Source organism: Dendrobates tinctorius, unplaced genomic scaffold, assembly GCF_039654945.1.
Source record: "Dendrobates tinctorius isolate UK_male_01 unplaced genomic scaffold, ASM3965494v1 ptg000297l, whole genome shotgun sequence".
In the NCBI taxonomy this organism is placed as follows: Eukaryota; Metazoa; Chordata; class Amphibia; order Anura; family Dendrobatidae; genus Dendrobates; species Dendrobates tinctorius.
Genome location: NW_027361964.1, coordinates 966,702 through 1,088,579, shown reverse-complemented (window position 1 = coordinate 1,088,579; position 121,878 = coordinate 966,702). Strand labels below are relative to the sequence as shown.

The 121,878-nt window shown below is 44.0% G+C and overlaps 1 protein-coding gene across 1 annotated transcript; it reads right to left on the bottom strand.

The window, feature by feature from the left end:
* Positions 1-12,284: 12,284 nt before the first annotated feature.
* On the bottom strand, positions 12,285-99,532 carry LOC141073164 (uncharacterized). Its single transcript, XM_073560550.1, has 4 exons — positions 99,199-99,532; positions 79,341-79,461; positions 67,310-67,383; positions 12,285-12,964 (listed from the first exon to the last, which is right to left on the bottom strand). Exons 1-4 carry the CDS (start codon positions 99,512-99,514, stop codon positions 12,411-12,413), a joined length of 1,065 nt encoding a protein of 354 aa, XP_073416651.1. The 5' UTR covers positions 99,515-99,532; the 3' UTR covers positions 12,285-12,410.
* Between the last annotated feature and the right edge of the window lie 22,346 nt (positions 99,533-121,878).

Below are 121,878 nucleotides of genomic sequence, written 5' to 3'. Positions count from 1 at the left end.
GGACGGTGCCGAGATGACCGTCCGAGACCTGCTGCCCCGCTCCAGCCCGCGGCCGTTGCTGCCTCGCCTCAGCCCGCGGCCACTGCCGCCTTTCCCCAGCCCGTGGCTGCGGCCTGCCCGCGGTCGCTTGCTGCCATTGCTGCCTCGCCCCAGCCCGCGGCTGCGGCCCATTCCCCACCACCCGCAGCCACCCTGCTCTCACCAGTGGCCCCGGCAAGTCCCGTGCCGTCGGCGGCCACCACTGTCCCGCTCCGGTCCGCGGCAAGGGCAGAGCCATTGCCCACCGCGGAGTCCCCGTCGCAGCTGCTGGCTGCACAGGTGGCCTGTCAACTGCCACCCCGCATCGCTGCCGCCTGCCCCAGTCCAGGGGCTGCGGCCCACTCTCATCCAAGGACTCCTCCGGGGCCGGAGGTGCCCCAGCGCCACAGGAGCGGCAGAACCCTCGAAGACTACACCAACTCTTCAGTAGCTGGGCTCAGCGGCTGCCCCGCCGAATGACCACCGTCGAGAACGCCGAGGGACGTCAGGATGGTTAAGTTGACTATATAGTAAAGGACCTGTAGTCGGCCATACCGCGGCCCTATAGTGACCGACTCCCGCTGGACTTAGTCGTGTTCTCTTCTGTGTGTGTTTACTTGTATTGAGCCCCTGCGAGGGCAACCCTTGTTACCCCTTTTGGTTGAACAGGCTGAGACTGAGGAAAGTTACCTCTAGGCCATAAACGTTATTATAAAAAGCACCAAACTGACTCGCGACTCGTCACTGCGTACCTGCTAGCACTACATTTGGCTTAGTCGGCAGGATGCAGTCTCCGAGCACAGACGGCGGTGCTCCCAACCAGAGTGGGGCTGCGGGTGCTGCTGATAATGGGGGTCCCCTCTCCAGCATCTCTTTGGGGGCTATGCTAAGTAACTTGCCCCGGTTTTCTGGCTGCGATACGCTGTTGTGGAGCTGGACAGAGCATATGCGGGGCCTTTTCCGCATGCACCCCATGACCCCCGATTTAGAGGCTGAGGTGGCCCTTATGGAGTTAGATGGGGAAGCTTGGAAGTCAGTGATGTTGAGACCCCCAGGGCGCCGCAACACCTTCACCAGGGTCTTGCAGATCGTGGAAGAAACCCACGGGGATCCAACAAACGTGGGGGAGTTGAGAACCCGGTTGTTTAGTCGGATGCAGAGGGAGGGGGAGACCATCACCCAGTATATGAACGCCCTGCAGGAGCTACACACAGCCATAGAGAGGAAGGACGGAATAGGGGTAGGACCCATCGACATTACCCTGCGTGATCTGCTAGTGACTGGACTCCTGGACCCGTTAATCAAGCAGGCATTGCGGGAACATATCCGAGTGAACCCACGTAGAGCCTTCTCCAAAGTGGGGAGTCAGGCCCGGGTACGAGAGCAGGAGCAGGGGATGATGGCTCCCGTGGGGAAGGCCCGGAGCATGGAGGCTTCCGTAAGCGTTGTCGAAGAGCCTCAATGGATTGAGGAAATGAGACAAGAATTGAAGAGTATCCGGGGCGAGCTGGCTGAAGAAAAGAAGAGGACGGAGCCCACACCCGGCTGGCCTGGCTACAATCCCAGGCCTTGGGGGCCTCGTAATACCCAGGGTGGCCGAGCCTCACCGCCTCGGTGTTATGAGAGTGGAGAACTGGGCCACTTCGCAAGGGAGTGTCCACGGCGTGGGAGATACCCACCCCGGCGGACATTAAAATAGAGGGCTCCGGGCATGGGGGACGCCGCTCAGAGCCAGAAGCCACGACTAGGCGTGGTGGAAGTCCCGAAGAACTGGTCGCTAAGTGCCCAATAGTGTGGGCCAAAGTCTAGGGTCATGCCGTACGGTGCCTAGTGGATACTGGGTCGCAGTTGACGGCCATGCCGGCAGCTTGCTTCCGGCGGCATTTCCCGGAAGCAGCTAGGCCCCAGTGGGGGCCCATGATATGACTAGTGTCCACAAACCAACTGCCGGTACCTGTTGCCAGAGTGGTGTGGCTCCAGCTGACACTATGTGGTAAATCCCTCGGCTGCCGGGGAGTGGTCCTGACCCAGGGAGAGACTAACAATCATCATCCAATTATCTTGGGCATGAACATACTGCGGGAGTTCGGCAACCTGCTCCTCAACGATCCCACGCAGGAGACGCAGTGGGGTTCTCGCACGGCCCAAGGGCAGGTCTTCCAGCGGTTGGTGCGGGAGGAGCGAGTGCTTCAGGAGTGCCAAGAGGGTGAGGCGCTGGGCAAGGTCATCGCGCTGGCGGTCCCCCCGCTCGTGCTTCATCCAGGGCAGATGGTGGTGGCTCTGCCGATCCGCGCCCCGATGCCACTGGAGGGCGTGGAGGTGCAGGTGGAACCGTGTTACTCGGAGCGCCTACACCCTGGCATACTGGTAGCCCGCTCTCTGGCCACGGTGCGGGAAGGGACCGTGCTGGTGCTTTGTGTCAACCTGGAAGACCAAGATATCGCCCTGAAGCCCCTGGCCGAAATGGCCAAACTAGTAAGACCTTTGGAGGAGATGCTGCCGGACCCCGTGGTCCAGTTGAAGGTGCAGCCCGAAGATGCCTGGGCAGTAACGGTATGAACCCAACAGACTGCTGTATCCTCGACCCAGGAGAAAGGTCGAGCGATCCCAGAGAGAATGTGGGCCGAACTTTCCGGCCTAGCGCCAGCCCAACTCCTCCAGGAAGAGACACTTCTTGAACAATATTACAGTGTCTTCGCCAGTCATGAGGAGGACTTTGGATGTACCACGGCCATCAGGCATGGGTTCCCCACAGCAGGAGCGGCCCCAATCTGGGAGCGATATCGGCAAATACCACCGCAGCTATACCAGGAAGTGAAAACCCTCTTAGCCCAAATGCTTCCGAAGGGGGTCATACGAGAAAGCCAGAGCCCTTGGGCGGCCCCCATTGTCCTGGTTCGTAAAAAAGATGGCACTCTGCGTTTTTGCGTCGACTATCAAAAGTTGGATGCCTGCACCATCAAGGATTCGTATCCGCTGCCCCGCATAGAAGAATCTCTGTCCGCCTTGGGGAACACGACTTACTTTTCAACTCTAGACCTGGCCAGTGGGTACTGGCAGGTGCCGATGTCAGAGGAAGACAGAGCCAAGACGGCATTTATCCTTCCCATGAGACTGTTCGAGTTTAATCAGATGCCGTTCGGGCTGGCCAGCTCCCCAGGAACCTTCCAGCGGTTGATGGAGCGGTGTCTAGGAGACCTCAACTTTGAAGCCACATTGTTATACCTGGACGATATTATCATCTATTCCGCCACGTTCGAGGACCACCTGCGGCGGTTGGGGCAGAAGTACGGATTAAAGGTGAAGCCCCAGAAAAGCCACCTGTTCCGCACCCAGATTGAATATCTGGGGCATACCGTCTCAGCGGAGGGTGTCAGACCATCCCTGGAAAAGGTTGCTGCCATCCAGGGGCGGCCTACCCCCGAGACGGTGAAAGACATGCGGGCCTTCCTGGGGTTGGCCGGCTACTATCGTCGTTTCGTGAAGAATTTTGCACGCCGAGCCCGAGCCCTGCAGGACCTGCTGAAGGGGGCTCCATCCGGGGCGAATGGACGGAAGATCCAGTGGCAGCAATCGCAAGAGGATGCGTTTCAAGATCTCAAAGCTGCACTCTCGGACGCCCCGGTATTGGCATATGAGGATTTCTCGCAACCATTCATCCTGCATACTGACAGGAGCCTCCAGGGACTAGGAGCTGTGTTGTCACAGGTGCAGGACGGCCGGGAGAAAGTGATCGCCTATGGTAGCCAGTCGCTGCATGACTCCAAACGCAACCCGGACAATTACAGCTCCTTTAAGCTCGAGCTCCTCTTGGTGGTGTAGGCAATGACGGAACGGTTCGCAGAGTACCTGGCGGGCTCCGAAGTCGTGGTGCGGACGGATAACAACCCATTAGCCCATTTGGAGAATGCCAAACTGGGCGCCCTAGAGCAGCGGTGGGTGGCTCGGATGGCCAAGTTCAACTACAAGGTCATCTACAAACGGGGAGCTGAATATGTGCACGCTGATGCACTCTCCAGAATCTGACACACCACCCCAGGGAGGAATCGAGACGACGAATTAGAGGGGGAGGAGACGCCGTTTGCCCTCACCACCACCGCGCTTACAGTCAACGCGCAAGAAGCGCCTCATCCGGAGCTCTCAGGAGGAATACTGGAACAGCCACGCGACAAATGGATTCAGCATCAACAGGAAGATAGAGAAATTGGACTCCTGCGCCGATGGGTGGCCACAGGCAAGTTGCTCACTGGCTCACAGAGACAGACTTTGACCCAGGATATGTTGCTGATGCTGCACCAGTGGGAAAAGCTAGTCATCAAAAAGGGACTTTTATATCGAAAAGCTGTGTCACGAACAACGTCGGCTACAATATGGCAGGTAATCGTGCCCGGAACCCATATCGGCCAACTGGCTCTGGAAGCCCATGAGAAGGGGGCTTACTTTGGTGCTCAAAAGACTTTGCAATGGCTGCAGCAGATAGTGTACCATTCACGCTTGCACGCTGCTGTGGAAGAAGTTTGCTGAACCTGCCGCCCGTGCAAACTCGCTAAACCTCCCGCACAACGAGCCCTGGTGCAGACAATTGTAACATCAGCTCCCCTGGAGCTCCTCACGGTGGACTATCTGACCATAGGTCCAGCCTATCAGGGGTATGAACATTGTCTCGTTATGGTGGACCATTTCACCAAGTTCGCCGTGGTCACCCCCACCCGAGACCAGACAGCGGAGTCGGCCGCCTATGCGATTTGTAAAAACTTTATCCAAGTGTATGGCTGTCCGCAACGAATACATTCGGACCAAGGAGCGTGCTTCCTAAGAAGAGTCATGGAAGAGCTACATCATCTCTACGGTATCAATAAGTCTCGGACTACACCGTACCACCCGCAGGGAAACGGGGCCTGCGAGCGATTCAATCGGACACTAATCCAAATGCTGCGCACCCTGGAGAGCGACCGAACGGCCCGCTGGCCTGAATATGTCCCTGAACTGGTGTGGGTATATAATAACCGGGTGCACCGAGTGACTGGTTACACCCCCTACTCATTGCTGTTCGGACAGGAGGGCAAAGGAATTACAAAAGTGGTGTTAAACACGGAGGAACCCCAACCTCGGATCGGAGTGTCCTCGTGGGTCCAAAACCACCAGCACCGACTGCAAACCCTCCACCGGATCGTCCACACGAAGCACTAGGATCTAGAACACCCGGGGAGAGCGCTGCCCCCACCCATTGACTTCCAGGCTGGGGATCGAGTACTCGTACTAGATCAACGTCCCTAAAACAAGTTGGAACCGCGATGGGAGGAGAACCTGTACCGAGTGTTGCGCCGGAGTAGCCCCGACGGGCCTGTGTATGAAATACAATCCGAAGAAAACTACGCGCCTCTCACTCGTGTTGTGCACCGTAACATGTTACGGCCTTGTGCGTCCACTGATCCCATGTGACCCGAACCGACCCCTCAGGTCCCCGATCCCCGCCCGCAGTCTAGGACCTGGACGACGAAGAGGACTTCCCAACTGCTTCTGCAGGTCACCCAAGTAGTGGAACTACAGTGGACCCGGGCCTCCCACCAGAATCGACTACTCGACCACCCTCCACCACCCCAGAAGACTCCACTACACCCGTGCTTCGACGCTCCGAGCGGTCAACAGCTGGAAAACCCCCTGAACGTTATGAACAGGACCAGTTCGTATTGCGACAAGGACTGTCGTCTCGAAAGACTAACCAGAGTCTACCGAAACCCTCGCCCCAGGACTGTCAAGCATACAGGGCAGGGGAGAGCGATGTTGGAAAAGCAAATGTTTTAAATACTTTTTTCTCAACAGTGTTCACACAGGAAAAGGATTTGCCAGGGGAAATGCAAAGTGATAATGTAAACTCCCCATTAAGTATTACCTGCCTAACCCAGGAAGAAGTGCAGAACCGCCTTAGTAAGATTAAAATTGACAAATCACCAGGCCCTGATGGCATTCACCCTCAGATATTAAGGGAGTTAAGTCATGTGATAGACAGGCCTCTATTCCTTATATTTAAAGGCTCTATAGAAACAGGGTCTGTTCCTTTTGATTGGCGGCAAGCAAATGTGGTACCAATATTCAAAAAGGGGTGTAAAAGGGAACCTGGAAACTATAGGCCGGTAAGCTTAACATCTGTTGTGGGTAACATTTTTGAAGGGTTTCTAAGGGATACCATTATGGAATATCTCAATGTTAATAAATGTTTAACTCCATATCAACATGGATTTATGAAGGATCGCTCCTGTCAAACTAACCTGATCAGCTTCTATGAGGATGTAAGCTCTCAAATGGACCAAGGAGAATCATTGGATGTCATTTATCTCCACTTCTCTAAAGCATTTGACACTTTCCCACATAAAAGATTGGTGAGTAAGATGAGAAAGCTTGGGCTAGGGGAAAATGTGTGTAGATGGGTAGGTAGCTGGCTTAGTGATAGAAAACAAAGAGTGGTTATTAATGGGGCACCCTCAGATTGGGCCAGGGTTACTAGTGGGGGACCACAGGGGTCTGTATTGGGCCCTCTACTATTTAATATATTTATTAATGATCTAGTGGATGGCTTACACAGTAAAATATCAGTATTTGCAGATGATACAAAACTATGTAAGGTGGTTAACACAAAGGAGGACAGTTTGCAACTACAGACAGATTTGAGTAAATTGGAGAATTGGGCTGAAAAATGGCAAATGAGGTTTAACACAGATAAGTGTAAGGTTATGCACATGGGAAGGAGAAACAGATGCTACAATTACTTACTAAATGGGAAACTGCTGGGGAAATCAGACATGCAAAAAGACTTAGGCATCTTAGTCAATAAGAAGCTAAATTGGAGTGCCCAGTGTCAGGCAGCTGCCACCAAAGCAAATAGGGTGATGGGATGCATTAGAAGAGGTCTGGGGACATGAGATGAAAACATAATTCTCCCTCTGTACAAATCACTCGTCAGACCACACTTGGAGAATTGTGTGCAATTTTGGACACCGGTGCTCAAGAAAGACATTACTGAACTTGAAAGGGTTCAAAGGCGGGCTACTAAAATGATAAATGGAGTTGGTTCACTACAATACCCAGAAAGGTTATCAAAATTAGGTCTATTTACTCTAGAAAAGAGAAGACTTAGGGGAGACCTAATATATATGTACAAGTATATCAGAGGGCAATACAGAGATCTCTCCAATGAACTGTTTGTACCAAGGACTGTGACAAGAACAAGGGGGCATTCTCTTCGCTTGGAGGAAAGACAATTTCTGCACCAGCATAGAAGAGGGTTCTTCACGGTAAGAGCAGTGAGGCTCTGGAATTCTCTTCCTGAGGAAGTGGTGATGGCCAATTCACTGAATGAATGTAAGAAAGGAATGGAGGCTTTTCTTGTGAGCAACAGTATAGAAGGTTACGAATAACATAATATTATAGGTAGATGGTTGACCCAGCTTACGGGAAGGAATTTTTTTCCCTATGGAGAAAATTGGCCTCTACTCTGTGGGTTTTTTGCCTTCCCCAGGATCAACAATGCAGAACAGCTGCACTAAAAATAGGCTGAACTAGATGGACATAAGGTCTCCCTTCAGCCTTCAAAACTATGTTGCTATGTTACTATGAGTGTGGGAAGAACGGCCCCCGTCCGGGCCGGAACCAAGGGGGCCGTCCTCTAGGTTCTGGGGGAAACCATTCCCGGGGGACAGAGTTTGGGGACGGACCGTTGAGATGGACAGCTGGGCTAGGGGAGGAGCCAATATAAAAGGGGCGGGGAGCGCTAGTCATGATGAGTCAGCAGACCGGGACAGAAGCAGCAGAAGACCGTGGGAGCGACTGAGAACCAAAGCGACTTACCAGTGCCAGGGGAGACCCTCACTGAGGACATCAGAGGGACGGAGCTGAGACGACTGTCCAAGACCTGCTGCCCTACTCCAGCCCACGGCCACTGCCACCTCACCTCAGCCCGCGGCCGCTGCCGCCTCGCCCCAGCCCGCGGCTGCGGCCCATTCCCCGCCACCCGCAGCCGTCCTGCTCTCACCAGTGGCCGCGGAAAGTCCCGTGCCGTCGGCGGCCACCACTGTCCCGCTCCGGTCCGTGGCAAGGGCCGAGCCTTTGCCCTCCACGGAGTCCCCGTTGCAGCTGCTGGCTGCACAGGTGGCCTGTCACCCACCACCCCGCATTGCTGCCACCTGCCCCAGTCCAGGGGCTGCAGCCCACTCGTCCAAGGACTCCTCCGGGGCCGGAGGTGCCCCAGCGCCACAGGAGCAGCAGAACGCTCGAAGACTACGCCAATTCTTCAGTAGCTGGGCCCAATGGCTGCCCCGCCGAAGGATCACCGTCTAGAACGCCGAGGGACGTCAGGACGGCTAAGTTGACTATATAGATAAGGACCTGTAGTCGGCCATACCGCGGCCCTGTAGTGACCGGCTCCTGCCGGACGTAGTTGTGTTCTCTTCTGTGTGTTTACTTGTATTGAGCCCCTGCGAGGGCCACCCTTGTTACCCCTTTGGGTTGAGAAGGCTGAGACTGAGGAAAGTTACCTCTAGGCCATAAACATTATTATAAAAAGCACCAAACCGACTCTCGACACGTCACTGCATCCAGCGTACCTGCTATCACTACATTTGCACTGCCTCCACCATATACCAGTCACTGCTCTACCACTTCTCTCTGCAAGACACTGCACTGACTCCACCACATACCAGTCACTGCTCTACCTCTACTCTCTGCAAGACACTGCACTGCCTCCACCATACGGTCACTGCTCTACCTCTACAAGTCACTGAACTGCCTCCACCCGATACCAGTCACTGCACTACCTCTACTCTCTACAAGTCACTGCACTGCCTTCACCCCGTATAATGTCTTCATCCTGTGCCCGTCACTGCCCTGCCTTCACCCTGTATAATGTCTCCATCTTTTTCCTGTCACTGCACTGCTGTCACCCTACATAAGCCTGCAGCTGTTATATGCTCCAACACTGTCTCCATGTAGAAATATGTGGTTGGGATCATCTATAGATTGGCTTTGGTTAGGCCACTGACGGCCTTCTTACAGCTTGCGGGAAGAGTCAGCACTCAGCAGCCATACAACTCGGATGAGAATTGTAGCTCAATGCTAGGATTGGCCATAGGCTCCCCCGCCCCGAGCAGGACAGCTGCATAGAAGTACATGCTGTCATGTCGGGAGAGTCAATGGCCATTGTGAGCATTGCATTGCGCTCCTCATCCGAGTTACGCGGCCGTCTGACTCTTCCCTAATAGTGAGAGTTCATCTTCCTTTTAGCTCCTGTTTCCTTCCTGTAGGGGGTGTACTTTCTATCTCCATTCCTATTGGCTGAGACTGCATTTTCTACTTATTCTTGCTGTGGGTCGCGGGCCGGGCTGGGTGGTGGTCCCTCTGTATACCGCGCAGTGACGTAAAGACAAAAGATGGAGGCAGATTTCAGGTGCAACAGGTCCAAGTTTATTTTCCGCCGTCCGACTGACGGCCCTCACGATACACCGCACTTCTCTTCATGGCCCTCCATGTCCAGGCCCCGTTACACACACACACCGTACTTTTCCACCAGGGTCGTAAACACACGTACTGTCCCTTTTTCACTTAGTGACGATCCTGTCAGTGCAGTCACTGTGGCCGCCTTAGGCCCGTTCACCATCAGCACTTTTACTGGTCAGTTATCGCCTTCAATACGGTACACTTTTCCCCGGGGCCTCGTCTGTGCTGCGGTACTTCATGTCAGGACCACCCCCCTGACTTCCTCTCTCCTCAGTCCCCTGGTTTGGCTATCCTCACAGCACACAAACTGTCACAGACTCCTTGTCTCTTGAGCACCTCCCGGGGACTGGAACTTTCTGGAACCCTCCTGTCAAATTTATAACTTTCCCGATTCCCTGTAACTCCACCCCCCATGACCAACGGTTTCTAAAGCCCTAAGCTGCTGTTAAGTCCTGAACTTACACTCCTCCCTGCCATCTAGTGGTCAACCCAAGGTACTGCACGTCATCTACACTTTCCTAGCTGTTCCCCCACTGTCATAACTGCTATCTGCCTAAACTGTGCAAACCTTCCTTCCTTCTTACTAATAATTTCGTCCGTCAGATCACCTTCCCTACACTGTTTCCACTTCATCTTTGTTTTGCCTTTATACTGAGGCTACACAGCGACATTGGCCACCACTCAGGTTTTGTAGCCAAACTTTTCTGTGCTGCTGCTACACTGCAGTACAATAGAAGTGAACAGGGTCATATTGCGGCTCTAGGGTATCACAACTGCGACATGTCGAAAATAATCCAACATGGTAGCATGAAATATACACTGTGACCCCGATCACTTGTATTGTGCCACAATGTAGCAGTGAGATATAGCCAATATCGGCCTCATGACCTGTGTCACAGCCAAGGTCGCCGTGTTGCCCCCAGCCTTACCCTTTCCTTGCCTTTCTTCTAACTTTGGGCTGTCACTGCTCTGACTTTGTCTCTGCTGCCTTTTTTCGCCTGTATTCAGTGGCTGCCCTGCTTCCTTCTCTCTTCCTCTGCTCCATTGAGCTCCTGGGTTTTACCGATCAGACGCCAACTTGCTGAACTAAGTTTTGTAAAATTCACTTTGCATTGAGCACGTTCTCATCTTCAGTTTTCACGCTTTTCTGCTTCTTCATTTCTCTATTATTTCTCATTCTGATCTCAGGTTTATGGCTTCCGCGGCCCATTCTCCTTCTTCCCATCGCTTCCCCGGCCCATCCTCCTTCTTCCCATCGCTTCCCCGGCCCATTCTCCTTCTTCCCATCGCTTCCCCGGCCCATTCTCCTTCCCATCGCTTCCCCGGCCCATTCTCCTTCCCATCGCTTCCCCGGCCCATTCTCCTTCCCATCGCTTCCCCGGCCCATTCTCCTTCATCCCATCGCTTCCCCGGCCCATTCTCCTTCTTCCCATCGCTTCCCCGGCCCATTCTCCTTCTTCCCATCGCTTCCCCGGCCCATTCTCCTTCCCATTGCTTCCTCGGCCGATTCTCCTTCTTCCCATCGCTTCCCCGGCCCATTCTCCTTCTTCCCATCACATCCGCGGCCCATTCTCCTTCTTCCCATCACTTCCACGGCCCATTCTCCTTCTTCCCATCGCATCCGCGGCCCATTCTCCTTCTTCCCATCGCTTCCCCGGCCCATTCTCCTTCTTCCCATTGCTTCCCCACCCCATTCTCCTTCCCATCGCTTCCTCGGCCGATTCTCCTTCTTCCCATCGCTTCCCCAGCCCATTCTCCTTCTTCCCATCGCATCCGCGGCCCATTCTCCTTCTTCCCATCGCTTCCACGGCCCATTCTCCTTCTTCCCGTCGCATCCGTGGCCCATTCTCCTTCTTCCCATCGCTTCCACGGCCCATTCTCCTTCCCATCGCTTCCCCGGCCCATTCTCCTTCTTCCCATCGCTTCCCCGGCCCATTCTCCTTCTTCCCATCGCTTCCCCGGCCCATTCTCCTTCTTCCCATCGCTTCCGCGGCCCATTCTCCTTCTTCCCATCGCTTCCCCGGCCCATTCTCCTTCTTCCCATCACATCCGCGGCCCATTCTCCTTCTTCCCATCGCTTCCCCGGCCCATTCTCCTTCTTCCCATCGCTTCCGCGGCCCATTCTCCTTCTTCCCATCGCTTCCCCGGCCCATTCTCCTTCTTCCCATCACATCCGCGGCCCATTCTCCTTCTTCCCATCACTTCCACGGCCCATTCTCCTTCTTCCCATCGCATCCGCGGCCCATTCTCCTTCTTCCCATCGCTTCCCCGGCCCATTCTCCTTCTTCCCATTGCTTCCCCACCCCATTCTCCTTCCCATCGCTTCCTCGGCCGATTCTCCTTCTTCCCATCGCTTCCCCAGCCCATTCTCCTTCTTCCCATCGCATCCGCGGCCCATTCTCCTTCTTCCCATCGCTTCCACGGCCCATTCTCCTTCTTCCCGTCGCATCCGCGGCCCATTCTCCTTCTTCCCATCGCTTCCACGGCCCATTCTCCTTCCCATCGCTTCCCCGGCCCATTCTCCTTCTTCCCATCGCTTCCCCGGCCCATTCTCCTTCTTCCCATCGCTTCCCCGGCCCATTCTCCTTCTTCCCATCGCTTCCGTGGCCCATTCTCCTTCTTCCCATCGCTTCCCCGGCCCATTCTCCTTCTTCCCATCGCATCCCGAGCAATCACTCATCATAAGAAAACATTTATAAAAGCAAACTTTCTGTCCACAGACACAAATAACTTTCTACTGTCTTCTAAGGCATGAGACGGTTGACTGGAGGAAAGATTTTTATTCTTACAATGTATCTTAGAAGTAAAGCACTGAACAGCAGCAGATGGGGAGACATGTCAGCTCGGAACCCAGAATACTGGTAACTGGGACGAGGGTCCATCGTCTGCTCTTGAGTCTTCTGTTAGGAATCTTTTTTTTTTATTTTAAGAATTTTTTTAATTAAACTTGGTTTCTTAACTGGGTTTTCTGTCTGGGCCGTGATTATGTCTTCTCGTATAGCTTCTTCACGTTCTCTCTCCCATCGGAGCTCTTGCTGGCGTCTGATCAATTCCTCCTCTTGCTTCCTCTCTTCTTCCTCCCTCCGTTTCTTCATCTCCTCTTCTTGTTGCTTTAGGCCTTTCTGTTTCTGTGCCTGTTCTAAGGCCTTCATATTTTCCACTTTTCTCTGCTGTTCCTTCATTTCACACTCATGGATGTAGTTAAGCACAAATTTCCTCCTCATCTTCATCTCCTCCGATGGATTTCGAGGTTGTTCCACCTGAAACTGAACGTCTCTAATGACTTCACACAAGAATTTCAGGACTTCTTCATGTTTTCCTCTGGTTTTCATGTGATCTTCTCTGGTGTAATTCTCAAATGAAAAGATTCTGTCGATTCCGATGTCCCTGAATATTCCTTCTGTTTTAGTTAGAGACCCCGCTGTCTTATGAGTGAGAACGACTATTGGGACGACTCCTGGAAGACAAGAGACACAAGGTAAGAAGAGATCCATAGATTCCATCATTTGTCACAGAAGATACAACGAAGATCCTGGTGTGAGATGAACTAATTCTAATTTCCCACAACTTGTTCCCAATCTCCCCAAAAACAATTTTAGTTCTGGTACCAAAACAGTACCCGAAACTGAACTCGTACCTGAACCCCATTCATCTGAATGGAGGGAGCAAACATCCATTGTTTGTTATGCTGTCATCTGCATGACAACACGGCAAACACAGGCTCTGCTCAGCGGTAAGATCATTACCACCGGTCAGAGAGCTGCAGTTCCTACGCTGTCAGCAGCATGTGAGCCAGCATTGTACTACTGTCATCAGCATACGCTTGCTGTCCCTGATCGCAGCGAGAGCAGGCGCCACTGATGAGAGTATTCATTAGCAGGCACCTGCGCTATAAATAAATACATTTTTTTAAAAAATGACATGGGTTCCCCTGTATTTTTGATAACCAGCGCAGGCAAAATCAGACAGCTGTGAGCTGCGGCCCTCAGCTGTCAGTTTTATCATGGCTGGTTATCAAGAAAAGAGGGGTCCCATATCATTTTTTTAAATTATTTAAACAATTAACCCCTTCATGTCCAGCCTATTTTGACCTTAATGACCAGGCCATTTTTTTGCAATTCTGACCAGTGTCCCTTTATGAGGTAATAACTCTGGAACGCTTCAACGCATCCTAGCGATTCTGAGATTTTTTTTTCGTGACATATTGGGCTTCATGTTAGTTGTAAATTTAGGTCGATAATTTTTGCATTTATTTGTGGAAAAATCAGAAATTTGGCAAAAATTTAGAAAATTTCGCAATTTTCAAATTTTGAATTTTTACTCTGTTAAACCAGAGAGTTATGTGACACAAAATAGTTACTAAATAACATTTCCCACATGTCTACTTCACATCAGCACAATTCTGGAAAAAAATTTTTTTTTGTTAGGACGTTATAAGGGTTAAAAGTTGACCAGCGATTTCTCATTTTTACAACAAAATTTACAAAACCATTTTTTTAGGGACCACCTCACATTTGAAGTCACTTTGAGGGGTCTATATGGCAGAAAATACCCAAAAGTGACACCATTCTAAAAACTGCACCCCTCAAGGTGCTCAAAACCACATTCAAGAAGATTATTAACCCTTCAGGTGCTTCACAGGACCTAAAGCAACATGGAAAGAAAAAATGGACATTTTAATTTTTCCAACAAAAATTTTCTTTTGGCATCAATTTTTTCATTTTCACATGGGCAACATGATAAAATGGATCCTAAAATTTGTTTGGCAATTTCTCCTGAGTGCACTGAGACCTCATATGAGGTTATAAACCACTGTTTGGGTGCACGGCAGGGCTCAGAAGGGAAGGAGTGCCATTTGACTTTTTGAATGGAAAATATGCTGGAATATTTAGCGCTTGCCATGTCGCGTTTGGAGAGCCCCTGTGTGCATAAACATTGGAGCTCCCACACAAGAGACCCTATTTTGGAAACTAGACCCCCCAAGGAACTTATCTAGATGCATAATGATCACTTTGAACCCCCAGGTGCTTCACAAATTGATCCGTAAAAAAAAGTATTTTTTTCACAAAAATTTTCTTTTAGCCTCAGTTTTTTCATTTTCACATGGGCAACAGGATAAAATGGATCCTAAAATTTGTTGAGCAATTTCTCCTGAGTGCACCGATACCTCATATATGGTCATAAACCACTGTTTGGGCGCACGGCAGGGTCCGGAAGGGAAGGAGCACCATTTGACTTTTTGAATGGAAAATAAGCTCCAATCGTTATCGGACACCATGTCGTGTTTGGAGAGCCCCTGTGTGCCTAAACATTGGAGCTCCCCCACAAGTGACCCCATTTTGGAAACTAGACCCCCTAAGGAACTTATCTAGATGCATAGTGAGTACTTTGAACCCCCAAGTGCTTCACAAACGTTTATAATGCAGAGCCGTGAAAATAACAAATATTTTTTTTCCTCAAAAAATTATATTTTAGTGCTCAATTTTTTATTTTCACAATGGTACCAGGAGAAATTGGACCCCAAAAGTTGTTGTCCAGTTTGTCCTGAGTACGCTGGTACCCAATATGTGGGGTGAACCACTGTTTGGGCACACGTCGGGGCTATGAAATGCTGATGATGGAATCTTCTGCGGGTATCATCTTACATTTGCAGAGCCCCTGATGTACCGAAACCGTGGAACCCCCCACAAGTGACCCCATTTTGGAAACTAGACCTCCCAAGGAACTTATCTAGATGTCTGGTGAGCACTTTGAACCCCCAAGTGCTTCACAGAAGTTTATAACGCAGAGACATGAAAATAAAAAAATATATTTTTTTCCACAAAAATAATTTTTTAGCCCCCAATTTTTTCAATTTTTTATTTTCCCAAGAGTAACAGGAGAAATTAGACACCCAAAGTTGTTGTGCAATTTTTCCTGAGTACGCTGATACCCCATATGTTGGGGTAAACCACTGTTTGGGCACATGTCAGGGCTTGGAAGGGAGGGAGCACCGTTTGACTTTTTGAGCGCAAAATTGGCTGGAATCAATGGTTGCACCATGTCGCGTTTGGAGACCCCCTGAAGTGCCTAAACAGTGGAAACCCCTCAATTCCAACTCCAACTCTAACCCCAACACACCCCTAACCCTAATCCCAACCATAACCCTAACCACAAGCCTAACCCTAATCCCAACCCTAACCCCAACACATCCCTAATCTTAACCCTAATTCCAACCCTAACCCTAATTCCAACCCTAACCCTAATTCCAACCCTAACCTTAACCCTATTTCCAACCCTAACCCTAACCCTATTTCCAACCCTAACCCTAACGGAAAAAAAAATAAAAATAATTCCTTTATTTTATTTTTTGTTCCTGCCTATGGGGGTGATAAAGGGGGGGTTTATTTACTTTTCATTCTATTTTGATCAGTGTGAGAGTTTATCACAGTGATCAAAATTAATGAATGGAATCTGCAGCCGGCGGGCGCACTGTGCATGCGCCCGCCATTTTCCAATATAGTTGCTCGGGTGACCTCCGAGTATTTTGGCGTGCTTAGAGATTTAGTGTTTGTCAACGCAGCTGCGTGATATGCGGCTACTTGACAGCCTGAATACATGCGTGGAATTCCTAACAAACAGGCAATCCCCACATGTATTGTTTATTATACTTGTCTATATTTCCCCTTTTCACATGTAAAGCGCCATTGAATAAATGGCGCTATATAAATGCATAATAATAATAATAATAATGTATTCAGGCTGTCTAGCAGTCGCAAATCATGCAGCTGCGTCGACAAACACTAAATCTCCGAGCACACCAAAATATTCGGAGACCACCTGAGCAACGAGTATACTCGCTCATCACTATTGACCAGGTGAGGAATATGGTTGTTTATTATTTTTCATCTTTTACAGGTGACACAGGGCTACAATGAAAAAGGCTTAAGGTGAGTAGAACTTTGTTTTTTTATTTTTATTTCATTATTCATTTTTTATTTCATTTTTCAAGGAGAAGATTGATAACATCAGAGACAGTTTTAATCAACAACCCCCAGTGCCCTTCCTCCTAGCGGCCCTGCCCTCCTCCCCCAAAACCAACTTATCCACCATTACAGATCGACTCTCCACTCTACTCTCAAGATCACATCTCACTACCTGTGCACTTGACCCGATCCCATCCCACTTCATCCCAAACCTCACCACAGTCTTCATCCCAACCCTAACCCATCTATTCAACCTATCACTAACAACTGGTGTTTTCCCCTCAAGCTTTAAACATGCCTCAATCACACCTATCCTCAAAAAGCCCTCTCTTGACCCATCCTCTGTATCTAGCTATCGCCCTATATCACTTCTCCCCTATGCCTCAAAACTACTGGAACCACACATCCATCTTGAACTATCCTCCCACCTCTCTTCTTGCTCCCTCCTTGACCACTTGCAATCCGGCTTCCGGCCACACCACTCCACTGAAACTGCCCTAACTAAGGTCACCAATGACCTACTAGACGCCAAGGCCAAGCGACACTACTCTGTCCTCCTCCTCCTGGACCTGTCCTCTGCCTTTGACACAGTGGACCATTCCCTATTACTACAGACCCTCTCATCTCTTGGTATCACAGACTTGGCCCTATCTTCGATTGCGTCATACCTAGCAGACCGCACATTCAGCGTCTCCCATTCGCACACCACCTCCTCACCTCGCCCCCTATCCGTCGGAGTACCGCAAAGTTCAGTCCTAGGGCCCCTGCTCTTCTCCATTTACACCTTCGGCCTCGGACAGCTCATAGAATCTCATGGCTTTCAGTTTCACCTCTATGCTGATGACACACAGATCTACATCTCTGGACCAGATATCACCTCCCTACTGAACAGAATCCCTCAATGTCTGTCCGCTATTTCATCCTTCTCCGCTAGATTTCTAAAACTTAATATGGAAAAAACAGAATTCATCATCTTTCGCTCATCTCACGTGACCCCCCCAACAGACCTATCCATTAAAGTAAACTGCTGCCCACTCTCTCCAGTCCCACAAGCTCGCTGCCTCGGGGTTATCCTTGACACTGATCTCTCTTTCAAACTGGGTCGCCCCCGCTCGCCCATGGCAGTGGGGTACTCGGTACCGGGCCGGTGTCAAGGCGGGAATGTGTCACAGCAGCGGTGACCCGGTCCGTGTCCCCAATGTGTGTGTGTGTGCCCAATATCAATGGCGGTGATGTTAAAGGTGTTAAAGTTTACATGAATAGTACGTGACGCCACCCGTGGTGTTTGGCAAGTAAGATGTTGAGCCAACGCTGCATGCAGATCCACTGGGACTGATGGTGTGGTGCAGCAAAGATGGTGTAGCTCCCCACAGGTGGAGCTATAGTCCCAGGGCAGTGTAGGTGCAATGGATGAGGAGAAGCGCAGAATGGTGTTGATGCTGGTACACAGGTGTAGAGGTGCGAGAATAACTGGAGGACACCCGAGTATGCGGTTCCAAAGCTTTTCTCACTGTTTGCAGTTCACACCACTGCCTGCCTCCGTACTGTGTTCTCCGGGTCAGGGCTCCAGCCAACCTCCAGGCAGGATAGCATTCTCCCTTCCACACTCCGCCAATATGTTCCTTCACTGAACGACTCCTCCAATGCGCCTTTAGGTGTGAAGCACTCCAGTACTTAGTTACCCTGGAATGCCTCTCTCTAGGTGTTCCTAGTCTTTACTTGTATGACAGACAGCTGTAGCCTGCTTCGGGGACTCCTCACTGCGTCCCGGCTCTCTATTCAGTTGCTGTTGTGTCCCAAGTCTATGATGTGAGTAAGGCGTTAGCGGCTCACTACTCCTCCGGTGTCTGTTGCCGGACATAAAGATCCAATCAACCTCGGGGGCCTTTGCGTTTTCTGGACTGGAAGGGTTCTCTCTCTTTCTCAACCTGCTTCTCACCGTCCTTCTATTCTCCTTAGTTCCGATCTGTTCTATCTCTCTTATGGAAGGTTAGGTTATCAATCTTATCAGTCTCTTTCTCTGGTCTTTATCGTGCCAGCAGCCCAGATCACTGGGACCTGCTGCAGCACGTCCCTCAGACACCCATCTTCTCTCTTCTCTAACCAACTCTTTCTCCGGAAATCCTACACTTTCCCTCTCTTTTATAGCTAACTCCACCCACCTCCCCAGCACCTCTTGTGTTACGAAGCCAGGGACCACAAAAGGCATCCTTTGACCTTTCCAGCATAAAGCATGGATGGGTCCCTGCTGAACTATCCTGTGTGTGGGGTGCAGGTGTGGAGTGCAGTCGGGAGTTCCCACCTTACCTGGATGGTGGGGCACTACACCTTAGGAGAAGGTGCAGTACCTCTGTGGCGACTGAAGCCTCAGGGGCACCACAAAACCACATATCCAAGCCCTTTCCGCTTCCTGCCGACTTCAACTCAAAAATATTTCACAGATCCGTACATTCCTCAACCAAGAATTTGCAAAAACCCTAGTCCATGCCCTCATCATCTCCCGCCTTGACTACTGCAACCTCCTGCTCTGTGGCCTCCCCTCTAACACTCTCGCACCCCTCCAATCTATTCTTAACTCTGCTACCTGACTAATCCACCTGTCCCCCCTGCTATTCCCCGGCCTCTCCCCTCTGTCAATCCCTGCACTGGCTCCCCATTACCCAAAGACTCCAGTTCAAAACCCTAACCATGACATACAAAGCCATCCACAACCTGAGTCCTCCGTACATCTGTGACCCAGTCTCCCGGTACTTACCTGCACGAAACCTCCGATCCTCACAAGATCTCCTTCTGTACTCCCCTCTTATCTCCTCTTCCCACAATTGCATACAAGATTTCTCCCGCGCATCCCCTCTACTCTGGAACTCTCTACCACAACATATCAGACTCTCGCCTACCATGGAAACCTTCAAAAAGAACTTGAAGACCGACCTCTTCCGACAAGCCTACAACTTGCAGTAACCACTGATCCACCAAACCGCTGCACGACCATCTCTACCCTCGCCTACTGTATCCTCACCCATCCCGTTGTAGATTGTGAGCCCTCGCGGGCAGGGTCCTCTCTCATCCTGAACCAGTCGTGACTTGTATTGTTTAAGATTACTGTACTTGTATGTATTATGTACACCCCTCCTCACATGTAAAGCGCTATGGAATAAATGGCGCTATAATAATAAATAATAATAATAATAAAGGTGTCAGTGTCTTTATTTCTAGCTGTGCATTTTTTTTTTACAATCTAACTATAGGATTAGTAATGGGGGCATCTTATAGATGCCTCTCCATTACTAACCTGTGAGCTTCATGTCGGGGCCATAAAACAGCTTACATCAACCACATAACCATTACTCAACTTTCTGCCGCCACAGGGCAAGTGGCAAGAGCCAGGCAATGCACGAGAATTGGCGCATCTAATAGATGCGCCTTTTCTGGGGTGGCTGTGGGCTGCTATTTTTAGGCTGGAGTGGCCAATATCCATGACCCCTTACCAGTCTGAGAATATCAGCCCCCATATGTCTGCTTTAGCTTGGCTGGCTGTCAAAAATGGGGGACCCCACACCACTTTTTAATTATCTATATAAATAATTGAAAAGTGCTGCGTGGGACCTCTCTATTCATGATAATCAGCCATGATAAATCTCACAGCTTGGGGTTGCAGCCGGCATCTTTCGGTTTTACCTGCACTGGTTATCAAAAATAGAAGAGACCCCACGTCATTTTTTAATTCATTTATTTATCAATTGCACAGACGCCAGCTGACAAATACGCTCATCAGCCTTGCCTGCTCTCTTTGCTGTCAGATGAGAATAGTAATGTGACTGGCAGTAACCTTTTTACCGAAGTTTACAGCTGCTGGCTCACACGCTTTCATCTGACAGCGTGGGAACCGCAGCGCTCTGACCAGCAGTAATGATCTTACCAACCAATCAGAGCCTTTGGTGTTTCTTGCACAGTCACAGAGATGACAGTGTGGGAAACAGCTGGTGTCTGGGGTGCTGAAACTGAACAGTAACATGAACTTCATTGAGAAATGTGTCCGGGGTCCGTGCATGGACACTAGGTGCTCAGTACAGACCCCGTACTGTTTGAGTTTGACCATCACTAGTTTTGAGTAGATTTTTAGGTTTTCCAACAATAAAGTTGGCAGCAGAGATGAGAGAATCTGTTCAAATTCAATTCACCTTCAATTTTTTGTAAAAAAAGAGAGAAATTAATCCAGCTCACCGCACTGCCTTGCTGGTAGGATCCAGATCCTGCGCACGGATTTGACTAGGCAGTCAATCAATAATAGGAAAGAAAAAAGAAGTTCCAGTGCCAGGAATAGAAAATTAAAAATCCATTTTATTGTGCCATTGCATATTAAAATTCCAGCAGGTACAGCATATCTGTCGGATGACTACAGAACAACGCGTTTCGACGCCTCAGGTCTTAATCATGTTCTGACCTGAGGCGTCGAAACGCGTTGTTCTGTAGTCATCCGACAGATATGGCGCTGGAACTTCTTTTTTCTTTCCTTCAACTTTTTGTGGTTCACTTTGTATGAATTTAGCAAAATGTCAGCCGGGTGGCTGCAAAATTACTGGATTGTAGTCACAAAATGGTGACTCCCTTCACCACTTACACATGTCCCCGGCAATGAACACATAGGCACACCAGTCCTCTGTGACTCCTCTCATATGTTCTCCTGCAGTCTGCACTCGGGGCTGCTCTTCTGGCACCGAGTAGTCATCAGCGCCCAATGTGCTGACTAGGCCTCCAGCATTGTGACAAATTCCCGCCACGCTCGGGCGATCTCAGGAATCCTGGCAGATTCTCTCATCTCTAATGATCAGTAATGTGGATAAGAAATTGCTGAGTGTACAAGAAAAATATCAAGATTTGATTCCTCGGTGGTTAATAGAAAAATATTAAGATTAAGGACTCGCAGATCTGGACATTTTTCTATCTACTGGCTAACACGGTATGAAGATTTATATCTTTCCCGAGTGCACCAGAGACATGTAAGTAATGGCCAGGTGACGTGGCAATCCAGCAGTGGGTGCTACAAGGTGGAAAGCCTTATTTCTGGATTTAAAAAATCAATTTGGCTCCTGATCCAAATAAGAAGAAATTATAACCCTCAGCCTGACTGACTTCACAAATGTGTAAAAACAATTACTATAATGAGTATGATAAGCGACTCCTGAGAAAGTGAGCATGCTCAGTGACTTCTGCTAATTATGCAAACTGTCTCTTCAGAGAGGAAGAGGACTAGAACTCTAGCGCCACCTATTGGAGGTAGCAATCCTAAAAGTCAGTGTCGACCCTTTAACGAGCCTTGCTACATCACTTAGGATAAAACCCAAACCAGAAGCTCAATTTGCAGAAACGGTGTTTCTTTTGTTTTTAAAAAAAAAAGAAGAAAATTCAGGTTAGTTGTAAGCAACTCAATATAAGCTCATCAACTTCAACTCTCATCATCATGGTTCATATTTATTTTAGTGTAACAAGCCAAGGGTATACACAAAAGACATCCTGAACATCAATCAACATCACTAAAAGTCACTGGTATTTGATCAGGTGCTGCCATGTTTTACATTTCCAGACACCCTCTGCATCAGAACCACCACATGCAGGACACACTTCCGGGGCATAGACTGCGCTGGAAAATACCGGCGCTTGCGCAGTAGCGATGATATGCTTTGCCCACAGTTGGGCAAAGCATACTGGGCAGGCGCCGGGGGCCTTTACATTGCAAGCACGGAAACCAACGGCATCTGTGGTATTCACAGATGAAGATTACATGAAGCAAGCCGAGGAGGTGGGGGGGAGAAGACTAGTAAGCCACGCCCATCGGACCGCGGCAATTTGCATGCATCCCCACCAAGCTGAAAAAGGTATTTATGCCTCAAAGGTGCGGGGTCGGGGGGGAGTCAAAAGGCCTCATAGAATCCTTATGGGATGCACTGTTTAGGGTTATCTTTACATGATATCACTAAATATGGGTGACAGATTCCCTTTAAGTTTCTCTAATTTACTGCTCCAGAGAAAAGTAAAATCTAACTTTTCCACTCTTTTTATTTTCCTACACGACGGTGGAAAAACTGTTGCAATAAAAAGCAAAATGGGAAGAATCACCGCTTTTATGACCAAAATCTTACCACTCAAGGTCAAGTCTCTCAGTCGCCAAAAATTTACATTACGCTCTATGCGCAATCCACACTCCTCCCAGCTCTCCTTACCTTCCAAGTCCTTATTAAATAATACTCCCAGCACTTTGATAGCACCCTCCTCACACTTTACCCCCTCCATTTTAACCCTGTCATCCCCTAAACACTTAAAACTGCATTTATTCCAATTCACTCTAAAGCCAGATGCACCACAGAAAAACTCCAGAAGCAACGTAACCCTACTCATAGACGCAACACTTTCACTCACAGCCACAACATCATCCATATATCCAAGAACTTTCACCTGCTTCCCACCACTCCCAGGTACCAACAAACCTCGCATCATTTTATCACGTCTCACCAAGCACAACAGAGGTTCAATCACACATACAAACAAGACAGGGGACATGGGACACCCCTGCCTCACACCAGACTTAATATTCACTTTCTCACTCAACCAGCCATTAACAAGAAACTCACTTGACACACAATCATACAAAGACATTATCCCATTCACACATTTTTGAGGAAATCCCATTCTCTCCAGAACTTTAAACACATGCGAGACCCTATCAAACGCTTTCTCAAAATCAATTGACAGAACCCTACACTTCCGTTTCCTTCCCATGCAGTCTCCAATCAAATCCCTTAATAACAATAAGTTATCACTCATACTTCTCCTGGGCACAGCACACACGTGATCCTCATCCACAACGCTACCAATCACCTCACGCATACGATTCGCCAACAATTTGCTGTAGATTTTGTAATCTGCGTTCAGCAATGTTATAGGTCTCCAATTCTCTAAACACTTTCTCTCACCTTTCTTATGCACAAGCACAACCACCCCCTCTTTCATTGATTCACACAACTTACCACTCTCCCACATATACTTACATATCTCAGTCACATCAGCACCCAGACAATCCCACACCTTCACATGGAATTCTACCGGCAATCCGTCTTTACCTGGAGTCTTATTCTTTTTAGCACTCTTCATCACATTTTCTACTTCTTCCATAATTACGTCCTCATTCAAAATATCACATTCTCCACTATCCAACTTGTTCTCTAACCCATTCAGCACTTCTGAAACAAGACCAGAATCAATCCATTTTTTATCATATAACTTACTATAGAACCTATTCACCTCCTTTATCACATTGTCACCTGACACACACAAACCGTTCCTATCCAGGATTTTATCCATATCAGCCTTTCTCCCATTCATTTTCTTAAAAAAGAACCGCATGCACTTTTCATCTTTCTCAAGATGTTCTATTTTGGTGCGATAGATGATTTCTTTCCCTTTTTCATCCATAACACTCTTTAATTCACTCTTTGTCTCAGCCAGCAGATCAGACACATCCATGCCACTTTCTACACACTTCCTTTACCAGTCTAAGCACCTGTTTAAATCATTAAATCTACTCCGATAAATAGCAGCTTTTTATAGCCCCATTTTTTGAAGAATTTTTTGCAACACACCTTAACCCAGTCCCACCATTCCAGCACACAAGCAAAATCCCTCTTACATACTCTCCACTCTTTATACTTTATTTTTAATTCATTCATCACATCCTCATCTTCTAACAATCTTACATTCAGCTTCCAAACCCCACCCCCATACACACGGTCATCAATCGCACTAAACACACCTCTCAAACACTCATGATTAGAAAAAGGTACAGCATTTTGTTCAAAATTCATACACAACATATTTTTGGAAAACATCATTTTATCTATCCTGGATGCAATACCACCCCTATCAGCATGGTACTGTCATGATCCAGGTTGGACCTGAGAGAGTAAATGCACAAAGTAACCTTTTTTTCCCTTGGCTGTGTGCCAAAGGTGGTTTTGCCCCTGGTGGCCATTAGGGTCATTGCACTGTGGTGATTTCAGTTGTTGTTTTCCCCCGGTGGCCATTAGGATCATTGCACTTTGGTTACCTTAGTTTGTGCACGTAATCATGTAACAGGTGCGATAGCTCTATAAGAGAGTATCAGGTGTGGTAATCACTGTTGGTGATAAAGTATTCTTTTGCAAGCAAGCCTGGGTGAAGGATGGAGCTAAAGGAGAGTCACGGGCAACTCAGTGAAATCCCTGGAGTGTCAGCTATGGTGTCTGCAAGGAGTGCTGGCATGGCGTGGTGGAGTCGTAGCTATGGTGTCAGCAAGGAGCTCGTGCATGGATTGGTGGAGTGGCAGCTATGGTCTAGAGCTGCACTCAAAATGCTGGACATTGTTGCTGAAAGCTGGACTCAAGCATGCTGGACTTTTTGGCAGAAAAGCTGGACTCATTTGCGGGACTCTGTTTCTGGACAGCTGCACGCAGGTGTGGATTCTGTTTGCTCCAAGGCTGCACTATGATGCTGAGGAGGTCCGTTTCTGGACAGTGCACCCAGATGTTGAACATGGTGGAGGAAAAGATGCACGCAGGTGGTGGGCTCTGTTGCTGGGAGCGTAGGCAACAGAGCAAAGCTAAGTGGTGTTCCCCAGTTTTGTCATTTTTCCTTATGTGTGTTTAGTGCAGTGGTGGGATTAGTTTACACACCGACCAATTCCCTAGTGAGGGTTTAGGTGCAGGGCGAGTCAGGGGTTTGAGGTTCCTGATCGGCTCCTGGTGCGGAACCGGCCTAGGGAACATTAGGAGTGTAGAGACACTGACTCAGGGGAGTGCAGGAGGTCTCCACTTCCCCATTTCCCAATCGCAGGGCCACCATTGTTATTGTTAACCAGGTTTTCCCTTTCCCTTTGTCTTATTGCTTTAGTTACTGGCCTGTGGGCCGCGTCACATAGGACAATTACACGTGCCGCGTCCTGCTGTATCAGTTACTGGCCTGCTGGCCGTGTCACTCAGGATGGGGCACATGACAGGTACATTGGCAGTGGTGGAAGGCCAAATTTCAGAGCAGCAGCATCTTGAAGGGAAAAATCAGAAATAAGATTGGATAACTTTTTACCAGTTATGTCACAATTCCCTTCTGTGATGCAATTAAAGTCTCCAACTAAAACTGTAGGCATTTTGCCCAGAAGAAACAAACTTAATTTTTCCAGAAGAGCCAGACGCTCCTTTTTCCTGTCATGTCCTGATGGACAGCACACATTAAAAATTCTAGCCCGCCACCCCTATAGCTAACATGTGCAATTATACATCTACCCACCTCTACCACCGGGTAGCTATCTAAACTAATCTACCTGTTAGTGTTGAACATTCCGATACTGCAAATATCGGGTGTCGGCCGATATTCGCTGTATCGGAATTCCGATACCGAGTACCGATATTTTTACAATATCGGCTAATGGAATCGGAGGTTCCCATAATGCAATGAGCCACTGTTGTGGCTGTGATTGGCTGCTGAAATGATGTCATCATGATGTGCGGTCTGTGCGCATCATGATGCGCGGTCTGACCGGGCCTGCCGGGAGTCTGTGCGGCCTGCCGGGGATCTGTACGGGCCTGCCGGGGTCTGTGCCGGCTGCCGGGTGTCTGTGCGGACTGCTGGGGGTCTGTACGGGCCTGCCGGGGGTCTGTGCTGGCTGCCGGTGGTCTCTGCGGATTGCCGGGGGTCTGTACGGGCCTGCCGGGGGTCTGTGCCGGCTGCCGGGGGTCTGTGCGGGCCTGCCAGGGATCTGTGCGGGCTGCCGGGGGTCTTTGTCTCTGTGCGCCGGCATCGTCAGATGGGACTCCAAGTCCCATCGGGCTATGCCTGCTACAATGACAGTGATTGACACATTAGCCAATGATGGGACAGTAGTAGTCCCATCATCCGGCTAATGTGTTGAATGTAAAAAAATATATATATATATATATATATATATATATATATACATACTACATACATACTTCATATATGCTACATTCATACAACATACATATATACTACATTCATACAACATACGTGCATACTACATACATACTACATACATACTACATTCATACAACATACATACATACTACATATATACTACATTCATACAACATACATACATACTACATACAACATACATACAACATGCTACAGACATACAAAATACATACTACATACATACTACATATATACTACATACAATACATTCATACAATACATACATATAGACATACAGTACATATAACAGAGTACATACTCACCATAACTTGTCACTTTGTTCCCCGAAGCCAGTGTCATCTATAAAAAATATGAAAAAAACAAACAAGCAATATACTCCCTGATCCGCAGAAATCCATGAGTGTCCCACGACGATCTCCTGCAGTGCATCACTGAGAGGTTACTATAGTTCACTGGTCTCACTTTATGGTAAAAGCTGCGTGTGAACTTTCTCACACTGCAATGCCAAAAGTTAGACTAGGGACTATTTTTTTACAGTGGCGGAGGAATACAGTGCGGAAGGATACCTACCTTCCATCATTGTATTCCTGGAGCCCCTAGAGAGCGGTGGCATCAGCTGATGCTGCTGTTCTCCACGGAAGATCGTCATGGGACACTCGTGGATTTCTGCTGATCAGGGAGTATATCGGTTGTTTGTTATTTTCATATTTTTTTATAGATGACACTGGCTTTGGGGAACAAAGTGACAAGTGATGGTAAGTATGTACTCTATGTTGTATGTACTGTATGTCTATATGTATGTATTGTATGAATGTATTGTATGTAATATGTATGTAGTATGTATTTTGTATGTCTGTAGCATGTTGTATGTATGTAGTATATATGTATGTATGTTGTATCAATGTAGAATGTATGTAGTATGCATGTATGTATGTTGTATGAATGTAGTATATATGCAGTATGTATGTATGTAGTATGTGTGTATGTTGTATGAATGCTGTATGAATGTAGTATATATGCAGCATGTATGTAGCATGTATGTATGTTGTATGAATGTAGTATATATAAAGTATGTATGTTGTTTATATGTAGTATGTATGTAGTATGAATGTATATATGTAATATACTGTATATGAAGTATGTATGTAGTATGTATGTTTTATGAATGTTGTATATATGTAGTATGTATGTAGTATGTATGTATGTTGTATGAATGTAGTATATATTGTGATAAAACACTCCGGGATCGCCTTTGCTGGGGTCAAAGGTCACATGCGTTCAGCATGAAACTCAGGCGCAGAGCTGGAATTCGGGTATAAATGACACTGGGTCAGGTTTATTAACGGTGAAAGCAATGCATAAAGAAAATAAAACGAATCCTCGCCTGTCCGGCACTAACTAAACAAGGTACAACCTAACTACCAACTGGCGGGCTTCTCCCGTCCAGCCAAACCACAGTTGCAGTGGGCACTGCTTTCACTCACGTGTGTCTCTCACACAGACAGACTCTCTGTGTTCCCAGGCTGAGACCCTCACACAACCACCTGACATCCTTTTATATCCACCTCCCATTATTCATTAGTAAGCAGGTGCGATACTGACCAGACTAGGTCACATAGGAAAGGAATCTGGGCGAGATATACCTGCCCTCATCCACTATTCCCACATGAGTCTCACATATCCCCCCCCTCTGCTCAGACCACTCTGGTCAAGCAATGACACCTGCCAAACAGTGCACTCGGGACAGGGCATCTGCATTCCCCATCTGTTCCCCTGGGAGGTGCTCCACCGTAAAAGTGTAGGCCTGCAGGGCAAGGAACCACCGGGTCATCTGGCTATTCCGTTCCTTGTGCAAGTGCATCCACTTGAGAGGGGCATGGTCAGTGATCAGCCTGAACTTTCTGCCCACCAGGTAATATTTGAGGGCCTCTAGAGCCCACTTAATGGCTAGGCACTCTTTTTCCACTACCGCATACTTTTGCTCATGTTTATTCAGCTTCCTGCTGAGATAGAGGACTGGATGTTCCACTCCGTCCCTCACTTGTGAGAGTACGGCCCCGATACCGGTATCAGAGGCATCCGTTTGTACCACAAACTCGCTGCGGAAGTCCGGAGTCACCAGTACTGGTTGAGAGCAAAGTGCCCGTTTTAGGCTATGGAAGGCTTCTTCAGCCGCTAAATTCCATTTAATCATGACGGAGTCTTTCCATTTGGTAAGATCCGTCAGGGGGGTAGCGATGGCTGCAAAATTGGGTATGAACCGGCGATAATAGCCGGCGATCCCCAGAAAGGCTTGCACCTGCTTCTTGTTGACAGGTTGCGGCCAGTCCTGAACCGCTTGAATCTTATCAACCTGGGGTTTAACAACACCCCTCCCAATTACATACCCCAAATACCGGGCTTCTTCTAGCCCGATGTGACATTTCTTGGGGTTCGCAGTTAGACCTGCCTCCCACAGGTCGTCAATCACAGCTTGTACTTTCTGGAGATGAGTCTCCCAGTCCAAGCTGTAAATGACAATGTCATCCAAATAGGCCGAAGCGTACTGCCTATGTGGCCTCAGGACTCGATCCATCAGTCTCTGAGCAGACGGGACCGGCCAGTTCCGCTGACAAGGCAGACCGACCTTTCCAGGGTTTTATCAGATTCACATGATAAACCTGTTCAGGTTTCCGTTTACCTGCCTGGTATACTTTGTAGTTTACTTCACCAACTCTTTCCTTAATCTCAAAGGGGCCCTGCCACTTTGCCAGGAACTTACTGTCCACCGTGGGGACCAGGATCAACACCCTATCTCCAGGTGCAAACGTACGGATCTTGGCGCCCCTATCATAGATTCTTTTTTGGGCTCCCTGAGCCTGCATCATGTGTTCTTTGACGATAGGCATAACAGCCGCAATACAGTCCTGCATTTGGGATACGTGATCTATCACCGTTTTAAACGGAGTGACCTGACCCTCCAAGGATTCTTTGGCGACGTCTAACAGTCCGCGAGGACGTCGGGTGTATAATAACTCGAAAGGCGAGAACCTCGTGGAAGACTGGGGCACTTCCCTGATGGCAAAAAGCAAATACGGAAGTAAATAGTCCCAGTTCTTCCCATCCTTGTCTATCGCCTTTCTCAGCATCTGCTTCAGAGTTTTATTGAACCGTTCGACCAACCCGTCTGTTTGAGGGTGATACACGGATGTGCGTAACGGTTCGATTTGTAACAACCGGCAGAGCTCCTTCATTACCCAGGACATAAAGGGGGTCCCCTGGTCGGTGAGTATCTGTTTTGGTATACCGACCCGACTAAACACATGCACCAGTTCCTTGGCAATCGTCTTGGTGGCCGTGTTACGCCAAGGGATGGCCTCCAGGTAACGAGTGGCATAATCCAAGATGACCAGGATATGTTGGTGTCCACGTCCAGACCGTGGAAGGGGCCCAACTAAATCCATCCCAATTCTCTCAAACGGGACCTCAATAATAGGTAGGGGTACCAAAGGGCTACAGAACAGGGGCTTAGGCGCAGAGGCTTGGCAGTCAGGACAAGACTCACAATATACACGAATATTGTGATGCATGCCTGGCCAAACAAAACAGTGTAATGTCCTTTCGGTGGTTTTCTGGACTCCCAGGTGACCTCCCATCACATGTCCGTGGGCCAGGTCCAGCATCTGCCGCCGGTAGGATTTTGGCACGACTAATAGTTGCACCGTGTCTTCCCCCTTTTTCTCTATCTGATATAGTAAATCATTCTCCAGGACCATGTAAGGATATGCCAGCCTAGAGCCAGGTTCTACGGGTACCCCATTTATCACTTTTACATTTGTCCTAGCCTGAGAAAGGGTAGGATCCTTTATTTGCTCACTTTGGAAGTCATCTTTCTGAACTTCCAAATCCGGCAAACGGGGAGGTGGACGGCTGTCGGCCTCCTCCTCTTCCCTGGTCTCCTCCGTATCACCCGCCATGACTGAAAACGGGAACTGCAGGTCATTTCCAACAAACTCTTCCCCCGAGTCTTCCGGGAGACCTCTTCCAGGGGTTCGGGACCCACACGCGCCCTGGGAGAAGAATCATGTACACTATTACCCGAGGGCATCAACTGATTCTCCCACAATTGCCAGAAGTGGGGAAAATCCCGGCCCAAGATGGCATCATGCAATAACGCAGGGACGAGTCCCACTTTATGTTGCACAGACCCATAGGAAGTAGTAATGCATATGACCGTGGTGAGGTACGAACAGGTGTCTCCATGCACATACGTTACAGAAAATTTGTCTGATGGTCCACTCGGGGCTGACACCAGACTGGCCTTCACCAGAGTCACCACACTTCCCGAGTCTAACAATGCCACCACATTTTTGCCATCAACAGTTAAATCACACAAGTGTTTTTCCACATCCTTTTGACCGGCATTCACACTCACTACCCATGCAACCATAGCCATGCGGTTTTTAGAGTCTGTGACGTCGCACTGCATGGGTTCAGTAGTGACCGGACAGTTCGCAGAAATGTGTCCCATCTCTTGGCAGCGGAAACACCTAACGGGCCCCTTGCTTAGACCATAGTTAGTTACTCTCGGCCTCGCAGTGCGGGCAGTCCCGTTTTCCTCCCCCACTTTTTTAGGGATTTTTCCTTCTCCCCTACTCCCTGGAACAGTCTTACCGGTTCCACGTGGAGATGATGAAGAACGAGGTGGGGTAGCGTCATCTCGGAGTCCTTCCGCCACGGAGTAATGTTCAACCAGATCCACCAGTTGATCTGCCGTCGTAGGATTTCCATGGCTTACCCACTTCCTCAGGGCAGCCGGTAGAGCTCTCAGGTATTAGTCCATGATGACTCTCTGGATTATCTCTGGCGCTGTCAACACCTCGGGTTGTAGCCACTTCTTCGTCACGTGGATCAGGTCGAACATCTGTGACCGTGGAGGTTTATCCGGCTGATAAGTCCATTGATGCACTCTCTGTGCACGGAGAGCGGTCGTCACTCCCAGCCGGGCCAAGATCTCGGCTTTCAGTTTGTCAAAGTCCTGTGCGGCTTCAGGTTCTAAGTCATAATAAGCCTTTTGGGCCTCACCGGAAAGAAACGGGGCAATCAGGCCGGCCCATCGTGCCTTCGGCCATTTTTCTCGCACCGCCGTCCGTTCAAACGTGGTCAGGTATGCCTCGACGTCATCTTCGGTCGTCATCTTCTGCCAGTACCGACTCACGTGAATCACTCTCGACTTGGCATCCAGGTTAACCTCATGTAAGCTTGCCAGGCGCTGCGCCACCTGCTGGAGAAGCGAACGATCGGTAGCTGTCATGTCCACCAACTCCTTCAGCTGGACCATCATCACCCGATTAGCTTCTTGCTGGACGGTGGTGGACTGTACCAGCGCTTTCACCACGTCCTCCATGCTCATGCTTCTCACGTGATGCCTGCATTCTCCACCACAATGTGATAAAACACTCCGGGATCGGCTTTGCTGGGGTCAAAGGTCACGTGCGTTCAGCATGAAACTCAGGCGCAGAGCTGGGATTCGGGTATAACTGACCCTGGGTCAGGTTTATTAATGGTGAAAGCAATGCATAAAGAAATAAAACATAAAACAAATCCTTGCCTGTCCGGCACTAACTAAACAAGATACAACCTGACTACCAACTGGCGGGCTTCTCCCGTCCAGCCAAACCACAGGTGCAGTGGGCACTGCTTTCACTCACGTGTGTCTCTCACACAGACAGGCTCTCTGCGTTCCCAGGCTGAGACACTCACACAACCACCTGGCATCCTTTTATATCCACCTCCCATTATCCATTAGTCACCAGGTGAGACACTGACCAGACTAGGCCACATAGGAAAGGAATCTGGGCGAGATATACCTGCCCTCATCCACTATTCCCACATGATTCTCACAATATGTAATATGTATGCATGTATGTTGTATGAATGTAGTATGTATGTAGTATGTATGTATGTTGTATGAATGTTGTATATATGTAGTATGTATGAAGTATGTATGTAGTATGTATGTAGTATGTATGTATGTTGTATGAATGTAGTATATGTGTAGTATGTACGTAGTATGCATGTATGTATGTTGTATGAATGTAGTATGTATGTAGTATACATGAAGAGAGAAGGAAGATCCGGCACTGGAGACTTAATAAAATCCACGATAAGTTTTATTCACATAATTTCATGATAAAACCATAAAGGGGAAAACAGACCCCCCACGCCTGACGCGTTTCGAACCTTACACCAGGTTCTTCCTCAGAGACATGTATGTAGTATGTATGTTGTATGAATGTAGTATGTATGTAGTATGTACGTAGTATGTAGTATGTATGTATGTTGCATGAATGTTGTATATATGTAGTATGTATGTAGTATGTATGTATATTGTATGAATGTTGTATATGTGTAGTATGTAGTATGCATGTATGTATGTTGTATGAATGTAGTATATATGTAGTATATATGTAGTATGTATGTATGTTGTATGAATGTAGTATATATGAAGTATGTATGGAGTATGTAGTATGTTGTATGAATGTAGTATGTTTGCAGTATGTATGTAGTATGTAGGTAGTATGTATGTAGTATGTATGTTGTATGAATGTAGTATATATGTAGTATGTATGTATGTTGTATGAATGTAGTATATATGAAGTATGTATGTTGTATGAATGTAGTATGTATGTAGTATGTATGTATGTTGTATGAATGTAGTATATATGAAGTATGTATGTTGTATGAATGTAGTATGTATGTAGTATGTATGTATGTTGTATGAATGTAGTATATATGAAGTATGTATGTTGTATGAATGTAGTATATATGTAGCATGTATGTAGTATGTATGTTGTATATATGTAGTATGTATGTACTATGTATGTATGTTGTATGAATGTAGTATGTATGTAGTATGTATGTATGTTGTATGAATGTAGTATATATGAAGTATGTATGTTGTATGAATGTAGTATATATGAAGTATGTATGTTGTATGAATGTAGTATATATGTAGCATGTATGTAGTATGTATGTTGTATATATGTAGTATGTATGTACTATGTATGTATGTTGTATGAATGTTGTATATATGTAGCATGTATGTAGTATGTATGTTGTATATATGTAGTATGTATGTACTATGTATGTATGTTGTATGAATGTTGTATATATGTAGCATGTATGTAGTATGTATGTTGTATATATGTAGTATGTATGTTCTATGTATGTACAGTGGGGAAAAAAAGTATTTAGTCAGTCAGCAATAGTGCAAGTTCCACCACTTAAAAAGATGAGAGGCGTCTGTAATTTACATCATAGGTAGACCTCAACTATGGGAGACAAACTGAGAAAAAAAAATCCAGAAAATCACATTGTCTGTTTTTTTTTTCATTTTATTTGCATATTATGGTGGAAAATAAGTATTTGGTCAGAAACAAGCAATCAAGATTTCTGGCTCTCACAGACCTGTAACTTCTTCTTTAAGAGTCTCCTCTTTCCTCCACTCATTACCTGTAGTAATGGCACCTGTTTAAACTTGTTATCAGTATAAAAAGACACCTGTGCACACCCTCAAACAGTCTGACTCCAAACTCCACTATGGTGAAGACCAAAGAGCTGTCAAAGGACACCAGAAACAAAATTGTAGCCCTGCACCAGGCTGGGAAGACTGAATCTGCAATAGCCAACCAGCTTGGAGTGAAGAAATCAACTGTGGGAGCAATAATTAGAAAATGGAAGACATACAAGACCACTGATAATCTCCCTCGATCTGGTGCTCCACGCAAAATCCCACCCCGTGGGGTCAGAATGATCACAAGAACGGTGAGCAAAAATCCCAGAACCACACGGGGGGACCTAGTGAATGAACTGCAGAGAGCTGGGACCAATGTAACAAGGCCTACCATAAGTAACACACTACGCCACCATGGACTCAGATCCTGCAGTGCCAGACGTGTCCCACTGCTTAAGCCTGTACATGTCCGGGCCCGTCTGAAGTTTGCTAGAGAGCATTTGGATGATCCAGAGGAGTTTTGGGAGAATGTCCTATGGTCTGATGAAACCAAACTGGAACTGTTTGGTAGAAACACAACTTGTCGTGTTTGGAGGAAAAAGAATACTGAGTTGCATCCATCAAACACCATACCTACTGTAAAGCATGGTGGTGGAAACATCATGCTTTGGGGCTGTTTCTCTGCAAAGGGGCCAGGACGACTGATCCGGGTACATGAAAGAATGAATGGGGCCATGTATCGTGAGATTTTGAGTGCAAACCTCCTTCCATCAGCAAGGGCATTGAAGATGAAACGTGGCTGGGTCTTTCAACATGACAATGATCCAAAGCACACCGCCAGGGCAACAAAGGAGTGGCTTCGTAAGAAGCATTTCAAGGTCCTGGAGTGGCCTAGCCAGTCTCCAGATCTCAACCCTATAGAAAACCTTTGGAGGGAGTTGAAAGTCCGTGTTGCCAAGCGAAAAGCCAAAAACATCACTGCTCTAGAGGAGATCTGCATGGAGGAATGGGCCAACATACCAACAACAGTGTGTGGCAACCTTGTGAAGACTTACAGAAAGCGTTTGACCTCTGTCATTGCCAACAAAGGATATATCACAAAGTATTGAGATGAAATTTTGTATTTGACCAAATACTTATTTTCCACCATAATATGCAAATAAAATGAAAAAAAAACAGACAATGTGATTTTCTGGATTTTTTTTTCTCAGTTTGTCTCCCATAGTTGAGGTCTACCTATGATGTAAATTACAGACGCCTCTCATCTTTTTAAGTGGTGGAACTTGCACTATTGCTGACTGACTAAATACTTTTTTGCCCCACTGTATGTTGTATGTATGTTGTATGAATGTAGTATGTTTGCAGTATGTATGTAGTATGTAGTATGCATGTATTTATGTTGTATGAATGTAGTATATATGAAGTATGTATGTATGTTGTATGAATGTAGTATATATGAAGTATGTATGGAGTATGTATGTATGTTGTATGAATGTAGTATATATGGAGTATGTATGTTGTATGAATGTAGTATGTATGTATGTTGTATGAATGTAGTATATATGTAGTATGTATGTTGTATGAATGTAGTATGTATGTATGTTGTATGAATGTAGTATGTTTGCAGTATGTATGTAGTATGTAGTATGCATGTATTTATGTTGTATGAATGTAGTATGTAGTATGTATGTATGTTGTATGAATGTAGTATATATGAAGTATGTATGGAGTATGTATGTATGTTGTATAAATGTAGTATATATGAAGTATGTATGTATGTTGTATGAATGTAGTATATATGAAGTATGTATGGAGTATGTATGTATGTTGTATGAATGTAGTATATATGTAGTATGTATGTATGTTGTATGAATGTAGTATGTTTGCAGTATGTATGTAGTATGTATGTATGTTGTATGAATGTAGTATATATGAAGTATGTATGGAGTATGTATGTATGTTGTATGAATGTTGTATATATGAAGTATGTATGGAGTATGTAGTAGATATGTATGTTGTATGAATGTAGTATATATGTAGTATGTACGTAGTATGTATGTATGTTGTATGAATGTAGTATGTTTGCAGTATGTATGTAGTATGTAGTATGTAGTATGTATGTTGTATGAATGTAGTATATATGAAGTATGTATGGAGTATGTATGTAGTATATATGAAGTATGTATGTAGTATATATGTATGTTGTATGAATGTTGTATATATGTAGTATGTATGGAGTATGTATGTATGTTGTATGAATGTAGTATATATGTAGTATGTATGTTGTATGAATGTAGTATGTATGTATGTATGTTGTATGAATGTAGTATGTTTGCAGTATGTATGTAGTATGTAGTATGCATGTATTTATGTTGTATGAATGTAGTATGTAGTATGTATGTTGTATGAATGTAGTATATATGAAGTATGTATGGAGTATGTATGTATGTTGTATGAATGTAGTATATATGAAGTATGTATGTATGTTGTATGAATGTAGTATATATGTAGTATGTATGTTGTATGAATGTAGTATGTATGTATGTTGTATGAATGTAGTATGTTTGCAGTATGTATGTAGTATGTATGTAGTATATATGAAGTATGTATGTATGTTGTATGAATGTAGTATATATGAAGTATGTATGGAGTATGTATGTATGTTGTATGAATGTTGTATATATGAAGTATGTATGGAGTATGTAGTATATATGTATGTTGTATGAATGTAGTATATATGTAGTATGTACGTAGTATGTATGTATGTTGTATGAATGTAGTATGTTTGCAGTATGTATGTAGTATGTAGTATGCATGTATTTATGTTGTATGAATGTAGTATGTAGTATGTATGTTGTATGAATGTAGTATATATGAAGTATGTATGGAGTATGTATGTATGTTGTATGAATGTAGTATATATGAAGTATGTATGTAGTATGTATGTATGTTGTATGAATGTAGTATATATGAAGTATGTATGGAGTATGTATGTATGTTGTATGAATGTAGTATGTATGTATGTATGTTGTATGAATGTAGTATATATGTAGTATGTACGTAGTATGTATGTATGTTGTATGAATGTAGTATATATGTAGTATGTACGTAGTATGTATGTATGTTGTATGTATGTAGTATGTAGTATGCATGTATTTATGTTGTATGAATGTAGTATATATGAAGTATGTATGTATGTTGTATGAATGTAGTATATATGAAGTATGTATGGAGTATGTATGTATGTTGTATGAATGTAGTATATATGTAGTATGTATGTTGTATGAATGTAGTATGTATGTATGTTGTATGAATGTAGTATGTTTGCAGTACGTATGTAGTATGTATGTATGTTGTATGAATGTAGTATATATGAAGTATGTATGGAGTATGTATGTATGTTGTATGAATGTTGTATATATGAAGTATGTATGGAGTATGTATGTTGTATGAATGTAGTATATATGTAGTATGTACGTAGTATGTATGTATGTTGTATGAATGTAGTATGTTTGCAGTATGTATGTAGTATGTAGTATGCATGTATTTATGTTGTATGAATGTAGTATGTAGTATGTATGTTGTATGAATGTAGTATATATGAAGTATGTATGTAGTATGTATGTATGTTGTATGAATGTAGTATATATGAAGTATGTATGGAGTATGTATGTATGTTGTATGAATGTAGTATATATGAAGTATGTATGGAGTATGTATGTATGTTGTATGAATGTAGTATATATGAAGTATGTATGGAGTATGTATGTATGTTGTATGAATGTAGTATATATGAAGTATGTATGGAGTATGTATGTATGTTGTATGAATGTAGTATATATGAAGTATGTATGGAGTATGTATGTATGTTGTATGAATGTAGTATATATGTAGCATGTATGTAGTATGTATGTATGTTGTATGAATGTTGTATATATGAAGTATGTATGGAGTATGTAGTATATATGTATGTTGTATGAATGTATTATATATGTAGTATGTACGTAGTATGTATGTATGTTGTATGAATGTAGTATGTTTGCAGTATGTATGTAGTATGTAGTATGCATGTATTTATGTTGTATGAATGTAGTATATATGAAGTATGTATGGAGTATGTATGTATGTTGTATGAATGTAGTATGTAGTATGTATGTTGTATGAATGTAGTATATATGAAGTATGTATGGAGTATGTATGTATGTTGTATGAATGTAGTATATATGAAGTATGTATGTAGTATGTATGTATGTTGTATGAATGTAGTATATATGAAGTATGTATGGAGTATGTATGTATGTTGTATGAATGTAGTATATATGAAGTATGTATGTAGTATGTATGTATGTTGTATGAATGTAGTATGTATGTATGTATGTTGTATGAATGTAGTATATATGTAGTATGTACGTAGTATGTATGTATGTTGTATGAATGTAGTATATATGTAGTATGTACGTAGTATGTATGTATGTTGTATGTATGTAGTATGTAGTATGCATGTATTTATGTTGTATGAATGTAGTATATATGAAGTATGTATGTATGTTGTATGAATGTAGTATATATGAAGTATGTATGGAGTATGTATGTATGTTGTATGAATGTAGTATGTTTGCAGTATGTATGTAGTATGTATGTATGTTGTATGAATGTAGTATATATGAAGTATGTATGGAGTATGTATGTATGTTGTATGAATGTTGTATATATGAAGTATGTATGGAGTATGTAGTATATATGTATGTTGTATGAATGTAGTATATATGAAGTATGTATGGAGTATGTAGTATGTATGTATGTTGTATGAATGTTGTATATATGAAGTATGTATGGAGTATGTAGTATGTATGTATGTTGTATGAATGTAGTATGTTTGCAGTATGTATGTAGTATGTAGTATGCATGTATTTATGTTGTATGAATGTAGTATGTAGTATGTATGTTGTATGAATGTAGTATATATGAAGTATGTATGTAGTATGTATGTATGTTGTATGAATGTAGTATATATGAAGTATGTATGTAGTATGTATGTATGTTGTATGAATGTAGTATATATGAAGTATGTATGTAGTATGTATGTATGTTGTATGAATGTAGTATATATGAAGTATGTATGGAGTATGTATGTATGTTGTATGAATGTAGTATATATGAAGTATGTATGTAGTATGTATGTATGTTGTATGAATGTAGTATGTTTGCAGTATGTATGTAGTATGTAGTATGCATGTATTTATGTTGTATGAATGTAGTATGTAGTATGTATGTTGTATGAATGTAGTATATATGAAGTATGTATGGAGTATGTATGTATGTTGTATGAATGTAGTATATATGAAGTATGTATGTAGTATGTATGTATGTTGTATGAATGTAGTATATATGAAGTATGTATGTAGTATGTATGTATGTTGTATGAATGTAGTATATATGAAGTATGTATGGAGTATGTATGTATGTTGTATGAATGTAGTATATATGAAGTATGTATGTAGTATGTATGTATGTTGTATGAATGTAGTATATATGTAGTATGTACGTAGTATGTATGTATGTTGTATGAATGTAGTATATATGTAGTATGTACGTAGTATGTATGTATGTTGTATGTATGTAGTATGTAGTATGCATGTATTTATGTTGTATGAATGTAGTATATATGAAGTATGTATGTATGTTGTATGAATGTAGTATATATGAAGTATGTATGTAGTATGAATGTAGTATGTATGTATGTTGTATGAATGTAGTATGTTTGCAGTATGTATGTAGTATGTATGTATGTTGTATGAATGTAGTATATATGTAGTATGTATGTTGTATGAATGTAGTATGTATGTATGTTGTATGAATGTAGTATGTTTGCAGTATGTATGTAGTATGTATGTATGTTGTATGAATGTAGTATATATGTAGTATGTATGTTGTATGAATGTAGTATGTATGTATGTTGTATGAATGTAGTATGTTTGCAGTATGTATGTAGTATGTATGTATGTTGTATGAATGTAGTATATATGAAGTATGTATGGAGTATGTATGTATGTTGTATGAATGTAGTATATATGTAGTATGTATGTTGTATGAATGTAGTATGTATGTATGTTGTATGAATGTAGTATGTTTGCAGTATGTACGTAGTATGTATGTATGTTGTATGAATGTAGTATATATGAAGTATGTATGGAGTATGTATGTATGTTGTATGAATGTAGTATATATGTAGTATGTATGTTGTATGAATGTAGTATGTATGTATGTTGTATGAATGTAGTATGTTTGCAGTATGTATGTAGTATGTATGTATGTTGTATGAATGTAGTATATATGAAGTATGTATGGAGTATGTATGTATGTTGTATGAATGTTGTATATATGAAGTATGTATGGAGTATGTAGTATATATGTATGTTGTATGAATGTAGTATATATGTAGTATGTACGTAGTATGTATGTATGTTGTATGAATGTAGTATGTTTGCAGTATGTATGTAGTATGTAGTATGCATGTATTTATGTTGTATGAATGTAGTATGTAGTATGTATGCTGTATGAATGTTGTATATATGAAGTATGTATGGAGTATGTATGTATGTTGTATGAATGTAGTATATATGAAGTATGTATGTAGTATGTATGTATGTTGTATGAATGTAGTATATATGAAGTATGTATGGAGTATGTATGTATGTTGTATGAATGTAGTATATATGAAGTATGTATGTAGTATGTATGTATGTTGTATGAATGTAGTATATATGAAGTATGTATGGAGTATGTATGTATGTTGTATGAATGTAGTATATATGAAGTATGTATGTAGTATGTATGTATGTTGTATGAATGTAGTATGTATGTATGTATGTTGTATGAATGTAGTATGTTTGCAGTATGTATGTAGTATGTATGTATGTTGTATGAATGTAGTATATATGAAGTATGTATGGAGTATGCATGTATGTTGTATGAATGTTGTATATATGAAGTATGTATGGAGTATGTAGTATATATGTATGTTGTATGAATGTAGTATATATGTAGTATGTATGTAGTATGTATGTATGTTGTATGAATGTAGTATATATGAAGTATGTATGGAGTATGTATGTATGTTGTATGAATGTTGTATATATGTAGTATGTATGTTGTATGAATGTAGTATATATGAAGTATGTATGTTGTATGAATGTAGTATATATGTAGTATGTATGTAGTATGTATGTATGTTGTATGAATGTAGTATATATGAAGTATGTATGGAGTATGTAGTATGTATGTATGTTGTATGAATGTAGTATATATGAAGTATGTATGGAGTATGTAGTATGTATGTATGTTGTATGAATGTAGTATATATGAAGTATGTATGGAGTATGTATGTATGTTGTATGAATGTAGTATATATGAAGTATGTATGGAGTATGTAGTATGTATGTATGTTGTATGAATGTAGTATGTATGTAGTATGTATGTATGTTGTATGAATGTAGTATATATGAAGTATGTATGGAGTATGTAGTATGTATGTATGTTGTATGAATGTAGTATATATGAAGTATGTATGGAGTATGTAGTATGTATGTATGTTGTATGAATGTAGTATATATGAAGTATGTATGGAGTATGTATGTATGTTGTATGAATGTTGTATATATGAAGTATGTATGGAGTATGTAGTATATATGTATGTTGTATGAATGTAGTATATATGTAGTATGTATGTAGTATGTATGTATGTTGTATGAATGTAGTATATATGAAGTATGTATGGAGTATGTATGTATGTTGTATGAATGTTGTATATATGTAGTATGTATGGAGTATGGAGTATGTATGTATGTTGTATGAATGTAGTATATATGTAGTATGTATGGAGTATGTAGTATGTATGTATGTTGTATGAATGTAGTATATATGAAGTATGTATGGAGTATGTAGTATGTATGTATGTTGTATGAATGTAGTATATATGAAGTATGTATGGAGTATGTAGTATGTATGTATGTTGTATGAATGTAGTATATATGAAGTATGTATGGAGTATGTATGTATGTTGTATGAATGTTGTATATATGAAGTATGTATGGAGTATGTAGTATATATGTATGTTGTATGAATGTAGTATATATGTAGTATGTATGTAGTATGTATGTATGTTGTATGAATGTAGTATATATGAAGTATGTATGGAGTATGTATGTATGTTGTATGAATGTTGTATATATGTAGTATGTATGGAGTATGGAGTATGTATGTATGTTGTATGAATGTAGTATATATGAAGTATGTATGGAGTATGTAGTATGTATGTATGTTGTATGAATGTAGTATATATGAAGTATGTATGGAGTATGTAGTATGTATGTATGTTGTATGAATGTAGTATATATGAAGTATGTATGGAGTATGTAGTATGTATGTATGTTGTATGAATGTAGTATATATGAAGTATGTATGGAGTATGTAGCATGTATGTATGTTGTATGAATGTAGTATATATGAAGTATGTATGGAGTATGTAGTATATATGTATGTTGTATGAATGTAGTATATATGAAGTATGTATGGAGTATGTAGTATGTATGTATGTTGTATGAATGTAGTATATATGAAGTATGTATGTATGTATGTTGTATGAATGTAGTATATATGAAGTATGTATGGAGTATGTAGTATGTATGTATGTTGTATGAATGTAGTATATATGAAGTATGTATGGAGTATGTAGTATGTATGTATGTTGTATGAATGTAGTATATATGAAGTATGTATGTATGTATGTTGTATGAATGTAGTATATATGAAGTATGTATGGAGTATGTAGTATGTATGTATGTTGTATGAATGTAGTATATATGAAGTATGTATGGAGTATGTAGCATGTATGTATGTTGTATGAATGTAGTATATATGAAGTATGTATGGAGTATGTAGTATGTATGTATGTTGTATGAATGTAGTATATATGAAGTATGTATGGAGTATGTAGTATGTATGTATGTTGTATGAATGTAGTATATATGAAGTATGTATGTATGTATGTTGTATGAATGTAGTATATATGAAGTATGTATGGAGTATGTAGTATGTATGTATGTTGTATGAATGTAGTATATATGAAGTATGTATGGAGTATGTAGCATGTATGTATGTTGTATGAATGTAGTATATATGAAGTATGTATGGAGTATGTAGTATATATGTATGTTGTATGAATGTAGTATATATGTAGTATGTATGTAGTATGTATGTATGTTGTATGAATGTAGTATATATGAAGTATGTATGGAGTATGTAGTATGTATGTATGTTGTATGAATGTAGTATATATGAAGTATGTATGGAGTATGTAGTATGTATGTATGTTGTATGAATGTAGTATATATGTAGTATGTATGTATGTATGTTGTATGAATGTAGTATATATGTAGCATGTATGTAGTATGTATGTATGTTGTATGAATGTTGTATGAATGTAGTATATATGTAGCATGTATGTAGTATGTATGTAGTATGTATGTATGTTGTATGAATGTAGTATGTATGTATGTATGTTGTATGAATGTTGTATATATGTAGTATGTATGGAGTATGGAGTATGTATGTATGTTGTATGAATGTAGTATATATGAAGTATGTATGGAGTATGTAGTATGTATGTATGTTGTATGAATGTAGTATATATGAAGTATGTATGGAGTATGTAGCATGTATGTATGTTGTATGAATGTAGTATATATGAAGTATGTATGGAGTATGTATGTATGTTGTATGAATGTAGTATATATGTAGTATGTATGTAGTATGTATGTATGTTGTATGAATGTAGTATATATGAAGTATGTATGGAGTATGTAGTATGTATGTATGTTGTATGAATGTAGTATATATGTAGCATGTATGTAGTATGTATGTATGTTGTATGAATGTAGTATATATGAAGTATGTATGGAGTATGTAGTATGTATGTATGTTGTATGAATGTAGTATATATGTAGCATGTATGTAGTATGTATGTATGTTGTATGAATGTAGTATATATGAAGTATGTATGGAGTATGTAGTATGTATGTATGTTGTATGAATGTAGTATATATGTAGCATGTATGTAGTATGTATGTATGTTGTATGAATGTAGTATATATGAAGTATGTATGGAGTATGTAGTATGTATGTAGTATGTATGTTGTATGAATGTAGTATATATGAAGTATGTATGGAGTATGTAGTATGTATGTAGTATGTATGTTGTATGAATGTAGTATGTATGTATGTATGTTGTATGAATGTAGTATATATGTAGCATGTATGTAGTATGTATGTATGTTGTATGAATGTTGTATATATGTAGTATGTATGTAGTATGTATGTATGTTGTATGAATGTAGTATATATGAAGTATGTATGTAGTATGTATGTATGTTGTATGAATGTTGTATATATGTAGTATGTATGTAGTATGTAGTATGTATGTTGTATGAATGTAGTATATATGAAGTATGTATGTAGTATGTATGTATGTTGTATGAATGTTGTATATATGTAGTATGTATGTAGTATGTAGTATGTATGTTGTATGAATGTTGTATATATGTAGTATGTATGTAGTATGTATGTATGTTGTATGAATGTAGTATATATGAAGTATGTATGTAGTATGTATGTTGTATGAATGTTGTATATATGAAGTATGTATGTAGTATGTATGTTGTATGAATGTAGTATGTATGTATGTTGTATGAATGTAGTATATATGTAGTATGTATGTAGTATGTATGTATGTTGTATGAATGTAGTATATATGAAGTATGTATGTTGTATGAATGTAGTATATATGTAGTATGTATGTATGTTGTATGAATGTAGTATATATGAAGTATGTATGGAGTATGTATGTATGTTGTATGAATGTAGTATATATGAAGTATGTATGTAGTATGTATGTATGTTGTATGAATGTAGTATATATGAAGTATGTATGTTGTATGAATGTAGTATATATGAAGTATGTATGTAGTATGTATGTTGTGTGAATGTAGTATATATGAAGTATGTATGTAGTATGTATGTTGTATGAATGTAGTATATATGAAGTATGTATGTAGTATGTATGTATGTTGTATGAATGTAGTATATATGAAGTATGTATGTTGTGTGAATGTAGTATATATGAAGTATGTATGTAGTATGTATGTTGTGTGAATGTAGTATATATGAAGTATGTATGTAGTATGTATGTTGTATGAATGTAGTATATATGAAGTATGTATGGAGTATGTATGTATGTTGTATGAATGTAGTATATATGAAGTATATATGTAGTATGTATGTATGTTGTATGAATGTAGTATATATGAAGTATGTATGTTGTATGAATGTAGTATATATGAAGTATGTATGTAGTATGTATGTTGTGTGAATGTAGTATATATGAAGTATGTATGTAGTATGTATGTTGTATGAATGTAGTATATATGAAGTGTGTATGTAGTATGTATGTATGTTGTATGAATGTAGTATATATGAAGTATGTATGTTGTGTGAATGTAGTATATATGAAGTATGTATGTAGTATGTATGTTGTGTGAATGTAGTATATATGAAGTATGTATGTAGTATGTATGTTGTATGAATGTAGTATATATGAAGTATGTATGTAGTATGAATGTTATATATATGTAGTATGTATGAATGTTGTATGAATGTAGTATATATGAAGTATGTATGTTGTATGAATGTAGTATATATGAAGTATGTATGTAGTATGTATGTTGTATGAATGTAGTATATATGAAGTATGTATGTAGTATGTATGTTGTGTGAATGTAGTATATATGAAGTATGTATGTAGTATGTATGTTGTATGAATGTAGTATATATGAAGTATGTATGTAGTATGTATGTATGTTGTATGAATGTAGTATATATGAAGTATGTATGTAGTATGAATGTTATATATATGTAGTATGTATGAATGTTGTATGAATGTAGTATATATGAAGTATGTGTGTAGTATATATGTATGTTGTATGAATGTAGTATATATGAAGTATGTATGTAGTATGTATGTATGTTGTATGAATGTAGTATATATGAAGTATGTATGTAGTATGAATGTTATATATATGTAGTATGTATGTATGTTGTATGAATGTAGTATATATGAAGTATGTATGTAGTATATATGTATGTTGTATGAATGTAGTATATATGAAGTATGTATGTAGTATGTATGTATGTTGTATGAATGTAGTATATATGAAGTATGTATGTAGTATGAATGTTATATATATGTAGTATGTATGAATGTTGTATGAATGTAGTATATATGAAGTATGTATGTTGTATGAATGTAGTATATATGAATTATGTATGTAGTATGTATGTATGTTGTATGAATGTAGTATATATGAAGTATGTATGTAGTATGTATGTATGTTGTATGAATGTAGTATATATGAAGTATGTATGTAGTATGAATGTTATATATATGTAGTATGTATGAATGTTGTATGAATGTAGTATATATGAAGTATGTATGTTGTATGAATGTAGTATATATGTAGTATGTATGTAGTATGTATGTATGTTGTATGAATGTAGTATATATGAAGTATGTATGTTGTATGAATGTAGTATATATGAAGTATGTATGTAGTATGAATGTATGTTGTATGAATGTAGTATATATGAAGTATGTATGTTGTATGAATGTAGTATATATGTAGTATGTATGTAGTATGAATGTATGTTGTATGAATGTAGTATATATGAAGTATGTATGTTGTATGAATGTAGTATATATGAAGTATGTATGTAGTATGAATGTATGTTGTATGAATGTAGTATATATGAAGTATGTATGTAGCATGTATGTATGTTGTATGAATGTAGTATATATGTAGTATGTATGTAGTATGAATGTATGTTGTATGAATGTAGTATATATGAAGTATGTATGTTGTATGAATGTATGTTGTATGAATGTAGTATATATGTAGTATGTATGTAGTATGTATGTATGTTGTATGAATGTAGTATATATGAAGTATGTATGTTGTATGAATGTATGTTGTATGAATGTAGTATATATGTAGTATGTATGTAGTATGTATGTATTTTGTATGAATGTAGTATATATGAAGTATGTATGTTGTATGAATGTATGTTGTATGAATGTAGTATATATGTAGTATGTATGTAGTATGTATGTATGTTGTATGAATGTAGTATATATGAAGTATGTATGTAGTATGAATGTAGTATATATGTAGTATGTATGTAGTATGTATGTATGTTGTATGAATGTAGTATATATGAAGTATGTATGGAGTATGAATGTATGTTGTATGAATGTAGTATATATGAAGTATGTATGGAGTATGAATGTATGTTGTATGAATGTAGTATATATGTAGTATGTATGTAGTATGTATGTATGTTGTATGAATGTAGTATATATGAAGTATGTATGTAGTATGAATGTAGTATATATGTAGTATGTATGTAGTATGTATGTATGTTGTATGAATGTAGTATATATGAAGTATGTATGTAGTATGAATGTATGTTGTATGAATGTAGTATATATGAAGTATGTATGTTGTATGAATGTAGTATGTATGTAGTATGTATGTAGTATGTATGTATGTTGTATGAATGTAGTATATATGAAGTATGTATGTAGTATGTATGTATGTTGTATGAATGTAGTATATATGAAGTATGTATGTTGTATGAATGTAGTATATATGTAGTATGTATGTAGTATGTATGTATGTTGTATGAATGTAGTATATATGAAGTATGTATGTAGTATGAATGTATGTTGTATGAATGTAGTATATATGAAGTATGTATGTTGTATGAATGTAGTATATATGTAGTATGTATGTAGTATGAATGTATGTTGTATGAATGTAGTATATATGAAGTATGTATTTTGTATGAATGTAGTATATATGTAGCATGTATGTATGTATGTTGTATGAATGTAGTATATATGTAGTATGTATGTAGTATGTATGTATGTTGTATGAATGTAGTATATATGAAGTATGTATGTAGTATGAATGTAGTATATATGTAGTATGTATGTAGTATGAATGTATGTTGTATGAATGTAGTATATATGAAGTATGTATGTTGTATGAATGTAGTATATATGAAGTATGTATGTTGTATGAATGTAGTATATATGTAGTATGTATGTAGTATGAATGTATGTTGTATGAATGTAGTATATATGAAGTATGTATGTTGTATGAATGTAGTATATATGTAGTATGTATGTTGTATGAATGTATTATATATGTAGTATGTATGTAGTATGAATGTATGTTGTATGAATGTAGTATATATGAAGTATGTATGTAGTATGTATGTTGTATGAATGTAGTATATATGAAGTATGTATGTAGTATGTATGTTGTATGAATGTAGTATATATGAAGTATGTATGTTGTATGAATGTAGTATATATGAAGTATGTATGTTGTATGAATGTAGTATATATGTAGCATGTATGTATGTATGTTGTATGAATGTAGTATATATGTAGTATGTATGTAGTATGTATGTATGTTGTATGAATGTAGTATATATGAAGTATGTATGTAGTATGTATGTTGTATGAATGTAGTATATATGAAGTATGTATGTAGTATGTATGTATGTTGTATGAATGTAGTATATATGAAGTATGTATGTAGTATGAATGTATGTTGTATGAATGTAGTATATATGAAGTATGTATGTAGTATGAATGTATGTTGTATGAATGTAGTATATATGAAGTATGTATGTTGTATGAATGTAGTATATATGTAGTATGTATGTAGTATGAATGTATGTTGTATGAATGTAGTATATATGAAGTATGTATGTTGTATGAATGTAGTATATATGTAGTATGTATGTAGTATGAATGTATGTTGTATGAATGTAGTATATATGAAGTATGTATGTAGTATGAATGTATGTTGTATGAATGTAGTATATATGAAGTATGTATGTTGTATGAATGTAGTATATATGTAGTATGTATGTAGTATGAATGTATGTTGTATGAATGTAGTATATATGAAGTATGTATGTTGTATGAATGTAGTATATATGTAGCATGTATGTATGTATGTTGTATGAATGTAGTATATATGTAGTATGTATGTAGTATGTATGTATGTTGTATGAATGTAGTATATATGAAGTATGTATGTAGTATGTATGTTGTATGAATGTAGTATGTATGAAGTATGTATGTAGTATGTATGTATGTTGTATGAATGTAGTATATATGAAGTATGTATGTAGTATGTATGTATGTTGTATGAATGTAGTATATATGAAGTACAGTATGTATTTTGTATGAATGTAGTATATATGTAGCATGTATGTAGTATGTATGTATGTTGTATGAATGTAGTATATATGAAGTATGAATGTTGTATGAATGTAGTATATATGAAGTATGTATGTAGTATGTATGTATGTTGTATGAATGTAGTATATATGAAGTATGTATGTAGTATGTATGTTGTATGAATGTAGTATGTATGAAGTATGTATGTAGTATGTATGTATGTTGTATGAATGTAGTATATATGAAGTATGTATGTAGTATGTATGTATGTTGTATGAATGTAGTATATATGAAGTACAGTATGTATTTTGTATGAATGTAGTATATATGTAGCATGTATGTAGTATGTATGTATGTTGTATGAATGTAGTATATATGAAGTATGTATGTTGTATGAATGTAGTATATATGAAGTATGTATGTAGTATGTATGTATGTTGTATGAATGTAGTATATATGAAGTATGTATGTTGTATGAATGTAGTATATATGTAGTATGTATGGAGTATGTAGTATGTATGTATGTTGTATGAATGTAGTATATATGAAGTATGTATGGAGTATGTAGCATGTATGTATGTTGTATGAATGTAGTATATATGAAGTATGTATGGAGTATGTAGTATGTATGTATGTTGTATGAATGTAGTATATATGTAGCATGTATGTATGTATGTTGTATGAATGTAGTATATATGTAGTATGTATGGAGTATGTAGTATGTATGTATGTTGTATGAATGTAGTATATATGAAGTATGTATGGAGTATGTAGTATGTATGTATGTTGTATGAATGTAGTATATATGTAGTATGTATGTAGTATGAATGTATGTTGTATGAATGTAGTATATATGTAGTATGTATGTAGTATGAATGTATGTTGTATGAATGTAGTATATATGAAGTATGTATGGAGTATGTAGTATGTATGTATGTTGTATGAATGTAGTATATATGTAGTATGTATGTAGTATGAATGTATGTTGTATGAATGTAGTATATATGAAGTATGTATGGAGTATGTAGTATGTATGTATGTTGTATGAATGTAGTATATATGAAGTATGTATGGAGTATGTAGTATGTATGTATGTTGTATGAATGTAGTATATATGTAGTATGTATGTAGTATGAATGTATGTTGTATGAATGTAGTATATATGAAGTATGTATGGAGTATGTAGTATGTATGTATGTTGTATGAATGTAGTATATATGTAGTATGTATGTAGTATGAATGTATGTTGTATGAATGTAGTATATATGAAGTATGTATGGAGTATGTAGCATGTATGTATGTTGTATGAATGTAGTATATATGAAGTATGTATGGAGTATGTAGCATGTATGTATTTTGTATGAATGTAGTATATATGTAGCATGTATGTATGTATGTTGTATGAATGTAGTATATATGTAGTATGTATGTAGTATGAATGTATGTTGTATGAATGTAGTATATATGAAGTATGTATGTAGTATGAATGTATGTTGTATGAATGTAGTATATATGAAGTATGTATGTTGTATGAATGTAGTATATATGTAGTATGTATGTAGTATGAATGTATGTTGTATGAATGTAGTATATATGAAGTATGTATGTTGTATGAATGTAGTATATATGAAGTATGTATGGAGTATGTAGTATGTATGTATGTTGTATGAATGTAGTATATATGTAGTATGTATGTAGTATGAATGTATGTTGTATGAATGTAGTATATATGAAGTATGTATGGAGTATGTAGCATGTATGTATGTTGTATGAATGTAGTATATATGAAGTATGTATGGAGTATGTAGCATGTATGTATTTTGTATGAATGTAGTATATATGTAGCATGTATGTATGTATGTTGTATGAATGTAGTATATATGTAGTATGTATGTAGTATGAATGTATGTTGTATGAATGTAGTATATATGAAGTATGTATGTAGTATGAATGTATGTTGTATGAATGTAGTATATATGAAGTATGTATGTTGTATGAATGTAGTATATATGTAGTATGTATGTAGTATGAATGTATGTTGTATGAATGTAGTATATATGAAGTATGTATGTTGTATGAATGTAGTATATATGTAGCATGTATGTATGTATGTTGTATGAATGTAGTATATATGTAGTATGTATGTAGTATGTATGTATGTTGTATGAATGTAGTATATATGAAGTATGTATGTAGTATGTATGTTGTATGAATGTAGTATATATGAAGTATGTATGTAGTATGTATGTATGTTGTATGAATGTAGTATATATGAAGTATGTATGTAGTATGTATGTATGTTGTATGAATGTAGTATATATGAAGTATGTATGTAGTATGAATGTTATATATATGTAGTATGTATGAATGTTGTATGAATGTAGTATATATGAAGTATGTATGTTGTATGAATGTAGTATATATGAAGTATGTATGTAGTATGTATGTATGTTGTATGAATGTAGTATATATGAAGTATGTATGTTGTATGAATGTAGTATATATGTAGTATGTATGGAGTATGTAGTATGTATGTATGTTGTATGAATGTAGTATATATGAAGTATGTATGGAGTATGTAGCATGTATGTATGTTGTATGAATGTAGTATATATGAAGTATGTATGGAGTATGTATGTATGTTGTATGAATGTAGTATATATGAAGTATGTATGTTGTATGAATGTAGTATATATGTAGTATGTATGGAGTATGTAGTATGTATGTATGTTGTATGAATGTAGTATATATGAAGTATGTATGGAGTATGTAGCATGTATGTATGTTGTATGAATGTAGTATATATGTAGTATATATGAAGTATGTATGTATGTTGTATGAATGTAGTATATATGAAGTATGTATGGAGTATGTAGCATGTATGTATGTTGTATGAATGTAGTATATATGAAGTATGTATGTAGTATGTATGTATGTTGTATGAATGTAGTATATATGAAGTATGTATGTTGTATGAATGTAGTATATATGAAGTATGTATGTAGTATGTATGTTGTATGAATGTAGTATATATGAAGTATGTATGTTGTATGAATGTAGTATATATGAAGTATGTATGTAGTATGTATGTATGTTGTATGAATGTAGTATATATGTAGTATGTATGTATGTTGTATGAATGTAGTATATATGTAGTATGTATGTATGTTGTATGAATGTAGTATATATGAAGTATGTATGTTGTATGAATGTAGTATATATGAAGTATGTATGTAGTATGTATGTATGTTGTATGAATGTAGTATATATGAAGTATGTATGTAGTATGTATGTATGTTGTATGAATGTAATATATATGTAGTATGTATGTATGTTGTATGAATGTAGTATATATGTAGTATGTATATATGTTGTATGAATGTAGTATATATGAAGTATGTATGTAGTATGTATGTATGTTGTATGAATGTAGTATATATGTAGTATGTATGTATGTTGTATGAATGTAGTATATATGAAGTATGTATGTTGTATGAATGTAGTATATATGAAGTATGTATGTAGTATGAATGTAGTATATATGAAGTATGTATGTAGTATGTATGTATGTTGTATGAATGTAGTATATATGTAGTATGTATGTATGTTGTATGAATGTAGTATATATGAAGTATGTATGTTGTATGAATGTAGTATATATGAAGTATGTATGTTGTATGAATGTAGTATATATGAAGTATGTATGTAGTATGAATGTAGTATATATGAAGTATGTATGTAGTATGTATGTATGTTGTATGAATGTAGTATATATGAAGTATGTATTTTGTATGAATGTAGTATATATGTAGTATGTATGTATGTTGTATGAATGTAGTATATATGAAGTATGTATGTTGTATGAATGTAGTATATATGAAGTATGTATGTAGTATGTATGTATGTTGTATGAATGTAGTATATATGAAGTATGTATGTTGTATGAATGTAGTATATATGAAGTATGTATGTAGTATGTATGTATGTTGTATGAATGTAGTATATATGAAGTATGTATTTTGTATGAATGTAGTATATATGTAGTATGTATGTATGTTGTATGAATGTAGTATATATGAAGTATGTATGTTGTATGAATGTAGTATATATGAAGTATGTATGTAGTATGTATGAATGTTGTATGAATGCAGTATATATGTAGTATGTATATATGTTGTATGTATGTAGTATATATGAAGTATGTATGTAGTATGTATGTATGTTGTATGAATGTAGTATATATGTAGTATGTATGTAGTATGTATGTAGTATGTATGTATGTAGTATGAATGTTGTATATATGTAGCATGTATGTAGTATGTATGTATGCTGTATGAATGTAGTATATATGTAGTATGTATGTAGTATGTATGTAGTATGTATGTATGTAGTATGAATGTTGTATATATGTAGCATGTATGTAGTATGTATGTATGCTGTATGAATGTAGTATATATGAAGTATGTATGTTGTATGAATGTAGTATATATGAAGTATGTATGTTGTATGAATGTAGTATATATGAAGTATGTATGTAGTATGTATGTATGTTGTATGAATGTAGTATATATGAAGTATGTATTTTGTATGAATGTAGTATATATGAAGTATGTATGTAGTATGTATGTTGTATGAATGTTGTATATATGTAGTATGTATGTTCTATGTATGTATGTTGTATGAATGTAGTATATATGAAGTATGTATGGAGTATGTATGTATGTTGTATGAATGTAGTATATATGTAGTATGTATGTAGTATGTAGTATGTATGTATGTTGTATGAATGTAGTATATATGAAGTATGTGTGTTGTATGAATGTTGTATATATGTTGTATGTATGTTGTATGAATGTAGTATGTTTGCAGTATGTATGTAGTATGTAGTATGCATGTATGTATGTTGTATGAATGTAGTATATATGAAGTATGTATGTAGTATGTATGTATGTTGTATGAATGTAGTATATATGAAGTATGTATTTTGTATGAATGTAGTATATATGAAGTATGTATGTAGTATGTATGTTGTATGAATGTTGTATATATGTAGTATGTATGTTCTATGTATGTATGTTGTATGAATGTAGTATATATGAAGTATGTAGTATATATGTATGTTGTATGAATGTAGTATATATGTAGCATGTATGGAGTATGTATGTATGTTGTATGAATGTAGTATATATGTAGTATGTATGTAGTATGTAGTATGTATGTATGTTGTATGAATGTAGTATATATGAAGTATGTGTGTTGTATGAATGTTGTATATATGTTGTATGTATGTTGTATGAATGTAGTATGTTTGCAGTATGTATGTAGTATGTATGTAGTATGTATGTATGTTGTATGAATGTAGTATATATGTAGCATGTATGTAGTATGTATGTATGTAGTATGAATGTAGTATATATGTAGCATGTATGTTCTATGTATGTATGTTGTATGAATGTAGTATATATGTAGAATGTATTATGTAGTACGCATGTATGTATGTTGTATGAATGTAGTATATATGTAGTATGTATGTAGTAAGTATGTAGTATATATGTATGTATGTAGTATGTATATATGTTGTATGAATGTAGTATGTATGTAGTATTTTTTTTTTACATTCAACACATTAGCCGGATGATGGGACTACTACTGTCCCATCGTTGGCTAATGTGTCAATCACTGTCATTGTAGCAGGCATAGCCTGATGGGACTTGTAGTCCCATCGGACGATGCCTGCACACGCACACACAACCCCCGGGTGTCCCGCGCAGACCCTCGGCAGTCCACACAGACCCCCGGCAGCCGGCACAGACCCCCGGCAGCCGGCACAGACCCCCGGCAGGCCCGCACAGACCCCCGGCAGTCCGCACAGACCCCCGGCAGGCCCGCACAGACCCCCGGCAGGCCCGTACAGACTCCCGGCAGGCCCACACAGACCCCTGGCAGCCGGCACAGACTCCCGGCAGTCCGATCACACCTCCGGCATGCCCGTACAGACCCCCGGCATGCCCGCACAGACCCCGCACACACAGACACGCACAGTGTCCGCCCACACTCTTCCCCTCTCCCAAACAGGATGTGCAAGTAAAGAAAGGAGTTTTTCAAATTCCGATATTTCTGTCCCATTGACTTGAATTGGACTTCCGGTATCGGAATCGGCGATACCCGATACTTTTTGGGTATCGGCCGATCCAATCCGATCCGATATTTCTCAATATCAGATGGTATCGCTCAACACTACTCCCTGTTACCCATTAATATCCCTACACCATCATTCCTATTAACACATGAGCCAGACCATACATGCTGTCCGTAAGGCCAGTCCTTATCGCTTGGCGCGTCCACAATCCCACATTCCTGAAGACAAAAGATGTGAGCATTCATCTGTTTAATATAATCTAGATCGATTGCCCTCCTGAATTTGGATCTAATTTGCCTGACATTCAGGGACGCAATGACCCAACCAGCTTGGGGAGCCATAACATGACTGTGTTATTTACATGACGACAAACACGTCACTTCTTCTTCAGCCGTTTTTGTCTTCCATCTGGAACTGCAACTCCTTGAATCTGCTTATGCCTGCGGGAATGCCTAAAAAAGCATTGGTGTCAGGAGAGAAGACATTCTGAGGGTAACTACGTTCACTCACCGGACTTAAACCAACTTCACCGGGGTCTGCCCAATCCGTTCTGGGCTTCTTACAGGAATTTCCAGGCTCCTCATCCTCAGAGGGCCTCGCAAGAGTGAAGTCACCTTGTTCTCCACAACTGGCCAACTCCTCAGTAGCTAACCAAGATACACTGGGGGTATTGCCAAGAGTACTCTCCAACTCCCCCTCCCCACAGACATCAGACTGATGAGAGAGCTCACATTCAACATCAGTAGCTTCCAAAACTGCCACCTCTGGGCTGGGAGACTCCGTTTGGGGCAGGGCCTCCTCATGTGCATCCATGATTTCAGGTTCCTCAATAAGATCCGGGTCTGAAACCTGTGGAATGTCAACCACAGCAGCAGGGGGTGCAGCTGCCCCACCTGAGACCTCAGCGTAAGACCTAGGACTGATCCTGGCCTTACAGTGCCGATACTTATGGCCCTCCTCACCACAAGCATTACATATAACAGGATTTGTGCAGTCTTTTGCCATATGGCCAGAAGCATTGCAATTCCTGCAAGTTGGCATCTCCTTGCAACTATTCTGGGTATGCCCGAAATGTTTACACCTCCTGCAATACATCGGGGCATCTGGAAAGAACAAACAACCACTATTTTTCCCATTTGAAAAATTAAGAGGGGGGTAATGGGCTTTGGGGATCCATCCCAAATCTCACAAAAAATTTGTACTTCCCAGTCCAGAGCCCTTCTCCATTCAGGACCCTGTGGGAGTACTGAACATAAATGCAATGTCTTTTCAAAAATAAAGCAATGTCCTCCAGGAAACAAAAGGGTTGTGCATGAAAACTACAATTAGAGTACAGCACAGGAAAGGTAAGACCTTCCAGCAAAGGATTTGCCACTCCATTTTTCAGGGCAGTAAACAAATTCTGGCAAGCCACCATAGAAGATAGCACCAGTACATACCTGCCTTCTCTCCTAAACTCCTGCAGGCATATTATATCGGACTTCCGAATCTTCAGGATGTCATAAAACACCATGTTGACCAAATATCCCAGAGAAAAATGCAACTTCTTATCTTCAGCGATGTCAATCCTGAATCCATTTTTGACGCGGCTATCACCGGTCCCAGAGAATTGAAGTCGGACTCCCATCGTCGACAACTCCAAGGGTCTCCTCACCGAATCCTCCTGGCTATCTCCCAAAAGCAGCGACCAGTTTAAGCCACCGAAGTCATCTAAGAAACAGCACTCAAGGTATCCAGGAAACTTTGCCCCTCATCAGTGCACAGTGTGAGAGGTGTCTGACCGATATCCTTGAAGTATTATTTCTCCTTGCGGAGAATAACATGCTAAGCATGTCGAGATGAGAAGACTTAAAGCCGCAATGCTCCTCTGGGAAATATGCTAATTATCTCTTCAGAGAGGGTGCGGACTAGAACTCTAGTGCCACCTATTGGAAGTAGCATTCCTAAAAGTCAATGTCGACCCTTTAAACGAGCTTTGTTGCATGACTTAAGATAAAAGCCAAAGGGTCGACATTGACTTGTAGGATTGCTACTTCCAATAGGTGGCACTAGAGTTCTAGTCCTTTTCCTCTCTGAAGAGACAATTTGCATAATTAGCATATTTCCCAGAGGAGCATTGCGGCTTTAAGTCTCCTCATCTCGACATGCTTAGCATGTCATTCTCCGCTCGGAGAAATGATACTTCTTGGATATCGGTCAGATGCCTCTCTCACAACCAAACCAGATCTCACACTGATGAGGGGCAGTACCCCGAAACAGTGTCTGCAAATTGAGATTCTGGCTTGGCTTTTATCCTAAGTCATGTAACTAGGCTCGTTAAAGGGTCGACATTGACTTTTAGGATCGCTACTTCCAATAGGTGGCACTAGAGTTCTTGTCCTCTTCCTCTCTGAAGAGACAATTTGCATAATTAGCATATTTCCCAGAGGAGCATTGCAGCTTTAAGTCTCCTCACCTCGACATGCTTAGCATGTCATTCTCCGCACGGAGAAATGATACTTCTTGGATATCAGTGACTTGTGCAGACATCTCTGTCCAGAGGTGGAGCTGTCTGTATCTCACTCCTCCAGGAGAGTATAGGGGACATGCTCAGTGACCCGTGCGATGATTGCTCTGCAGAGTTGCAGCTGAGTTGTCCCCAACACCTACTAATGTCTATAAACAGGGAAATGATCTCTGTAGAACAGGAGGTATCAATCTGTTCTGAGACTCAGTGGTTCAAGGAAAAAGATCTCTGCCTCAGATTCCCTTATCTGGATCAGCTTAGATAGAACTGTGAGGAATCGGCCTCATGACGGGTGATCACCTGCCGCCACTTGGTCACTAACCTTATGACATTAGATGCAGGTGACCACAATATGGAATGTGAGAACAATCAATGTTTTGCTGAGATATTGGTGGGAGGGAGAAACGCAGACCACCCTGTAGCAATATGTTATATGTTGATGTGGCCTCTAGGGGTCTCACTACTTTGATGTGTGTACTATAGAGTGTAAGAACTTGTTGGTTAGTTGTTGAGCAGTATCCTGACACCCAAGACAACGAGACATCAAGTACAAGTCAAGTACCAACAGGGACAGCTGACCATCAGGGTGAGGATTCTGGCCAGAGACAGACAATATCAGAAGGCATATTACCAGAATCAGAAGAACTTGTGGCGCCCCTGAGGATTCAGTTGCCACAGAGGTACTGCACCTCCTCCTGAGGTGTGGTGCCCCACCATCCAGGTAGGTTGGAGGTTCCTGACCACGCTCCAATACCTGCATCCCACACAACACAGTAGTTCAGCAAAGCCACATTGCGGCTCCCTGCTTGGAACACGAAACGTGCTGGGAGGCGGGTGGAGTTAGAATACATAAAAGAGCGGGAAGGTTTAGGATTTCAAGTCAGTCGGTGGGAGACAGTGAGGAGAGAAGATCCCTGGGAGAGGGATGGAGGAAGGAGGTGCTGCAGCAGACCTCAGTGACCTGGGTCTGCTGGTGGGTCGCCCTCACACCCAGGGCTGTGGGCTACTCGGTACCGGGCCGGTGTCAGGGGAATGTGTCACAGCAGCAGTGACCCAGTCCGTGGCCCTGGGCGCCCAATGTCAATGGTGGTTTGTAGTTAATGGAATGGAATAGTTCGTGACGCCACCTGGGGTGTTTGGCAAGCAAGATGTTAAGCCAATGCTGCGTGCAGATCCTCTGGGGCTGATGGTGTGTTGCAGCATAGATGGTGTAGCTCCCCACAGGTGAAGCTGTAGCCCTAGGGCAGTGTGTAGGCACAGGTAGTGTAAAGGATGATACCCAGATGTAGCGGTGCTGACGGTGTTGGCGCACAATGACTGGAAGACACCAGGGCTTGCAGTTTCAACGCTTTACTTACAGTTCTTGGTAACCACTGGTGCCCGCTTCCATGCCGTGTCCTCCGGGGCAGAGACTCAATCGACCTCCCGGGCAAGTTAAGCTTCTCCTCTCCAACACTCCGCCAACATGTACCTTTCCTGAACAACTCCTCTATTGCTCCTTTTAGTGTGAAGAGCTCCAGTACCGTGGTTACTCTGAAGTTCCTCCTGTCAGATGTTCCTAACAACTCTACTTGTATGACAGACAGCTGTAGCCTGATCAGGGACCTCCTGGATCCCGGCTCTCTATCCGTGTTGCTGTTGTGTCCCAAGTCTTAGATGGGAGTAGTGCATTTACAGCCAACTACTCCACCGGTGTCTGCTGCAGAACCATAAGTGTCCCTACAACCTCGGGGACTGGGCCCCGGCCTTGCGCTGAGAACCTATAGGCAGGGTTCCTCTTCCAACCCACAACTCCTCTCTGTTCTCCTACTCCTTTGTTCCGCGCTGTTCCTTCTCTTATGGAAGCTTAGGTTGCAGTTCTACGTCTTTCTCCTTCTGTTCTCTTTCCTGTGCCAGCTGGCTCAGGTCACTGAGGCAGCTGCAGCACTCTTTCCTCCATCCCTCTTCCAGGGATCCTCACTCCTGTCTGAGTGACTTCCTTCCTCTCTGACCCTCTGTCAGACTGACCTCCTTCTCTGGGACTCACCCCTGACTGACCTGTAATTCTAAACTTTCCCACTCTTTTATATCTAACTCCACCCACCTCCCAGCACATCTCGTGTTACGAAGCAAGGAATCACCAGAGGTGCTCTGCTACCCTCTAAGCATGAGCCGCAATGTGATCAGTGCTGAACTATCCTGTGTGTGGGATGCAGGTGTTGGAGTGAGGAAAGGAGTTCCCAACCTACCTAGGCGGTGGGGCACTACACCTTAGGAGAAGGTGCAGTACCTTTGTGGCGACTGAGCCTCAGGGGCGCCACACTGGCACGGGAAAGGAATGAAGGAGAAAGACATTGAACAGAAACCTGATCTTCCATAAGAAGGATGAGACTAGTACGGAATGAAGGAGTAAAAGGGAACAGAGGACATGGGTTAGGAGAGAACCCTGCCTAGAAGTTCTAAGCGCAAGGCCGGGTCCCGGTCCCCGAGGTTGTATGGATACTAATGGTCCTACAGCAGACACCGGTGGAGTAGTGAGCTGTAAATGCACTACTGCCATCTAAGACTTGGGGGCACAACAGCAACTTGGATAGTGAGCCGGGACTCAGGAGTAAGGAGTCCCCGAAGCAGGCTACAGCTGTCTGCCGTACAAGTATAGTTCTTGGGAAAATCTGTCAGGTGGAACTCCAGTGTAACTCAGTACTGGGAGTACTTCACACTTAAAGGCGCTATAAGAGGAGGCGTACAGAAAGGCACATGTTGGCGGAGTGTTGGAAGGGAGCATTCCATCTGACCTGGAGGTTGACTGAGTCCCTGACCCAGAGGACACAGCACGGAGGCAGGCACCTGTGTGTACTACAGACTGTGAGTAAAGCTTTGGAACTACATGCCCTGGTGTCCTCCAATTATTCCTGCGCTAACACACCCTGTACCACTACATCAGGGTACCAGCTTCTACACCGCCTGTGCCTCTCCTCTAACCCTACATCTACACTGCCCTGGGACTACAGCTTCACCTGTGGGGAGCTTTTACATCTTTGCTGCACCATACCATCAGTCCCAGTGGATCTGCATGTGGAGCGCCCAGCCAGGGCTATCTGGGTACTCGGCACCGGGCCCACCGATCTCAATGGGAGTTGTCACGTTAGCTGTGACCTGATCCGTGGCCCTGGGGCTCCATTGCAAAAGGGGGTGAAAGAACAATGAAATAAAATTGATGAATAGTTTGTGACGCCACCTGTGGTATTCGGCAAGGGAGATGTTAAGCCGATGCTGCATGCAGATCCTCTGGGACTGGTGGTGTGTTGCAGCCAAGATGGTGAAGCTCCCCACAGGTGGAGCTGTAGTCCCAGGGCAGTGTAGATGTAGGGGGTAGCTGAGAGGCGCAGGCAGTGTAGTAGCTGGTACTCGGATGCAGCAGTGCTGGGTGTGTGGGCGCAAGAATCAATGGAGGACACCAGGCCTTGTAGTTCCAAAGCTTTACTCACAGTCTGTAGTACACACAGGTGCCTGCCTCCATACTGTGTTCTCTGGGTCAGAGGCTCAATCAACCTCCAGGTCAGATGGAATGCTCCCTTCCAACGCTCCGCCAACATGTACCTTTCTGAACGTCTCCTCTTATAGCGCCTTTAAGTGTGAAGTACTCCCAGTACTGAGTTACACTGGAGTGCCTCCTGACAGATGTTCCCAAGAACTGTACTTGTACGGCAGACAGCTGTAGCCTGCTTCGGGGACTCCTTACTCCTGAGTCCCGGCTCACTATCCAAGTTGCTGTTGTGCCCCAAGTCTTAGATGGGAGTAGTGCATTTACAGCCCACTACTCCACCAGTGTCTGCTGCAGGACTATTAGCATCCATACAACCTCGGGGACCGGGCCCCGGCCTTGTGCTTAGAACTTCTAGGCAGGGTTCTCTCCTAACTCACATCCTCTGTTCCCTTTTACTCCTTCGTTCCGTACTAATCTCTCCTTCTTATGGAAGATCAGGTTTCAGTTCAATGTCTTTCTCCTTCTTTCCTTTCCCGTGCCAGCACACCCAGGTCACTGAGATCTGCTGCAGCACCTCCTTCCTCCATCCCTCTCCCAGGGATCTTCTTCCCTCACTCCTCTCTGAGTGACTTCCTCTCCAGACTGACCTGAAATCCTAACCCTTCCCGCTCTCTTATGTATTCTAAACTCCACCCGCCTCCCAGCACATTTTGTGATCCAAGCAGGGAGCCGCAATGTGGCTTTGCTGAACTACTGTGTTGTGTGGGATGCGAGTGTTGGAGTGTGGTCAGGAGCCCCCAACTTACCTGGATGGTGGGGCACCGCACCTCAGGAGTAGATGCAGTACCTCTGTGGCGACCGAGCCTCAGGGGCGCCACACATGCAGCGTTGGCTTAACATCTCACTTGCCAAACACCACAGGTGGCGTCACAAACTATTCCATTAACTACATTCCACCATTCAAACTTCCCCTATTAATTGGGCGCCCAGGACCACGGACCGGGTCACCGCTGCTGTGACACATCCCGCTGACACCAGCCCGGTACCGAGTACCCCACAGCCCTGGGAGGGCGACCCAAACTACCAGATGTAGGCAGTAACACATCTTATGTTGCTAGAGCTGGCAGAATTATCAGAGAGCCGGCGCACCTCAAGGATTATATCTAACTGGACTTATTATGTTATAGCTCTAAACCAGGGGAAGAGTCTTGAGGAGATCATTTGCATATTCCCAGTGCCTTCTGGGATAAGTGAAGAGTCTCCGCGAGCTCAACGATCACTGGGTTTTGGCCGTTGCAGCTGAAAAGAGGAAATCGGAGAAACCAGGGGAAGAGTCTTGAGGAGATCATTTGCATATTCCCAGTGCCTTCTGGGATAAGTGAAGAGTCTCCGCGAGCTCAACGATCACTGGGTTTTGGCCGTTGCAGCTGAAAAGAGGAAATCGGAGAAACCAGGGGAAGAGTCTTGAGGAGATCATTTGCATATTCCCAGTGCCTTCTGGGATAAGTGAAGAGTCTCCGCGAGCTCAACGATCACTGGGTTTTGGCCGTTGCAGCTGAAAAGAGGAAATCGGCGCGCGAATTTTGGCTCATCGTTTTTAAGAAATCTCAAGATGGAAGAGGCCAGGAGCCATTTGGTGAGCTGCATTTCTTGCTACATGTTCACAGATTTACCAGTGGAAAAGCCAAACTTCACCTGCCACAAATGCAGCTTGTGTCCCTGTTGGAGGAAAAGTTGCAAAATCTCGAAGAGAGGTTAGCTACGTTGAAGATCATTAAGGAAGGTGAAGAGTTCTTGGACAGAGCAGAATTATCTCTTCATGTTACAGAAAGAGAAGAAATTCGAAGTGCACCTGAAGAAACAGAGGAATGGAGACATGTGACCCAGAGAAGCAGGAGGATCAGGAGGCAGTCAGCACCCATACTGCTCAGGAACCAGTACCAGGCTCTCACGCAGGAAAACGATGAAGAAATACATCAGGATAAGACTTTGCCAACAAGCAGCAACCTTGTACGCCCTCAGAGTCCTCCTGGATGGAGAAAGAAAAATGTTGTGAAGAAGAAACGGAGAGTGGTGGTCATGGGGGATTCCCTGTTGAGAGGAACAGAGGCCGCTATCTGCAGACCGGATATAACTTCAAGAGAAATGTGTTGTCTTCCAGGTGCAAAAATTAAAGATGTGTCTGACAGGATATCAGGACTCTTCAGACCTACAGATGACTACCCATTCCTGCTACTACATGTGGGGACAAATGACACTGCAAGAAACGACCTGGAAACCATCTGCAGAGACTTTGAAGACTTAGGCAAGAAAGTGAAAGACCTGGGAGCGCAGGTGGTCTTCTCTTCCATCCTCCCAGTGGATGGCCATGGAACAAGGAGGTGGAATAAGATTCTGCAGGTGAACAACTGGCTACGTCGATGGTGCCGTCAGCAACGATTTGGATTTCTGGATCACGGAGTGAACTACTTATACGATGGACTACTTGCTAGAGATGGGGTGCACCTTACGAAGACTGGTAAGCATGTATTTGGAAGTCGCCTTGCTACACTTGTAAGGAGAGCTTTAAACTAGAAAAACATGGGAAGGGAAGCAAAAGACCAGAAAAAGCCATACACCTGACAAATGCTATTGAGAACTCTGCTATTAGAAGTGGAAAGGAAGAACAAAGACGAAAGAATCTAATTAATAAAAATATTGGAGAAAGAGAAACCAATCACAAACTAAAATGTTTCTATACTAATGCACAAAGCATGGGCAACAAACAAGGAGAATTGGAACTACTAACACAGGAAAAGAAATATGATGTCATTGGAATCACTGAAACTTGGTGGGACAATACACATGATTGGAATACAAGACTAGAAGGATACAACTTATTTGCAAGAAACAGACTTGATAAACGAGGAGGGGGTGTCGCATTGTATGTTAGAAACGCGTATATCTGCACAGAGATTGAAGCTTCAGAGACTGGGAGTTCTGTGGAAACTGTTTGGGTAAGAATACAAGGACAGAACAATGGAAAGGACACCATTGTAGGCATTTACTACAGGCCGCCTGTGCAAGCTGAAGATATGGATGAACTCTTTATGCATCAAATGGCCAAGTTCTCCAAAAAATATGACATAGTTGTCATGGGAGATTTCAACTATCCAGACATTTGTTGGGAATCTCTCTCAGGCAAAACTAACAGGTCAAGGAAATTCTTATCCTCTCTTGCTGACAACTTTATCTTCCAAAAGGTAAGGGAGAAAACAAGGGGAACTGCTACCTTGGATCTAATCCTTATAAACAGGGAGGAAATGGTTGAGGAGGTAAAAGTGGCTGGGACCCTAGGAGGTAGCGACCATGCTATTTTAGAATTTTGGATAACTAGAGGCGGAAGACCTGAGAAGACTCAGACGTCAAGGTTAGATTTCAGAAAGGCAGATTTTAAGGGATTCAGAAAGAGAATTGGAGGGATCCAATGGCTGGATATCCTTAAAGACAAAAATGTCCAGGAAGGATGGGAAATCTTGAAAAATGAAATTCTCAAAGCACAGTTGTTAACAATTCCGAAAAGAGGGAAGAATAGGAAGCATTTAAGGAAACCAGGATGGATGAACACAGAACTTAAGCACATGCTAAAAAGGAAGCAAAAAATGTTTATAAAATGGAAAGAAGGAGGCATATCTAAAGAAGAATATAATGCTGTCTGCAGAACCTGCAAGGCACAAATCAGATTATCTAAAGCTGAAAATGAATTGAGGCTTGCAAGAGATGTCAAAAGCAATAATAAAGGATTTTGGGGATATGTCAAAAGTAAAAGAAAAGTCAAAGATGCTATAGGATTTTTACAGGATGAAAATGATGAAATGGTAAGACAGGATGTTGAGAAGGCTGAACTTTTAAATTCCTATTTTGCATCTGTTTTCTCTCAGAAAGGAAATGTAACATCAACTGTTATTCACTGTCCTATTAAGGGAATAGAAGAATCCAGGATATCTATAAACAGAAAGATAGTGAGGAAACACTTAGCTAACCTAAATGTATTCAAGTCTCCAGGTCCAGATGAATTACACCCCAGAGTACTGAAGGAGATAGCAGAAGACATTTTTGAACCCCTCTCTATAATCTTTGAAAATTCTTGGAGAACAGGAGAAGTGCCAGAAGACTGGAGAAGAGCAAATGTTGTTCCTATCTTCAAAAAGGGGAAGAAGGTGGACCCAGGCAACTATAGGCCGGTGAGTCTGACTTCTATACCAGGAAAGATCTTTGAACAAATTATTAAACAACATGTATGTCAATACCTGGATAAGAATGAAGTGATTAAACAGAGTCAGCATGGGTTTGTAACTAATAAGTCATGTCAGACTAATTTAATTTCCTTCTATGATGGTATCACTGATTGGGTGGATCAAGGAAATGCTGTAGATATAGTATATCTTGACTTCAGCAAAGCATTTGACAAAGTCTCTCATACAATCCTTATTGAAAAAATGACTAAGTATGGAATGGACAAGGCAACTGTTAGGTGGATTCATAACTGGCTTAGTGATCGGACCCAAAGAGTGGTCGTAAATGGCTGCACATCCAGTTGGAAGAATGTCTCAAGTGGGGTACCACAGGGCTCTGTCCTGGGCCCTGTATTGTTCAACATCTTTATCAACGATTTAGATGAAGGAATTGAGGGTAAACTGATTAAATTTGCTGATGACACAAAGCTAGGAGGGATAGCTAATACTAGAGAAGAGAGAGAGGATTCAAAAAGATTTAAATAAACTGGAGAAGTGGGCAGCAACTAACAGAATGGTTTTTAACAGGGAGAAATGCAAAGTACTACATCTGGGCAATAAAAATGAAAAAAGCATATATAGAATGGGAGGAATAGGGCTAAGTGACAGCACATGTGAAAAAGACTTGGGTATACTAATAGATCACAGACTGAATATGAGTCAACAGTGTGATGCAGCAGCAAAAAAGGCAAATGCAATTCTAGGATGTATTAACAGAAGCATACAGTCTAGATCACGTGAAGTAATTATTTCCCTCTACTCCTCTTTGGTCAGACCTCATCTGGAATATTGTGTCCAATTTTGGGCACCACATTTTAAAAAAGACATCAACAAACTGGAGCAAGTTCAGAAAAGAGCGACCAGAATGGTGACCGGTCTGCAAACCCTGTCTTATGAGGAAAGTTTGCAGGATTTGGGAATGTTTAGTTTGCAAAAGAGAAGACTGAGAGGAGACTTAATAGCTGTCTACAAATATCTAAAGGGCTGTCACATTGTAGAAGGATCAACTTTATTCTCATTTGCACAAGGAAAGACTAGAAGCAATGGGATGAAGCTGAATGGGAGGAGACACAGATTAGATATTAGAAAAAACTTTTTGACAGTTAGAGTGATCAATGAGTGGAACAGGCTGCCACGAGAAGTGGTGAGTGCTCCTTCAATGGAAGTCTTCAAACAGAGGCTGGACAGACATCTAACTGGGATGATTTAGCGAATCCTGCTTTGAGCAGGGGGTTGGACCAGATGGCCCAGGAGGTCCCTTCCAACTCTACGATTCTATGATTCTATGATTCTATGATTCTATGGTCATGGTATACATTGTTTATTCATTTTATTGTTCTTTCAGTTAAAAGAGAAAGGATGTAGCAATATGTTATATGTTGATGTGGCCTCTAGGGGGTCTCACTACGGTGATGTGTAAGAACTTGTTGGTTAGTTGTTGTCAGCAGACATCTTGTAATGTAGGATTGTATCACAAGTCTCATGTAATAAACAAGCCTGGAGATATCCAAGGAGTGTGATCCTTGACCGGACATACATAACAGAACACTCCCCATGGATGAACGAGATGCAGAAGACCCTTAATGTAGACAATAAGGAAGGATCTTACCCGTCAGCTTCCGAGCGGTCTGGAATAAGAGCTTCAGATCTTCTCTTTCTGTATCTGTGATTTCTTTTCTTACACTGAAAATAATATCAATAAGAAAACAACCTGAGAATGATCAGTAAATGGGAGAATAAGGCTCAAATCAACAGCCGGTAGCTCCACACACTCCGCAACCCTGAAGACACAACACCAAGAAGGAAGAGTGGAGAATTAGGGAAAAAACAGGCTGGAGACGTCACTAATCTGCAAATGGGGAAAATGGACACAAAATGTTCAAAATCTCTCAATTTATTCAGTATGAGCCGGTAATGTAGCGTCTCCGGACTTGTCTCCATCGAGTATATCGGTGATGTCATTGGTCAGTGATCACACAGGAGCTGCAGGCAGCGTCTCCAGACTGGTCTCCATCGAGTATATCGGTGATGTCATTGGTCAGTGATCACACAGGAGCTGCAGGCAGCGTCTCCAGACTTGTCTCCATCGAGTATATCGGTGATGTCATTGGTCAGTGATCACACAGGAGCTGCAGGCAGCGTCTCCAGACTGGTCTCCATCGAGTATATCGGTGATGTCATTGGTCAGTGATCACACAGGAGCTGCAGGCAGCGTCTCCAGACTGGTCTCCATCGAGTATATCGGTGATGTCATTGGTCAGTGATCACACAGGAGCTGCAGGCAGCGTCTCCAGACTGGTCTCCATCGAGTATATCGGTGATGTCATTGGTCGGTGATCACACAGGAGCTGCAGGCAGCGTCTCCAGACTGGTCTCCATCGAGTATATCGGTGATGTCATTGGTCAGTGATCACACAGGAGCTGCAGGCAGCCTCTCCAGACTGGTCTCCATCGAGTATATCGGTGATGTCATTGGTCGGTGATTACACAGGAGCTGCCGGCAGCGTCTCCAGACTGGTCTCCATCGAGTATATCGGTGATGTCATTGGTCAGTGATCACACAGGAGCTGCAGGCAGCGTCTCCAGACTGGTCTCCATCGAGTATATCGGTGATGTCATTGGTCGGTGATCACACAGGAGCTGTCGGCAGCGTCTCCAGACTGGTCTCCATCGAGTATATCGGTGATGTCATTGGTCGGTGATCACACAGGAGCTGCAGGCAGCGTCTCCAGACTGGTCTCCATCGAGTATATCGGTGATGTCATTGGTCAGTGATCACACAGGAGCTGCCGGCAGCGTCTCCAGACTGGTCTCCATCGAGTATATCGGTGATGTCATTGGTCAGTGATTACACAGGAGCTGCAGGCAGCCTCTCCAGACTTGTCTCCATCGAGTATATCGGTGATGTCATTGGTCGGTGATTACACAGGAGCTGTCGGCAGCGTCTCCAGACTTGTCTCCATCGAGTATATCGGTGATGTCATTGGTCAGTGATCACACAGGAGCTGCAGGTAGCGTCTCCAGACTGGTCTCCATCGAGTATATCGGTGATGTCATTGGTCAGTGATCACACAGGAGCTGCAGGCAGCGTCTCCAGACTGGTCTCCATCGAGTATATCGGTGATGTCATTGGTCAGTGATCACACAGGAGCTGCCGGCAGCGTCTCCAGACTGGTCTCCATCGAGTATATCGGTGATGTCATTGGTCAGTGATTACACAGGAGCTGCAGGCAGCCTCTCCAGACTTGTCTCCATCGAGTATATCGGTGATGTCATTGGTCGGTGATTACACAGGAGCTGTCGGCAGCGTCTCCAGACTTGTCTCCATCGAGTATATCGGTGATGTCATTGGTCAGTGATCACACAGGAGCTGCAGGTAGCGTCTCCAGACTGGTCTCCATCGAGTATATCGGTGATGTCATTGGTCAGTGATCACACAGGAGCTGCAGGCAGCGTCTCCAGACTGGTCTCCATCGAGTATATCGGTGATGTCATTGGTCAGTGATCACACAGGAGCTGCAGGCAGCCTCTCCAGACTTGTCTCCATCGAGTATATCAGTGATGTCATTGGTCAGTGATCACACAGGAGCTGCAGGCAGCGTCTCCAGACTGGTCTCCATCGAGTATATCGGTGATGTCATTGGTCGGTGATCACACAGGAGCTGCCGGCAGCGTCTCCAGACTTGTCTCCATCGAGTATATCGGTGATGTCATTGGTCAGTGATCACACAGGAGCTGCAGGCAGCGTCTCCAGACTTGTCTCCATCGAGTATATCGGTGATGTCATTGGTCAGTGATCACACAGGAGCTGCAGGCAGCGTCTCCAGACTGGTCTCCATCGAGTATATCGGTGATGTCATTGGTCGGTGATCACACAGGAGCTGCAGGCAGCGTCTCCAGACTGGTCTCCATCGAGTATATCGGTGATGTCATTGGTCAGTGATCACACAGGAGCTGCAGGCAGCCTCTCCAGACTGGTCTCCATCGAGTATATCGGTGATGTCATTGGTCGGTGATTACACAGGAGCTGCCGGCAGCGTCTCCAGACTGGTCTCCATCGAGTATATCGGTGATGTCATTGGTCAGTGATCACACAGGAGCTGCAGGCAGCCTCTCCAGACTGGTCTCCATCGAGTATATCGGTGATGTCATTGGTCAGTGATCACACAGGAGCTGCAGGCAGCGTCTCCAGACTGGTCTCCATCGAGTATATCGGTGATGTCATTGGTCAGTGATCACACAGGAGCTGTCGGCAGCGTCTCCAGACTGGTCTCCATCGAGTATATCGGTGATGTCATTGGTCGGTGATCACACAGGAGCTGCAGGCAGCGTCTCCAGACTGGTCTCCATCGAGTATATCGGTGATGTCATTGGTCAGTGATCACACAGGAGCTGCCGGCAGCGTCTCCAGACTGGTCTCCATCGAGTATATCGGTGATGTCATTGGTCAGTGATTACACAGGAGCTGCAGGCAGCCTCTCCAGACTTGTCTCCATCGAGTATATCGGTGATGTCATTGGTCGGTGATTACACAGGAGCTGTCGGCAGCGTCTCCAGACTTGTCTCCATCGAGTATATCGGTGATGTCATTGGTCAGTGATCACACAGGAGCTGCAGGCAGCCTCTCCAGACTGGTCTCCATCGAGTATATCGGTGATGTCATTGGTCAGTGATCACACAGGAGCTGCAGGCAGCCTCTCCAGACTTGTCTCCATCGAGTTTATCGGTGATGTCATTGGTCAGTGATCACACAGGAGCTGCAGGCAGCCTCTCCAGACTTGTCTCCATCGAGTATATCGGTGATGTCATTGGTCGGTGATTACTCAGGAGCTGTCGGCAGCGTCTCCAGACTTGTCTCCATCGAGTATATCGGTGATGTCATTGGTCAGTGATCACACAGGAGCTGCAGGCAGCCTCTCCAGACTGGTCTCCATCGAGTATATCGGTGATGTCATTGGTCAGTGATCACACAGGAGCTGCAGGCAGCCTCTCCAGACTGGTCTCCATCGAGTTTATCGGTGATGTCATTGGTCAGTGATCACACAGGAGCTGCCGGCAGCCTCTCCAGACTTGTCTCCATCGAGTATATCGGTGATGTCATTGGTCGGTGATTACACAGGAGCTGTCGGCAGCGTCTCCAGACTTGTCTCCATCGAGTATATTGGTGATGTCATTGGTCAGTGATCACACAGGAGCTGCAGGCAGCCTCTCCAGACTGGTCTCCATCGAGTATATCGGTGATGTCATTGGTCGGTGATTACACAGGAGCTGTCGGCAGCGTCTCCAGACTTGTCTCCATCGAGTATATTGGTGATGTCATTGGTCAGTGATCACACAGGAGCTGCAGGCAGCCTCTCCAGACTTGTCTCCATCGAGTATATCGGTGATGTCATTGGTCGGTGATTACACAGGAGCTGTCGGCAGCGTCTCCAGACTTGTCTCCATCGAGTATATTGGTGATGTCATTGGTCAGTGATCACACAGGAGCTGCAGGCAGCCTCTCCAGACTGGTCTCCATCGAGTTTATCGGTGATGTCATTGGTCAGTGATCACACAGGAGCTGCAGGCAGCCTCTCCAGACTTGTCTCCATCGAGTATATCGGTGATGTCATTGGTCGGTGATTACACAGGAGCTGCCGGCAGCGTCTCCAGACTGGTCTCCATCGAGTATATCGGTGATTTCATTGGTCAGTGATCACACAGGAGCTGCAGGCGGCGTCTCCAGACTGGTCTCCATCGAGTATATCGGTGATGTCATTGGTCAGTGATCACACAGGAGCTGCAGGCAGCGTCTCCAGACTGGTCTCCATCGAGTATATCGGTGATGTCATTGGTCAGTGATCACACAGGAGCTGCAGGCAGCGTCTCCGGACTTGTCTCCATCGAGTATATCGGTGATGTCATTGGTCAGTGATCACACAGGAGCTGCAGGCAGCGTCTCCAGACTGGTCTCCATCGAGTATATCGGTGATGTCATTGGTCGGTGATCACACAGGAGCTGCAGGCAGCGTCTCCAGACTGGTCTCCATCGAGTATATCGGTGATGTCATTGGTCAGTGATCACACAGGAGCTGCCGGCAGCGTCTCCAGACTTGTCTCCATCGAGTATATCGGTGATGTCATTGGTCGGTGATTACACAGGAGCTGCAGGCAGTGTCTCCAGACTGGTCTCCATCGAGTATATCGGTGATGTCATTGGTCGGTGATTACACAGGAGCTGCCGGCAGCCTCTCCAGACTTGTCTCCATCGAGTATATCGGTGATGTCATTGGTCGGTGATTACACAGGAGCTGCCGGCAGCGTCTCCCGACTTGTCTCCATCGAGTATATCAGTGATGTCATTGGTCAGTGATCACACAGGAGCTGCAGGCAGCGTCTCCAGACTGGTCTCCATCGAGTATATCGGTGATGTCATTGGTCGGTGATTACACAGGAGCTGCCGGCAGCGTCTCCAGACTTGTCTCCATCGAGTATATCGGTGATGTCATTGGTCGGTGATCACACAGGAGCTGCAGGCAGCGTCTTCAGACTGGTCTCCATCGAGTATATCGGTGATGTCATTGGTCAGTGATCACACAGGAGCTGCCGGCAGCGTCTCCAGACTTGTCTCCATCGAGTATATCGGTGATGTCATTGGTCGGTGATTACATAGGAGCTGCAGGCAGTGTCTCCAGACTGGTCTCCATCGAGTATATCGGTGATGTCATTGGTCGGTGATTACACAGGAGCTGCAGGCAGCCTCTCCAGACTTGTCTCCATCGAGTATATCGGTGATGTCATTGGTCGGTGATTACACAGGAGCTGCCGGCAGCGTCTCCAGACTTGTCTCCATCGAGTATATCGGTGATGTCATTGGTCAGTGATCACACAGGAGCTGCAGGCAGCCTCTCCAGACTTGTCTCCATCGAGTATATCGGTGATGTCATTGGTCGGTGATTACACAGGAGCTGTCGGCAGCGTCTCCAGACTTGTCTCCATCGAGTATATCGGTGATGTCATTGGTCAGTGATCACACAGGAGCTGCAGGCAGCGTCTCCAGACTGGTCTCCATCGAGTATATCGGTGATGTCATTGGTCAGTGATCACACAGGAGCTGCCGGCAGCGTCTCCAGACTTGTCTCCATCGAGTATATCGGTGATGTCATTGGTCAGTGATCACACAGGAGCTGCAGGCAGCCTCTCCAGACTTGTCTCCATCGAGTATATCGGTGATGTCATTGGTCGGTGATTACACAGGAGCTGTCGGCAGCGTCTCCAGACTTGTCTCCATCGAGTATATCGGTGATGTCATTGGTCAGTGATCACACAGGAGCTGCAGGCAGCGTCTCCGGACTTGTCTCCATCGAGTATATCGGTGATGTCATTGGTCAGTGATCACACAGGAGCTGCAGGCAGCGTCTCCAGACTGGTCTCCATCGAGTATATCGGTGATGTCATTGGTCGGTGATCACACAGGAGCTGCAGGCAGCGTCTCCAGACTGGTCTCCATCGAGTATATCGGTGATGTCATTGGTCAGTGATCACACAGGAGCTGCCGGCAGCGTCTCCAGACTTGTCTCCATCGAGTATATCGGTGATGTCATTGGTCGGTGATTACACAGGAGCTGCAGGCAGTGTCTCCAGACTGGTCTCCATCGAGTATATCGGTGATGTCATTGGTCGGTGATTACACAGGAGCTGCCGGCAGCCTCTCCAGACTTGTCTCCATCGAGTATATCGGTGATGTCATTGGTCGGTGATTACACAGGAGCTGCCGGCAGCGTCTCCAGACTTGTCTCCATCGAGTATATCAGTGATGTCATTGGTCAGTGATCACACAGGAGCTGCAGGCAGCGTCTCCAGACTGGTCTCCATCGAGTATATCGGTGATGTCATTGGTCGGTGATTACACAGGAGCTGCCGGCAGCGTCTCCAGACTTGTCTCCATCGAGTATATCGGTGATGTCATTGGTCGGTGATCACACAGGAGCTGCAGGCAGCGTCTCCAGACTGGTCTCCATCGAGTATATCGGTGATGTCATTGGTCAGTGATGACACAGGAGCTGCCGGCAGCGTCTCCAGACTTGTCTCCATCGAGTATATCGGTGATGTCATTGGTCGGTGATTACACAGGAGCTGCAGGCAGTGTCTCCAGACTGGTCTCCATCGAGTATATCGGTGATGTCATTGGTCGGTGATTACACAGGAGCTGCAGGCAGCCTCTCCAGACTTGTCTCCATCGAGTATATCGGTGATGTCATTGGTCGGTGATTACACAGGAGCTGCCGGCAGCGTCTCCAGACTTGTCTCCATCGAGTATATCGGTGATGTCATTGGTCAGTGATCACACAGGAGCTGCAGGCAGCCTCTCCAGACTTGTCTCCATCGAGTATATCGGTGATGTCATTGGTCGGTGATTACACAGGAGCTGTCGGCAGCGTCTCCAGACTTGTCTCCATCGAGTATATCGGTGATGTCATTGGTCAGTGATCACACAGGAGCTGCAGGCAGCCTCTCCAGACTTGTCTCCATCGAGTATATCGGTGATGTCATTGGTCAGTGATCACACAGGAGCTGCAGGCAGCGTCTCCAGACTGGTCTCCATCGAGTATATCGGTGATGTCATTGGTCAGTGATCACACAGGAGCTGCAGGCAGCCTCTCCAGACTGGTCTCCATCGAGAATATCGGTGATGTCATTGGTCGGTGATTACACAGGAGCTGCAGGCAGTGTCTCCAGACTGGTCTCCATCGAGTATATCGGTGATGTCATTGGTCGGTGATTACACAGGAGCTGCAGGCAGCCTCTCCAGACTTGTCTCCATCGAGTATATCGGTGATGTCATTGGTCGGTGATTACACAGGAGCTGCCGGCAGCGTCTCCAGACTTGTCTCCATCGAGTATATCGGTGATGTCATTGGTCAGTGATCACACAGGAGCTGCAGGCAGCCTCTCCAGACTTGTCTCCATCGAGTATATCGGTGATGTCATTGGTCAGTGATCACACAGGAGCTGCAGGCAGCCTCTCCAGACTGGTCTCCATCGAGTATATCGGTGATGTCATTGGTCAGTGATCACACAGGAGCTGCAGGCAGCGTCTCCAGACTGGTCTCCATCGAGTATATCGGTGATGTCATCGGTCAGTGATCACACAGGAGCTGCAGGCAGCCTCTCCAGACTGGTCTCCATCGAGTATATCGGTGATGTCATTGGTCAGTGATCACACAGGAGCTGCAGGCAGCGTCTCCAGACTGGTCTCCATCGAGTATATCGGTGATGTCATTGGTCAGTGATCACACAGGAGCTGCCGGCAGCGTCTCCAGACTGGTCTCCATCGAGTATATCGGTGATGTCATTGGTCAGTGATCACACAGGAGCTGCCGGCAGCGTCTCCAGACTGGTCTCCATCGAGTATATCGGTGATGTCATTGGTCAGTGATCACACAGGAGCTGCAGGCAGCGTCTCCAGACTGGTCTCCATCGAGTATATCGGTGATGTCATCGGTCAGTGATCACACAGGAGCTGCAGGCAGCCTCTCCAGACTGGTCTCCATCGAGTATATCGGTGATGTCATTGGTCAGTGATCACACAGGAGCTGCAGGCAGCGTCTCCAGACTGGTCTCCATCGAGTATATCGGTGATGTCATTGGTCAGTGATCACACAGGAGCTGCAGGCAGCGTCTCCAGACTGGTCTCCATCGAGTATATCGGTGATGTCATTGGTCAGTGATCACACAGGAGCTGCAGGCAGCGTCTCCAGACTGGTCTCCATCGAGTATATCGGTGATGTCATTGGTCAGTGATCACACAGGAGCTGCCGGCAGCGTCTCCAGACTGGTCTCCATCGAGTATATCGGTGATGTCATTGGTCAGTGATCACACAGGAGCTGCAGGCAGCGTCTCCAGACTGGTCTCCATCGAGTATATCGGTGATGTCATTGGTCGGTGATTACACAGGAGCTGCCGGCAGCGTCTCCAGACTTGTCTCCATCGAGTATATCGGTGATGTCATTGGTCAGTGATCACACAGGAGCTGCAGGCAGTGTCTCCAGACTTGTCTCCATCGAGTATATCGGTGATGTCATTGGTCAGTGATCACACAGGAGCTGCAGGCAGCATCTCCAGACTGGTCTCCATCGAGTATATCGGTGATGTCATTGGTCAGTGATCACACAGGAGCTGCAGGCGGCGTCTCCAGACTGGTCTCCATCGAGTATATCGGTGATGTCATTGGTCAGTGATCACACAGGAGCTGCCGGCAGCGTCTCCAGACTTGTCTCCATCGAGTATATCGGTGATGTCATTGGTCGGTGATTACACAGGAGCTGCCGGCAGCGTCTCCAGACTTGTCTCCATCGAGTATATCGGTGATGTCATTGGTCAGTGATCACACAGGAGCTGCAGGCAGCGTCTCCAGACTTGTCTCCATCGAGTATATCGGTGATGTCATTGGTCAGTGATCACACAGGAGCTGCAGGCAGCATCTCCAGACTGGTCTCCATCGAGTATATCGGTGATGTCATTGGTCAGTGATCACACAGGAGCTGCAGGCGGCGTCTCCAGACTGGTCTCCATCGAGTATATCGGTGATGTCATTGGTCAGTGATCACACAGGAGCTGCCGGCAGCGTCTCCAGACTTGTCTCCATCGAGTATATCGGTGATGTCATTGGTCGGTGATTACACAGGAGCTGCCGGCAGCGTCTCCAGACTTGTCTCCATCGAGTATATCGGTGATGTCATTGGTCAGTGATCACACAGGAGCTGCAGGCAGCGTCTCCAGACTGGTCTCCATCGAGTATATCGGTGATGTCATTGGTCAGTGATCACACAGGAGCTGCAGGCGGCGTCTCCAGACTGGTCTCCATCGAGTATATCGGTGATGTCATTGGTCAGTGATCACACAGGAGCTGCCGGCAGCGTCTCCAGACTTGTCTCCATCGAGTATATCGGTGATGTCATTGGTCAGTGATCACACAGGAGCTGCCGGCAGCGTCTCCAGACTTGTCTCCATCGAGTATATCGGTGATGTCATTGGTCGGTGATTACACAGGAGCTGCCGGCAGCGTCTCCAGACTTGTCTCCATCGAGTATATCGGTGATGTCATTGGTCAGTGATCACACAGGAGCTGCAGGCAGCGTCTCCAGACTGGTCTCCATCGAGTATATCGGTGATGTCATTGGTCGGTGATTACACAGGAGCTGCAGGCAGCGTCTCCAGACTGGTCTCCATCGAGTATATCGGTGATGTCATTGGTCGGTGATTACACAGGAGCTGCAGGCAGCCTCTCCAGACTTGTCTCCATCGAGTATATCGGTGATGTCATTGGTCAGAGATCACACAGGAGCTGCAGGCAGCCTCTCCAGACTTGTCTCCATCGAGTATATTGGTGATGTCATTGGTCGGTGATTACACAGGAGCTGCCGGCAGCGTCTCCAGACTTGTCTTCATCGAGTATATCGGTGATGTCATTGGTCAGTGATCACACAGGAGCTGCAGGCAGCGTCTCCAGACTGGTCTCCATCGAGTTTATCGGTGATGTCATTGGTCAGTGATCACACAGGAGCTGCAGGCAGCGTCTCCAGACTTGTCTCCATCGAGTATATTGGTGATGTCATTGGTCGGTGATTACACAGGAGCTGCCGGCAGCGTCTCCAGACTTGTCTCCATCGAGTATATCGGTGATGTCATTGGTCAGTGATCACACAGGAGCTGCAGGCAGCGTCTCCAGACTTGTCTCCATCGAGTATATCGGTGATGTCATTGGTCGGTGATTACACAGGAGCTGCCGGCAGCGTCTCCAGACTTGTCTCCATCGAGTATATCGGTGATGTCATTGGTCAGTGATTACACAGGAGCTGCCGGCAGCATCTGCAGACTTGTGTCCATCGAGTATATCGGTGATGTCATTGGTCAGTGATCACACAGGAGCTGCAGGCAGCGTCTCCAGACTTGTCTCCATCGAGTATATCGGTGATGTCATTGGTCAGTGATTACACAGGAGCTGCCGGCAGCGTCTCCAGACTGGTCTCCATCGAGTATATCGGTGATGTCATTGGTCAGTGATCACACAGGAGCTGCAGGCAGCCTCTCCAGACTTGTCTCCATTGCGCACATCAGGGATGTCATTGGTTGGTGATCACACAGGAGCTGCCGGCAGCGTCTCCAGACTTGTCTCCATCGAGTATATCGGTGATGTCATTGGTCAGTGATTACACAGGAGCTGCCGGCAGCATCTGCAGACTTGTGTCCATCGAGTATATCGGTGATGTCATTGGTCAGTGATCACACAGGAGCTGCAGGCAGCCTCTCCAGACTTGTCTCCATTGCGCACATCAGGGATGTCATTGGTTGGTGATCACACAGGAGCTGCCGGCAGCGTCTCCAGACTTGTCTCCATCGAGTATATCGGTGATGTCATTGGTCAGTGATTACACAGGAGCTGCCGGCAGCATCTGCAGACTTGTGTCCATCGAGTATATCGGTGATGTCATTGGTCAGTGATCACACAGGAGCTGCAGGCAGCGTCTCCAGACTTGTCTCCATCGAGTATATCGGTGATGTCATTGGTCAGTGATTACACAGGAGCTGCCGGCAGCGTCTCCAGACTGGTCTCCATCGAGTATATCGGTGATGTCATTGGTCAGTGATCACACAGGAGCTGCAGGCAGCCTCTCCAGACTTGTCTCCATTGCGCACATCAGGGATGTCATTGGTTGGTGATCACACAGGAGCTGCAGGCAGCGTCTCCAGACTTGTCTCCATCGAGTATATCGGTGATGTCATTGGTCAGTGATTACACAGGAGCTGCCGGCAGCGTCTCCAGACTGGTCTCCATCGAGTATATCGGTGATGTCATTGGTCAGTGATCACACAGGAGCTGCAGGCAGCCTCTCCAGACTTGTCTCCATTGCGCACATCAGGGATGTCATTGGTCAGTGATCACACAGGAGTTGCCGGCAGCGTCTCCGGACTTGTCTCCATCGAGCACATCGGGGACGTCATTGGTCAGTGATCACACAGGAGCTGCCGGCAGCGTCTCCAGACTGGTCTCCATCGAGCACATTGGGGACGTCATTGGTCAGTGATCACACAGGAGCTGCCGGCAGCGGATCCTGATGATTTGTACAATCAGCGGCAGAACCTCCCTTAGACGACCATTAATGACCTCAGTGACAGCAGCCAAGACTGGAGGCGCCGAAATATCTGCACGAGGCTCAGACTCCGGACTGGACACATCCAAAGGTTTGAACATTTCTTTCATATTTTTGTCATTTGCAGATTAATAACCTGTCTCCATACTAGGATTTTCATAATTAGGTCTTTTCGTTCTTGGTGATGATGTACAATAAAAAATTATATTGTTATACCGTGCTAGCCTTAAAAATGGATGTAAATACTTTTATGACCAACAATAACAAAAAATATTCTTGGAGTGATCCCTTTATTGGCTAACCAGAAAAAAAACTATATTTGCAGCTTTCAGAGCACAGCGGCGCCTTCTTCAGGCTGGATTGTAATTTCTTAGTTGAGGGGTGTATCGCCTATAATACTGCCCCTATATACAGGAACAGAGGTTCAGTGCTGCTCTATATCACACTCACGTGGATTCTTGGCTGTAGCACTGAGCCGACGTGTTGGTGTCTGGTCTCGTACTCACCTCTGCACAAATACTGGGAAGATGAAGTCGGAGGTTCTTACTTCTTTCTCGGCTCTGACCATTCTTTCTGCAAGTCCAAATCCCTCTCCCCATTGTACGTTACCCAGCGGCAGCAGATTCCCTGGAGATGTAACAGAAATCAGTGTTAGACACATAAGTGTCACCTCCAGTCCTCTTCTCAGAGATCAGTATTGGGGGTGGGACTGCACATGATGAAATAAGGGGCAAGACGTGACAACCATCACCGCAATCTGATGTAGCATGACTAGTACACAATCATCAACCCTACTAATGAATATGGGACTTGGAGGTCTCTTTTAACACCCCTGTACACTGGAAATATAGACTTGACCCAGCGTTCCTGCAAATGATGAATTGAGGGTCTGGGGTGTGGGGAGAGCAAGTGATGACTTGGGAAAGAGCAAATAATGATGAATTTTGAGGGTGTGGGGAGTAAATGATGCATTGAGGGTGGGGGGTGGGGGACAACAAATGATGATGAATTGGGGTGGGCAGCAAATAATGCTAAATTGAGGGTTGGAGGGAGTAAATGATATATTGAATGTGGGGGAGAGCAGTTGATAATGAATAGAGGGTAATAGACATAACATAATAAATTGAGGCAGAAGGGTCATGTAAATATGAATCGAGGGAGCTGGAGGCACATAGTGCGGGCCGCTGAAGATGCAGTGACTGGTATTAAATTGGGGGAAAGAGTACAGGGGCTAATTAATTTATATATTTATTAGGTGAGGAAAGTGGCTATTTATAGTTGGGGGAACAGTGGTGGATTATAATTTATATTTGGAATGGTGGGTTGTGTAATAACTAATTATATATTAATGATGGGTGCATGTCTATTTAGCTGTGTAGTGTAGAAGAAAGGGAAAAAGTAGGGAATGTGCTGTGGAAACTGGGTGTTATTTTATACAGAGACGAGTCCTGGCTGGAAGAAGTGATGAAGGTCTACTCTGGATGAAGAAAAGAAAGATGAAGGACTTCAACTAGAGACGTCACTGGTGAACCCTGACACTGTATACTGTTTACAGAGCTCCTGTGTATAATGTCATAGGTGACCACTGCATTACCTATACACTGACACTATATACAGAGCTCCTGTGTTGTGAGTTCATTTTCCCCTTCGTCACTGAGGTCTGGTGAACTCCCTATTCTGGTAAAGGAAGGTAATGAGCCTGATTATCAGGCACCTGAGTCTAATGAGGATGACTGGTTGAGTGGAGTCACGGACTGGATATAAGGCTGCCGACGCCCTTCTGCCCTGCGGGTGATTTCTCTGTGGACTTCTAGGAAACCAGTCTGATTCCTGCTCCTCTAAAGCTAAGTTTTTTGCTTTGCCTGTTGCATTTGTGTTTTGTTTTTGTTTTCCTTGCTTTTCTGGATTCTGCCATTCCCTGCTGGGGTGAGCTGATTCTCCTTTTGCCTGTAGCTCTGTCTTCAGAATATTCCTGAGTACTGACATAGCTTTTTGAAGCCTAGCGTCTTCAGGGCCTTTTTCACTGTCAGTCTGTTGGCTCTTATTTTCATAGGGTTTTTCACGGATTGCAGACAGCAGCCTTCCTGTCCTTTCCTATGTAGTTAGCTTGGGCCCCGTCTTTGCTCAGTCTATCTTTCTGTCTGTGTTAGTATTTTCATCTTGCTTCACCGTCATTATATGTTGGGGGCTGCCTATTGCTTTGGGGTCTGCTCTGGGGCAGTTTAGATTTCCCCTTTCTTTTGGCCTATTTAATTCTGAGGCTGTGATCGAGGGGTCTAGGGCATCGTAGGAACCCCCCACGGCTACTGCTAGTTGTGTTGATAAGTTCAGGGGTCTGCAATCCGATAGCTGCCAACTTCTCTGGCTTTCTGGACTTAGCTAGCATTTCTGTTTTTGCCTCCTATGGTGACTCATTCATAACAAAATCACCCGCCAAACCGCAGATCCTAGTGTACTCAGTACATTTGTCTGATTGTGTGGAGCAGCTCACTGCGGAAGTGCGGGGAATTTCCGCCTACCTTGCTCATTCGCATGCTGTTGAACCAAAGATCCCTACACCTGATGTATTTTTTGGGGATCGATCTAAATTTGTGAGTTTCAAAAATATTTGTAAATTATTTTTTGCCTTGAAGCCTAACTCGTCAGGGAGCTCCGCGCAGCAGGTTAAAATTGTCATCTCTTTGCTGCGTGGCGATCCCCAGGATTGGGCGTTTTCTTTGAAACCAGATGATCCTATTCTGACTAATGTGAACGCATTCTTTCAAGCTTTGGGGTTGTTGTATGATGAACCTAATGCTATTGATCAGGCTGAAAAGACCGTGTTGGCATTGAACCAGGGTCGAGATTCTGCAGAGTTGTACTGTCAAAAGTTCCGAAAGTGGGCGGTACTTACCACCTGAAATGATAATGCCTTGGCTGCTCTCTTTCGGAAGGGTTTGTCAGAAGCCGTAAAAGATACTATGGTGGGATTTCCTGTTCCCTCTGGTCTGGACGATTCTATGTCTTTAGCCATTCAGGTTGGTCGGCGTTTGCGTGAACGCAGGATTGCACGAGAGGTGTTGCCACGGGTTGAACAGACGTCTGAACCTATGCAATGTGATAGAGTTTTGCCTAAGGCGCAACGTCAGGAGTTCAGAAGGCGTAATAAGCTGTGTTTTTTCTGTGGCGATGCCTCGCATATTATTTCTGTCTGTCCTAAACGAGAGAAACGCTTTGCACACACGTTTTCTGTTGGTGGTGTTCAACCTAAGTTTCTTCTGGCAATTACTCTGATCTGCTCCCTGTCCACATTTTCCGCCAAGGCTTTTGTGGATTCGAGAGCAGCGCTAAACCTAATGGACTTGGATTTTGCTAAACATTGTGGATTTCCGATGACGCCTCTGCAGACGCCTATCCCTTTGAGGGGGTTTGATGCTACTCCTTTGGCTAAAAATAAACCTCAGTTTTGGACCCAGGTGGTGTAAAATAATGCATATCCTGTAAAATACTCAGGACTAGTTACCAGATAAAAATATAGTGGTTTATTTGGATTCTTCCATCAAAGAAAGGTTATTACAGAAAAACAGGTGAATAAAAATAAGTGAAAGAGATATTGTCCATTAGATCATGCTCTGAGATCCCACATGGCAAAAGCAACATGTATTCTTCTTCTCTCCGAGATCCTGAATAGCAAATGGCTGCTGTGTCTCAGTTCGGCTTCTCACATCGCCGTCAAGTAATATACCAGCTGTTATGTCATGTCATCTTGCGTCTGTCTCTCATGATGGTGAGGGAAGAAGAGGAGCGACCTCTACAGTTAGCCATGAATTATATACGTCTCCTAAAGCACGTGGTCTCTACATATATGGAGCTGTCTTTCTACCATGAGCCAAGCTTAAAAATAGCCTATGTCATGTAAGCTAAAGCATTCTACAGAACTGGGTCTTATAAGAAATTAACGGATTATTAATATTTAACAATTCCCCCTTTTGAGGGAGACAGACATTAATTGGAACCCTCAAATATAACGATCTTTTTTCTTCTTTTCTTCTTCTTTGACAAAATAATTTAATATCAATAATAATAATAATAATAATAATAATAATATTAGATTACCGTTATAAGTACTCAATGACATAATTGATGTGAATTCATGTTATGGTAAGCCGTGAACAATATTCATATAAAATATGTATAATTATACTTCCCTAAGTCTAAATTGAAGCATCTCAGGTCCAGTCATCATCATCTGATGTCATCTGGTCTTCATTTTGATGTCTTCTGTCTTCTTCTTGGTTCTTTTAAAAATACAGTTTTCTTATAGCATATAGATGTTGTAGGAATTGTGTGGTGTATCAAATCAAAGTCCATAAATTCAAATGTTGATAAGAAACAAAGTCTATAGATGAAATGCAGCTTTAATATCTGTGCAGTGTCATCTTTAAAAACCTGGGCTTACATTGGCTCTCCTTGGATATTCTGGAATCCTCCATCGGTACTGGTCTTTGAACAGGTGTGACGTCTTTGGTCAGCAAAGCAAGGGTTAAAATGACTCTTCCTTGCTAAACATAGCACCATAACCAGTCCTTGTCCTAATGCACAGGACATATGTCAGGGTTGTAGCTTCCTGATAATTACCTTCATTGTTCACCAGCTTTCATCGAAGCTTTACAGGTGATTGAAAACCTCTGGAACTTGATAAGAACGTGATAACACCGTTCATCTCAGCATCATAGGATCATCGTCCTCTGGTTGTCAGGTTAGACACTTTAATTGTGACTGTCGGTGGTGGATACTGCACTTGTGACTGTCGGTGGTGGATACTGCACTTGTGACTGTCAGTGGTGGATACTGCATTTGTAATTAACACAGTCTATTACTCAGTAATCATAGCTTTGTTACCTTCTGGGATTTCTGGATCGCGGCATTCTTCTTCTTGCAACTGATAAAAATCAATGAAGTTTAGAAATGTGAAAAGTCTTTATTAACATAATTTCAGTATCTTGCTTGAAGTCTTCATTCCCTATTCTATACCAAATCTGGTAATTTCCCTATCCCATAATATCACAGCGTACCATAGCAATCAGTAATATCCATATAATTATTATCAGAATTTGTACTGTATATGGATTTCAATATTTGAAATAATAAACCAATAATAAGTGATAATACATTATTATCCGCATTTTTCATGTGATAGAACATTTTTTATGTCATAGGTGTAATTACCTTTTTCAACCCATAGGTGTCACTGTTTTATGTAACCAGTGTTATCATCTTTATTAATAAGGAATATATTTATTATACTAATAATATGTAGGAATGTATAGCCATGAACCAAAATAAGAATATATGAGTGAGCGAATGAATGAATAAAAGAATTGTTGCATATAACTCAGAAGTGAAACATTTTCCTTAGTAATAGAACCATATAATTGCTATATTTAATGAAGCAATATTCTCAGTAGATATTACTTTACTAAATATTGGTGAAAGAATTAAAAATAATGAAAAATAAGAATGAAAAATAAGAATAAGAATAAGGCCTTTATGTTGATGCAGAGTAGTTATGTCTTCAGTAACATATACCCTTAATATTTCCATGATCTGGATTATTTCATAATTGTCATAAACTTGTGTTACCAAAATATTCAAATTATGCAACTTTGCATGTAATTCCTCTTAGTGTAAAGAAATGACTCTTTATAATACTTGTTATTATACCCAATACTTATACCATTGTACCTTATTAATATTTTTTTTCCTATTAAAATGTGTGAAGAAGAGGTATTAATCAAATGTGATTATGTAGTCAGGATCAAAAACATATTTCCCCCTTAATACCAAAAAATATTGTTTCATGAAATAATTCATTTATCAAAACCAAAATTAAAAATAATTAATGTATAAATTATGTGAATTTATACTTGCTTATACCATTATTTGTCTGAAGATGTGTAACCATCAAAATTAATTTGAATATCATAAAATTATCCTTTGGAAAAATTAATTTAAATGTAGTTTAAGATTAACACACTTGGACAGAGAAGGAAGGTCCACTATTCCCAGATGCAGCTGGTGAATACCAGGCTCTGTGCTGGTGCCTGTTTAAAAGAGCTAAAGCTGATAAGGAAAGAATAGATTTTCTTCCTAAACTATTTTCTATTTTGTTGTGCGATTGCACTTATCCACAATTAACTAAATCAAGAAATAATAATTACTATAGAAATACAGAAATATATGTTGTGTAGATAATATTTCATTATATATATCCTAATATTCTAATAATTTAACTGATCTGCATATTTCCTCCTAAAGATAAAAGCTTTTGGGGTTTTTTTTTTTTTCTCTCTTATAGAATCCTGAGGTCTCACAAACGTATCACATTACTCGCTCAGCAGCTGCTCATACACTCAGTCACTGTCACTCAGACTGTGTCACATATTAAGTTTAAACCAAATACCTCACATATGAAAGTGTGATGAATACACGTATTTTAACCCAAATTATCCTAATTATCAATGCATTGTAAACTATTTCAATTTAGTCTCTTAATATTTCTTTGAATATTCCCCAAATACACATGACATAAATATATATGTATAGCTATACTTGACATTTAGGCCTGGAAAAAAAATTCCATTGCTTTGCAAAAGTTGAGACCCCCTTTAAAATTCTTTTCCTAAGGAACAGGGACATAGTATACTGGTATACTTGTATTATTAGAACAAGGTTCAAATTCCCCTGCTGTGGTTGTCATTCAAACCATGCAGTAAAAAAGCACACACCCAGAACATTTTAAAATGCAATTGGTTATTTCCTTTTAAGGGTTAGATATATAAAATCATGCAATATTGCAACTTCCTGTGTAAATAAAGGCATAAATCCTTGGAAGAGAATTTTTCTCGATTAAGTCCTGCTTTGAAATGAAAATTCTAAGGAAACATAAAAAATAAGGTTAATATCATATAATTCTAAATATTATTACTGATGTAGATTTTAATTTTCATTAAAAAATACAGTTCTACTATTTCTACTTCTACAAACACTCTATATATACTGTATGACTATGTATATATCCACAAACCATAAAACTACAGGATTATACTCTATAACTCACTAATTGTATAACACTGTTACACAATATATATATTACTTTTTCTAACCAATTCCTACACCCATACTTATTTCTCTGCAAAAAATATCCTGAAAGGTTCTTGCCATTTTAAAGCTGATAGATTCTTGGAGCAGAGTATTCAGTTTACAGGCCATGATGTCACTCACCACCTGTTTCTGTCTGTTAAATTCGGCCATCTTTGTTACAGAAAGAAAATCAGAACTCATCATTTTTCTTAATTCAATTTGTGTCTTTTCGGTGTTTTTTTGCATCATTCCATATGGTTTATAACAAACATGTGATTTTCTTTTTCTTTCTTCGTAGATTTGATTTTGGGGAAATCTCATTTTAGAAGGCTTTGCTAATACAGGCTTCTGATAAGATTTTACTCTGCCTGTCTTTACAAAATTAGCACAATTTACTTTCCTCTCACGATTCTCGTGTTTTCTGGCAAAATCAAGGGATTGCGCACATTCAAACAAAGAATCTTTTTGTGACGCAATAACACGAGATGCAGGATTTAGAAACCAAAATTTGCTTACAAAACTCCTTATGAGGGACGGTGTTTTGACATTCTCACTCAGCATTCTATACAAACGTTCATATATGGACATGAACGTAAAAATACATTCCTTCCGACCAATCCTTAATTTTTGAAGAATATCAATATCTGGATGATTTTCATTTGATGAACAAAAAATGAGAATTTTTAATCTGTCCTTATCAGTTAAATTCTCATGTGTCTCACCAGATAACTTTAAAGACAATCTCCTAGCAAAATTTACAGGGATCCACATTTTGAACAACTGATTCTTCTCCTCGTTAGATAAATCAAAGTTACCAGAACAACTTTCAAAGATCTCAGAGTTTCTACAAACATCTATTTTGTTGTCATAAGCAGGAATTATTTGGCATATCTTTATCAAATCCTTCCTCACGCTACTTCGGATTTGGGCCTGTGAGTCTTCTATTTTTAGTGGTACGTCTTTCCTTTGTACATCCTCTACGTCAGTTCTGAAGTCTCCTCCTACTTCTCCATCTTGTTCCACGTCTGCAAGGTCACCTTCAATGGCTGCTACTACTTGTAACTGTTTCTCCACATTACAGTGAATCTCGGGAATATCACTATCCTCTACACAATCATTTTTAGATTTCTCTGACACAGATCTATGAAATATATCTACCATCTGTAGAATATTTTTTAATCTCTCTCTTTCTCTATTGAAAAACTTAGAATCTAACCTCTGATTCTCGAGTTCACACTCGGCATATAAACTTAACCATAAAACTTCTGAATTAGAATTGTCTACAGACTTAAATTTCAATTTACTCTGCTTAGCAAGACAATTAATGACATCCATTTCTCTTACCTTGAAATGTCTCAGCTTGTTCCCTTTGATGGACAACGCTGGGTTCCTGTCTTTACACGTCTGGCTTACGTCTGGTACTTTTGGCACTTGTAGTACTTCTCAATCTATCTGGTACTTCTTACTTCTAGGTTCTATGTGATTCTTGTAAGTAGTGGAATTCCCGATAACTTGCACATATGATTTGACGTTAGCAAAGTGCAATCCCCCGTGTGGGCAAGTTGAGGGAAATCCGCAAAAAAGTACAAAAATTCAGATCTGGCTGGCTCTCCAATGTAAAATAATGCATATCCTGTAAAATACTCAGGACTAGTTACCAGATAAAAATATAGTGGTTTATTTGGATTCTTCCATCAAAGAAAGGTTATTACAGAAAAACAGGTGAATAAAAATAAGTGAAAGAGATATTGTCCATTAGATCATGCTCTGAGATCCCACATGGCAAAAGCAACATGTATTCTTCTTCTCTCCGAGATCCTGAATAGCAAATGGCTGCTGTGTCTCAGTTCGGCTTCTCACATCGCCGTCAAGTAATATACCAGCTGTTATGTCATGTCATCTTGCGTCTGTCTCTCATGATGGTGAGGGAAGAAGAGGAGCGACCTCTACAGTTAGCCATGAATTATATACGTCTCCTAAAGCACGTGGTCTCTACATATATGGAGCTGTCTTTCTACCATGAGCCAAGCTTAAAAATAGCCTATGTCATGTAAGCTAAAGCATTCTACAGAACTGGGTCTTATAAGAAATTAACGGATTATTAATATTTAACAGGTGGTCATGCGGGTCGCCCCAGACCATCAAGAAAACTGCAGATTTTTGGTGTTGCATGGTCTGCATGATGCCGTTGTTCTGGGGTTTCCCTGGTTGCAAATTCATAATCGAGTTTTGGATTGGAAATCTGTGTCTGTGGTGAGTTGGGGTTGTCGGTGTGCCTTTAGTGAGGCTCCGGTTTTTTCCACCTCTCCTCAGTCGCATGATGTTCCTGACTATTTGGCAGACTTTTATGATGTATTTAGTGAGAATGAGTCTGCGTCTTTGCCTCCTCATAGGAGTTATGACTGTGCAATTGAACTAAGCCCGTGGTGTAAATTTCCCAAGGGTCGGCTCTTCAATTTATCTGTACCCGAGCACGAGGCTATGCGGTCCTATATTAAGGAGGCGTTGGAGAAGGGTCATATTAGACCATCCTCGTCACCCTTAGGTGCCGGGTTTTTTTTTTCGTGGCCAAAAAGGATGGATCATTCAGACCTTGTATTGATTATCGTTCCCTCAACAAAATTACTATTAAATATCAGTATCCGTTACCCCTGATTTCGGATCTATTCTCTAGAGTTAGAGGTGCTTGCTGGTTTACCAAGCTTGACCTCAGGGGGGCGTATAATCTTATTCGCATTAAGCATGGGGATGAATGGAAGACGGCATTTAATACTCCGGAGGGACATTTTGAGTACCTGGTGATGCCTTTTGGGCTCACTAATGCCCCTTCTGTCTTCCAGTGCTTCATGAACGATATTTTCCGAGACTTTGTCGATACATTTTTGATTATCTATCTGGATGATATTTTGATCTTCTCCAAGGATTGGGACTCTCATGTGGAACATATTCGGACTGTGTTCCGGATCTTGAGGGAGAATTCCCTGTATGTCAAAGGATCGAAATGCCTTTTTGGAGTACAGAGGATTTCATTTTTGGGATTTATTTTGTCTCCGTCAACTATTGAAATGGACCCGGCCAAGGTACAGGCCATTTATGATTGGGTTCAGCCCACTTCTTTGAAGGCCCTCCAGAAGTTTTTGGGTTTTGCTAATTTTTATCGGAAATTTATAGCAAAATTTTCTAGTATTGCCAAGCCATTGACTGATCTGACTAAGAAGGGTCCTGATGTGTTGAATTGGTCTCCGGAGGCTGTTGCTTCCTTTCAGGAGCTGAAGCGAAGATTTACCTCCGCCCCGGTTTTGCGGCAACCTGATGTCTCACTCCCGTTCCAGGTAGAGGTGGATGCTTCTGAGATTGGTGCAGGAGCTGTTTTGTCCCAAAAGGATCCTGTAACATCTAAAATGAATCCCTGTGCTTTCTTTTCCCGAAAGTTCTCTCCATCTGAACGTAACTATGATGTGGGGAATCGGGAACTGTTGGCCATGAAATGGGCATTTGAGGAGTGGAGACATTGGTTGGAGGGAGCTAAACGTCAAGTTGTGGTCCTCACTGACCACAAGAATTTGATTTACCTAGAGTCGGCTAAACTCTTGAACCCTAGACAGGCTAGGTGGGCCTTGTTTTTTACACGTTTTGATTTTGTGGTCTCTTTTCTTCCTGGAACTAAGAATGTCAAGGCAGACACCCTCTCTAGGAGTTTCTTTGCTGATTCTCCTGTGGTGACCAAGCCTGCTACCATCTTAGGCGAAGGGGTAGTTCTTTCTGCCATCTCGCCCGATTTGAGACTTGCGCTGCAAGAGTTCCAGGAGGACAAACCTGAGCGTTGTCCCAGTGGAAAGTTGTATGTTCCTGACCAGTGGAAGAAGAGAGTGATGTCTGAAGTTCATTGCTCTGCATTGGCTGGTCATCCAGGTATTTTTGGTACTAGAGATCTGGTGAGTCACTCTTTTTGGTGGCCCACCATGTCTCATGATGTCAGGAATTTTGTGCAGTCCTGTGGGACTTGCTCCCGGTCTAAATCTTGTTCTCGCTCTAGTGGATTGTTGATGCCTTTGCCGGTCCCCAGGAGACCATGGACCCATATTTCAATGGATTTCATCTCTGATATGCCGGTCTCTCAGAGAATGACTGTTATTTGGGTGATTTGTGATAGGTTCTCTAAGATGGTTCATCTTGTACCACTCCCTAAGTTGCCATCTTCCTCTTAGTTGGTGCCCCTGTTTTTGCAACAGGTGGTTCGCTTACACGGGATTCCTGAGAACATTGTATCTGACAGAGGAGTTCACTTTGTGTCTAGATTTTGGAGGACTTTCTGTTCCAAGCTGGGAATTCAGTTGTCCTTCTCCTCTGCTTTTCAGTTTTCACCCCCAGACCAATGGGCAGACAGAGAGAACAAACCAGACCTTGGAATCGTATTTGAGATGTTTTATTTCCGCTGATCAGGATGATTGGGTTTCGTTTTTGCCCTTGGCTGAATTTCCTTTAAATAATAGAGCTAGTTCTGCCACTTTGATGTCACCTTTTTTTTGTAACTTTGGGTTTCATCCTCGATTTTCTTCAGGGCAGGTGGAGCCTTCTGCCTGCCCAGGTGTTGACACTGTGGTGGAGAGAATGCACCAGATCTGGGACCAAGTGGTGGATAAGTTATCTCTCTCCCAGGAAAAGGCCCAGCGGTTTTCCAATCGACATAGGACCATTGGTCCCCAGTTTAAGATTGGTGATATGGTGTGGTTATCATCAAAAAATATTGCTATGAAGGTGGCTTCTCCTAAGTTTAAGCCTAGATTTATTGGACCTTACAAGATTTTGGAGATTATTAATCCGGTCTCTTTTTGTTTGGCTCTTCCTGTCACATTTAAAATCCATAATGTGTTCCATAAGTCCTTGTTGAAGAGGTTTGTTGAACCAGTTGTTCCTGGGGTGGCACCTCCAGACCCTGTATTGGTTGAAGGTAACATGGAATATGAGGTAGAGAAAATACTGGATTCCCGTTTGGCTAGACGGAGACTCCAGTATTTGGTTAAGTGGAAGGGTTATGGCCAGGAGGATAATTCCTGGGTCTCTGCCTCTGATATTCATGCCAAAAGATTGGTGCATGCCTTTCATCGGGCTCACCCTGATCGCCCTGGTGGCGTGGTTGAGGGTTCGGTGACCCCTCCTCAAGGGGGAGGTACTGTTGTGAGTTCATTTTCCCCTTCGTCACTGAGGTCTTGTGAACTCCCTATTCTGGTAAAGGAAGGTAATGAGCCTGATTATCAGGCACCTGAGTCTAATGAGGATGATTGGCTGAGTGGAGTCACGGACTGGATATAAGGCTGCTGACGCCCTTCTGCCCTGCGGGTGATTTCTCTGTGGACTTCTAGGACACCAGTCTGATTCCTGCTCCCCTAAAGCTAAGTTTTTTGCTTTGCCTGTTGCATTTGTGTTTTGTTTTTGTTTTCCTTGCTTTTCTGGATTCTGCCATTCCCTGCTGGGGTGAGCTGAATCTCTTTTTGCCTGTAGCTCTGTCTTCAGAATATTCCTGAGTACTGACATAGCTTTTTGAAGCCTAGCCTCTTCAGGGCCTTTTTCACTGTCAGTCTGTTGGCTCTTATTTTCATAGGGTTTTTCACGGATTGCAGACAGCAGCCTTCCTGTCCTTTCCTATGTAGTTAGCTTGGGCCCCGTCTTTGCTCAGTCTATCTTTCTGTCTGTGTTAGTGTTTTCATCTTGCTTCACCGTCATTATATGTTGGGGGCTGCCTATTGCTTTGGGGTCTGCTCTTGGGCAGTTTAGATTTCCCCTTTCTTTCTTTAGGCCTATTTAATTCTCCGGCTGTGATCGAGGAGTCTAGGGCATCGTAGGAACCCCCCACGGCTACTGCTAGTTGTGTTGATAAGTTCAGGGGTCTGCAATCCGATAGCTGCCAGCTTCTCTGGTTTTCTGGACTTAGCTAGCATTTCTGTTTTTGCCTCCTACGGTGACTCAATCATAACACTCCTGTGTAGAGTTGAGCGATACCATCCGATACTTCAAAGTATCGTATCGGATGGTATCGGCCGATCTTTAAAAAAAGTATCGGTATCGCCGATTCCGATACCGGAAGTCCCATTCAAGTCTATGGGACTTCCGGTATCGGAATAAGAAAAACCCTTTCCTGCCCTTGTACAGCCTCTCTGGGGTCTGTACGGGCCTTTCGGGGGGCTGTGCCGGCCTGCCAGGGGGTCTGTGCAGGCTCCGGTGGTCTGTGCCGGCCTGCCGGTGGTCTGTGCAGGCTCCGGGGGGCTGTGCCGGCCTGCCGGGGGGCTGTGCCGGCCTGCCGGGGGGCTGTGCCGGCCTGCCAGGGGGTCTGTGCAGGCTCCGGTGGTCTGTGCCGGCCTGCCGGTGGTCTGTGCAGGCTCCGGGGGGCTGTGCCGGCCTGCCGGGGGGCTGTGCCGGCCTGCCGGTGGTCTGTGCAGGCTCCGGGGGTCTGTGCAGGCATCGTCCGATGGGACTACAAGTCCCATCGGGCGATGCCTGCTACCATGACAGTGATTGACACATTAGCCAATGATGGGACAGTAGTAGTCCCATCATCCGGCTAATGTGTTAAATGTAAAAAAAAAAAAAAAAAAATTACATGCTACATTCATACTACATACTACATACATGCTACATTCATACTACATACTACATACATGCTACATTCATACTACATGCAACATACATACTACATATATACTACATGCATGCTACATATATACTACATGCATGCTACATACATACTACATATATACTACATGCATGCTACATACATACTACATATATACTACATGCATGCTACATACTACATACATGCTACATATATACTACATACATACTACATATATACTACATGCATGCTACATATATACTACATGCATGCTACATACATACTACATATATACTACATGCATGCTACATACATACTACATGCATGCTACATACATACTACATACATGCTACATATATACTACATACATACTACATATATACTACATGCATGCTACATATATACTACATGCATGCTACATACATACTACATATATACTACATGCATGCTACATACATACTACATGCTACATGCATGCTACATACATACTACATACATGCTACATATATACTACATACATACTACATATATACTACATACATACCACATACATACTACATGCATGCTACATATATACTACATGCATGCTACATACATACTACATATATACTACATGCATGCTACATACATACTACATGCTACATGCACGCTACATACATACTACATACATGCTACATATATACTACATACATACTACATATATACTACATGCATGCTACATATATACTACATACATACTACATATATACTACATGCATGCTACATATATACTACATACATACTACATATATACTACATACATGCTACATACATACTACATATATACTACATGCATGCTACATATATACTACATGCTACATACATACCACATACATACTACATACATGCTACATATATACTACATGCATGCTACATACATACTACATATATACTACATGCATGCTACATACATACTACATGCTACATGCATGCTACATACATACTACATACATACTACATGCTACATACATACCACATATATACTACATACATACAATACATTCATACAATACATACATAGACATACAGTACATATAACATAGAGTAACATACTTACCAATACTTGTCACATTGTTCCCCGAAGCCATTGTCGTCTACGGAATAAATATTAACATAACAAACCACAAAAATACTCACCCACGATCCGAAGCAGTCCACGAGTGTGTCCCACGACGATCTTGGGTAGAGAACTGCAGCATCAGCTGATGCTGCCGTTCTCTACGGGCTGCAGGAATCCAATGACGGAAGGTAGGTATCCTTCCGCACTGTATTCCTCCGCCACTTAAAAAAAAAAAAAGTCCCTAGTCTCACTTTATGCCATTGCTGTGTGGGAATTTCCCACACAGCAATGGCATAAAGTGAGACTAGGGACTTTTTTTTTTTGTCACCGGTGATCACTGCATTACCTGTACACTGACACTATATACAGAGCTCCTGTGTATAATGTAACTGGTGATCACTGCATTTCCTGTACACTGACACTATATACAGAGCTCCTGTGTATAATGTCACTGGTGATCACTGTATTACCTGTAGACTATATACAGAGCTCCTTTGTATAATGTCACTGAAGATCACTGCATTACCTGTACACTGTACACTATATACAGAGCTCCTGTGTATAATGTAACTGGTGATCACTGCATTTCCTGTACACTGACACTATATACAGAGCTCCTGTGTATAATGTCACTGGTGATCACTGTATTACCTGTAGACTATATACAGAGCTCCTTTGTATAATGTCACTGAAGATCACTGCATTACCTGTACACTGTACACTATATACAGAGCTCCTGTGTATAATGTCACTGGTGATCACTGCATTACCTGTACACTGACACTATATACAGAGCTCCTGTGTATAATGTCACTGGTGATCACTGTATTACCTGTACACTATATACAGAGCTCCTTTGTATAATGTCACTGATGATCGTGATCACTGCATTACCTGTACACTGTACACTATATACAGAGCTCCTGTGTATAATGTCACCGGTGATCACTTTATTACCAATACACTGACACTATATACAGAGCTCCTGTGTATAATGTTACTGGTGATCACTGTATTACCTGTACACTGACACTATATACAGAGCTCCTTTGTATAATGTCACTGGTGATCCCTGTATTACCTGTACACTGACACTATATACAGAGCTCCTGTGTATAATGTCACCGGTAATCACTTTATTACCAATACTCTGACACTATATACAGAGCTCCTGTGTATAATGTTACTGGTGATCACTGTATTACCTGTACACTGACACTATATACAGAGCACCTGTGTATAATGTCACTGGTGATCCATGTTTTACCTGCACACTGACACTATATACAGAGCTCCTGTGTATAATGTCACTCGTGATCACTGTATTACCTGTACACTGACACTGTCATGGTTAGGACATGGTTAATGTCCTGTTCTCACAGGGTTAACTTTTGCCGGTCTCTCTTTGGATCTGGGAGGGGTATTTATACTCAAGCCAAACTAGCATTCTCTGTCAGTTATACTGCTGTTTTGGGGTGTCTGACCCCTGGTGTGCATGTACTCTGCATTGTTTGTTTGCTTCCCGTGTATGACCCGGCTTGTTCCTTCACTCTGTACTCCGTCTCTCATTTTAGTACTATTGTCTTTTCTGGTTCTGACCTCCTGGCTTGGCTATCTTTACTCCGTTACAGTTTACCCCTATTGGACCGTCTAATGCCCGTTCTGGTTTTCTGATCTATTGCTACATCCTGACTATTCGCTCTGTCAAACCCTTTGGTACTGTATTGCTATCTCGTGCTTTGACCTCGGCTTTATCTGGTTTCTGTCTCTGTCTATGCCCCTTGGTAACACTGTCCTGTAGTTACCTTTCTAGGAGTTTCCATGCAGCTCCTAGCTCTGTGGAGCTTAGGCCACGCCCCCAGCAGTCAAGTGCTTCAGGTCCTGGAGCATGCATTGTCACCACTGCTGGCCGCTCCACAGGCATCTTTGTGCACAGTCTTTGAACTCAGGACACGCGCACTAGCTCAGTGAGCAAGTGCAGTGCGGTGTTCCTGACAGACACTATATACAGAGCTCTTGTGTATAATGTCACTGTGATCACTGTATTACCTGTACACTGACTCTATATACAGAGCTCCTGTGTATAATGTCACTGTGATCACTGTATTACCTGTACACTGACACTATATACAGAGCTCCTGTGTATAATGTCACTGGTGATTACTGTATTACCTGTACATGACACTATATACAGAGCTCCTGGGTATAATATACCTAAAAAGAGTATTGGATATTTTAAGAAATGTTTATCAGGTAAGAGTAGAGTAGGGCCCGGGCAAAAGAGTCTACCTTGTTGTGGTGGCAGCTTAAAAATCTTTTGGCCAAAACAAAAGCTGCTGGCTATGTCTATAATCTGGTGTTTGATGGGAACTGTTAATGTGTGATTGGTGAGGATGTGGTGCAGAAGTGGAGTTTTTCCAAGAGTGGGTGGTGGGACTGTAAAAGGTTCAAGGGTGGAGGCGTGGCAGGGGTGGAGCCTGAGCAGAATCTTAAGGGGACCTGAAAATTTTGCCAGTATAGGGACATGGAATTCCTTGTGCCAGCCCTGATTTCATTACCTAAGACACTAAAAAATCCAAAGATCAAAACTGATTGCATCTGTTATCACACACAAGTCGCATTGCGGGACCGCATTAGTTTCATGAATGAATTATCTCAAAACCTAGAACAAATTCAGCAAAAATCATGGGATTATTGAATTCAACAAAATACCCCAAATCCACTCAAATACCTTAGTACCAGAAAAACAATTTATTTTGTAGACCTGTGTAATTTTGCCACACCATGACCATATATTACCACCACATAGCGATGAAATAATACTACTATACTGATAATTAAATAAAAACTACAGTAATGACACTAATACTTTCCACCTACACAGTTATTGTATGTGGGAAGTATCAGTATGTACAGTACAGGTAACTTCAGGTACTCACTGGTGACGTCTCCAATTGAAGTAGTTCATTTTCACTTTTCTTCTTCATCCGGCAAAGACCGCTATAATTTATACTCAGGATTCTTCTGTACAAAGGAGGTCACACCTCCAGTTGAAAACAGCGATGGCCCCTACAGGCCCTCCTTATTCTCAGGTCCTTTGCAGCCATAATTATTACACCCCTGGTGGCTGGGAATTTTGAGCACTAACATTGCTGAACTTGTTTCATAAAGCAGAAAAGTTTTCCTCTATGTTCTATGAGAAATCAGTGACTTATCATTGGTCCTGACTTCTGTCCTCTGTCTGATCTTTTACACTTGGTGGCAGGGTGCAATGATTGTAGTCACAGTGGGTGCAACCACAGCCAGGCCTCACAGGTAGAGATGAGCAAAATTGTTCGGAAAACGTTCTCCAATCTCAAATTCGTCACAAACGTAGCACATTCGGATTCATGCTTGGTTTTCCGAGCATTTTTCCTCAGTTGTCAAAATTTGGACAACGTTCGCTAAATGATTGCATTTCCACTAATGCTCTTATTAGGACTTTGGCTTGGATAGTGGTGTGGTATGATGAGCAAGGGGCATATTTTTGATGAGGGGAGGGAGTTGGGAGAGGGGGAGTAGCGTCAGACTTTAATTTTTTAATTTTTTTTTTAATGTAATGGTTGGAGATTCATGCAGCCAATCAGGACGCAGAAACCATTCACAATGTCCAGACACAAGGGCTTCTGTCATTGACTGCTGACGTCACATCTCCATTAGTTCTCTACCAAGCTGATATTTGTGCCATCTGAGTGCGACTGAGCGAAAAAACAGTTTCAGCTGTAGCAAGAGGTATCAAGTCTCCCAGCACAGCCGACCTACACCGGTCCCTCACCCACCTCATCTTAAGTTAAACTTCAATTCAAACCTCTAAATGCTGGCTCAAACCCTGACACCTCGTGCATGGAGCATGATGACTGCTGCTGCACCATTATCAAATTTCTACTGTGGGTCACTTGATGCCACTTTTCCTAATTTTTGGAAATGTTTGGACTCCAAGTTGGGCCTTCTTCGTGTGTTGCCCGAATTTGGCAGGGTTCTCAGTGCACCAGGCCTACACCTGGCACTCATCTACCTGTTACTGATCAATGTTTAAGCTAGAAATGCTGCTCCAAGCCCTGTCCCATACATCCGTGCAGCGCAATTATACTATTTGTACTCTGGGTCAATTGATGCCACATTTACTGGTGTCTGTCTCTAATTTGAGCTGTTTAGGCAGCTTTTTGTACCCGCTTAAGGTGTTGTCTATGCATTTGGTTTTGCCCCCCCCCATTGAATTCAATGGGGTTTGAGTATGTTTGATGAACTGCTTTCTCCAACTGCTTCCTGCCATCATCTTCCCCTCTCTCTTACTGCTTCCTGCCATCATCTTCCCCTCTCTCTTACTGCTTCCTGCCATCATCTTCCCCTCTGTCTTCTAGCTGCTTTCTGCAGCCATCTGCCCCTCTCTGCTCCAACTGCTTCCTGCTGTCATCGTCCTCTCTCTTCTAGCTGCTTTCTGCCGTCATCTCTCCTTCAAGTGTTTTCTGCCGCCATCTGCCCCTCTCTCCAACTGCTTCATGCCATCGTCTTCCCCTCTCTCTTCTAGTTGCTTTCTCCCACCATTTACCCTCTCTCCTCCAACTGCAGTAGGTCAGACTCCACAATGGTGGCCTTCAGCCCGGCCCTCCAGCACTCAAACTGTTCAAGGAATTAAATTGAACCTAAAAAAAAGCATCAGGTTCCGAAGCATCATAAGAAGAGCGATACGTCTCATAGAAAAATATTCTAACTCAACCTTGACTAATCCCCCTTCCAAGAAGCGAGAGCCTCTATGGTGGAGATGGTCTTGCTGAGCTTTGTGTCATCTTGCCCCGGCTTCCTGACTACCAGGAATGTTTCTGTCCTGCAAAGGACGACTATTGTTAGTGATCAGAAACTCCTTCAATCCATTCTGAGCATCCTGCATTTTCTTATTGTTTTCCACCTTGGGACTCAGAAAGAAAACATCCCCATAAAGTTTTTAATTTATCTTTAAATAATTCTGTATGAAAATTACATTTCTTTCCCTTTTCTGCAATGTTCTTAAGTAAAAATACACAGATGCCACATGTGAAATTGGTCTGACAGGTCGCTGGATTCGAAGGCTCATTTGTCTAAACAATTAAGACTAATATCAATTACGAGTGTCAGATCTTCCTGGACATCGAGCAGTGGGAGCGACTCCCGCATGAAAATATTCTCGTCAGTGGATTTTTTATTCTCCAAACATCAAACAGGACAAAATTTCTCCAAGGGGAAATGGAAATGGAGTTTCCCAACGATTGAGGGAGCGGGACGAGCTCTAGTTTTGTCCATGGCTTTTTTCATCATAAAACAATCACAGTTAGACTTTTATGATATAAATTGATGGAGCCGGACGTCTTCTCATGGAAATAAACTGAACCCTGATTCTAGCTGTAACCATCTCCCCCATATTTTTGAGCTGGAAAAGTTTTAGGAAAAATCATTACAATTTCCTTAATTCTCTCCTGAAATTCCTGGCCCCTCATACTACAGACCCCTCAGTACTCACCGAGCTGAGCGAAGATGACTCCTGATTCTTTATCATCCATCCTAATGCAACCTCTGTTGTCCACCAGGGTGAGGTTCTCGGTCAGCTTATACGGGATTCTCTCTGTAGTCGATCCTCCATCTTTATCCACTGCTTTTGACCAGTTCTCGAACTCACAATCTTTCCAGACATAGATACAGGTATTGATGAACGACGACTTCCCATTACCTAAGAGGCCAAACAGTTGGATGAGGATGCGGTGGAAGCCTTGGTTTCCTTTCTTACATCTATCAAAACTAAAGTTCTTAGTAAAACATCTCATCTCATCGCTGTCCATGTCTTCTCCTCAGATCGTTCTTTTCTTACTGACTGGGAGGACTGAAATGAGACAAAGTCTTTCTGATATTATATTCCCAAGAGCTTTTATCTTCCTTTTTGTTCATAGTGGACTATCTCTTCATCCATGATTGTCCCTTCACTTCCTCATACCTGGAAGGCTCGGAGGTTGCGGATCACCTTCTGCTAATCTAATCTTATCATATTTCATAGCTTTAGCATTGAGGGTAGACTTAAGTCCATCCAGTTCAATCTGCAACTGGGGCAGACAGTAATATAGCTCCAATGAAATGTCAATAGAAGAGGGTTAATTCGGCACTATTGCATCCACCTTGGTATAGCACCATTGATGGGGGTGCAACCTCACACACCTGAACTGCACGCCAACTACCCACAGAACGGATGCTCAATCCAAAATGAGTGCACAAGACTGTATCACATGAAAAAGAAAAAAGAGGAGGGCACTCACGGTTCTGAAGTAATAAGTGTATTGCCGGAAAAAAAGCATTAGCTCAGGAGCAATGTGTAGACTGTGGACAAAGGCCGTTTCACACACCTGCCCTTCAACCGGTCCACAAAAATGTCCCTTCGTGATCTGCCTGTCCCTACCCGATCTGCCTGTCCCAACACGATCTGCCTGTCCCAACGCGATCTGTCTGTCCCAATGCGATCTGTCTGTCCCAACGCGATCTGCCTGTCCCAATGCGATTTGCCTGTCCCTACGCGATCTGCCCGTCCCTATGTGAACTGCCTGTCCCTATGTGATCTGCCTGTCCCTACGCGATCTGCCTGTCTCTACGCGATCTGCCTGTCCCTACGTGATCTGCCTGTCCCTTCGTGATCTGCCTGTCCCTACGTGATCTGCCTGTCCCTACGTGATCTGCCTGTCTCTACGCGATCTGCCTGTCCCTACGTGATCTGCCTGTCCCTTCGTGATCTGCCTGTCTCTATGCGATCTACCTGTCCCTACGTGATCTGCCTGTCCCTACGTGATCTGCCTGTCCCTACGTGATCTGCCTGTCCCTACGTAATCTGCCTGTCCCTACGTGATCTGCCTGTCCCTACGCGATCTGCCTGTCCCTACGTGATCTGCCTGTCCCTATGTGATCTGCCTGTCCCTATGTGATCTGCCTGTCCCTATGTGATCTGCCTGTCCCTACGTGATCTGCCTGTCCCTACGCGATCTGCCTGTCTCTATGTGATCTGCCTGTCCCAACGCGATCTGCCTGTCCCTTCGTGATCTGCCTGTCCCTACGTGATCTGCCTGTCCCTAAGTGATCTGCCTGTCCCTATGAGATCTGTCTGTCCCTACGTGATCTGCCTGTCCCTACGCGATCTGCCTGTCTCTATGTGATCTGCCTGTCCCTACGTCATCTGCCTGTCCCTACGTGATCTGTCTGTCCCTACGTGATCTGCCTGTCCCTATGAGATCTGTCTGTCCCTACATGATCTGCCTGTCCCTACGCGATCTGCCTGTCTCTATGTGATCTGCCTGTCCCAACGTGATCTGCCTGTCCCTACGTGATCTGCCTGTCCCTACGTGATGTGCCTGTCCCTACGTGATCTGCCTGTCCCTAAGTGATCTGCCTGTCCCTAAGTGATCTGCCTGTCCCTACGTGATCTGCCTGTCCCTATGTGATCTGCCTGTCACAAAGCGATCTGCCTGTCCCAAAGAGATCTGCCTGTCCCTATGTGATCTGCCTGTCCCTATGCAATCTGCCTGTCCCTACGTGATCTGCCTGTCCCTACGCGATCTGCCTGTCCCTAGAAGATCTGCCTGTCCCTACACGATCTGCCTGTCCCTATGTGATCTGCCTGTCCCTACGCGATCTGCCCGTCCCTACGCGATCTGCCTGTCCCTACGCGATCTGCCTGTCCCTACGCGATCTGCCGGTCCCTAATTGACCCGCCTGTCCCTATGTGATCTGCCTGTCCCAACGCGATCTGCCTGTCCCAACATGATCTGCCTGTCCCTATGTGATCTGCCTGTCCCTACGTGATCTGCCTGTCCCTACGTGATCTGCCTGTCCCTATGTGATCTGTCTGTCCCTATGTGATCTGCTTGTCCCTACGTGATCTGCCTGTCCCTACGTGATCTGCCTGTCCCTATGTGATCTGCCTGTCACTACGTGATCTGCCTGTCCCTATGTGATCTGCCTGTCCCTATGTGATCTGCCTGCCCCAACGCGATCTGCCTGTCCCAACACGATCTGCCTGTCCCTACGTGATCTGCCTGTCCCTACGTGATCTGCCTGTCCCTATGTGATCTGCCTGTCCCTATGTGATCTGCCTGTCCCTACGTGATCTGCCTGTCCCTACGTGATCTGCCTGTCCCTACGTGAGCTGCCTGTCTCTATGTGATCTGCCTGTCCCTACGTGATCTGCCTGTCCCTACGTGATCTGCCTGTCCCTACGCGATCTGCCTGTCCCTACGTGATCTGCCTGTCCCTACGCGATCTGTCTGTCCCTACGCGATCTGCCTGTCCCTACGCGATCTGCCTGTCCCTACGTGATCTGCCTTTCCCTACGCGATCTGCCTGTCCCTACGCGATCTGCCTGTCCCTACGCGATCTGCCTGTCCCTACGTGATCTGCCTGTCCCTACGCGATCTGCCTGTCCCTACGCGATCTGCCTGTCCCTACGTGATCTGCCTGTCCCTACGTGATCTGCCTGTCCCTACGTGATCTGCCTGTCCCTACGCGATCGATCTGCCTGTCCCTACGTGATCTGCCTGTCCCTACGTGATCTGCCTGTCCCTACGTGATCTGCCTGTCCCAACGTGATCTGCTTGTCCCAACGTGATCTGCCTGTCCCTACGTGATCTGCCTGTTCCTACGTGATCTGCCTGTCCCTACGTGATTTGCCTGTCCCTACGCGATCCGCCTGTCCCAACACGATCTGCCTGTCCCTACGTGATCTGCCTGTCCCTACGTGATCTGCCTGTCCCTACCTGATCTGCCTGTCCCTATGTGATCTGCCTGTCCCTACGTGATCTGCCTGTCCCTACGCGATCTGCTTGTCCCTACGCGATCTGCCTGTCCCTACGCGATCTGCCTGTCCCTACGCGATCTGCCATCCTGGCTTCTCTAAGTGTAACTGTGTTTCTTCTGATGAGTATGTAACCTCTGAAGCCCTGCTATGTGTAGCACAAGTAATCAGATGATCGCAGCTTCAAGTCTCCTATTGAAGCAAGTAAAAAATGTTTTTAAAAACATTTTAAAAATGTAAAAAATATAAAAGTTCAAACACCCCCCCGTCGCCCCATTCGAAATAAAAAAATACACATTTTTAGTATCGCCGAGTTCAAAAATGCCTGAACTATCTAAATATAAAAATAATGAATCCAATCGGTAAACAGCGTAACGAGAAAAAAAATAAAAAACACCAGAATTATGTTTTTCTGATCGCTGCAAAATTGCAAAAAAAGCAATAACAGGTTATCAAAAGATCATATCTACACCAAAAAGGTATGAATAAAAGCGTCACCCAACCCAAGATCTCGAAGAATGGAGACACTACAGGGCTTGAAAATGGGGCTTTTTGTATTTTTCTTTTTTATCAAACTTTAGATTATTTTTCACCATTGAAATAAAAAAGACCCTAGACATGTTTGGGGTCTATGATCTCGTAATGACCTGGAGAATCATAATGGCCGGGCAGTGCTAGCATTTAGTGAACATTGTATACAAGATTGTGGAATTGCACTTTATTTGCAATTTTACCGCAATTAGAATTTTTTTTCCCCGTTTTCCAGTACATTATATGGAAAAAAAATCCGTGGGGTCTCTAAAAAGCACAACTTGTCCCACAAAAAATACAAGCCGCTACATGGCCCTATTGATAGAAAAATAAAAAAGTTATGGCTCTTGGAAAAAATGAACCCGAAAAAGCAGAGCATGGCCTCGGGGCGAAGGGGTTAATAACCTTGGTCGCTCTTCTCTAGCGCAGATCAGTCCTTATACACAGCGATAAGTACAGTACACAGAATATAAGTACACCCGCACTAGTGACTTGTATAGAAGGAAGCTGTGTTCTCATCGTGAGCATCTTGGCCTCTTTTAATGCACCCCCTTATTTTATGCTCCTTGGCAGCAGCTGCCTGACACTGGCCACTAAAGTTGAGTTTGCCATCCACCATGCACCCAAGTCTTTTCAGTGATAGTTTTGCCCAGTGATTTACAGTTTAGTACAAAATTACATCCACTGCGTAAAAAATAAAGGGAACACAGGGCTGTGCAGCCGTCCAAAGAAATGCCTCCACACGCCATTACTGATCTACTGCCAAACCGGTCAGGCTGGAGGATGCTGCAGGCAGCAGAATGTTCTCCATGGCGTCTCCAGACTCTCACATGTGCTCTGTGTGAACCTGCTCTCCTCCATGAAGAGCACAGGACACTAGGACACTAACGTTGAATCTGCCAATCGCCCTACTCGGTGTTGGGCTGCAAGCACAACATCTACTTATGGACTCCGGACCCTCATACCACCCTTTCTGACAGTTTGAGCAGTCACATGGATGTTAGTTGCTGCTGGAGGTCATTTTGCAGGGCTCTGGCCCTTCTCCTCCTGTTCCTCCTTGCTCAAAGGAGGAGGTAGCGGTCCTGCTGCTGGGTTGTTGCCCTCCTACAGCCCCCTTCATGTCTCCTGATGTACTGTTTTGTCTCCTGGTATCTGCTCCATGCTCTGGACACTGTGCTGACAGACACAGCTACTCTTCTTGCCACAGCTCACATTGATGTGCCATCCTGGATGAACTGCACCACCTGAGCAAGTTCTGTGGTTGTAGACACCACCTCATGCAACTGTGCAGTATCTATAGGGATGAGGACAATGAAAAAATGCAAAAGTGACCAAAACAGACAAAAAGGATGAGAACAGAGAAATGGTCTGTGGTCACCCCCTGATGAACCACTCCTTTATAGGGGTTGTCTTGCTAATTGCCAATCATTTCCACTTGTCTGTTCCATTTACACAACAGCAGGAGAAACTGATTCACAATCGGTGTCGTTTCATAACTGGACAGGTTGGATTCACAGGAGAGATTAACTTAGAGTTACATCATGTTGTGTAAGTGTTCACTTTATTTTTTGAGCAGTGTATTTTACTTCCTCCACCTAATACATGATCTTACATTTATGTACATTAGGCTAAGTTCACACTTGATGTTTTTTCTATATGTTTTTAATGCAGATTTTCAGCTGTGTTTTACCGTACCAGCAAAGTCTGAGATTTCAGAAATCTTATGCACACACATTGGTATTTTTGTCATCAGGATTTTGTGCTTTGCCTGGTTTTTGGACAGAGCATGTCACTTCTTTCAATGTTTTTTTCAGCATTTTTCACCTATTGTCACAAATGGGTTGTAAAAAACACTGAAAATCCACAGCAAAAACGCCTGTATCAGGTTTTGCTGTGTTTTTTGTGCCTAAACCTGATTCTGTACAATAGGACTTTTTTTCCCGCAATAACTTTATCAGCAAGTACAAGAGACAAATCAAGCATGGCAAAACTGCAGCAAAAAAATGCACACAAAAAAAACAGCAAAAAATGCAAGAAAAAACAGGCAAAACATGCGTTTGTTTTCTTTCCTGTCAAGAGATCAGGTTTTACTGCAGATACCTCCCCCCTGAAAAAACGCCTAGTGTGAACATACCCCAACACTATTGCCATTTCTCAGCTCCAGCTTACGTAAACCCCTCTGTGATGTTACATTCTCCTCCTTTGTGCTGATTACTGGGCAGAGTTTAGTGTCATCTGCAGATATGTCTCATTCTCCTCTGTGCGCCCTACAAGGTCATTCAAGGGCAAATATGTTATTGAGGGAAGAGAAGTCTGACAAAGCACTTCTATTTATACCCCGTACTATCGATATCACTAATATTGTCATTAATACATGTATGCCGTCAGAGGATGAACCGTCACTATGGGTTGCACTCCGTGTTGTACTCCACAGACTGGTCAGCGCTCCACCTGGAGACTATAAGAGTGGAAACCCTGAGATAGACCGGTGCTTCTCGTCCGTGATCCTTCATTTTGAGTTGACTCCTGATTTTTCTGCTCTTTATCCCTCTATCTATAGGAGGGATGAAACAGACGCTCCAATAAACGGCGCCATTACGGCGGGTCCTCTCTCCACCGCCAGCTCATCCTTCATTGTATCACCGTCCCTTCAATGATGGGTAAATTGTCTAATTTCTGTAATTTTTGGCTTGTGTCTGAGCGATGTTTAGGGGAAAGTTCAGAGCGTCAGTAGCTGGGAAGCGTGCAGGGATAATGCTCGGCCGAGAGGCCCCGGAGAGCCTGCCGGTGTGAGTGCGTCCGCGGATCGGTAAATGTCTAAAGTAGCGACTAGTTGTCACGTCTTCCTGTGTGGCACAAAGCAGTGACAAGCTGATCTGGAAAATCATACCAAAGACTTCACAGGTGATTTTAATAAAGTGAATTTATAACTAAGTTACTATTAAAAAACCTTGGTAGAGCTAAAATATAAATGAGTTTATTTATTATTATTATATATTTATATAGCACCATTGGTTCCATGGTGCTGTACATGAGAAGGGGTCACATACCGGAACGTGCGGGGGCCGGCTCCACCTATTATTTATATAGCGCCATTGGTTCCATGGTGGTGTACATGAGAAGGGGTCAAATACCGGAACGTGCGGGGGCCGGCTCCACCTATTATTTATATAGCGCCATTGATTCCATGGTGCTGTTACATGAGAAGGGGTCAAATACCGGAACGTGCGGGGGCCGGCTCCACCTATTATTTATATAGCGCCATTGGTTCCATGGTGGTGTACATGAGAAGGGGTCAAATACCGGAACGTGCGGGGGCCGGCTCCACCTATTATTTATATAGCGCCATTGATTCCATGGTGCTGTACATGAGAAGGGGTCAAATACCGGAACGTGCGGGGGCCGGCTCCACCTATTATTTATATAGCGCCATTGGTTCCATGGTGGTGTACATGAGAAGGGGTCAAATACCGGAACGTGCGGGGGCCGGCTCCACCTATTATTTATATAGCACCATTGATTCCATGGTGCTGTTACATGAGAAGGGGTCAAATACCGGAACGTGCGGGGGCCGGCTCCACCTATTATTTATATAGCGCCATTGGTTCCATGGTGGTGTACATGAGAAGGGGTCAAATACCGGAACGTGCGGGGGCCGGCTCCACCTATTATTTATATAGCGCCATTGATTCCATGGTGCTGTTACATGAGAAGGGGTCAAATACCGGAACGTGCGGGGGCCGGCTCCACCTATTATTTCTATAGCACCATTGGTTCCATGGTGCTGTACATGAGAAGGGGTCACATACCGGAACGTGCGGGGGCCGGCTCCACCTATTATTTATATATATATCACCATTGGTTCCATGGTGTTGTTACATGAGAAGGGGTCACATACCGGAACGTGCGGGGGCCGGCTCCACCTATTATTTATATAGCGCCATTGGTTCCATGGTGCTGTTACATGAGAAGGGGTCACATACCGGAACGTGCGGGGGCCGGCTCCACCTATTATTTATATAGCGCCATTGGTTCCATGGTGCTGTTACATGAGAAGGGTTTACATACCGGAACGTGCGGGGGCCGGCTCCACCTATTATTTATATAGCACCATTGGTTCCATGGTGCTGTTGCATGAGAAGGGGTCACATTCCGGAACGTGCGGGGGCCGGCTCCACCTATTATTTATATAGCGCCATTGATTCCATGGTGCTGTACATGAGAAGGGGTCACATACTGGAACGTGCGGGGGCCGGCTCCACCTATTATTTATATAGCGCCATTGGTTCCATGGTGCTGTACATGAGAAGGGGTCACATTCCGGAACGTGCGGGGGCCGGCTCCACCTATTATTTATATAGCCCCATTGATTCCATGGTGCTGTACATGAGAAGGGGTTACATACCGGAATGTGCGGGGGCCGGCTCCACCTATTATTTATATAGCACCATTGATTCCATGGTGCTGCACATGAGAAGGGGTCACATACCGGAACGTGCGGGGGCCGGCTCCACCTATTATTTCTATAGCACCATTGATTCCATGGTGTGTACATGAGAAGGGGTTAAATACCAGAACGTGCGGGGGCTGGCTCCACCTATTATTTATATAAAGCCATTGGTTCCATGGTGCTGTACATGAGAAGGGGTCACATACCGGAACGTGCGGGGGCCGGGTCCACCTATTATTTATATATATATATCACCATTGGTTCCATGGTGCTGTACATGAGAAGGGGTCACATACCGAAACGTGCGGGGGCCGGCTCCACCTATTATTTATATAGCGCCATTGGTTCCATGGTGCTGTACATGAGAAGGGGTTACATACCGGAACGTGCGGGTCCGACTCCACCTATTATTTATATAGCACCATTGATTCCATGGTCTGTACATGAGAAGGGGTCACTTACCGGAACGTGCGGGGGCCGGCTCCACCTATTATTTATATAGCGCCATTGTTTCCATGGTGCTGTACATGAGAAGGGGTCACATACCGGAACGTACGGGGGCCGGCTCCACCTATTATTTATATAGCGCCATTGGTTCCATGGTGCTGTACATGAGAAGGGGTCACATACCGGAACGTGCGGGGGCCGGCTCCACCTATTATTTCTATAGCACCATTGATTCCATGGTCTGTACATGAGAAGGGGTCACATACCGGAACGTGCGGGGGCTGGCTCCACCTATTATTTATATAGCACCATTGGTTCCATGGTGCTGTACATGAGAAGGGGTTACATACCGGAACGTGCGGGGGGCCGGCTCCACCTATTATATCTCTAGCACCATTGATTCCATGGTGGTGTACATGAGAAGGGGTCACATACCGGAACGTGCGGGGGCCGGCTCCACCTACTATATCTCTAGCACCATTGATTCCATGGTGGTGTACATGAGAAGGGGTTAAATACCGGAACGTGCGGGGGCCGGCTCCACCTATTATTTATATAAAGCCATTGGTTCCATGGTGCTGTACATGAGAAGGGGTTACATACCGGAATGTGCGGGGACGGCTCCACCTATTATTTATATATATATATATCACCATTGGTTCCATGGTGCTGTACATGAGAAGGGGTCACATACCGAAACGTGCGGGGGCCGGCTCCACCTATTATTTATATAGCGCCATTGGTTCCATGGTGCTGTACATGAGAAGGGGTTACATACCGGAATGTGCGGGGGCCGGCTCCACCTATTATTTATATATATATATATATATATATATATATATATATATATACTGTATATATCACCATTGGTTCCATGGTGCTGTACATGAGAAGAGGTCACATACCGGAACGTACGGGGGCCGGCTCCACCTATTATTTCTATAGCACCATTGATTCCATGGTGGCGTACATGAGAAGGGGTCACATACCGGAAAGTGCGGGGGCCGGCCCCACCTATTATTTATATAGCGCCATTGGTTCCATGGTGCTGTACATGAGAAGGGGTCACATACCGGAACGTGCGGGGCCGGCTCCACCTATTATTTATATAGCGCCATTGGTTCCATGGTGCTGTACATGAGAAGGGGTCACATACCGGAACGTGCGGGGGTCGGCTCCACCTATTATTTATATAGCACCATTGATTCCATGGTGCTGTACATGAGAAGGGGTCACATACCGGAACGTGCGGGGGCCGGCTCCACCTATTATTTATATAGCGCCATTGGTTCCATGGTGCTGTACATGAGAAGGGGTCACATACCGGAACGTGCGGGGGTCGGCTCCACCTATTATTTATATAGCACCATTGATTCCATGGTGCTGTACATGAGAAGGGGTCACATACCGGAACGTGCGGGGGCCGGCTCCACCTATTATTTATATAGCACCATTGATTCCATGGTGCTGTACATGAGAAGGGGTCACATACCGGAACGTGCGGGGGCCGGCTCCACCTATTATTTATATAGCGCCATTGGTTCCATGGTGCTGTACATGAGAAGGGGTCACATACCGGAACGTGCGGGGGTCGGCTCCACCTATTATTTATATAGCACCATTGGTTCCATGGTGCTGTACATGAGAAGGGGTCACATACCGGAACGTGCGGGGGTCGGCTCCACCTATTATTTATATAGCACCATTGATTCCATGGTGCTGTACATGAGAAGAGGTCACATTCCGGAATGTGCGGGGGCCGGCTCCACCTATTATTTATATAGCACCATTTATTCCATGGTGCTGTACATGAGAAGGGGTCACATACCGGAACATGCAGGGGACGGCTCCACCTATTATTTATATAGCACCATTGATTCCATGGTGCTGTACATGAGAAGGGGTTACATACCGGAACGTGCGGGGCCGGCTCCACCTATTATTTCTATAGCGCCATTGGTTCCATGGTGCTGTACATGAGAAGGGGTCACATACCGCAACGTGCGGGGGCCGGCTCCACCTATTATTTCTATAGCGCCATTGGTTCCATGGTGCTGTACATGAGAAGGGGTCACATACCGGAACGTGCGGGGGCCGGCTCCACCTATTATTTATATAGCGCCATTGATTCCATGGTCTGTACATGAGAAGGAGTTACATACCGGAACGTGCGGGGGCCGGGTCCACCTATTATTTATATAGCACCATTGATTCCATGGTCTGTACATGAGAAGGGGTCACTTACCGGAACGTGCGGGGGCCGGCTCCACCTATTATTTATATAGCGCCATTGTTTCCATGGTGCTGTACATGAGAAGGGGTCACATACCGGAACGTACGGGGGCCGGCTCCACCTATTATTTATATAGCGCCATTGGTTCCATGGTGCTGTACATGAGAAGGGGTCACATACCGGAACGTGCGGGGGCCGGCTCCACCTATTATTTCTATAGCACCATTGATTCCATGGTCTGTACATGAGAAGGGGTCACATACCGGAACGTGCGGGGGCCGACTCCACCTATTATTTATATAGCACCATTGGTTCCATGGTGCTGTACATGAGAAGGGGTTACATACCGGAACGTGCGGGGGGCCAGCTCCACCTATTATTTATATAGCGCCATTGGTTCCATGGTGCTGTACATGAGAAAGGGTCACATACCGGAACGTGCGGGGCCGGCTCCACCTATTATTTCTATAGCACCATTGATTCCAAGGTCTGTACATGAGAAGGGGTCACATACCGGAACGTGCGGGGGCCGGCTCCACCTATTATTTCTATAGCACCATTGATTCCATGGTGGTGTACATGAGAAGGGGTTAAATACCGGAACGTGCGGGGGCTGGCTCCACCTATTATTTATATAAAGCCATTGGTTCCATGGTGCTGTACATGAGAAGGGGTTACATACCGGAATGTGCGGGGGCCGGGTCCACCTATTATTTATATATATATATCACCATTGGTTCCATGGTGCTGTACATGAGAAGGGGTCACATACCGAAACGTGCGGGGGCCGGCTCCACCTATTATTTATATAGCGCCATTGGTTCCATGGTGCTGTACATGAGAAGGGGTTACATACCGGAATGTGCGGGGGCCGGCTCCACCTATTATTTATATATATATATATATATATATATATATCACCATAGGTTCCATGGTGCTATACATGAGAAGGGGTCACATACCGGAACGTGCGGGGGCCGGCTCCACCTATTATTTATATAGCACCATTGATTCCAAGGTCTGTACATGAGAAGGGGTCACATACCGGAACGTGCGGGGGCCGGCTCCACCTATTATTTCTATAGCACCATTGATTCCATGGTGTGTACATGAGAAGGGGTTAAATACCAGAACGTGCGGGGGCTGGCTCCACCTATTATTTATATAAAGCCATTGGTTCCATGGTGCTGTACATGAGAAGGGGTCACATACCGGAACGTGCGGGGGCCGGCTCCACCTATTATTTATATATATATATCACCATTGGTTCCATGGTGCTGTACATGAGAAGGGGTCACATACCGAAACGTGCGGGGGCCGGCTCCACCTATTATTTATATAGCGCCATTGGTTCCATGGTGCTGTACATGAGAAGGGGTTACATACCGGAACGTGCGGGTCCGACTCCACCTATTATTTATATAGCACCATTGATTCCATGGTCTGTACATGAGAAGGGGTCACATACCGGAACGTACGGGGGCCGGCTCCACCTATTATTTATATAGCGCCATTGGTTCCATGGTGCTGTACATGAGAAGGGGTCACATACCGGAACGTGCGGGGGCCGGCTCCACCTATTATTTCTATAGCACCATTGATTCCATGGTCTGTACATGAGAAGGGGTCACATACCGGAACGTGCGGGGGCCGGCTCCACCTATTATTTATATAGCACCATTGGTTCCATGGTGCTGTACATGAGAAGGGGTTACATACCGGAACGTGCGGGGGGCCGGCTCCACCTATTATTTATATAGCGCCATTGGTTCCATGGTGCTGTACATGAGAAGGGGTTACATACCGGAACGTGCGGGGGCCGGCTCCACCTATTATATCTCTAGCACCATTGATTCCATGGTGGTGTACATGAGAAGGGGTCACATACCGGAACGTGCGGGGGCCGGCTCCACCTATTTTATCTCTAGCACCATTGATTCCATGGTGGTGTACATGAGAAGGGGTTAAATACCGGAACGTGCGGGGGCCGGCTCCACCTATTATTTATATAAAGCCATTGGTTCCATGGTGCTGTACATGAGAAGGGGTTACATACCGGAATGTGCGGGGACGGCTCCACCTATTATTTATATATATATATATCACCATTGGTTCCATGGTGCTGTACATGAGAAGGGGTCACATACCGAAACGTGCGGGGGCCGGCTCCACCTATTATTTATATAGCGCCATTGGTTCCATGGTGCTGTACATGAGAAGGGGTTACATACCGGAATGTACGGGGGCCGGCTCCACCTATTATTTATATATATATATATATATATATACTGTATATATCACCATTGGTTCCATGGTGCTGTACATGAGAAGAGGTCACATACCGGAACGTACGGGGGCCGGCTCCACCTATTATTTCTATAGCACCATTTGTTCCATGGTGCTGTACATGAGAAGGGGTCACATACCGTAACGTGCGGGGGCCGGCTCCACCTATTATTTATATAGCACCATTGATTCCATGGTGGCGTACATGAGAAGGGGTCACATACCGGAACGTGCGGGGGCCGGCCCCACCTATTATTTATATAGCGCCATTGGTTCCATGGTGCTGTACATGAGAAGGGGTCACATACCGGAACGTGCGGGGGCCGGCTCCACCTATTATTTATATAGCGCCATTGGTTCCATGGTGCTGTACATGAGAAGGGGTCACATACCGGAACGTGCGGGGGTCGGCTCCACCTATTATTTATATAGCACCATTGATTCCATGGTGCTGTACATGAGAAGGGGTCACATACCGGAACGTGCGGGGGCCGGCTCCACCTATTATTTATATAGCGCCATTGGTTCCATGGTGCTGTACATGAGAAGGGGTCACATACCGGAACGTGCGGGGCCGGCTCCACCTATTATTTATATAGCACCATTGATTCCATGGTGCTGTACATGAGAAGGGGTCACATACCGGAACGTGCGGGGGCCGGCTCCACCTATTATTTATATAGCACCATTGATTCCATGGTGCTGTACATGAGAAGGGGTCACATACCGGAACGTGCGGGGGTCGGCTCCACCTATTATTTATATAGCACCATTGGTTCCATGGTGCTGTACATGAGATGAGAAGGAGTCACATACCGGAACGTGCGGGGCCGGCTCCACCTATTATTTATATAGCACCATTGATTCCATGATGCTGTACATGAGAAGGGGTCACATTCCGGAACGTGCGGGGGCCGGAACCACCTATTATTTATATAGCACCATTGATTCCATGGTGCTGTACATGAGAAGAGGTCACATTCCGGAATGTGCGGGGGCCGGCTCCACCTATTATTTATATAGCACCATTTATTCCATGGTGCTGTACATGAGAAGGGGTCACATACCGGAACATGCAGGGGACGGCTCCACCTATTATTTATATAGCACCATTGATTCCATGGTGCTGTACATGAGAAGGGGTTACATACCGGAACGTGCGGGGCCGGCTCCACCTATTATTTCTATAGCGCCATTGGTTCCATGGTGCTGTACATGAGAAGGGGTCACATACCGCAACGTGCGGGGGCCGGCTCCACCTATTATTTCTATAGCGCCATTGGTTCCATGGTGCTGTACATGAGAAGGGGTCACATACCGGAACGTGCGGGGGCCGGCTCCACCTATTATTTATATAGCGCCATTGATTCCATGGTCTGTACATGAGAAGGAGTTACATACCGGAACGTGCGGGGGCCGGGTCCACCTATTATTTATATAGCACCATTGATTCCATGGTCTGTACATGAGAAGGGGTTACATACCGGAACGTGCGGGGGCCGGCTCCACCTATTATTTATATAGCGCCATTGTTTCCATGGTGCTGTACATGAGAAGGGGTCACATACCGGAACGTACGGGGGCCGGCTCCACCTATTATTTATATAGCGCCATTGGTTCCATGGTGCTGTACATGAGAAGGGGTCACATACCGGAACGTGCGGGGGGCCAGCTCCACCTATTATTTATATAGCGCCATTGTTTCCATGGTGCTGTACATGAGAAGGGGTCACATACCGGAACGTGCGGGGGCCGGCTCCACCTATTATTTCTATAGCACCATTGATTCCATGGTCTGTACATGAGAAGGGGTCACATACCGGAACGTGCGGGGGCCGACTCCACCTATTATTTATATAGCACCATTGGTTCCATGGTGCTGTACATGAGAAGGGGTTACATACCGGAACGTGCGGGGGGCCAGCTCCACCTATTATTTATATAGCGCCATTGGTTCCATGGTGCTGTACATGAGAAAGGGTCACATACCGGAACGTGCGGGGCCGGCTCCACCTATTATTTCTATAGCACCATTGATTCCAAGGTCTGTACATGAGAAGGGGTCACATACCGGAACGTGCGGGGGCCGGCTCCACCTATTATTTCTATAGCACCATTGATTCCATGGTGGTGTACATGAGAAGGGGTTAAATACCGGAACGTGCGGGGGCCGGCTCCACCTATTAATTATATAAAGCCATTGGTTCCATGGTGCTGTACATGAGAAGGGGTTACATACCGGAATGTGCGGGGGCCGGGTCCACCTATTATTTATATATATATATCACCATTGGTTCCATGGTGCTGTACATGAGAAGGGGTCACATACCGAAACGTGCGGGGGCCGGCTCCACCTATTATTTATATAGCGCCATTGGTTCCATGGTGCTGTACATGAGAAGGGGTTACATACCGGAATGTGCGGGGGCCGGCTCCACCTATTATTTATATATATATATATATATATATATATATATATATCACCATTGGTTCCATGGTGCTATACATGAGAAGGGGTCACATACCGGAACGTGCGGGGGCCGGCTCCACCTATTATTTCTATAGCACCATTTGTTCCATGGTGCTGTACATGAGAAGGGGTCACATACCGGAACGTGCGGGGGCCGGCTCCACCTATTATTAATATAGCACCATTGATTCCAAGGTCTGTACATGAGAAGGGGTCACATACCGGAACGTGCGGGGGCCGGCTCCACCTATTATTTCTATAGCACCATTGATTCCATGGTGTGTACATGAGAAGGGGTTAAATACCGGAACGTGCGGGGGCTGGCTCCACCTATTATTTATATAAAGCCATTGGTTCCATGGTGCTGTACATGAGAAGGGGTTACATACCGAAACGTGCGGGGGCCGGCTCCACCTATTATTTATATATATATATATATATATATATATATATATCACCATTTGTTCCATGGTGCTGTACATGAGAAGGGGTCACATACCGGAACGTGCGGGGTCGGCTCCACCTATTATTTATATAGCACCATTGATTCCATGGTGGTGTACATGAGAAGGGGTCACATACCGGAACGTGCGGGGGCCGGCTCCACCTATTATTTATATAGCGCCATTGGTTCCATGGTGCTGTACATGAGAAGGGGTCACATACCGAAACGTGCGGGGGCCGGCTCCACCTATTATTTATATAGCGCCATTGGTTCCATGGTGCTGTACATGAGAAGGGGTCACATACCGGAACGTGCGGGGCCGGCTCCACCTATTATTTCTATAGCGCCATTGATTCCATGGTGCTGCACATGAGAAGGGGTCACATACCGGAATGTGCGGGGGCCGGCTCCACCTATTATTTATATAGCACCATTGATTCCATGGTGGTGTACATGAGAAGGGGTCACATACCGGAACGTGCGGGGGCCGGCTCCACCTTTTATTTATATAGCGCCATTGGTTCCATGGTGCTGTACATGAGAAGGGTTCACATACCGGAACGTGCGGGGGCCGGCTCCACCTATTATTTATATAGCGCCATTGGTTCCATGGTGGTGTACATGAGAAGGGGTCACATACCAGAACGTGCGGGGGCCGGCTCCACCTATTATTTATATAGCGCCATTGGTTCCATGGTGCTGTACATGAGAAGGGGTCACATACCGGAACGTGCGGGGGCCGGCTCCACCTATTATTTATATAGCGCCATTGGTTCCATGGTGCTGTACATGAGAAGGGGTCACATACCGGAACGTGCGGGGCCGGCTCCACCTATTATTTCTATAGCGCCATTGATTCCATGGTGCTGCACATGAGAAGGGGTCACATACCGGAATGTGCGGGGGCCGGCTCCACCTATTATTTCTATAGCACCATTGGTTCCATGGTGCTGTACATGAGAAGGGGTCACATACCGTAACGTGCGGGGGCCGGCTCCACCTATTATTTATATATATATCACCATTGGTTCCATGGTGCTGTACATGAGAAGGGGTCACATACCGGAACGTGCGGAGGCCGTCTCCATCTATTTATATAACGCCATTGGTTCCATGGTGCTGTACATGAGAAAGGGTCACACACGGAACGTGTGGGGGCCGGCTCCACCTATTATTTCTATAGCACCATTGGTTCCATGATGCTGTACATGAAAAGGGGTCACATACCGTAACGTGCGGGGGCCGGCTCCACCTATTATTTATATAGCACCATTGGTTCCATGGTGCTGTACATGAGAAGGGGTCACATACCGGAACGTGCGGGGCCGGCTCCACCTATTATTTCTATAGCACCATTGATTCCAAGGTCTGTACATGAGAAGGGGTCACATACCGGAACGTGCGGGGGCCGGCTCCACCTATTATTTCTATAGCACCATTGATTCCATGGTGGTGTACATGAGAAGGGGTTAAATACCGGAACGTGCGGGGGCTGGCTCCACCTATTATTTATATAAAGCCATTGGTTCCATGGTGCTGTACATGAGAAGGGGTTACATACCGGAATGTGCGGGGGCCGGCTCCACCTATTATTTATATATATATATCACCATTGGTTCCATGGTGCTGTACATGAGAAGGGGTCACATACCGAAACGTGCGGGGGCCGGCTCCACCTATTATTTATATAGCGCCATTGGTTCCATGGTGCTGTACATGAGAAGGGGTTACATACCGGAATGTGCGGGGGCCGGCTCCACCTATTATTTATATATATATATATATATATATATATATATATATATATATCACCATTGGTTCCATGGTGCTGTACATGAGAAGGGGTCACATACCGGAACGTGCGGGGGCCGGCTCCACCTATTATTTCTATAGCACCATTTGTTCCATGGTGCTGTACATGAGAAGGGGTCACATACCGGAACGTGCGGGGGCCGGCTCCACCTATTATTTATATAGCACCATTGATTCCATGGTGGTGTACATGAGAAGGGGTCACATACCGGAACGTGCGGGGGCCGGCTCCACCTATTATTTATATAGCGCCATTGGTTCCATGGTGCTGTACATGAGAAGGGGTCACATACCGGAACGTGCGGGGCCGGCTCCACCTATTATTTCTATAGCGCCATTGATTCCATGGTGCTGCACATGAGAAGGGGTCACATACCGGAATGTGCGGGGCCGGCTCCACCTATTATTTATATAGCACCATTGATTCCATGGTGGTGTACATGAGAAGGGGTCACATACCAGAACGTGCGGGGGCCGGCTCCACCTATTATTTATATAGCGCCATTGGTTCCATGGTGCTGTACATGAGAAGGGGTCACATACCGGAACGTGCGGGGGCCGGCTCCACCTATTATTTATATAGCGCCATTGGTTCCATGGTGCTGTACATGAGAAGGGGTCACATACCGGAACGTGCGGGGCCGGCTCCACCTATTATTTCTATAGCGCCATTGATTCCATGGTGCTGTACATGAGAAGGGGTCACATACCGGAATGTGCGGGGGCCGGCTCCACCTATTATTTCTATAGCACCATTGGTTCCATGGTGCTGTACATGAGAAGGGGTCACATACCGGAACGTGCGGAGGCCGGCTCCATCTATTTATATAACGCCATTGGTTCCATGGTGCTGTACATGAGAAGGGGTCACACACGGAACGTGTGGGGGCCGGCTCCACCTATTATTTCTATAGCACCATTGGTTCCATGATGCTGTACATGAAAAGGGGTCACATACCGTAACGTGCGGGGGCCGGCTCCACCTATTATTTATATAGCACCATTTATTCCATGGTGGTGTACATGAGAAGGGGTCACATACCGGAACGTGCGGGGGCCGGCTCCACCTATTATTTATATAGCGCCATTGTTTCCATGGTGCTGTACATGAGAAGGGGTCACATACCGGAACGTGCGGGGGCCGGCTCCACCTATTATTTATATAGCGCCATTGGTTCCATGGTGCTGTACATGAGAAGGGGTCACATACCGGAACGTGCGGGGGCCGGCTCCACCTATTATTTATATAGCGCCATTGGTTCCATGGTGCTGTACATGAGAAGGGGTCACATACCGGAATGTGCGGGGGCCGGCTCCACCCATTATTTCTATAGCATCATTGATTCCATGGTCTGTACATGAGAAGGGGTCACATACCAGAATGTGCGGGGGCCGGCTCCACCTATTATTTATATAGCACCATTGGTTCCATTGTGCTATACATGAGAAGGGGTCACATACCGGAACGTGCGGGGGCCGGCTCCACCTATTATTTATATAGCACCATTGATTCCATGGTGCTGTACATGAGAAGGGGTCACATACCAGAACGTGCGGGGGCCGGCTCCACCTATTATTTCTATAGCACCATTGGTTCCATGGTGCTGCTCATGAGAAGGGGTCACATACCGGAACGTGCGGGGGCCGGCTCCACCTATTATTTCTATAGCAACAATTGGTTCCATGGTGCTGCTCATGAGAAGGGGTCACATACCGGAACGTGCGGGGGCCGGCTCCACCTATTATTTCTATAGCACCATTGGTTCCATGGTGCTGTACATGAGAAGTGGTCACATACCGGAACGTGCGGGGGCCGGCTCCACCTATTATTTCTATAGCACCATTGGTTCCATGGTGCTGCTCATGAGAAGGGGTCACATACCGGAACGTGCAGGGGCCGGCTCCACCTATTATTTCTATAGCGCCATTGGTTCCATGGAGCTGTACATGAGAAGTGGTCACATACCGGAACGTGCGGGGGCCGGCTCCACCTATTATTTCTATAGCACCATTGGTTCCTTGGTGCTGTACATGAGAAGGGGTCACATACCGGAACATGCGGGGCCGGCTCCACCTATTATTTCTATAGCGCCATTGGTTCCATGGTGCTGTACATGAGAAGGGGTCACATACCGGAACGTGCAGGGGCCGGCTCCACCTATTATTTCTATAGCGCCATTGGTTCCATGGAGCTGTACATGAGAAGGGGTCACATACCGGAACGTGTGAGGGCCGGCTCCACCTATTATTTATATAGCACCATTGGTTCCATGGTGCTGTACATGAGAAGGGGTCACATACCGGAATGTGCGGGGGCTGGCTCCACCTATTATTTCTATAGCGCCATTGGTTCCATGGAGCTGTACATGAGAAGGGGTCACATACCGGAACGTGCAGGGGCCGGCTCCACCTATTATTTCTATAGCGCCATTGGTTCCATGGAGCTGTACATGAGAAGGGGTCACATACCGGAACGTGTGAGGGCCGGCTCCACCTATTATTTATATAGCACCATTGGTTCCATGGTGCTGTACATGAGAAGGGGTCACATACCGGAACGTGCGGGGGCTGGCTCCACCTATTATTTCTATAGCGCCATTGGTTCCATGGAGCTGTACATGAGAAGGGGTCACATACCGGAACGTGCAGGGGCCGGCTCCACCTATTATTTCTATAGCGCCATTGGTTCCATGGAGCTGTACATGAGAAGGGGTCACATACCGGAACGTGAAGGGGCCGGCTCCACCTATTATTTCTATAGCGCCATTGGTTCCATGGTGCTGTACATGAGAAGGGGTCACATACCGGAACGTGCGGGGCCGGCTCCACCTATTATTTCTATAGCGCCATTGATTCCATGGTGCTGCACATGAGAAGGGGTCACATACCGGAATGTGCGGGGGCCGGCTCCACCTATTATTTATATAGCACCATTGATTCCATGGTGGTGTACATGAGAAGGGGTCACATACCGGAACGTGCGGGGGCCGGCTCCACCTATTATTTATATAGCGCCATTGGTTCCATGGTGCTGTACATGAGAAGGGGTCACATACCGGAACGTGCGGTGGCCGGCTCCACCTATTATTTATATAGCGCCATTGGTTCCATGGTGGTGTACATGAGAAGGGGTCACATACCAGAACGTGCGGGGGCCGGCTCCACCTATTATTTATATAGCGCCATTGGTTCCATGGTGCTGTACATGAGAAGGGGTCACATACCGGAACGTGCGGGGGCCGGCTCCACCTATTATTTATATAGCGCCATTGGTTCCATGGTGCTGTACATGAGAACGGGTCACATACCGGAACGTGCGGGGCCGGCTCCACCTATTATTTCTATAGCGCCATTGATTCCATGGTGCTGCACATGAGAAGGGGTCACATACCGGAATGTGCGGGGGCCGGCTCCACCTATTATTTCTATAGCGCCATTGATTCCATGGTGCTGTACATGAGAAGGGGTCACATACCGGAACGTGCGGGGGCCGGCTCCACCTATTATTTATATAGCGCCATTGGTTCCATGGTGCTGTACATGAGAAGGGGTCACATACCGGAACGTGCGGGGGCCGGCTCCACCTATTATTTATATAGCGCCATTGGTTCCATGGTGCTGTACATGAGAACGGGTCACATACCGGAACGTGCGGGGCCGGCTCCACCTATTATTTCTATAGCGCCATTGATTCCATGGTGCTGCACATGAGAAGGGGTCACATACCGGAATGTGCGGGGGCCGGCTCCACCTATTATTTCTATAGCGCCATTGATTCCATGGTGCTGTACATGAGAAGGGGTCACATACCGGAACGTGCAGGGGCCGGCTCCACCTATTATTTCTATAGCACCATTGGTTCCATGGTGCTGTACATGAGAAGGGGTCACATACCGTAACGTGCGGGGGCTGGCTCCACCTATTATTTATATAGCGCCATTGGTTCCATGGTGCTGTACATGAGAAGGGGTCACATACCGGAACGTGCGGGGGCCGGCTCCACCTATTATTTATATAGCGCCATTGGTTCCATGGTGCTGTACATGAGAACGGGTCACATACCGGAACGTGCGGGGCCGGCTCCACCTATTATTTCTATAGCACCATTGATTCCAAGGTCTGTACATGAGAAGGGGTCACATACCGGAACGTGCGGGGGCCGGCTCCACCTATTATTTCTATAGCACCATTGATTCCATGGTGGTGTACATGAGAAGGGGTTAAATACCGGAACGTGCGGGGGCTGGCTCCACCTATTATTTATATAAAGCCATTGGTTCCATGGTGCTGTACATGAGAAGGGGTTACATACCGGAATGTGCGGGGGCCGGCTCCACCTATTATTTATATATATATATCACCATTGGTTCCATGGTGCTGTACATGAGAAGGGGTCACATACCGAAACGTGCAGGGGCCGGCTCCACCTATTATTTATATAGCGCCATTGGTTCCATGGTGCTGTACATGAGAAGGGGTTACATACCGGAATGTGCGTGGGCCGGCTCCACCTATTATTTATATATATATATATATATATATATATATATATATATATATATATATCACCATTGGTTCCATCGTGCTGTACATGAGAAGGGGTCACATACCGGAACGTGCGGGGGCCGGCTCCACCTATTATTTCTATAGCACCATTTGTTCCATGGTGCTGTACATGAGAAGGGGTCACATACCGGAACGTG

Coding starts and splice junctions, on each gene's coding strand:
- LOC141073164 (XM_073560550.1), bottom strand. CDS start 99,514: ATGGACAGCGATGAGATGAGATGTTTTACTAAGAACTTTAGTTTTGAT. Junction 79,462..99,198: donor AGTCATCTTCGCTCAGCTCG/GTGAGTACTGAG, acceptor TTACATCTCCAG/GGAATCTGCTGCCGCTGGGT. Junction 67,384..79,340: donor TTCCCAGTATTTGTGCAGAG/GTGAGTACGAGA, acceptor TATTATTTTCAG/TGTAAGAAAAGAAATCACAG.